Source organism: Vidua chalybeata (assembly GCF_026979565.1).
Source record: "Vidua chalybeata isolate OUT-0048 chromosome 37 unlocalized genomic scaffold, bVidCha1 merged haplotype SUPER_37_unloc_3, whole genome shotgun sequence".
In the NCBI taxonomy this organism is placed as follows: Eukaryota; Metazoa; Chordata; class Aves; order Passeriformes; family Viduidae; genus Vidua; species Vidua chalybeata.
In genome coordinates, this window is record NW_026530305.1 from 1 (window position 1) to 108,476 (window position 108,476).

A 108,476-nucleotide genomic window follows, 5' to 3' on the forward strand; every position below is an offset into this window, starting at 1 on the left:
AAACATGGAGTTATTAGCCCCAAAAATGGAGTCATTAGCCCCAAATTAATTATTAGTGATTAATTAGTAATGATTAATTGGGAAAAAACGGCGAAAAAACGGCGAAAATCGGTGAAAAAACGGCGAAAATCGGTGAAAAACCGGCAAAAAACGGCGAAAATCGGCCAAAAAATGGAGTTATTAGCCACAAAAATGGAATTATTAGCCCCAAATTAATTATTAGTGATTAATTAGTAATGATTAATTGGGAAAAACTGTGAAAAACGGCGAAAATCGGTGAAAAAACGGCGAAAATCGGTGAAAAAATGGCAGAAAACGGTGAAAAAATGGAGTTATTAGCCCCAAAATAATTATTAGTGATTAATTAATAATGATTAATTGGGAAAAAACAGTGAAAAACGGCGAAAATCGCTGAAAAAACGGCGAAAATCGGTGAAAAAACGGTGAAAAAAATGGCGAAAAAATGGCGAAAATCGGTGAAAAAATGGAGTTATTAGCCCCAAAATAATTATTAGTGATTAATTAATAATGATTAATTGGGAAAAATTGTCAAAGTCGGTGAAAAAATGGTGAAAAAAGGCAAAAATCGGTGAAAAAATGGAGTTATTAGACACAAAAATGGGGTTATTAGCTCCAAATTAATTATTAGTTATTAATTAAATGATTATTAGTTATTAATTAATAATGATTAATTGGGAAAATAGTGAAAATCTGTGAAAAAAACGATGAAAAAACGGCCAAAATCGGCCAAAAAATGGAGTTATTAGCCCCAAAAATGAAGTTATTAGCTCCGAATAAATTATTAGTTATTAATTAAATAATTATTAGTTATTAATTAATATTGATTAATTGAGAAAATTTGTGAAAATCGGCCAAAAAATTTGAATTATTAGCCCCAAAAATGGCGTTATTAGCCCCCAAAAATTAAGATTAATAATTAATTAATAGCCCTAATAACCCCTTATTAGCGTCAAAATAATTATTAGTTCTTAATTAATAATAATTAATGAGAAAACAGCTGCTAAAATCAGTGGGAAAATGGAATTATTAGCCCCCAAAATTAAGATTAATAATTAATTAATAGCCCTAATAACTGGTTATTAGCCCCCAAAATTAGCGCTAATAATTAATTAATTACCCTAATCAGCAGAAATGGTGAGAAAATAAAGTTATTAGTGCAAAAATTGTTATTAAGCGCTAATAATGGACTAATTAACGCTAATAATAATTAGCAATAGCTAATAATGAACTAATAATCGCTAATAATCGCTAAGAAATCGCTAATTACTGCTAATAGTGCTAATAAATCAGTAATTAGCAGTAATAAATCATTAATAATCACGAATAAATCACTAATAATTAAAACATAGCACTAATTAGCCGCAATTAATCATTAATTACCAGTAATAAATTACTAATAATCGCTAATAATTGCTAATAATAAACTAATAATCATTAATTAATAATTAATAATTAATAATGATTAATTACCGGGGGGCAGCAGGCTGAGCACCAGTCTGGGATAGGCCAGTGCTAATTATCACTAATAATCGCTAATAATCGCTAATAATCACTAATAATTGTTGATAAAACACTAATAATCATTAATTAATAATTAATAATTGATAATTAATAATTAATAATTAATAATAATTACCGGGGGGCAGCAGGCTGAGCACCAGTCTGGGGTAGGCCACGTTGGAGCAGCCGAGGGCGGAGCCGCAGGCCCGGGAGCAGCCCTGGGGGTCAGCGCAGCCCACGACCTCTGCGGGACCAGTACAGACCAGTATAAACCAGTACGGACCAGTATAAACCAGTATGGACCAGTATAAACCAGTACGGACCAGTATGGACCAGTACGGACCAGTACGGACCAGTATGGACCAGTATAAAACAGTATAAACCAGTATGGACCAGTATGGACCAGTACAGACCAGTATGGACCAGTATAAACCAGTATGGACCAGTATGGAACCAGTATGGACCAGTACGGACCAGTATGGACCAGTATGGACCAGTATGGACCAGTATGGACCAGTATGGACCAGTATAAACCAGTACGGACCAGTATGGACCAGTATAAAACAGTATGGACCAGTATAAACCAGTACGGACCAGTATGGACCAGTATAAAACAGTATGGACCAGTATAAACCAGTACGGACCAGTATGGACCAGTATGGACCAGTATGGACCAGTATGGACCAGTATGGACCAGTATGGGCCAGTGTAAACCACTATAAACCAGTATAAACCAGTATGGACCAGTATGGACCAGTATAAACCAGTATGGACCAGTATAAACCAGTATGGACCAGTATGGACCAGTATGGACCAGTATGGACCTGTATGGACCAGTATGGACCAGTATGGACCAGTATAAACCAGTATGGACCAGTATGGACCAGTATAAACCAGTACAGACCAGTACGGACCAGTATGCACCAATGGCTGGCCATAAAGTGGTGCCATCTTGGTCGGCCATCTTAGATTTGGTGTGTGGCGGCCATTTTGGGTGGCCATCTTGTAAACGCCAAAGGGGGCGGCCATTTTGGGCGGCCATTTTGTTGGCTGCATTGGATAAGTCCCTTAAACTTGCTATAAACCAGTATAAACCAGTATAAACCAGTATAAACCAGTATAAATGAGGATGGACCAATGGCTGGCCACAGTGGGGAGCCATCTTAGTTTCATTCTGTGGCAGCCATTTTGGGTGGCCATCTTGTAAACTCCAATGGGGGCAGCCATATTGGATAAGTCCCTTAAACTTGATATAAACCAGTATAAACCAGTGTATACCAGTATAAACCAGTATACAACAATGGCTGGCCACAGTGGGGAGCCATCTTGGACAGCCATCTTAGATTCATTCCCTGCTGGCCATTTTGAGTGTCTATCTTGTACATGCCAAAGGGGGCGGCCATTTTGGGTGGCCATTTTGTTGGCTGTATTGGATAAGTCCCTTAAACTTGATACAACCCAGTATAAACCAGTATAAACCAGTATAAACCAGTATAAACCAGGATGGACCAATGGCTGGCCATTATGGGGTGGCCATCTTAGATTTGGTGTGCGGTGGCCATTTTGGGTGGCCATCTTGTAAATGCCAATGGAGGCAGCCATTTTGGACAGCCATATTGGTGGGAGCCATATTGGATAAATCCCTTAAACGAAGATCAAGCATTCTAAACCAGTATAAACCAGTAAAACCAGTATAAAGCAGCGAGGGTCTGACCCGGGAAGAGGACGCGGGCGGCCATGCCGGGCAGCACCATCAGGAACATGGGCAGAACCTTGAGGTAGCCGCAGACGACGCAGCCGGCGCGGACGTGCGTGAGGGAGCGGCCGGCGAGGCAGCGCTGCACGATCACCTGGGGGAGGGGCCAAGGTACGCACCAGTTAGAGACCAGTTAGAGACCAGTTAGAGACCAGTTACAGACTGGCAGGACCAGTTACAGACCAGTTACTGACCAGTTACACACCAGTTACTGACCAGTGCTCCCAGTTACTGACCAGTGCTCCCAGTTACTGACCAGTGCTCCCAGTCACTGACCAGTTACACACCAGTTACAGCCCAGTGCTCCCAGTTACTGACCAGTGCTCCCAGTTACTGACCAGTGCTCCCAGTTACAGACCAGTGCTCCCAGTTACAGCCCAGTGCTCCCAGTTACTGACCAGGGCTCCCAGTTACTGACCAGTTACACACCAGTTACAGCCCAGTGCTCCCAGTTACTGACCAGTGCTCCCAGTCACTGACCAGTGCTCCCAGTTACTGACCAGTTACACACCAGTTACTGACCAGTGCTCCCAGTTACAGCCCAGTGCTCCCCGTTACTGACCAGTGCTCCCAGTTACTGACCAGTGCTCCCAGTTACTGACCAGTGCTCCCAGTTACTGACCAGTGCTCCCAGTTACAGCCCAGTGCTCCCAGTTACTGACCAGTGCTCCCAGTTACAGCCCAATGCTCCCAGTTACAGCCCAGTGCTCCCAGTCACTGACCAGTGCTCCCAGTTACAGCCCAGTGCTCCCAGTCACTGACCAGTGCTCCCAGTTACAGCCCAGTGCTCCCAGTTACTGACCAGTGCTCCCAGTTACAGACCAGTGCTCCCAGTTACAGCCCAGTGCTCCCAGTTACTGACCAGTGCTCCCAGTTACTGACCAGTTACACACCAATTACAGCCCAGTGCTCCCAGTTACTGACCAGTGCTCCCAGTCACTGACCAGTGCTCCCAGTTACTGACCAGTTACACACCAGTTACTGACCAGTGCTCCCAGTTACAGCCCAGTGCTCCCCGTTACTGACCAGTGCTCCCAGTTACTGACCAGTGCTCCCAGTTACAGCCCAGTGCTCCCCGTTACTGACCAGTGCTCCCAGTTACTGACCAGTGCTCCCAGTTACAGCCCAGTGCTCCCCGTTACTGACCAGTGCTCCCAGTTACTGACCAGTGCTCCCAGTTACTGACCAGTGCTCCCAGTTACTGACCAGTGCTCCCAGTTACAGCCCAGTGCTCCCAGTTACTGACCAGTGCTCCCAGTCACTGACCAGTTCTCCCAGTCACTGACCAGTGCTCCCAGTCACTGACCAGTGCTCGCAGTCACTGACCAGTGCTCCCAGTCACTGACCAGTTACACACCAGTTACAGCCCAGTGCTCCCAGTTACTGACCAGTGCTCCCAGTTACTGACCAGTTACACACCAGTTACTGACCAGTGCTCCCAGTTACTGACCAGTTACAGCCCAGTGCTCCCAGTCACTGACCAGTTACATACCAGTTACTGACCAGTGCTCCCAGTTACTGACCAGTGCTCCCAGTCACTGACCAGTGCTCCCAGTTACTGACCAGTGCTCCCAGTTAAAGACCAGTGCTCCCAGTTACAGCCCAGTGCTCCCAGTTATTGACCAGTGCTCCCAGTTACTGACCAGTGCTCCCAGTTACTGACCAGTTACACACCAGTTACAGCCCAGTGCTCCCAGTTACAGCCCAGTGCTCCCAGTTACAGCCCAGTGCTCCCAGTCACTGACCAGTTACATACCAGTTACTGACCAGTGCTCCCAGTTACTGACCAGTGCTCCCAGTTACTGACCAGTGCTCCCAGTTACAGCCCAGTGCTCCCAGTTACTGACCAGTGCTCCCAGTTACTGACCAGTTACACACCAGTTACAGCCCAGTGCTCCCAGTTACAGCCCAGTGCTCCCAGTTACAGCCCAGTGCTCCCAGTCACTGACCAGTTACATACCAGTTACTGACCAGTGCTCCCAGTCACTGACCAGTGCTCCCAGTTACTGACCAGTGCTCCCAGTTACAGCCCAGTGCTCCCAGTTACTGACCAGTGCTCCCAGTTACAGCCCAATGCTCCCAGTTACTGACCAGTGCTCCCAGTTACAGACCAGTGCTCCCAGTTACTGACCAGTTACAGCCCAGTGCTCCCAGTTACAGCCCAGTGCTCCCAGTTACTGACCAGTTACACACCAGTTACTGACCACTGCTCCCAGTTACTGACCAGTTCTCCCAGTTACTGACCAGTGCTCCCAGTTACAGCCCAGTGCTCCCAGTTACTGACCAGTTACTGACCAGTGCTCCCAGTTACAGCCCAGTGCTCCCAGTTACTGACCAGTTACACACCAGTTACAGCCCAGTGCTCCCAGTTACTGACCAGCGCTCCCAGTTACTGACCAGTGCTCCCAGTTACAGCCCAGTGCTCCCAGTTACTGACCAGTGCTCCCTCCCAGTGCCCTCCCAGTCTATCCCAGTCCATCCCAGTGCCCTCCCAGTGCTCCCAGTCCCACCTGGTCGGTGCACCAGTACCAGGCCGAGATGATTCCCAGTCCCAGTACGAGGCCGGGCCAGGGCAGGTCCCCGGTACTGGGATCCCGCAGCAGGTGGAAGGCGTCGGGGCGGGGCCGCCCGCAGGGCCCCGAGGCGTTGGGGGGCAGGGCCAGGGGGTAACGCTCCAGCAGGCCCTGGTAGCCCCCCACGGCGCCCAGCGCTGCCGGAAACCAGTACAGACCAGTATGGACCAGTATAGACCGGTAGAACCAGTGCGAAGCGGTGAAAACCAGTATAAAGTGACATGGACCAGTATGGACCAGTATGGACCAGTATGGACCAGTATGGGAGGCAGGGGTGGGTTTGGAGAGTGGGTGGTGCCTTCTCCCAGTTTGTTCCCCATTAGGTCCAGGAACAGCATGGACCAGTATGAACCAGTATAAACCAGTATAAACCAGTATAAACCAGTATAAACCAGCAAGAACCAGTATAAAGTGACATAAACCAGTATGGACCAGTATGGGAGGTAGGTGCGGGTTTGGACAGTGGGTGGTGCTGCTCCCCAGGGTGTCCTCCATAAGGTTTGGGACCAGTATGAACCAGTATAAACCAGTAAAAAACCAGTATGAACCAATAAAAACCAGTACAGACCAGTATAAACCAGTACAGACCAGTACGGACCAGTATGCACCAATGGCTGGCCGTAATGTGGTGCCATCTTGGTCAGCCATCTTAGATTTGGTGTGTGGCGGCCATTTTGGGTTGCCATCTTGTAAATGCCAACGGGGGCGGCCATTTTGGGCAGCCATTTTGTTGGCTGCATTGGATAAGTCCCTTAAACTTGCTATAAACCAGTATAAACCAGTATAAACCAGTATAAACCAGTATAAACTAGGATAGACCAATGGCTGGCCATAATGGGGTGGCCATCTTAGATTTGGTGTGTGGCGGCCATTTTGGGTGGCCATCTTGTAAACGCCAAAGGGGGCGGCCATTTTGGGCGGCCATTTTGTTGGCTGTATTGGATAAGTCCCTTAAACTTGCTATAAACCAGTATAAACCAGTATAAACCAGTATAAACCAGTATCCCCACCGTAGCCGGCCAGCACGGAGGCGCCCGCGATGATGATGAGGGTCTGCAGCAGGTCCGCGAACATCAGCGCCGTCAGCCCGCCTGGCCACGCCCACCGTGTCAGGCCACGCCCGTACCAGGCCACACCCGGGTTAGGCCACGCCCAAACCCACCCAGACACAATTAAGCCACACCCACCACTCCAAACCAGGCCCAGACCCAGTTAGGCCACGCCTGCCATTCCAATGCCACGCCCATGGCCATTTAGGCCACGCCCACTTTCAACCCATTAATCCATTCCCAGTCCCTTCCCACCATAAACCAGTATAAACCAGTATAAACCAGTATAAACCAGTATAACCCGGTCCCAAACCAGTTCAAACCAGCCCCGAACCAGTATAAACCAGTACAAACCAGTATAAACCAGTCCCAAACCAGTCCAAACCAGTATAAACCAGTACAAACCAGTACAAAAAATCACCTCCAGCACCGATTCCTTCCCATTTTTAACCCTTTCATCCCCTCCCAGTCCCTCCCAGTCCCTCCCAGTTGATCCCAGTTCATTCCCAGTCCCTTCCCAGACCCTCCCAGCACAAACCAGTATAAACCAGTCCCAACCAGTATAAACCAGTAAAAACCAGTATAAAAAATCACCTCCAGCACCGATTTCTTCCCATTTTTAACCCTTTCATCCCCTCCCAGTCCCTCCCAGTTGATCCCAGTACATTCCCAGTCCCTTCCCAGACCCTCCCAGCACAAACCAGTATAAACCAGTATAAACCAGTACAAACCAGTACAAAAGTTCACATCCAATACCGATTCCTTCCCATTTTTAACCCTTTCATCCCGTCCCAGTCCCTCCCAGTATAAACCAGTCCCTCCCAGTATCGTCCCAGTTCATTCCCAGTTCATTCCCAGACCCTCCCAGCACAAACCAGTATAAACCAGTCCCAAACCAGTACAAACCAGTACAAACCAGTATAAAAAACCACCTCCAGCACCGATTTTCCCCCATTTTTAACCCTTTCATCCCCTCCCAGTCCCTCCCAGTTGATCCCAGTTCATTCCCAGTCCATTCCCAGTCCCTCCCGGCACAAACCAGTCCCTCCCAGTATAAACCAGTCCAAACCAGTACAGACCGGTGACGGTGTAGAGCGCGGTGACGGCCAGCAGCGCCCCCACGGAGCCGTACAGGTCCCAGCCCAGCGCCTCGCGGATGAACAGCGCCCCCGAGTACATGTCCACCTGCGGGCACTGGTTTGTACTGGGACAAACTGGGAGGGACTGGGAATGCACTGGGAGGGACTGGGATTAACTGGGAGGGGTCAGGAATGGACTGGGATATACTGGGATTAACTGGGATTAACTGGGAGGTACTGGGATAGACTGGGATTAACTGGGAGGGGCTGGGAATGCACTGGGAGGGGTCGGGAATGGACTGGGATATACTGGGATAAACTGGGAATTGACTGGAATTAACTGGGATTAACTGGGAGGGACTGGGAATGGACAGGGACAAATTGGGATTAACTGGGATAGACTGGGATTAACTGGGATGAACTGGGAGGGGATGGGAATGGACTGGGATATACTGGGATTAACTGGGAATTGACTGGTATTAACTGGGATTAACTGGGAGGGGCTGGGAGGAGCTGGGAATGCACTGGGAAGGGCTGGGATAGACTGGGATTAACTGGGATTAACTGGGAGGGGATGGGAATGGACTGGTCTTAACTGGGAATGGACTGGGAAGGAACTGGGATTAACTGGGATTAACTGGGAATGGACTGGGAGGGACTGGGAGGAACTGGGAGAGACTGGGATAGACTGGGATTAACTGGGAATGGACTGGGAGGGGCTGTGATTTACTGGGAGAGACTGGGATAGACTGGGATTAACTGGGAGGGACTGGGAGGGAACTGGGATTAACTGGGAGGGACTGGGATTAACTGGGAGGGGCTGGGATAGACTGGGATTAACTGGGAATGGACTGGGAGGGACTGGGATTAACTGGGAGGGACTGGGATTAACTGGGACAAACTGGGAGGGACTGGGAATGGACTGGGAGGGACTGGGAATGGACTGGGAGGGACTGGGATTAACTGGGAGGGTCTGGGATAGACGGATTAACTGGGAATGGACTGGAGGGACTGGGATTAACTGGGAGGGACTGGGAGGGAACTGGGATTAACTGGGAATGGACTGGGAGGGGCTGGGATTAACTGGGAGGGACTGGGAAGGAACTGGGAATTGACTGGGATTAACTGGGAATGGACAGGGATTAACTGGGATGAACTGGGAATGGACAGGGATTAACTGGGATTAACTGGGAGGGACTGGGATTGACTGGGATTAACTGGGAGGGACTGGGATTAACTGGGATTAACTGGGAGGGGCTGGGATAGACTGGGATTAACTGGGAATGGACTGGGAGGGAACTGGGATTAACTGGGATTAACTGGGAATGGACTGGGAGGGGCTGGGATTAACTGGGAGGGACTGGGAAGGAACTGGGAATTGACTGGGATTAACTGGGAATGGACAGAGATGAACTGGGATGAACTGGGAATGGACAGGGATTAACTGGGATTAACTGGGAGGGGATGGGAATGGACTGGGATTAACTGGGAATGGACTGGAATTAACTGGGATTAACTGGGAGGGACTGGGAGGGACTGATATTAACTGGGAGGGAACTGGGATTAACTGGGAGGGTCTGGGATAGACTAGGAAGGAACTGGGAATTGACTGGGATATACTGGGATTAACTGGGAGGGTCTGGGAGGGGCTGGGATTAACTGGGCATAGACAGGGATTAACTGGGAGGGACTGGGAAGGAACTGGGAATTGACTGGGATTAACTGGGAATGGACAGAGATGAACTGGGAGGGTCTGGGAGGGGCTGGGATTAACTGGGCATAGACAGGGATTAACTGGGAGGGACTGGGATTAACTGGGACAAACTGGGAGGGACTGGGAATGGACTGGGAGGGACTGGGATAGACTGGGATTAACGGGGATTAACTGGGACGAACTGGGAGGGACTGGGATTAACAGTCCATCCCAGTCCAAACCAGCCCAAACCAGTATAACCCAGTTCATTCCCAGTCCATCCCAGTTAATCCCAATCCCTCACAATCCCTCCCAGTCCAAACCAGTATAACCCAGTTCCATCCCACTCCCTCCCAGTATAACCCAGTTCTCTCCCAGTCCAAACCAGTTCCCTCCCAGTCCCCTCCCAGTACAAACCAGTATAACCCAGTTCCAGTTCCCTCCCAATCCCTCCCAGTCCCTCCCAGTCCCTCCCAGTTCCCTCCCAGTCCAAACCAGTCCAAACCAGTATAACCCAGTTGCTCCCAGTCCCTCCCAGTCCCTCCCTGTCCGTCCCAGTCCCTCCCAGTCCAAACCAGTATAACCCAGTTGCTCCCAGTCCCTCCCAGTCCCTCCCAGTTCCCTCCCAGTTCCTCCCAGTCCCTCCCAGTCCATCCCAGTCCCTCCCAGTTCCCTCCCAGTCCCTCCCAGTCCCTCCCAGTATAACCCAGTTCCCTCCCAGTTTATCCCAGTCCCTCCCAGTCCCTCCCAGTCCCCTCCCAATCCCTCCCAGTATAAACCAGTCCCTCCCAGTCCCTCCCAGTCCATCCCAGTCCCTCCCAGTATAACCCAGTTCACTCCCAATCCCCTCCCAGTTCATCCCAGTCCCTCCCAGTATAACCCAGTCCGTCCCAGTCCCTCCCAGTCCCTCCCAGTTCATTCCCAGTCCCTCCCAGTATAACCCAGTTCCCTCCCAGTCCCCTCCCAGTCCCTCCCAGTATAACCCAGTCCCTCCCAGTCCCTCCCAGTTTATCCCAGTCCCTCCCAGTCCCTCCCAGTATAACCCAGTTCCGTCCCAGTTCCCTCCCAGTCCCTCCCAGTCCATCCCAGTCCCCTCCCAGTCCCTCCCAGTATAACCCAGTCCCCTCCCAGTCCCTCCCAGTATAACCCAGTCCGTCCCAGTACCGAGATCTTGGTGCTGACGTAGAGCCCCAGGGACAGCAGGGCCAGGTAGAGCCGGATCCGCCCCCCCCCGAAGCGCCGGCCCAGGTACTCGGGCATGGTGCTCACCTGGACACGCCCACTCAGGCCACGCCCACTCCCACCCCGACACGCCCACCCCACCATAGACCACGCCCCTCTGTGTCACACCCAGTTAGGCCACGCCCGTTTCTGGTTAGGCCACGCCCGATCCCAAATAGGCCACGCCCAGTCTGCCTTGGGCCGCGCCCATTTGGACCCCGCCCCGTTTGACCACACCCATTTAGGCAACGCCCACATTCTGACCCATTTAAATGCCCCTAATTAGGCCACGCCCAATCTCAATTAGGCCACGCCCTTTTAGACCACACCTCTTTAGGCCCCACCCACGTCCACGCCCATTTTGCCACGCCCACTTAGGCCACGACCAATCCCAATCAGGCCACGCCCGTTTAGACCCCACCCCGATGGACCACACCCATTTAGGCCCCGCCCACATCTGAGCCCTCCCAATCCCCTCCCAGTCCCTCCCAGTATATCCCAGTACAAACCAGTACAAACCAGTACAAACCAGTTCCCTCCCAATCCCTCTCAGTCCCTCCCAGTACAAACCAGTACAAACCAGTACAAACCAGTATAACCCAGTTCCCCCGATCCCCTCCCAGTCGATCCCAGTCCATCCCAATCCCCTCCCAGTATAACCCAGTTCATTCCCAGTCCCTCCCAGTATAATCCAGTATAATCCAGTTCCCTCCCAGTTCCCCCCCAGTTCCCTCCCAGTTAATCCCAGTCCCTCCCAGTTCCCTCCCAGTTCCCTCCCAGTCCCTCCCAGTCCCTCCCAGTCCGTCCCAGTTTATCCCAGTCCCTCCCAGTTCCCTCCCAGTCCCTCCCAATCCCCTCCCAGTCCAAACCAGTTCCTTCCCAGTTCCCTCCCAGTATAATCCAGTATAATCCAGTTTCCTCCCAATCCCCTCCCAGTCCCCTCCCAGTTCCCTCCCAGTATAAACCAGTATAACCCAGTTCATTCCCAGTCCCTCCCAGTCCGTCCCAGTTTATCCCAGTCCATCCCAGTCCCCTCCCAGTCCATCCCAGTCCCTCCCAGTCCATCCCAGTCCCTCCCAGTCCATCCCAATCCGTCCCAGTTTATCCCAGTCCATCCCAGTCCCCTCCCAGTTCCCTCCCAATCCCCTCCCAGTCCATCCCAGTCCCTCCCAGTCCATCCCAGTCCCTCCCAGTATAAACCAGTATAACCCAGTTCATTCCCAGTCCCTCCCAGTATAATCCAGTTCCCTCCCAATCCCCTCCCAGTCCATCCCAGTCCCTCCCAGTCCATCCCAGTCCCTCCCAGTCCATTCCAGTCCCTCCCAGTATAAACCAGTATAACCCAGTTCATTCCCAGTCCCTCCCAGTATAATCCAGTTCCCTCCCAGTCCCTCCCAGTCCGTCCCAGTTCACCCCAGTCCGTGCCGGGCTCACCCCGGCTCTCAGGTAGATGGGCACGAACACCCAGCCCAGCAGCAGCACGATGAACATGCCCTGGGGGGAGGGGCGGGGCGTGTCGCGACAGGGGGCGGGGCCACTCGCGACAGGGGGCGGGGCCACTCGCGACAGGGGGTGGGGCCAAGGCAGGGGGCGCCGTTATGTCACGATATATCGCGGCATGTTCTATCGCAATATCCCCTGCCCTATCGCGATATCCCATTCCCTATCGCGATATCCCGTTCCCTATCGCGATATCCCATTCCCTATCGCGATATCCCATTCCCTATCGCGATATCCCCTCTCCTATCGCGATATCCCCTCTCCTATCGCGATACCCCGTTCCCTATCGCGATACCCCCTCTCCTATCGCGATACCCCATTCCCTATCGCGATACCCCATTCCCTATCGCGATACCCCGTTCCCTATCGCGATATCCCATTCCCTATCGCGATACTCCATTCCCTATCGCGATACCCCATTCCCTATCGCGATATCCCATTCCCTATCGCGATATCCCCTCTCCTATCGCGATATCCCGTTCCCTATCGCGATACCCCATTCCCTATCGCGATATCCCCTCTCCTATCGCGATATCCCCTCTCCTATCGCGATATCCCGTTCCCTATCGCGATATCCCGTTCCCTATCGCGATATCCCCTCTCCTATCGCGATATCCCCTCCCCTATCGCGATAGCGGCCCCTCACTCACGCTCCACTCGAAGCCGCCCACGGCGATGCCGCCGGCCGCGCCCGTCCCCGCCAGCCCCACAAAGTGCCCGGAGCCGATGTTGCTGGCAAAGAGCGACGCCCCCACCTGGGGGCACGGGAGAGTGACCATGAGTGACCACTGAGTGACCACTGAGTGACCCCTGAGTGACCACTGAGTGACCACTGAGTGACCACTGAGTGACCACTGACCACTGAGTGACCAGTGAGTGACCAGTGAGTGACCACTGACCACTGAGTGACCAGTGAGTGACCACTGAGTGACCAGTGAGTGACCAGTGAGTGACCACTGAGTGACCACTGACCAGTGAGTGACCAATGAGTGACCCCTGAGTGACCCTGAGTGACCAATGAGTGACCAATGAGTGACCAATGAGTGACCAATGAGTGACCCTGAGTGACCAGTGAGTGATCACTGAGTGACCACTGAGTGACCAATGAGTGACCAGTGAGTGACCCTGAGTGACCAATGAGTGACCCCTGAGTGACCCTGAGTAACCCCTGAGTGACCACTGAGTGACCAGTGAGTGACCAATGAGTGACCCCTGAGTGACCAATGAGTGACCAATGAGTGACCAATGAGTGACCCCTGAGTGACCCTGAGTAACCCCTGAGTGACCCTGACTGACCACTGACCAGTGACCAGTGAGTGACCAATGAGTGACCACTGAGTGACCCTGACTGACCCCTCCATTCCCAGTTCAAACCAGTTCAAACCAGTTTAAATCCAGCCCCGGTTATTCCCCATTTTTTAACCCTTTCATCCCCTCCCAGTCCCTCCCAGTATAAACCAGTCCAAACCAGTATAAACCAGTATAAACCAGTATAAACCAGTCCCTCCCAGTATAAACCAGTATAACCCAGTGTTAACCAGTCCAAACCAGTCCCTCCCAGTAGAAACCAGTACAAACCAGTCCAAACCAGTTTGGGCACTCACCGGGGCCCAGCTCATGCTGCGTCCGGCCAGGAAATACCCGGAGAGGCTCCGCCCACCGCGCCTGCGCAGGGACTGCGACCAGTAAGGACCAGTATAAACCAGTATAAACCAGTATAAACCAGTATAAACCAGTATAGACCAGTATGGACCAGTATAAACCAGTATGGACCAGTAAGAACCAGTATGGACCAGTATAAACCAGTATAAACCAGTATGGACCAGTATAAACCAGTATGGACCAGTATGGACCAGTATGGACCAGTATAAACCAGTATAAACCAGTATGGACCAGTATAAACCAGTATGGACCAGTATGGACCAGTACGGACCAGTATAAACCAGTATGGACCAGTATGGACCAGTACGGACCAGTATAAACCAGTATGGACCAGTACGGACCAGTACGGACCAGTATGGACCAGTATGAACCAGTATAAACCAGTACGGACCAGTATGGACCAGTACGGACCAGTATGGACCAGTATGAACCAGTATAAACCAGTACGGACCAGTATAAACCAGTATGGACCAGTATGGACCAGTATGGACCAGTATAAACCAGTATAAACCAGTATAAACCAGTATGGACCAGTATAAACCAGTATGGACCAGTATGGACCAGTACGGACCAGTATAAACCAGTATGGACCAGTATTGACCAGTACGGACCAGTATAAACCAGTATGGACCAGTACAGACCAGTACAGACCAGTATAAACCAGTAAGAACCAGTATGGACCAGTATGGACCAGTACGGACCCGTATAAACCAGTACGGACCAGTATGGACCAGTATAAACCAGTATAAACCAATATGGACCAGTATGGACCAGTACGGACCAGTATGGACCAGTATGGACCAGTATGGACCAGTATAAACCAGTATGGACCAGTATGGACCAGTATGGACCAGTATAAACCAGTATAAACCAGTATGGACCAGTATAAACCAGTATGGACCAGTATAAACCAGTAAGAACCAGTATGGACCAGTATGAACCACATTTTTCCGGTCATTTTCCGGGATTTTGGGATTTTTTTAAGTCGATATTTTGGGGTGAATTCCCGGGATTTTGGGGTTTCTAGGGCAGATTTTTTGGGGTGAATTTCCAGGATTTTTTGGGGTGAATTTCCAGGATTTTTTGGGGTGAATTTCCAGGGTTTTCGGGATTTTTAAAGTTGATTTTTTAGGGTGAATTTTTGGCTTGAATTTCCAGGATTTTGGGGTTTTTAGGGTGGATTTTTTTGGGGTAAATTCCCGGGATTTTGGGATTTTTTTGTGTGGATTTTTTGGGGTAAATTCCCGGGATTTTGGGATTTTTTTGTGTGGATTTTTTGGGGTGAATTCCCGGGATTTTGGGATTTTTAAAGTCAATATTTTGGGGTGAATTCCCTGGATTTTTGGGATTTTTTAGGTTGATTTTTTTGGGTGAATTTTCAGGGGTTTTGGGATTTCCAGGGTGAATTTTCGGGATTTTTAATTTGATTTTCAGGGGGATTTTTTGGGGTAAATTCCCGGGATTTTGGGATTTTTTTAAATCAATATTTTGGGGTGAATTTCCAGGATTTTGGGGGTGAATTTTCCGGATTTTTGGGGTGAATTTTCAGCATTTTTGGGATTTCCAGGGTGAATTTTCAGGATTTTTAAGTTGATTTTCAGGGAAATTTTTTTTGGGTTGATTTTCCGGGATTTTGGGATCTTTTTGTGGATTTTTCTGGGGTGAATTCCCGGGATTTTGGGATTTTTAGGTTGATTTTTTAGGGTGAATTTTCAGGATTTTGGGGTGAATTTCCAGGATTTTGGGTTTTTTTTACAGTGATTTTTTAAGGTGAATTTCCAGGATTTTGGGGTGAATTTTCAGGATTTTGGGGCGAATTTTCAGGATTTTGGGGTGAATTTCCAGGATTTTGGGTTTTTTTTAGGGTAATTTTTTAGGGTGAATTTTTATGGTGAATTTCCAGGATTTTGGGGGTGAATTTTCCGGATTTTTGGGTGAATTTTCCGGATTTTTAAGTTGATTTTCAGGGGGATTTTTTTGGGTTGATTTTCCAGGATTTTGGGATTTTTTAGGGTGATTTTTTTAGGGTTAATTCCCGGGATTTTGGGGTGAATTCCCGGGATTTGGGGGATTTTTTAGGTTGATCTTTTAGGGTGAATTTTTGGCTTGAATTTCCAGGATTTTGGGGTTTTTAGGGCGGATTTTTTGGGGTGAATTCCCGGGATTTTGGGATTTTTAAAATCAATATTTTGGGGTGAATTTCCAGGATTTTGGGGCGAATTTTCAGGATTTTGGGGTGAATTTTCAGGATTTTGGGTTTTTTTTAGGGTAATTTTTTAGGGTGAATTTTTATGGTGAATTTCCAGGATTTTGGGGGTGAATTTTCCGGATTTTTGGGTGAATTTTCAGGATTTTTAAGTTGATTTTCAGGGGGATTTTTTTGGGGGGGTTGATTTTCCGGGATTTTGGGAATTTTTTTGTCTAGATTTTTTGGGGTAAATTCGCGGGATTTTGGGATTTTTGAAGTCAATATTTCGGGGTGAATTTCCAGGATTTTGGGGTTTTTAGGGCGGATTTTTTGGGGTGAATTCCCGGGATTTTGGGATTTTTAAAATCAATATTTTGGGGTGAATTTCCAGGATTTTGGGGTGAATTTTCAGGATTTTGGGGTGAATTTCCAGGATTTTGGGTTTTTTTTAGGGTAATTTTTTAGGGTGAATTTTTATGGTGAATTTCCAGGATTTTGGGGGTGAATTTTCAGGATTTTTGGGTGAATTTTCGTGATTTTTAAGTTGATTTTCAGGGGGATTTTTTTTGGGGGGGTGGATTTTCCGGGATTTTGGGAATTTTTTTGTCTAGATTTTTTGGGGTAAATTCGCGGGATTTTGGGATTTTTGAAGTCAATATTTCGGGGTGAATTTCCAGGATTTTGGGGTTTTTAGGGCGGATTTTTTGGGGTGAATTCCCGGGATTTTGGGATTTTTAAAATCAATATTTTGGGGTGAATTTCCAGGATTTTGGGGCGAATTTTCAGGATTTTGGGGTGAATTTCCAGGATTTTGGGGGGTTTTTTTAGGGTAATTTTTTAGGGTGAATTTTTATGGTGAATTTCCAGGATTTTGGGGGTGAATTTTCCGGATTTTTGGGTGAATGTTCAGGATTTTTAAGTTGATTTTCAGGGGGATTTTTTTTTTTTTTGGGTTGATTTTCCGGGATTTTGGGAATTTTTTTTTTGGGGGGGGGGGGGGTTGGTGGGGAGGGGTCCTTACCCAGATCCCCACGGCCATGACGAGCAGGAAGTACCCCCCGATCACCCCCAGGTCCCAGGGCTCCGCTCCGGGCGCCGCCATCCCCTCCCCCCACCCCTCAATTCCCCTCCCCCACCCCCGGCCCGCGCCTAAATCCCCTCCCCGGAGCCCCGCCCCCAGAGCTAAGCCACGCCCACTAATCAAAATCCCCTCCCCCTTCCTTTAATCCCCTCCCCTACCCTCAAATCCCCTCCCCCACCCCCTCAATTCCCCTCCCCCACCATCAAAATTGCCTCAATTCCCCTCCCCCACCCTCAAATCCCCTCCCCCACCTTTAAATTCCCCTCCCCCACCCCTCAATTCCCCTCCCCCACCCCCGGCCCGCGCCTAAATCCCCTCCCCGGAGCCCCGCCCCCAGCGCTAAGCCACGCCCACTAATCAAAATCCCCTCCCCCTTCCTTTAATCCCCTCCCCCACCCTCAAAATCGCCTCAATTCCCCTCCCCCACCCTCAATTCCCCTCCCCCACCCCCTGCGCCCCTCCCCCACCCCTCAAACAGGACCCTCATTTCCCCTCCCCCACCCCTCAAATCCCCTCCCCCACCCTCAAAATCGCCTCAAGTCCCCTCCCCCACCCTCAGATCCCCTCCCCCATCCTCACTTCCCCTCCCCCACCTTTAAAATCCCCTCCCCCACCCCTCAAATCCCCTCCCCCCCCCTCAATTCCCCTCCCCCACCATCAAAATTGCCTTAATTTCCCTCCCCCACCTCTAAAGGCCCCTCCCCCACCCCTCAAACAGAACCCTCACCCCCTCCCCCACCCTCAATTCCCCTCCCCCACCCTCAATTCCCCTCCCCCACCCTCAGATCCCCTCCCCCACCCCTCAAACAGAACCCTCATTTCCCCTCCCCCACCCCCTCAAGGCCCCTCCCCCACCCCAAAGTCCTCTCCGAGCCCCTCCCCCCCCCCCAGCTCCCCTCCCCTCCCCCACCCCACCCCCCCCCCCCCGCGCGCCCTCGCTGGACCCGAGGGGGGGGTGGGGGAGGGGCGGCCCCTCCCCCCCCACTCCCCTCCCCCACCCCCGGCCCCGCTCCCGGCTGGGGGGGTGGGGGAGGGGCCGGGGTTTTTTTTTTGGGGTCATTTTGGGACTTTTTTGGGTCAATTTTGGGCCATTTTCCCTCATTTTTGAGGGTGGGGGAGGGGCCGTTTTTTGGGGTCATTTTGGGGCTTTTTGGGACATTTGGGGGTCAATTTTGGGTCATTTTTTGGTCTTTTTTGGGTCAATTTGGGACACTTTGGGACTTTTTGGGGTCAATTTGGGCCATTTTTGGCAATTTTTGTCATTTCTGGGCCATTTGGGGGCATTTTGGGTCAGTTTTGGGGCTTTTTGGGTCAATTTTGGGGCAGTTTCCCTCATTTTTGAGGGTGGGGGAGGGGCCGGGGCTTTTTGAGGTCATTTTGGGGCTTTTGGGATCAATTTGGGCCATTTTTGGTCATTTTTGGGCCATTTTGGGACAACTTTGGGTCAATTTTGGTCATTTTTGGGCGTTTCGGAGCCATTTTTTGGGTCATTTTTGGGACACTTTGGGGTCAATTTTGGGGTCGATTTTTTTGTCATTTTTTGCCATTTCTGGTCCGTTTGGGGGCATTTTGGGTCAATTTTGGGGCAGTTTCCCTCATTTTTGAGGGTGGAGGAGGGGCTATTTTTTGGGGTCATTTTGGGGCTTTTTGGGATCAATTTGGGCCATTTTTGGTCATTTCTGGGCCATTTTGGGACAATTTTGGGTCAATTTTCGACATTTTGGGTCATTTTTGGGCGTTTTCGGAGCCATTTTTTGGGTCATTTTTGGGACACTTTGAGATTTTTAGCGGTCGATTTTGGGGTCGATTTTTGGTCATTTTTTGCCATTTCTAGGCCGTTTTGAGGCATTTTGGGACTTTTTGGGTCAATTTTGGGCCATTTTCCTTCATTTTTGAGGGTGGGGGAGGGGCCGGGGCTTTTTTGGGGTCTTTTTGGGACTTTTGGGGATCAATTTTGGCCATTTTTTTTTATTTCTGGGCCATTTTGGGTCATTTTGGGTCATTTTGGGTAAATTTTGGGTAATTTTGGGTCAATTTTGGTCTTTTTTTCCGTTATTTTTTGGGTCATTTGGGGTCAGTTTTGGGACATTTTGGGGCAATTTTGGTCTTTTTTTTTCGTCATTTTTGGGACACTTTGGGACTTTTTGGGGCCAATCTTGGGCCATTTTTGGGCCATTTTGGATCATTTCTGAGGCCATTTTTTGGTCATTTCAGGACCATTTTTGGGTCATTTTGGGGCCATTTTGGGGCCATTTTTCAGTCATCCTTTTGTCACTTTTTGGGCCATTTCTGGGCCGTTTCAGGGTCATTTTTTGAGTCATTTTTGGGTCATATTTTGGACCTTTTCCACCATTTTTGGGACCTTTTTCTGTCATTTTTTGGGTCATTTTTGGAACCTTTTTCTGTCATTTTTTGAGTCATTTTTGGGACCTTTTTCTGTCATTTTTTGGGACATTTTTCTGTCATTTTTTGGGTCATTTTTGGAAACTTTTTCTGTCATTTTTTGAGTCATTTTTGGGACCTTTTTCTGTCATTTTTTGGGACATTTTTCTGTCATTTTTTGGGTCATTTTTGGAACCTTTTTCTGTCATTTTTTGAGTCATTTTTGGGACCTTTTTCTGTCATTTTTTGGGACCTTTTTCTGTCATTTTTTGGGTCATTTTTGGAACCTTTTTCTGTCATTTTTTGAGTCATTTTTGGGACCTTTTTCTGTTATTTTTTGGGACATTTTTCTGTCATTTTTTGGGTCATTTTTGGAACCTTTTTCTGTCATTTTTTGAGTCATTTTTGGGACCTTTTTCTGTCATTTTTTGGGACATTTTTCTGTCATTTTTTGGGTCATTTTTGGAAACTTTTTCTGTCATTTTTTGAGTCATTTTTGGGACCATTCTCAGCCACTTTTGGGACCTTTTCCTGCCATTTTTTTGGGTCAATTTTGGGGCCTTTTTCTGCCATTTTTTGAGTCATTTTGGGACCTTTTTCTGTCAATTTTGGGGTCATTTTTGAGGCCTTTTTCTGTCATTTTTGGGGCTGCCTTCTGTCATTTTTGAGTCATTTTTGGGTCATTTTTTGGGGCCTTTTTCTGTCATTTTTGGAACCTTTTTCTGTCATTTTTTGAGTCATTTTTGGGACCATTCTCAGCCATTTTTGGGACCTTTTCCTATCATTTTTTGAGTCATTTTTGGGTCATTTTTTGGGGCCTTTTTCTGTCATTTTTGGGGTCAATTTTGGGACCTTTTTCTGTCATTTTTGCATAATTTTTGCACCATTTTTGGGACCTTTTTCTGTCATTTTTTGAGTCATTTTTGGGACCATTCTCAGCCATTTTTGGGACCTTTTCCTGTCATTTTTTGGGGTCATTTTTGGGGCCTTTTTCTGTCATTTTTGGGGCCTTTTTCTGTCAATTTTTGAGTCATTTTTGCGCCATTTTTGGGACCTTTTCCTGTCATTTTTGGGACCTTTTTCTGTCATTTTTTGAGTCATTTTTGGGACCATTCTCAGCCATTTTTGGGACCTTTTCCTGCCATTTTTGGGGTCATTTTTGGGGCCTTTTTCTGTCAATTTTTGAGTCATTTTTGCGCCATTTTTGGGACCTTTTCCTGCCATTTCTTTCACCATTTTTTTGTTCGTTTCCGAGGCCGTTTTTTGGGTCGTTTCGAGGCCGTTTCGGGACCGTTTTTATTCCACTTTTCTCCCTTTTCCCCCCGTTTCTCCCCCTTTTTCCGGCGGGGGGAGGGGCTCTCCGCCCCAGCTGGGGGAGGGGCACCTCGGGGTGGGGGAGGGGCCCCCGGGGGTGGGGGAGGGGCCGTCCAGGAACCTCCGGAGCCGCCCGGGGTAGTCGGTGATGACTCCGGTGGCGCCGAGGCCGAAGGCTTCGGCGAAGTCGCGCTCCTCGTTCACCACCCACAGCCACACCTGCAGGGTGGGGGAGGGGCCCTCGGGGTGGGGGAGGGGTCGGCGCCCCTCCCCCCACACCCCGAGCCCCTCCCCCGCGGCGAAAACCCCAAAAAACCCGGAGGTTTTAGGGCGAAAAAAATTGGAGATTTTTGGGGGGAGAAAATGGCGGATCTGCCCCTCCCCCACCCCCAAGTTTGGACTTCTGGCCCCTCCCCCGCTCCAAAATTGGAATTTTTGACCCCTCCCCCGAATTTTTGGCCCCTCCCCCACCCGGAAATGGTGCTCAAGCCCCTCCCCCACCCCCAAATTTGGACTTTTGGCCCCTCCCCCGCCCCAAAATTGAAGATTTTGACCCTAAAATCGGCATCAAAGCCCCTCCCCCACCCCCAAATCGGCATCAAAGCCCCTCCCCCACCCCAAAATTGGCATTTTTAGCCCCTCCCCCACCCCAAAAATTTGTATTTTTGGACCCTCCCCCGCCCCAAATTGGGAGTTTTAGCCCCTCCCCCACCCCAAAATTAGTATTTTTGACCCCCTCCCCCAAATTTTTGGCCCCTCCCCCTCCCCAAAATTGGCAATTTTTAACCCCCAAATTTACATTTTTTACCCCAATGTGGAAAATTTGGCCCCTCCCCCACCCGGAAATGGTGCTCAAGCCCCTCCCCCACCCCCGAATTTGGACTTTTGACCCCTCCCCCGCCCCAAAATTGAAGATTTTGACCCGAAATCGGCATCAAAGCCCCTCCCCCACCTCCAAAATCGGTATTTTAGCCCCTCCCCCACCTCCAAATTTGCATTTTGACCCCTCCCCCTCAGCAGACCACGCCTCTTTCCCAGGCCACGCCCCCTCACCTGCAGCCCGCGGCTCTTCAGGTGCTGCAGGAGGGCGGGGCGGAGCACGAGCCTGGGGGAGGGGCAGAGTGACCGGTGAGTGACCACTGAGTGACCAGTGAGTGACCAATGAGTGACCCTGAGTGACCCCAATGACCCCTGAGTGACCCCTGAGTGACCCCTGACCAGTGAGTGACCACTGAGTGACCCCAAGTGACCACTGAGTGACCAATGAGTGACCCCAATGACCCCTGGGTGACCACTGAGTGACCAATGAGTGACCACTGACCCTAGTGACCAGTGAGTGACCAATGAGTGACCAATGAGTGACCAATGAGTGACCACTGACCACTGAGTGACCACTGAGTGACCCCTGAGTGACCCTGAGTGACCACTGAGTGACCCCAATGACCCCTGAGTGACCCATAAGTGACCCCTGAGTGACCAATGAGTGACTCCTGAGTGACCAGTGAGTGACCAGTGAGTGATCAATGAGTGACCACTGAGTGACCACTGAGTGACCAATGAGTGACCAGTGAGTGACCCGAGTGACCAATGAGTGACCAATGAGTGACCAATGAGTGACCAATGAGTGACCAATGAGTGACCAGTGAGTGACCAGTGATCCCTGACCTGAATGACCACTGAGCCCTGAGTGACCCTGAGTGACCCCTGAGTGACCCCTGACTCCCGAGTGACCAATGACTGACCACTGACCACTGAGTGACCCCTGAGTGACCACTGACCCAACTGACCCGAGTGACCACTGAGTGACCCCTGAGTGACCCCTGACCCTTGAGTGACCACTGAGTGACCCCTGAGTGACCCCTGACCCCGAGTGACCCTGAGTGACCAATGAGTGACCCCTGAGTGACCCCTGAGTGACCCCTGAGTGACCCCTGAGTGACCCCTGACCCCGAGTGACCGCGCCCCTCCCCCACTCACGCCGCTGCCGCTCTGCTCAGGGCGTGTCCGGCCGGGCCGCGGGGGAGGGGAAAATACGTCCTGGAGGGGGGGGGGAGGGGCAAGGGCGTGGTCAGAGCCACGCCCTGCCACTCTGACCCCGCCCCCTTACCGTTAACCCCGCCCCTTTCCGTTAGCCCCTCCCACATCCGCAGCCCATATTCCTTTAGCCACGCCCCCACACCCTTAGCCCCTCCCCACGCTCTTAGCCCCGCCCATTTTAGCCCCACCCCTTTAGCACCGCCCATTATAGCCCCACCCCTTTTAGCCCCACCCATTTTAGCTCCGCCCCTAATTTTTTACCACACCCATTTAGCCCCACCCAATTCTTTAAACCCCGCCCCATCCCCTTTAGCCACGCCCCCTCCTCTTTAGCCCCGCCCCACTTCATTAGGCCCCTCCCCCCACCCCCGCCCAATTTTTTCAATTGCCCAAAAATCGCTAAAAAAAAAATCGCTAAAAATCCATTTTTTAACCCCTTTTTTGCCGGGTTTTGTTTTTGGGTTGGGGGGAGGGGCCTGATCCAACCCCGCCCCTCCCCCACGCCCCCAAAAAAATCCCAAATTTTGGGTTAAAAAACGCCAAAAAAACTCCAGAAAATCACCCAAAAAATCAGCCAAAAATCGCCAAAAATCCGTTTTTAACCCTTTTTCCGCCGGGTTTTTTTTGGGTTTGGGTTGTGGAAGGGTTCTGGGGTGTGGGGGAGGGGCCTGAGCCAAACCCGCCCCTCCCCCACCCCCCAAAATACTAATTAGTGGGTTAAAAAAACAAAAAAAAACGTGAAAAAATCGCCAAAATTCCATTTTTAACCCTTTTTCCGCTGGGTTTTTTTTGGTTTTTTTCAGGTGGGGGAGGGTCCAGGGGAGTGGGGGAGGGGCCTGAGCCAAACCCGCCCCTCCCCCACCCCACCCCCAAAAAAATCCCAAATTTTGTGTTAAAAAACCCCAAAAAATCGCGAAAAAATCGCCAAAAATGCATTTTTAACCCTTTTTCCGCCGGGTTTTTTTTGTTTTTCGGGTGGGGGAGGGCGCAGGGGTGTGGGGGAGGGGCCTGAGCTAAACCCGCCCCTCCCCCACCCCCCAAAAAATCCCAAATTTTGTGTTAAAAAACCCAAAAGAATCGCGAAAAAATCGCCAAAAATGCATTTTTAACCCTTTTTCCGCCGGGTTTTTTTTGGGTTTGGGTTGTGGAAGGGTTCCGAGGTGTGGGGGAGGGGCCTGAGCCAAACCCGCCCCTCCCCCACCCCCCAAAATACTAATTAGGGGGTTAAAAAACCAAAAAAAATCGCGAAAAAATCGCCAAAAGTCCGTTTTTAACCCTTTTTCCGCCGGGTTTTTTTTGTTTTTCGGGTGGGGGAGGGCGCAGGGCTGTGGGGGAGGGGCGGGGTGGGGGAGGGGCCGCACCGGTTGATGGTGGAGGGCAGCGGGAAGAGCAGCGCGGCCTCGGGCAGCGGCAGCCGCGGGAGCAGCCCCAGGTACCAGAGCAGCAGCGCCAGCAGCCCCCGCTCCAGGGAGAGGCAGAACGGCATGGCCGGGTGCTGGGGGCCCCAAATTCCCGCTTTTCCACCCCAAATTCCCACCTTTCCACCCCAAATCCCCCCAAAATCCCAATTTTCCACACAAAATTCCCATCTTTCCACACAAAATTTCGGGTTTTCAACCCAAAATTCCCATTTTTCCACCCAAAATCCCCCCAAAATTCCCATTTTTCCACACAAGATTCCCATTTTCCACCCCAAATTCCCATTTTTCCACCCATTATTCCCATTTTTCCAGCCCAAATTCCCATTTTTCCACCCAAAATCCCCCCAAAATTCCCATTTTTCCACCCAAAACACCCATTTTTACACCCCAAATCCCCCCTAAATTCCCATTTTTCCACACAAAATTCCTGGTTTTCAACCCAAAATTCCCATTTTTCCAACCAAAATTCCCATTTTTCCACCCAAAATCCCCCCAAAATTCCCAATTTTCCACCCAAAATTCCCATTTTTCCACCCAAAATTCCCATTTTTCCACCCAAAATCCCCCCAAAATCCCAATTTTCCACCCAAAATTCCCGCTTTTCCACCCCAAATTCCCAATTTTCCACCCAAAATTTCTGGTTTTCAACCCCAAATTCCCATCTTTTCACCCTAAATTCCCATTTTTCCACCCAAAATTCCCCCAAAATCCCAATTTTCCACCCAAAATTCCCATTTTCAACCCCAAATTCCCATTTTCCACCCCAAATTCCCATTTTTCCACCCAAAATCTCGGGTTTTCAACCCCAAATTCCCACTTTTCCACCCAAAATCCCCCCTAAATTCCCATTTTTCAACCCCAAATTCCCATCTTTCCACCCAAAATCCCCCCAAAATCCCAATTTTCCACCCAAAATTCCCATTTTTGCACCCAAAATCCCCCCAAAATTCCCATTTTTCCACACAAGATTCCCATTTTCCACCCCAAATTCCCATTTTTCCACCCAAAATTCCCATTTTCCCACCCCAAATTCCCATTTTTCCAACCAAAATTCCCATTTTTCCACCCAAAATCCCCCCAAAATTCCCATTTTTCCACCCAAAATTCCTATTTTTCCACCCAAAATCCCCCAAAATTCCCATTTTTCCACCCCAAATTCCCATTTTTCCACCCAAAATTCCCGCTTTTCCACCCCAAATTCCCACCTTTCCACCCCAAATCCCCCCAAAATCCCAATTTTCCACCCCAAATTCCCATCTTTCCACCCAAAATCCCCCCTAAATTCCCATTTTTCCACACAAGATTCCCATTTTCCACCCCAAATTCCCATTTTTCCACCCATTATTCCCATTTTTCCAGCCCAAATTCCCATTTTTCCACCCCAAATTCCCATTTTTCCACCCAAAATCCCCCCAAAATCCCAATTTTCCACCCAAAATTCCCATTTTCAACCCCAAATTCCCACTTTTCCACCCCAAATCCCCCCTAAATTCCCATTTTTCCACCCCAAATTCCCATTTTTCCACCCAAAATTCCCATTCTTCAACCCAAAGTCCCCAAAATTTCCCATTTTCCCCCTCAAAAATCCCCCCAAAATTCCCTTTTTCCACCCAAATTTTCCCTAAAATTCCCCAAAATTCCGATTTTTCAGCCCGAAATTCCCCCAATTTCCCATTTTCCACCCAAAAGTTCCCAAATTCCTGGGTTTTCCAACCAAAATTGCCCAGAATTGCCCAAAATTCCCGTTTTTCCACTCAAATTTCCCCTAAATTCCACAAAATTCCAATTTTTTCAGCCCAATTTCCCATTTTTCCACCCAAAATTTCTGATTTCTCACCCAAAATTTCCCCAAATTCCCATTTTTCCACCCAAAATACCCCAAAATCCCCACTTTCCACCCAAAAATTACCCAAAATGTCCCATTTTTCCACCCAGAATTTCCTATTTTTTTTTCCTCTTCGCCACTCCCTAAATTCCCATTTTTTTTTTTCCCCGCCCTGGGAATTTTGGGTTAAAATCGGGATTTTTTGGGAACTTTTTGGAGGTGGGGTTGGCCCCTCCCCCACCCCCCAAAAAAAAATCCCAAAATTTGGGTTAAAACCCCCCCAAAAAAGCAAAAAAATTGCAAAAAAATCGCCAAAATTCCACTTTTAACCCTTTTTCCGCCGGGTTTTTTTTTGTTTTTTCGGGTGGGGGAGGGTCCAGGGGAGTGGGGGAGGGGCCTGAGCTAAACCCGCCCCTCCCCCACCCCCCAAAAAATCCCAAATTTTCTGTTAAAAAACCCAAAAAAATCGCAAAAAAATCGCCAAAAATCCGGTTTTAACCCTTTTTCCGCCGGGTTTTTTTTTGTTTTTTCGGGTGGGGGAGGGTCCCGGGGTGTGGGGGAGGGGCGGGGTGGGGGAGGGGCTCACGGCTCGCCGGCACTTGCGGAGGATGCGCTGGCGGAAGGAGGCCCAGAGGGTGATGGGGGCGCGGTCGAAGCTCCGGACCAGGGCGGCCACCTGGGGGTGGGGGAGGGGCGGTGAGAGGGGTGGGGGAGGGGTGGGGTGGGAGCCCCTCCCCCACCACCCCCCAAAAAAGGGGGGAAAAGAAAAAAAAAAATCGGGGCGGAAACGGGCGAAAATGAGCGAGAACGACCCGGAAGCGGCTGCAAAAAAAAAAAAAAAAAGAGCTAAAAGTGGCGTAAAAATGACAAAAAAGCGACGCAAAAATGAGGAAAAAATGGTCAGGGAATTGCCCCGAAAATGAGGGGAAATTGGCCAAAAATGGCGCAAAATATGACCCAGAATTGGTCCAAAAATGACCCAAAATTGGCTCAAAAAGTGACCAAAAATTGGTCAAAAAAATTGGTCGAAAAATGACCCAAAATGGTCCTGAAATGACCCAAAAATTACTAAAAATTAACCAAAAATGACCAAAAATTGGTCCAAAATTGACCAAAAATTGGTCCAAAAATCACCCAAAAATGGCTCCAAAAATGGCCAAAAATGGTCCTGAAATGACCCAAAAATGACCAAAAATTGGTACAAAATTGATCAAAAATTGGCCCACAAATTAGCCAAAAATGGCTCCTAAAATGACGCAAAATGGTCCTGAAATGACCCAAAAATGACCAAAAATGGCTCCAAAAATGACAAAGAATGAGTCCAAAAATCACCCAAAAATGGCTCAAAAAATTACCAAAAATGGTCCCGAAATGACCCAAAAATGGCTCAAAAATGGACCAAAAAAATTGGTCCAAAAGAGACCCAAAATTTGCTCCAAAAATGACCCAAAATGGTCCTGAAATTCCCCCAAAAATGACCAAAAATGACCCAAAAATGGCCCAAAGAAATGATACAAAAACGACCTAAAATGGCCCAAAAAATGGTCCCAAAAATGACCCAGAAATGACCAAAAATGCCCCAAAAATTGTCCTAAAAAGACTAAAAAATTATCAAAAATGGCTCTTAAAAATGACAAGAAAAAGAACAAAAATGGTTCCAAAAAATGGCCCAAAAATGACCAAAAATGGACCCAAATGATACAAAAACGACCTAAAATGGCCCAAAAAACTGCCCCAAAAATGACTGAAAAAGGCCAAAAAAAGCATCCTAAAATGGATGAAAAATGACCAAAAAATGCAACAAAAATGGTCCTGAAATGATCCCGAAATGACCCAAAAGTGGTTCCAAAAATGACCAAAAATGGCCCAAAATTGTCACGAAAAAGGCAAAGAAACGGCGCCAAAATGAGTCAAAAAATGACCAAAAAAAGTCCTGAAAATGGCCAAAACCGCCCCAAATTCCGCCAAAATGGCCAAAATTTTAAAAAATTGCCCATAATGATAAAAAATGACCAAAATCACCCCAAAATGCCCCAAATCTCAGCCCCGCCCCCTTTTGCGACCTCATTGATGAGGTCATCGTCGTCGTCCTTGACCTCGATGCTGATTGGCTGCCGCGGGAAGCGCTGGAAGACCTCGACCAATCGGGGGATTCGGCGATCGCGACCGGAGGAGAAAGAGCCTGGCAGGGGGCGTGGCTTGGGCAGGGGGCGGGGCCAAAGCGCTCCACCCAAAAAATTCCCATTTTTCTCCCAAAAGGCCCCAAAATTCTCATTTTTACACCCCAAAATCACCGATTTTCCCCAAAATAACCGATTTTCTTCCCCAAATTCCCCAAAATTTAGGTTTTTCCACCCCAAAATCCCCACATTTTCCCGAAATTCCCACCTTTGACCCAAAATCATTCCAAATTCCCATTTTCCCACCCAAAATTCCCAAATTTTCACCCCAAAATTTCCCTTTTTCCCCTAAAATCACACAAAAAAATCCCAGTTTTTGACCCCAAAATTTTCCTTTTTCCCCCTAAAATACCCCAAAATCCCCAATTTTGGACCCAAATTTTCATTTTTTCCCCCAAATTCCCATTTTTTCCCACCGAAATTTTCCCGATTTTTCCCAAAATTCCAATTTTTTTCTGACCAAAATTCCGATTCTCCCACCAAAATTACCCCCAGAATAACCCGAAATTTGAATTTTTTTCCACCCAAAATTCCCAATTCTTGGCCCAAAATTCCCGAAATTCGGATTTTCCCACCGAAACTTCCCCAAAATTCCCAATTTTTGACCCCAAAATTCCCGCTGCTCTCACCGGGGGCAAAGGTCACCTCCAGGGGGCTCCGGTACGGGGGCAGGTCCTGGCAATTAGCGGCAATTAAGGGTTAATTAGAGCTAATTAGGGGTTAATTAGAAACAAATTAGGAAGTAAATTATAAGTAATCCAATTACGGGCAAATTAGAAGTAACTAGTGGTTAATTAGGGCTAATTAACGGTTAATTAGGGTTTAATTAGGGTTAATATGGAGTTATTAATGGTTAACTAGGAGTAATTAGCAGTTAATTAGGGTGAATTATTGGTTAATTAGGAGTTTTTAATGGCTAATTATGAGTTATTGGTGGTTAATTAGGAGCTGTTAATGGCTAATTATGACTGATGGATAATAAATTAGGACTTATTAAAGGCCAATTATAAGTTATTGATGGTTAATTAGGAGTTATTAATGAGTAATTATGAGTTATTAATGGCTAATTAGCAGTTATTAATGGCTAATTATGAGTTATGGATAGTTAATTAGGAGTTATTAATGAGTGATTATGAATTACTGGTGGTTAATTAGGAGCTATTAATGGTTAACTATGAGTAATGGATAATTAATTAGGAGTTATTAATGGCTAATTATGAGTAATGGATGGTTAATTAGGAGCTATTAATGTGTAATTCTGAGTTATTGATGGTTAATTGGAAGTAATTAATGGCCAATTACGGTGATTAGGGTTAATTAATGGCAATTAGAAGTTAAATTCAGAAGTAAACTGAAGTTAATATTTAATTATGCACCTTTTAGCTACCATTAATTACAACTAATTACCATTAATTACTAGCAATTACCACTAATTGCCATTAATTACCATTAATAACCGCCATAATCCATTAATTACCACCAATTACCACTAATGGCCATTAATTACCATTAATAACCACCATTACCCATTAATTACCATTAATTAACCTCCATCAATCACTAATTAAAATTCATGACCACTAATTGCCACTAACCAATTAGCGCCCCGTTAGCCCCGCCCACCCGATTCCGCTCATTAAGGGCTAATTAACCCTCAGCGAGCGCTAATTAGGGGCCAATTAACGCACCCGGAAGTCGGTCCGGGTGACGTCAAGATGGCGGCCGCTCTGTCGCCACAGCTCCCGGTCGTGGCAGACGACGACGACGCCGTCGCGCGTGCGGCGCACGTCCAGCTCCAGCCAATCACAGCCCTGCCGCACCGCGCTGGGGGCGGGGCCACCGCGAAGGGGGCGGGGTGGAGATATACAGCCAATTAGAGGGCTTGGAGATGGCGGAAGGGGGCGGAGCCTCCAGAAAGGGGGCGGGGTTTAGAGATACAGCCAATTAGAGAGCTTGGAGATGGTGGAAGGGGGCGGAGCTTCCAGAAAGGGGGAGGGGTTTAGAGATACAGCCAATTAGAGAGCTTGGAGACGGGGGAAGGGGGCGGAGCCTCCAAAAAGGGGGCGGGGTTTACAGATACAGCCAATTAGAGAGCCTGGAGATGTCGGAAGGGGGCGGAGCCTCCAGAAAAGGGGCGGGGTTTCGATTTGCAGCCAATCACAGACCTGCAACACCGCGCTGGGGGCGGGGCAAGCGCAAAGGGGGCGGGGCTTAGATTTACGGCCAATTAGAGTGATCAGAGACGGTGCTGGGGGCGGGGCCACAGGAAAGGGGAGGGGCTTAGGTCCACACGTGAAGCTCCAGCCAATCAGAGACCGCGCTGGGGGGGGGGGAGCGTGACCGAGGCGGAGTGGGCGGGGCCAAACCGAGGGGGCGGGGCCTCACTTCTCAAAGGCCTCCATGGTGTTCTCGATGCGCTCGCCCGCGCCTGCAGGGGGGCGTTAATTAGGGCTAATTAGAGCTAATTAAGGCTCATTAAGTGCTCCATTAGCTTTGCCCCGCCCCCACTCCTCCCCAGGCCCCTCCCCCTTTTCCCCCACCCCTCCCCCACCCCAAATCCCTCCCCCTTTAGCCCCTCCCCTTTCCCCTTTCCCCACCCAAACCCCTCCCCCTCTTAAGCCCCGCCCCCACTCTCCCAGACCCCTCCCCACTTTGCCCCTCCCCTCCTCCAAGCCCCGCCCCTTTAGCCCCGCCCCCTCCCCCAACTCAAGCCCCACCCCCACGCTCCCCCTTATATCAAACCCCTCCCCCTTTAGCCCCGCCTCCTTTCAGCCCCTCCCCCCTCTAGCCACGCCCCCCTCACCTCCCCGGTGCGCCACCGCCCTTCCGGTCACCGCCAGCCTCGGCCCCTCCGGGCCCCTGTGGGCCAGCGCGGCCACCAAAAACCCCCCGAGGGCCACCAGGAGCGCCCCCAGGGCCAGCGCCAGCGCCGCCGCCATTGCTCTGCCCGGCTCAAACCGGCTCGAACCGGCTCAAACCGGCCTGGGCGTGGCCGCGCACCTGGCCCAGGTGTGGGGTGGGGAGGGGGGTGGGGTGGAAGCGGAGGTGCCTCGGTACCCACAATGCACCGCGGGAACGGGGGTTACTTCCGCCTCGGTACCCACAATGCACCGGGGGAAGGGGAAACACTTCCTGGAATGAGGCGGAAGTGCCTCGGTACCCACAATGCACCGCGGGAACGGGGGTTACTTCCGCCTCGGTACCCACAATGCACCGGGGGAAGGGGAAACACTTCCTGGAATGAGGCGGAAGTGCCTCGGTACCCACAATGCACCGGGGGAATGGCTGCTACTTCCGCCTCGGTACCCACAATGCACCGCGAGGGGCCTCACTGGGAGCCCCTCCCCCCTCAGTCACCCCAAAATTAAGCAAATTTACGCAAATCCCCCCATAAAGCCACAGCAGTATGCAAATAAGGAATGTTTATTGCCTTTATGCAAATTTATGCAAACGAGCGTTAACTTCACCCCCTTCCGCCTCCATTTAAGGCCCTGACGAGGGACGCGGCCTCAACCAATCAGAGCAAGGCCACGCTAATTTATTCAAATCCATGTAAACGGAGCGGGGGTGGAAGAGGCGGCATGCAAATTTATGCTAATGAGGCGCGCTCCGCCTCCCACTGCTCGGGCGTCAGCGTGCGCAGCTCCAGGGCGTGGATCTGGCCCAGCTCCTCCTTCAGCGCCTCGTTAACGAGCCTGGCCGTTAATTAGCGCCTAATTAACCCCACTGTTAATTAGCCCAGCCGGTAAAACCCCTCATCAAGCCCTGCATAAATTGACTCATTACTCCCGTAATTAAAATCCCCCTTCAGCAGCTCGTTAACGAGCCTGGGCACTAATTAGCTGCTAATTAACCCCGTTGTTAATGAGCCCAGCCACCAAAGCCCCTCATTGAGCCCTCACGTAATTAATTAATTAATTAATTAATCCCTTAATTAAAATACCTCACCAGTAATTCACTGGAAGCCCCGCCCCCTCGTTAAGCCCCTCCCCTTTAAACCCCACCCCTTTCCAATTAACTGCCACATTAAGCCCCACCCCTTTGACCCCACCCAGTTAAGCTCCACCCCTTTACACCCAACCACATTCAGGCCCCGCCCCCAAAGCCCAATAAGCCACTCCCACTCTCCAAGCCACACCCCCTTTGACCCTAATGAATCTCCATTAAGCCCCGCCCATTTCCCCCCTACCTTTTAAGCCCCACCCCCTTTACCCATACGGCACCAAGCTAAGCCCCGCCCCTTTCCCATTTAAGCCACGCCCAATTTCCCTTATAAGGCAAAATTAAGCCCCGCCCTCTCCTCTTCCCATCCCGATTGAGCCCCGCCCCATCGACAAAATCCATGTTTAAGCCACGCCCCTTTCTCATTACAATGCAATTAAACCCCTCCCCTCGGGCCCCGCCCCTTTAGGCCCCGCCCCCACCGGTGCCTCTGGAGGGTTTTGAGGCCGCGGAAAGTTCCGGAAACGACGACGAGGCGGAAACTTCCGGGGCACAGCTGGGGGTTGTCCCGCACCTCCTGCAGTTAATCAGGCCTTAATTAACGCTAATTAGCGCCCGCCGGCCCCGTGAATATTAATGAGGGGGTAATTAGCTGTTGCTGTCGGGTAATTAATGGCGGTTCAATGGTAACTGACACCAATGGAAGGCTAATTAGTAATTATCGGTCGCTAATTAACGCCAGTTGGCCGCTAATTAACACTAATTAAGGCTCATTAGCCACTTGTTTGGATTACCATCTAATTAATAACGTATGCTGTTCATAATTAGAAATCTAATTAATAAAAGGCCGCTTAACATCTACTAAGTGCTAATTGACATGCATGAAAGCAAATTAGCTGTCATTAACAGCTAATTAACACTAATTAGCACCCCTTCACCTCTGATCACAATTACAATGGGATTAGTAATTAAAATTACCAGCCCAACCACTAATTAACAACAACTTAAAGCTGATTGGCATCTGTCAAACACTAATTAACAGCCATTAATGATTAATTACAGCCAAGAAACCGCTAATTAACCCCTGATAGAGCCTAATTAACACGCTTTAACCGCTAATTAACACGCCTTAGATGCTAATTAACGCCAGCTAGACTCATTAACACCCCCGACGCACTAATTGATAATTCACCACCATTAGCCACTAATGAACCCCCGACGGGCGCTAATTAAGCACTAATTAATTACTACACAAATTAGTAGAGCATTAATTAACACTGACTCATTGGCGCTAATTAACTACTAACCCTCACAGCTCCTTTTAATTAAAGCCCCTAATTACGCCTCCATGTCTTAATTAACCCCTCCCAGCGCTAATTAAGCCCTCCCAAACCTCAATAAGAGCCTAATTAACGGCAATCAACCCTAATTAACACCTCCCCCGCCTAATTAACGCTCATTAACCGCCCTCCCGGCTAATTAACGCCCTGCCCAGCCTAATGAACCCGCGCCCGGCGCTAATTGGCGGTTAATTAATCAGCTAATTAATTACCACGTGCTCGGCCTGGAGCCGCTCCTGGAGCCGCTGCCGCAGCTCCTCCGCTGTGGGCGGCTCCATTTCCGCTTCCGCTGGCGTCACTTCCGCTCCGCGAGGCGTGTTGTGGGTAGCGAGGCGGAAGTGATGCAAAGCATTGTGGGTAACGAGGCGCAAGACGGCGTGGCGCAAAGGTTTGTGGGTAAGGAGGCGGAAGTGAAGCGCTCCCGTTGCGTGCGGGCCCAGAGTGCGACCAGTACGAACCAGTACAAACCAGTACAAACCAGTACGAACCAGTACAAACCAGTACAAACCAGTACGAACCAGTACGAACCAGTACAAACCAGTACAAACCAGTACGGGAGAAGCGACACCAGCATGGCCCAGAGCGGGCCCCAGTGCCGGGCCCCGCGGTGCATTGTGGGTACCGAGGCAAAACCGCCGCCATTTTTACCTCGGGGCCGAATTCCCGCCCTCCTGCCGGAAGCTCCCCCCTCACGCGCCGCAATGCACTGTGGGTAACGAGGCAAAACCCTCCCCCCCCCCCGTTTTACCGAGGCGAAAATCCGAGCATTTCATCCTCATCTTCCTCCTCTTCCTCCTCCTCTTCCTCCTCATCCCCAGCGCGTCGTGGATAGAGAGGAATTAAAATGAAAACGCCGCCATTTCTACCGAGGCGAACCACCGGAAGCGCTTCTCCCCGCGCAGTGCATTGTGGGTAACGAGGCAAAAATAAAATCATCTTGCCGCCATCTTTGTCGGGGCAAAGCGCGCCGGCAGCGCGGTGCATTGTGGGTACCGAGGCACCGGGTCTCCGCCTTAACGAGGCGGAAGTGGCGGCGGCGGCGCGCCGGAAGCGGGCCGCGGGGCATTGTGGGCCGGCGATGGCGGCGATGAGGGCGGTGTACCTGCTGCGCTCCGCCGCCCCGCAGGGCCGCGCCCGCGGCCGCACCTACGTGGGCTTCACGGTGGATCCGCGGCGGCGGCTCCGGCAGCACAACGGCGGCAGGAGGAGAGGGGGAGCCCGCAGGACCAGCGGGAGAGGGCCCTGGTGCGGCCTCGAGGGGGATTCGGGGGGGTTTGGATGGGGTTAAAAGGGGATTTGGGGGGGTTTAAAGGGGTTAAAGAGGGATTTTGGGGGTTAAAGGGGGATTTGGGGGGAGTTTAAATGGGATTTTGGGGGGTTTGAAGGGGTTAAAGGGGATTTGGGGGGGTTTGAGGGAGTTCGAGGGGGATTTAGGGGGTTTGGAGGGGTTAAAAGGGGAATTTTGGGGGGTTAAAGGGGATTTGGGGGGGTTTGAAGGGGTTAAAGGGGGATTTGAGGTGGATTTGGGGGGGTTTGAGGGGGTTCGAGGGGGGATTTAGGGGGTTTGAAGGGGTTAAAGTGGGATTTGGGGGATTTAAAGGGGATTTGGGGGGGTTTGAAGGGGTTAAAGGGGATGTGAGGGGGATTTGGGGGGTTTAAGGGGGGTCAAGGGGGATTTTGGGGGGATTGAAGGGGTAAAAAGGGGATTTGGGGGGGTTACAGGGGGATTTGGGGGGATTTAAAGGGGATTTGAGGGGGTTTGAAGGGGTTAAAGGGGATTTGGGGGGGTTTGAGGGGGTTCGAGGGGGATTTTAGGGGGTTTGGAGGGGTTAAAAGGGGAATTTTGGGGGGTTAAAGGGGATTGGGGGCGGTTGAAGGGGTTAAAAGGGGGATTTTGGGGGATTTAAAGGAGATTTGGGGGGGTTTGAAGGGGTTAAAGGGGATGTGACGGGGATTTGGGGGGTTTAAGGGGGGTCAAGGGGGATTTGGGGGGGTTTGGAGGGGTTAAAAGGGGATTTGAGGTGGATTTGGGGGGGCTTGAGGGGGTTCGAGGGGACTTTGGGGGGGTTGAAGGGGTTTAAAGGGGATTTGGGGGGATTTGAGGGGGTTCGAGGGGGATTTTGGGGGGGTTTGAAGGGATTTGGGGGGTTTTGAAGGGGTTAACGGGGGATTTGAGGGGGATTTGGGGGGGTTTAAGGAGGATTTGGGGCTTAAAGCGATTTAAGGGGGATTTGGGGGGGTTTAAAGGGGATTTGGGGGCTTTAAGCGGGTTCGAGGGGGATTTGGGGGGTTTGAAGGGGTTAAATTGGGATTTGGGGGGGGTTAGGGGAATTTGTAAGGGGATTTGGGGGGTTTAAGGAGGTTTAAGGGGGATTTGAGGGCTTAAGGGGGATTTGGGGGGGTTTAAAATGATTAAAGGCGGATTTGGGGGGACTTTAGGGGGGGTTTGGGGGGGGTCTGGAGGGATTAAATGCAGATTTGGGAGAATTTGGGGTAATTTGAGGGGATCAATGGGGCTTTGGGGGGATGTAGGGGAGATTTTTGGGGAGTTTAAGGAGGAATTGGGGTGGTTTAAAGAGGATTTGAGGGGTTCAAAGATTTTTAGGGAGGTTTTGGGGGAAATTTGGGACACTCAGGACGAGGAAATTTGGGAATTTTGGGGGGATTTTTTAAAATTTCTGGCATCATTTTGGTTATTTTTACCATTCAGGGAGTTTAAGGAGTTATTTTATAACCAAAACAAAATTTTAAATGTTTTTTTTTTTAATTAAAGGAAAATTCTAATTAATTTGATTAAATAATTATTAATTATTTTAGGAATTAAATAATTTAATTCATTTGTTCGCAAGTTTTGGGATGAATTTTGAGGCAATTTAACCAATTTTATTGCAAAAAAGGGAAATGGAACTTTTCGTCCACGGCTTCCCCTCCGACGTCGCCGCCCTCAGGGTGAGCCCCGCCCCCTTTTAAGCCCCACCCACTTAATTAACTGCTATTAAAGCTCTCTTCTTTTAGTATAAGCCCCTCCCACTTTTAAACCCCCATCCACTTAAGCCACACCCACCACATTAAGCCCCTCCCTTGTGATTTAAGCACCTCCCACTTTAAACCCCACCCATATTAAGCCCCACCCACCTCATTAAAACCCTCCCTTGTGATGTAAGCTCCTCCCATTTCCTGGCCCCACCCACTTAAGCCCCACCCTTTATTAAAATTAAAATCTATTTAAGCTCCTCCCACCATTAAACCCACCCACATAAGCCCCGCCCATCTCATTGAACTCATTTAACCCCTCTTCTTTTAATTAAAGCCCCGCCCATCTTTTCCCCAGTTAAGCTCCACCCACTTAAGCACCACCCCCACATAAACCAAATTTAGGCCCCACCCCCCTTAAGACCCTCCCACCAAATTAAACCCCACCCACTTAAGCCAACCCCCTTTTTAAGCTCCACCCACCACATAAATGCAAATTAAGCTAAGCCCATGTAGGCCACACTCACTTTAAGCCCCGCCCCCACATTAAAACTCCTTTTACCTCCACCCACTTAAGCTCCACCCCCTTTGAGCCCTGCCTTCTCTAGGCCACTCCCCTTTTTTAAAACCACACCCACTTAAGCCCCACACCTATTTAAGCCACACCCCTTTGCTTAAACCCCAACTGTTTAAGCCCCGCCCCTTCCTCTTTAGTTCGAGTGGGCGTGGCAGCACCCAAACTCCTCCCGCTGCCTCTTGGCCCCGCCCCCTCGCCGGCCCCGGGAGCAGCCAATCAGCTTCGCCCTCCGCCTCTTGCCACGCCTCCTCCGGGCCCCGCCCTGGTCCCGCCTCCCGCTGAGAATCCGCTGGCTCCGCCCCCCTCGCCCCGCCCTGGAGTTGGCCCCGCCCCCTCACGTGGTGGAGGAGGAGGGGGCGGGGCTGCCGCACCTTAAAAGGAAAAAGGGGCGGAGTCAAGATTTGGAGGCGGAGAATTGTGGGTGTGGCCTGTGTGGGGAGGTAAGGGGAGGGGCTTAAAGGGGTGAGGCTGACGGGGGTGTGGTTTAAAGGGGTGTGGCTTCAGGGGGAGGGTTTTGAGAAGGCGGGGCTAAGGGGGAGGGGCTTAGGTTCGCTAATGTTGGGTGGGTGGGGCTTTAAAGGGGGAGGAGCTCAGAGGGGTCTGATGAGGTGGGTGGGGTCTAATTTGAATATGTTAATGAGGCGGGGCTTAGGAGGGAGGGGCTTTAGTGGGTGGAGCTTAATGAGGTAAGGCTAAAAATAATTTGGGGTGTGGCCTAAAAGAGGCGTGGCCTTCACAGGATGGAAAAAAATTCAACATTTGGTGAATTTCGGGGCTTAAAAACATAAAAATATGGAAATTTGAGGTGGGGCGTGGGCGTGGCCTGAGAATTAAGGGGAGGGGCTTGACGAGTTGTTAATTAATCGCTGTGACTTTTGAGAGCGATCAGAGCTTTTAAAAATGCAAAATTTATGCGAATTTGCGCCGCGTGGGCGGGAATTTCAGCCTTTTGGCGTTCCAGGTGGAGGCCACGCCCCTTTTGCGCTGTCCCCGCCCCCAGTGCAAGATGGCCGCCCATCCCCCGTGCCTGGCCCGGCTCTTCCTGGCCCTGGAGCCGCTGCAGCTGCTGCCAGTAGGGGGCGCCTGTCCCGGGTAAAAAAAAGGGGGTGGAGCTTCATGCGGGGGAGCGGGGCTTATTGTTGAGAGCCGTTTTCCTTATCAGGAAAATTTCCAAGATGGCTGCCAGAGGTCGGGGCTTGGTTTTGAGGTGTTTTTTCCTTATAAGGGAATGTTTTAAGATGGCTGCCAGGGGGCGGGGCTTGGTTTTGTGTTTTTTTCCTTATAAGGGAATGTTCCAAGATGGCTGCCAGGGGGCGGGGTTTGGTTTTGAGGTGTTTTTTCCTTATAAGGGAATGTTTCAAGATGGCCGCCAGGGGGGCGGGGCTTGGTTTTGTGTTTTTCTCCTTATAAGGGAATGTTTCAAGATGGCTGCCAGGAGGCAGGGCTTGGTTTTGAGGCATTTTTTCCTTATAAGGGAATGTTTCAAGATGGCTGCCAGGGGGCGGGGCTTGGTTTTGAGCTGTTTTTTCCTTATAAGGGAATGGTCCAAGATGGCTGCCAGGGAGCGGGGCTTGTCTTTGAGAAGTTTTTTCCTTATAAGGAAAGGTTTTAACTGGTTGCTGGGGGCGGGACTTGTTGCTAAGGTTACCTTTCCTTATAAGGGTAGGTTGGGACTGGTTGCTAGGGGGCGGGGTTGGTTGCTAAGGTTCTCTTTCCTTATAAGGAAAGGTTCTGAGTGGTTGCTAGGGGGCGGGGCTTCTTCCCAAAGGGCATTTTCCTTATAAGGAAACACACCAAGATGGTTGCTATGGGGCGGGACCTGTTGCTATGGGAGCATTTCCCTTATAAGGAAAGGCTTGAAGTGGTTGCTAAGGGGCGGGGTTTGTTGCTGTGGGAATTTTCCTTATAAGGAAAGCCCCCAAAATGGATGATGTGGGCGGGGCTCACCCAAGGGGGTGTGTCCTGACTCTGACCCCACCCCCCAGGTGCCACACCCACCTCCTCTGGGGCGATCTGATTCGTCGCTGCCTGGGAGAGGCAGAGCCTGAAGAAGAGTGGGTGGAGCCAGATGACATCATCATCCCAAGCTCCGCCCCCACATAAAGCCACACCCACTAGGAATTTTTAACATCTTTAATTTATTTATTTGCAATAAAAACCTTTTTTAATAACAAAATCAACCTGTTTGTCATTACTGAATGGGTGTGGCTTTGGCCACGCCCCAATGATGTCATTTCCCCTTTGCTCCTCCCACTTCTGTACGCCATTTTGAGATACAAAAATCCCTTTTTTTCTCATTTTTTTTACCATTTTTTCCACATTTTTCTTGGGGTTTTTTTGTAGCCAAATAATTTTTTGAGGTCCTCCCATCCTTCAATGCCTCCCAAAAAAATGTTAGGATTTTTTCCCCAAATTTTCAGGCATTTTTTGTTGATTTTAACCAGAAAAGTCCCAAATTTCCCCCCCAAAACTCCAAATGATTGCCCATAAAGCCCACAAATCATCCAACCCCCAAAAATCCCCAATAATTCCCCAAAGAAACCCCTAGTTCATCCTCATAAGAACTCCATTTTTCCTCATAAAAATATCTTTTTTCCCCCCAAAATACCCAAATTTTACCCCATAAAAATCCCATTTTTCCCTTCATAAAAATCCCCATTCTTCCCTAAAAAAATCCCAAGTTTTGCTCCATAAAATATCCCATTTTTTTCTTCCATTTTCCCCACCAAAATCCCTTTTTTTCCCCCCATATAAATCCCATTTTTCCCTTGACAAAAAACCCCAAAATTCCCCCATAAAAATCCCAGGTTTTTCCCCAAAAAAATCTTAAATTTCACCCTCCAAAAAAATCAGTATTTCCTCCATTTTCCTTGCCCAAAATCCGATTTTCGCCCCATTTTTCCCCTCCCCTCCTAATTCCAGGCCGCTCTGCCCAAATATTGTTTTTTCCCAAATCTTGGGTGGTTTTTACTGAATTTTGGGTGTTTTTTCCCGAATTTTGGCAGATTATTCCCAAATTCTGTTGTTTGGGTTTTTTTTTTTTCCAAATTTTGGGTGGTTTTTCCCAAATTTTCAGAGATTATTCCCAAATTCTGCTGTTTGTCTTTTTTTTCCTCAAATTTTGGGTAGTTTTTCCCAAATTTTGGGTTTTTTTTCCCAAATTCTGGATGTTCTTTCCTGAATTTTGGGTGGTTTTTCCCGAATTTTGGGTGGTTCTTCCCAAATTTTGCTTTCCCCATATTTTTGGGTGGTTTTACCTGAATCTTAGCTTGTTTTTTCCCAAATTTTGGGTGGTTTTACCTTTTAGGTTGTTTTTCCTAAATTTTCTGTTGTTTTTCCCAAATTTTGGATGTTTTTTCCCGAATTTTGGGTGTTTTTTCCCAACTTTTCACTTTTTTTTGGTCTCTTTGCAGGCCACCACGTAGCGCTGGGCCACGTTCAGGGGCGGGGAGTAACCGTCGGCGTACGAGGTGTCCTCGAAAAGCACCGAATAATCGTCCTGGGGCTGGGAAATTTGGGGAAAAAAATCAGGAATTTGGGGAAAAAAGGGAGTTAGCAACAAGCCACGCCCCTTATAACACCCCTTATATGGTATTAGTCCCCTAGCAACAAGCCACACCCCTTAGCAACAGCCTTATATGGTGTTAGGTCCCCCAGCAACAAGCCACGCCCCTTAGAAACCTCCTTATATGGGAGTAACACACCTTAGTAACAAACCACACCCCTTAGCAACACCCTTATATGGCAATACCTCTCCCTAGCAACAAGCCCCGCCCCTTAGCAACAGCCTTATATGGCAACACCTCCCTAGCAACAAGCCCCACCCCTTAGCAACCCCCTTATATGGCAATGGCTGTCCTTAGCAACAAGCCACACCTCTTAGCAACCCCCTTATATGGGAATGGCGCTCCTTAGTTACAAGCCACGCCCCTTAGCAACACCCTTATATGGTGTTAGGTCCCCCAGCAACAAGCCACGCCCCTTAGAAACCTCCTTATATGGGAATAACACACCTTAGTAACAAACCACACCCCTTAGCAACAGCCTTATATGGCAATACCTCTCCCTAGCAACAAGCCCCGCCCCTTAGCAACCCCCTCCCTGCTCCACAGCGCCCCCTGCTGCCCGCGCTGATTTCCCCCCAAAACCTCTCTTTTTTTCTCAGGACTTTTTGCCCAAAACCTCTCTTTTCTTGGGGTTTTTCCCCCAAAACCTCTTGTTTTTGTGGGATTTTTACCCAAAACCTCTCATTTTTGGGGATTTTTGCCCAAAACCTCTCAATTTTTTGGGATTTTTGGGCTCATTTACGCCCATTTCGAGGTCTGACAACTTATATCACAATGCCCCCCCTTAGCAACAAGCCCCTCCCCTTAGCAACACCCTTATATGGGAATGGCACTCCTTAGCAACAAGCCCCGCCCCTTCGCAACACCCTTATATGGGAATGGCAGTCCTTAGCAACAAGCCCCGCCCCTTAGCAACCCCCTTATATGGGAATGGCACTCCTTAGCAACAAGCCCCTCCCCTTAGCAACACCCTTATATGGGAATGGCAGTCCTTAGCAACAAGCCCCGCCCCTTAGCAACCCCTTATATGGGAATGGCACTCCTTAGTAACAAGCTCCACCCCTTAGCAACAGCCTTATATAGCAATGCTGCCCCTAATAAGCCCCTCCCCTTAACAACCACCTTATATGGCAATGCCTCTCCTTAGCAACAAACCACACCCCTCAGTAACAGCCTTATATGGCAATGCCTCTCCTTAGCAATAAGCCCCGCCCCTTAGCAACATCCTTATATGGCAACACCTCCCGAGCAACAAGCCCCGCCCCTTAGCAACCCCCTCCCTGCTCCACAGCGCCCCCTGCTGCCCGCACCGATTTCCCCCCAAAACCTCTCTTTTTTTCTCGGGATTTTTTGCCCAAAACCTCTCAATTTTTTGGGATTTTTGGGTCCATTTCCGCCCATTTCAAGGCCTGACAATTTATATCATAATGCCTTCCTTTAGCAACAAGCCACGCCCCTTAGCAACCCCCTTATATGGGAATGGCACTCCTTAGCAACAAGCCCCACCCCTTAGCAACACCCTTATATAGCAATGCTGCCCCTAACAAGCCCCTCCCCTTAACAACCACCTTATATGGCAATGCCTCTCCTTAGCAACAAGCCCCTCCCCTTAACAACCACCTTATATGGCAATGCCTCTCCTTAGCAACAAGCCCCTCCCCTTAACAACAGCCTTATATGGCAATACCTCTCCTTAGCAACAAGCCACACCCCTCAGCAACAGCCTTATATGGCAATGCCTCTCCTTAGCAACAAGCCCCACCCCTTAGCAGCAGCCTTATATGGCAACACCTCCCTAGCAACAAGCCCCGCCCCTTAGCAACCCCCTCCCTGCTCCACAGCGCCCCCTGCTGCCCGCACCGATATCCCACCAAAACCTCTCTTTTTTTCCTCGGGATTTTTTGCCCAAAACCTCTCAATTTTTTGGGATTTTTGGGTCCATTTCCGCCCATTTCAAGGCCTGACAATTTATATCATAATGCCTTCCTTTAGCAACAAGCCACGCCCCTTAGCAACCCCCTTATATGGGAATGGCACTCCTTAGCAACAAGCCCCACCCCTTAGCAACACCCTTATATAGCAATGCTGCCCCTAACAAGCCCCTCCCCTTAACAACCACCTTATATGGCAATGCCTCTCCTTAGCAACAAGCCCCTCCCCTTAACAACCACCTTATATGGCAATGCCTCTCCTTAGCAACAAGCCCCTCCCCTTAACAACAGCCTTATATGGCAATACCTCTCCTTAGCAACAAGCCACACCCCTCAGCAACAGCCTTATATGGCAATGCCTCTCCTTAGCAACAAGCCCCACCCCTTAGCAGCAGCCTTATATGGCAACACCTCCCTAGCAACAAGCCCCGCCCCTTAGCAACCCCCTCCCAGCTCCACAGCGCCCCCTGCTGCCCGCACCGATATCCCACCAAAACCTCTCTTTTTTTCCTCGGGATTTTTTGCCCAAAATTTCCCGTTTTTGGGGTTTTTTTCCCCCAAAAGCCCGTTTATTCCGGGGGGGCACTCACGCGCTGGGGCGGGGCGTGGATGAGGGCGCGGTAGAAGCAGGTGGTCTGGGGGTAGAGGGCGAGCACCAGCTGCTCCTTGTGGAAGAGCGCCTCGGGGTCGGTCTCGGGGTTGGTTTTCCACTGGGGCAGGGGGATGATGCGGCGGCGGCTCAGCGTGTGGCGCCTGCGCGGGGGATCGGGGTGAAAAAAGGGGATTTGGGGAAAAAACGGGGAAATTCGGGGGTTTTACGGGAAAATTGGGGTTTTTAGTGGGAAAATTGGGGTTTTTAGGGGGAAAATTGGAGTTTTTAGGGGGAAAATTGGGGGAAAATTGGGGTTTTTAGGGGGAAAATTGGGGGAAAAATTGGGGTTTTTAGGGGGAAAATTGGGGTTTTTAGGAGGAAAATTGGGGTTTTTATGGGGAAAATTGGGGTTTTATGGGGAAAATTGGGGGGAAATTGGGGGAAAATTGGGGTTTTTAGGGGGAAAATTTGGGTTTTTATGGGAAAAATTGGGAAAATTGGGGTTTTTAGGGGGAAAATTGGGGATTTTATCTAGGAAATTGGGGTGAAATTGGCATTTTTATGGGAAAATTGGGGTTTTATGGGGAAAATTGGGGGAAATTGGGGGAAAATTGGGGTTTTTAGGAGGAAAATTGGGGGAAAATTTGGGTTTTTATGGGGAAAATTGAGGGTTTTATGGGAAAAATTGGGAAAATTGGGGTTTTAATGGGGAAAATTGGGGAAAATTGGGGGAAAATTTGGGTTTTTATGAGGAAAATTGGGGTTTTTATGGGAAAAATTGGGGGGAAATTGAGTTTTTTTATGGGGAAAACTGGGGGTTTTATGGGGAAAATAGGGGGAAAATTGGGATTTTTGGGGTGGAAAACGGGGGGAAATTGGGGTTTTATGGGGAAAATTGGGGGGAATTGGGGTTTTTATGGGGAAAAACTGGGATTTTTGTGGGAAAATTAGGATTTTATGGGGGAAATTGGGGGGAAATTTGGGGTTTTTACGGGGGAAATTGGGGTTTTTATGGGGAAAATTGAGGAAAAATTGGGATTTTTGGTGTGGAAAATGGGGGAAATTGGGATTTTATCAGGTAAATTGGGGGAAAATCGGGATTTTTGGGGTGGAAAATTGGGAAAAATGTGGGGTTTTATGGGGAAAATTGGGGGGAATTTGGGGTTTTTATGGGGGGAAAACGGCGTTTTTATAGGAGAAATTGAGGAAAAATTGGGATTTTGGGGGGGAAATTGGGATTTTTGGGGTGGAAAATGGGGAGAAATTGGGGTTTTATGGGGAAAATTTGGGTTTTCATGGGGGAAATTGGGGTTTTTATGGGGAAAATTGGGAGAAATTGGGTTTTTTTATGGGAAAAATTGTGGGAAAATTGAATTGTTTATGGGCAAAACTGGGGTTTTTATGGGGAAAATAGGGGGAAAATTGGGATTTTCGGGGTGGAAAATGGAGAAAATCTGGGGGGAAATTGGAAAATTTTGGGGTTTTTATTGGGTTTTTGTGGGGGAAATTGGGGTTTTTATGGGGGAAATTGAGGAAAAAATGGGATTTTTAGGGTGGAAAAAAGGGCAAATTTGGGGGGAAATTGGAAAATTTTGGGGTTTTTATGGGGGAAAAATTGGGGTTTTGGGGGAAAAATTGGGATTTTATGGGGGAAATTGAGGAAAAATTGGGATTTTTGGGGGGAAAAATGGGATTTTATGGGGAAAATAGGGGGAAACTAGGGTTTTTATGGGGGAAATTGAGGAAAATTGGGATTTTTGGGGTGGAAAATGGGGGGAAATTGGGGCTCTTATGGGGAAAAATTGGGATTTTAGGGGGGAAGGGGAAAATTGGGATTTTATGGGGGAAATTGGGGGAAAATTGGGATTTTTAGGGGGCAAATTGGGATTTTATGGGGGAAATTGAAAAATTGGGGTTTTGGGGTGGAAAATGGGGGGAAATTGGGGTTTTTATGGGGAAAATTTGGGCAAAAATTGGGAAAATTTGGGGGTTTTTATGGGGGAAAATCGGGATTTTTGGGGGGAAGGGGAAAAATTGGGGTTTTTATGGAGGAAATCGAGGGAAAATTGGTATTTTTGAGGGGGAAATTGGGGTTTCTTGCTGGAAATTGGGGTTTTTATGGGGAAAATTGGGTAAAGAATGGGATTTTTTTGGGGGTGGGAATGGGGAAAATTGGGAAAACGGGAGGTTTTGAAGAGAAAAATGGGGATTTGGGGAAAAACAGGGAAAAAGGGTTTTTTTGGGGGGGGGGAATGGGGAAAATTGGTGGGTTTATGGGGAAAAATTGGGAAATATTTGGATTATTGAGGCGAAAATGGGGAAAAATGGGGGAAAATTGGGAAAGAATGGGGGTTTTATGGGGGAAATTGGGTTTTTTGGGGAAAAAATGGGATTTTGGGGGGGAAAATTGTTATTTTTATGGGGGGAAAATGGGGTTTTTATGGTGAAAATTGTGAGATTTTTATAGGGGAAATTGGGAATTTTATGTGGGAGAAAAAAGGGATTTTTGGCAGGAAAAAAGGGGATTTTGTGGGGGAAAATTGGGGTTTTTTGGGGGGTGGTTTGAGGGGATTTTGGGGCATTTTAAGCCAAATTTTAGGGATTTTTCAACACTCACTCCTTGCCCTCCTCGTCGATGTCGTCGACTTCGTACCTGGGGGGAAAAGCACCAAAATCCACAACTCAGAACCCAAACCCCGAGGCAAAAAAAGGGAATTTGCAGCCCAAAATTGCCAATTTTCAGCCCAAAAATGTGAATTTTGAGCCCAGTCAAGCAAATTTTGGGCCCAAAAACCTGAATTTTCGGCACAAAAAAAAAAAAAAAAAAAAAAGTGAATTTTGACGCAAAGAAGTGAGATTAGAACCCAATAAAATGAATTTTGGCCCGAAAAACTGAATTTTGTGCCAAGAAATGTGAATTTTGAGCCAAATAAAGGAAATTTTGGGTTCAAAAAATTCTGAGCCCAATCAAGCAATTTTGGGCCCAAAAAATGGAATTTCCAGTCCAATAAAGTGAATGTTGGGCCCAATAAAGTGAATTTTGGCCTGAATAAGTGGATTTTGAGGCAAAGAAAGTGGATTTTGACCCAAAAACGTGAATTTTGAGCCAAATAAAGCAAATTTTCAGCCCAAAAAGGGAATTTTGGGCCCAAAAAAGGGAATTTTGAGCCTAAAAAAGGGAATTTTGGGCCCAAAAAAGGGAATTTTGACCCTAAAAAAAGGAATTTCGGGCCCAAAAAAGGGAATTTTGAGCCTAAGAAAGGGAATTTTCAGCCCAAAAAAGGGAATTTCGGGCCCAAAAAAGGGAATTTTGGGCCTAAAAAAGGGAATTTCGGGCCCAAAAAAGGGAATTTTGGGCCTAAAAAGGGAACTTTGGGCCTAAAAAAGGGAATTTGAGTCCGAAAAAGGGAATTTCGGGCCCAAAAAAGGGAGTTTTGGGTTGAAAAAAGGGAATTTTGGGGCCCAAAAAAGGGAATTTTGAGGCAAAGAAAGTGGATTTTGACCCAAATAAAGTGAATTTTGAGCCAAATAAAGCAAATTTTCAGCCCAAAAAGGGAATTTTGGGCCCAAAAACGGGAATTTTGAGCCTAAAAAAGGGAATTTTGGGCCCAAAAAAGGGAATTTTGAGCCTAAGAAAGGGAATTTTCAGCCCAAAAAAGGGAATTTCGGGTGCAAAAAAGGGAATTTCGGGCCCAAAAAAGGGAATTTTGGGCCCAAAAAAAGGGAATTTTGGGAAAAAAAAAAGGGAATTTTGAGCCTAAAAAAAGGAATTTCGGGCCCAAAAACGGGAATTTTGACCCTAAAAAAAGGAATTTCGGGCCCAAAAAAGGGAATTTTGAGCCTAAGAAAGGGAATTTTCAGCCCAAAAAAGGGAATTTCGGGCCCAAAAAAGGGAATTTCGGGCCCAAAAAAGGGAATTTTGGGCCCAAAAAAAGGGAATTTTGGGAAAAAAAAAGGGAATTTTGAGCCTAAAAATGGGAATTTTGGGCCCAAAAAAGGGAATTTTGGGCCCAAAAAAGGGAATTTTGAGCCTAAAAAAGGGAATTTTGAGCCTAAAAAAGGGAATTTTGGGCCCAAAAAAGGGAATTTTGGGCCTAAAAAAGGGAATTTCGGGCCCAAAAAAGGGAATTTCGGGCCCAAAAAAGGGAGTTTTGGGTTGAAAAAAGGGAATTTTGGGGCCCAAAAAAGGGAATTTTGAGGCAAAGAAAGTGGATTTTGACCCAAATAAAGTGAATTTTGAGCCAAATAAAGCAAATTTTCAGCCCAAAAAAGGGAATTTTGGGGCCCAAAAAGGGAATTTTGGGTTGAAGGAAGGGAATGAGGGGGCGGTCACTCACTTGTTGGCGGCGTGGCTGTAGCTGACCACCTCGGCCAGGATCCACTGCTCGTCCCCTTCCAGCGCCTTCACCCTCGCGGCCACTTTGTCCCCGGGTTTGGCCACGTAGTCGCCGGCGGCCGGCACGGCCCCGCACAGGGGAGGGGGCCTGGAGGGGGTCAAGGGGTCACCCCAAAAATCCCTGAGCCCAAAAACCCCCTGGTTGTGCCAAAAAATTTCAAAGATTTACCACAAAACTGCTGGTTTTTAGGTAAAAATTGGTTTTTTCCGCATCAAAATCGGAGATTTTTACCCCAAAATTGTCGCTTTCGGTATTGAATTCCCCAATTTAGCCCCAAAATTGGAGGTTTTACCTCAAAATTGTCCAGTTCTACCTCAAAATAATTTATTTTAGCCCCAAAATCATTTATTTCATCCCTAAAATCATCCACTAACCCCAACCCCAGCCCAAAACCCTCCTGTTTTTACCTCAAAATTGTCACTTCCGGCATTAAATCACCCAATTTAGCCCCAAAATTGGAAGTTTTACCTCAAAATTACCCATTTCCATAAAAAAAAAAATCCCAATTAAGCTCCAAAATCCCCATTTCAACCTAAAAATTGCCTCATTTTCAACCTAAAACTTGCCCATTTCTACCCCAAAATGCCCATTTAAGCCCCTTTTTAGCCCTTCCAATTTTCCCCCTTTTTCACTCAAAATTCACATTTTTCTCCCCAAAATTCCCATTTTCCGCCCCAAAATCCCATTTTCCCTTAAATCTCTTTTTTTTTCCCTCATAAATCCCTCACTATCCCAAAAACTCCCATTTTTTTTCCCGTTTTTCCCCATTTCTCCTCACTTTTCCCCACATTTCCCAATCCACAGCAGCACCATTCTCAACACCCCCAAAGTCCCTTTTATTCCCCCAAACTCCCTTTTTTTCCCCACAAATTCCCCCTTTCCCTCACCAAATATCTCTTAAGCCCCCCAAAACCTCATGATTCCCAAAAATTACTATTTTTTCCCATTTTTTCCCCATTTTTCCTCACTTTTCCCCAGGCTTCCCGATCCACAGCGGCACCATCTTCAAAATTTCCTTTTATTCCCCCAAATTCCCCATTTTTCCCCTCAAATTCCCCCTTCCCCCCCAAAAAAAATCCTCTTAAACCCACCCAAACCCTCATGATTCCCAAAAATTCCCATTTTTTTTCCTATTTTTCCCCATTTTTCCTCACTTTTCCCCGGGTTTCCCGATCCACAGCGCCACCATCCTCCACATCCTCAAAATTTACTTTTATTCCCCCAAATTCCCCATTTTTCCCCTCAAATTCCCCCTTCCCCCCAAAAAAACCCTCATGATTCCCAAAAACTCCCATTTTTCTTCCCGTTTTTCCCCATTTCTCCTCACTTTTCCCCACATTTCCCAATCCACAGCAGCACTATTCTCAACACCCCCAAATTCCCTTTTATTCCCCCAAATTCCCTTTTTTTCCCCACAAATTCCCCCTTTCCCTCACCAAATATCTCTTAAGCCCCCCAAAACCTCATGATTCCCAAAAATTACTATTTTTTCCCATTTTTTCCCCATTTTTCCTCACTTTTCCCCAGGCTTCCCGATCCACAGTGGCACCATCCTCCGCATCTTCAAAATTTCCTTTTATTCCCCCAAATTCCCCATTTTTTCCCCTCAAATTCCCCCTTCCCCCCCCAAAAAAAAAAAAACCTCTTAACCCCCCCGAACCCTCATGATTCCCAAAAATTCCCATTTTTTCCCCATTTTTCCTCACTTTTCCCCGGGTTTCCCGATCCACAGCGGCAGCGTCATCGCCGACTGCTGCAGCAGCGTCATCAGCACCCCCCTCCTCATCGTCTTCCTGGGCGGCTCCGCCTCGCTGTAAATCCCGGCGATTTTTGCCGCTGGAATTAAATTGTTTTTGTTTAAAAAAAAAACCCCACCAAATCCCACCAAAATTTGAGGGATCTGGGGGGAATTTTGAGGGATTTGAAGGGGTTGGAGGCTTTTCCCGCCTTTTTGCCGGCCGTGAGGGGAGCGGCGGGGCGGCGCCCCCTAGCGGCCGTACCGATGCGCCGCTCCTCGAGCAGGGATTTGATCTCGGCGATTTTATCCAGAGCTCTCCGGAGGACGCTGAGGGGAAAAAAAAAAAAAAAAAGAGGAGAAAAAAGGTAAAAATCGGGGAAAAAAGTGGAGTTTGGAAGGTGGGAAGGGGTGGGGAAGAGAAAAGGGAGGGATTTGTTGGGTGGAGTGGGGTTTTTTGGGGGGAAAAGGGGATTTGGGGGGGATCAGGGGGAGGAGGGGGGTGGGAAATGGGGGTTTTAGGGAAAATTAGGAGGGAATTGTGAGGGAAAAGGAGGGAATTGTGAGAAAAAAGGGGGGAATTGTGAGGAAAAAGGAGGGAATTGTGAGGAAAAAGGAAAGAATTGTGAGGAAAAAGGAGGGAATTGTGAGGAAAAAGGAGAGAATTCTGAAGGAAAAGGGGGGAATTGTGAGGAAAAAGGAGGGAATTGTGAGAAAAAAGGGGGGAATTGTGAGGAAAAAGGGGGGAATTGTGAGGAAAAAGGAGGGAATTGTCAGGGAAAAGGACAGAATTGTGAGGAAAAAGGAGAGAATTCTGAAGGAAAAGGGGGGAATTGTGAGGAAAAAGGAGGGAATTGTGAAGAAACAGGAGGGAATTGTGAGGAAAAAGGAGGGAATTGTGAAGAAACAGGAGGGAATTGTGAGGAAAAAGGAGGGAATTGTAAAGAAAATGGGATTTAGGAAGAAAAAGGGTTTTTTTGTGGAAATAAAGTAGGAATTTGAGATAAAAAAGGAAACTTCAGCAGAAGTAGCAGAAATTTAACGTAAAAAGCAGAAGTTTGAGAGGAAAAAAGTGAAATTTTCATGCAATTAAGTGGAAGTTTGAGGGGGAAAAGTGGGAATTTGAAGGGATAAAGTAGGAATTTGAGGCAAAAAAAAAGCAGAAATATGAGGTGAAAGCATAGAAATTGTGAGGGAAAAGGTGGGAATCAGAGAAAAAAAAGCAGAAATTGGGAGAAAAAAAAATCTGATGGCAAAAAGTGGAAACCTGAAGGAAAAAAAAGCAGGAATCTGGAGAGGTAAAGCAGGATTTTGAAAGCAAAAGTGAAAATCTAAGGGGGGAAATTGGGAATTTGAATGGAAAGTGGAAGTCTGAGGTCAAAAAGCAGAAATCTGAGGGGAAAAAGGAAAATCAGAAGAGAAACAACAGAAATCTGAGGGAGCAAAAAAGAAAATCTGAGAGCAAAAAGTGGAAATCTGAGGGGGAAAAGTCAAAATTTACAGGAAAAAATGGGAATTTGAAGGGATAAAGTGGAAATCTGAAGGGATAAAGTAGAAATTTGAGGAATTTGAAAGGTTTTGGGTTTAAAAATGGGAATTCTGGACTCACTTGCACTCGGCCTCGGCGTCAGCCTTGGCTGTGGTGTAGAGCCCTCGGAGCTTGGTGCGGTAATAGGGGGAGACTGAAGGGGATTTTGGGGGTCAAAATGTCCCAAAAACCCCCAAAATCCCCCCAAAATTCCCTCCAAATGTCAGCATTTTTTACTTTTGTTCTCTGTCTGCATCCGCTCGTGCGTCTTCTGGATGTTCACCAGGTTGTGCTCGCTGCGGGAGCGTTCCTCCTGAGGGGAAAATCGGGAAAAAAATGGGGAAAAAGGGGAAAAAAGGGGGGGAAATGAGGAAAAAATGGGGAGAATTGGGGGGAAAGAGGAGGAAAATAGAAAAAAAAAGAGGGAAATGAAAAAAAAAATGAGGGGAAAGGGGGGAAAATTAGAGAAAAAAAAAGGGGGAAATGAAGAATAAAGGAGAGGAAAAGAGAAGGGGGGAATGGGGGGAAAATGAAGAAAAAAGGAGGGGAAAAAGGGTGGAAATTAGGAAAAAAGGAGAGGAAAGAGAAGTTTTGGCTTAATAAAGGGGGGATTTATGAGGGAAGAATTGAGAGATTTGGGGGTTGGAGTTAATAAATGGAGATTTATGAAGAAAAATTATGAATTTTGAGGAGTAAGAATTAATAAATAGAAAATTTTGAGGGGAAAATGAAGGATTTTGGAGGTTGGAGTTAATAACTGGAGATTTATGAGGGGAAAATGAGGGATTTTGGGGGTTGGAGTCGATAAAGAGAAATTTCAAGGAGCAAAAAGAGAGAAAAATGGGGGATTTGACGGGAAAAGGTGGATTTTAAGGGAAAAACGGGATTTAGGGTGGGGAATGTGGGATTTGAGCCAATTAAGAGGGGTTTGGGGTAGAAGTAGGTGATTTTGGGACAAGAAAGGGGCAATTTTAGGGTAAAATCGATCAATTTTAGAGCAAAATTTGTGAATTTGGGATAAAATGGGCCAATTTGCAATAGGAATAGGCAATTTTTTTTGGTAAAATGGATGATTTTAGGACTAGACATGCTCGATATTTGGGTAAAATGTCCGGTTTGGGGCTAAAAGTGGGTGATTTCGTGAGGTTTGTGAAGGGAAAATCGAGATTTTGAGGGAAAACGGGGGATTTGTGAGGGGAAAATGCGAATTTGTGAGAGGAAATGAGGAAGAAAAGGGAGATCCGTGTGGGGAAAGAGATGATTTGGGGAGAAATGGGGGATTTTTGGGGTCCGTGAGGGGGAAAAGAGTTGATTTTGGGGTGAAATGGGTGATTTTGAGGGTCCGTGAGGGGAAACGGGGAGGAAATAGCGGGATCGGTGAGGAGACATCCGGGAAAAACGGAACAAACGGGAATCGGGGATGGGAAATGAGGGATCCTGAGGCGGAAAGAGAAATCCTAAAGGAAATCGGGAAGATCCTAAAAGAAATTCCGGTACCTGCGTCTGTTTAATGAGCTGGTGCAGCTCCCCCAGCAGCTCCGCGATGCGCGAATCGGCCGAGACCAGCGCCATGACGGGAGAATTGAACGGAGATTGGGGGGGGGCAAAATGGCGGCGGCTCCTGAGGGGAGCGGCGGGAGGAAGGGGGGCGGGATGCAAGCCACGCCCATGTAACACCATATATGGTTAAAGACACGCCTTTATTCCTTATATGGCACTAAGCCGCGCCTCTGTGTTATTATTTACAACCAGCTCTTAAGTCACGCCCATCATTATCCTTATATGGATTCGCTCATGACAAAGCCACGCCCTGCACCTCTTAATATGGATTTACCTGCCTTAAAGCCACGCCCACGCGTCTCCAAATATGGGTTAGCCATGGGGGAATGTCACGTGATCGCGGTGTCACATGACCAGCGCCCAACATGGCGGACGAGGAACCGCTGCTGCCGCCGGGTGAGAGGCAAAAAATGGGGATAAAAAAATGGGGATAAAAACGGGGAATTCGGGTTAAAAACCGGGATAAAACCCGGGAATTAAAACCGGGATAAGGGGCCAGGAATGGAGGCGGGAAGGGGAACCGGGAGTGGGGACCGGGGCCTTGAAACGGGAGCGGGATGCAAAAAACAGCCCCAAAATCTCCCAAAATTCCCCCCAAAATCCCTTTCGAAACTTCTCCCCTCCCACCAGGCGAAGACTCCGCCCCTGCCCCGCCCCCCCCGGCCTCCTCCTGGCGAATCGGAGCCGCTTTTTGGTGAGTGCCCCTCCCCCACCCATTCAGGCCCCTCCCACACTTGAGACCACGCCCCTAAGCCCCTCCCCCACCTCTAAACACAACCCCGCCCCCCCCCAAAAAAATTTCCCGCCAAAACGGAGCCATTTTGGGGACACCCCACCAGTTTAAACCCCGCCCATTTTTGGACCACACCCTGGTATGACCACGCCCATTCCACCACACCCATTTAAGCCCCTCCCCATTTCAACCCTCCCCCACAAAATTCCCGCCAAAATTGAGCCGTTTTGGGGGGACACGCCTCCCATTTAAGCCCCGCCCCCTTTGAGGTGCATCAATGTGTGACCACGCCCACATTGATGACCACGCCCACCCTCTACGCCCCTCCCACACCTTAAAACCTCCCCAATTTCCCGCCAAAACGGAGCCATTTTGGGGATACCTCTCCCATGGCCCCACCCATTTAAGCCCCGCCCCTGTGGCTCACACCGATGTGTGACCACACCCCCTCTACCACACCCATTTAAGCCCCTCCCACACCTTAAAACGCCCCCTAATTTTATTCCCAAAACAGAGGTATCTTTTCCACTGCCCCACCCATCCAAGCCCCGCCCCTTTGGACCACGCCCATGTGAGGCCACACCCCGTTTAACCCCTCCCCCACCCTAAAGCACACCAATTTCCCGCCAAAACCGCGCCACTTCGGCCCCTCCCCTCCCCACACAACCATGCCCTGTCCGGGTGAGCCACACCCAGGCGTGACCACGCCCATAGGCGTGGCCACACCCCCCTATGCCCCGCCCCCCGCAGGATTTTGGGGCTCTGTAACAACCTCCCGTACGTGGTGATGCTCAGCGCCGCCCGCGACCTGCTGGAGCCACGCCCCGTGAGTGGCCACGCCCCTTTTTAAAGACCACGCTCTCTTTCTAGAGGGCCACGCCCCCTTTTGGGTGGCCACGCCCCCCTTTTCTGATTGATTTTGGGGGGGTTTCCTGGGATTTTTTTAGGGGGAGGAGCGGCAGAATCGGAGCCGGCACGACTGCGACCCCGTGGGGACTGGGGTGGGTGGGGCTTAGGGAGGCGGGGCTTAACTGGGCGGGGCCTAAATGGGAGGGGCTAATAGTTTAAAGGGGTGTGGCTTAATGGGTTGGGGCTTAATGGGCGTGGCTAAGAGGGTGGAGCTTAAAAGGGCAGGGCTTAGAGTGACAGGGTTGGAAAGGGGTGTGGCTTAAATGGGTGGGGCTTAATGGGTGGGGTTTGAAGGGAAAGGCTTAAATGGGAGGGGCTTAAATGGGAGGGGCTGAGAGGGGTGGGGCTTAATGGGCGGGCTTTAAAGGGTGGGGATTAAATAGGAGGGACTTGAAGGGGTGGGGCTTAAATGGGCGAGGTTTAAAGGGGTGGGGCTTAAATGGGAGGAGCTGAAAGGGGCGGGGCTTAAATGGGTGTGGCCTAAATGGGTGAGGCTTAAATGGCTGGGGTGTAAAGGGGTGGGGCTTAAATAGGAGGAGCTGAAAGGGGCGGGGCTTAAATGGGTGGGGCCTAAGTGGGTGGGGCTTAAATTGTGTTGCTTTGAGGTGCGTGGGGCTTAAATGGGTGGAGCCTAAATGGGAGGGGCTTAGGTGGGTGGGCTAAATGAGTAAAAGAGGGCGGGGCTAGAAGGGGTGGGGCTTAAGTGGGAGTGGCTCAAAGGGGAGGGGCATATGAGGTGCCTGAGTGGGTGGGGCTTCAACACGTGGGGTCTGATTGGGAGGGGCTACAAGGGGCGGGGCTTTTATGGGAGGGATTGTCATTGGGCAGGGCTTAAAGTGGGTGGGGCTTAACTGGGTGTGGCATGTGTGGGCGTGGCTTGGCCCCGCCCCTCAGGCCGTGCTATTGGCTGACGTCGTCCCCGCCCTGGGGGTGAAGCTGCTGCTGCCCCTGGTGGGGCCTTACCTGCCCGACAGGTGAGGAGGGGCGGGGCTTAAATGGGGCGGGGCTTAAATGGGGAGGGGATTTTTGGGGGAAAAATGGAAATTTTGGGTGGAAAAATGAGAAAATTTGCGGGGGAAAAAAGGGAAATTTGAGAGCGGAATTGCGGGAAAATGGGGAAAAAAGGAATTTCTGAGGGGAAAAGGGGGAATTTGGGGGGAGAAAAGGGAATTTGGGGTGAAAAAAAGGGAATTTCAGGGTAAAAAAAGGGATTTTTAGGAGGGAAAAAAAGAATTTTTAGGGGGAAAAATGGAATTTTTAAGAGAAAAAGAGAATTTTGGGGTAAAAATGGGGGTTTGGGGTGAAAAGAATAATTTTGGCATGAAAAAAGGAATTTTGGGGTGAATAAAAGAATTTTGGGGGTAAAAAGGAATTTTGGGGTAAAAAAGAGGGAAGAACAAGAATTTTTTTTGGGGAAAAGGGATTTTGAGGAGAAAAAAGGAATTTTTAAGGGGAAAAATGAATTATTAGAGGGAAAAATATTTTTGGGGAGGGGAAAAAAAGACTTTTTAGGGGGAAAAACGAGATTTTTTTTTTTAAGAATTATTTTGATTTAAAAAGGGAAATTTGGGGTGAAAAAAGGGAATTTTTTTGGGGGAAAAGGGGAATTTTGGGGTGAAAAAATGGATTTTGGGGGAAAAAAGGAAATTTTTAGGGGGAAAAAAGGAATTTTTAGGGGGGGAAAAGGGGAATTTTGTTCTCAAAAAGGGGATTTTGGGGTGAAAAAAGGGAATTTTGTTCTCAGGAAGGGGATTTTGGGGGGGAAAATGGGAATTTGGGGTGAAAAGAAGGAATTTTTTGGGGAAAAGGGGAAATTTTAGGGGGGAGAAAGGGGAATTTTGTTCTCAAAAAGGGATTTTGGGGTGAGAAGAGGGGATTTTGTTCTCAGAAAGGGAATTTTGGGGTGAAAAAAGGGGATTTTGTTCTCAGGAAGGGGATTTTGGGGTGAGAAGAGGGGGATTTTGGGGTGCAGAAGGTGGATTTTGGGGTGAAAAAAGGGAATTTTGGGTGCAGAAGGTGGATTTTGGGGTGAAAAATGGGAATTTTGGGGTGAGAAGAGGGGATTTTGGGGTGAAAAATGGGAATTTTGGGTGAGAAGAGGGGATTTTGGGGTGAAAAATGGGGATTTTGGGGTGAGAAAATGGGATTTTGGGGTGAGAAGAGGGGATTTTGGGGTGAAAAAAGGGGATTTTGGGGTGCAGAAGGTGGATTTTGGGGTGAAAAAGGGGATTTTGGGGTGCAGAAGGTGGATTTTGGGGTGGAAAAAGGGGGTTTTGGGGTGAAAAAAGGGGATTTTGGGGTGAAAAATGGGGATTTTGGGGTGAGAAAATGGGATTTTGGGGTGAAAAATGGGGATTTTGGGGTGAAAAAAGGGGGATTTTGGGTGCAGAAGGGGGATTTTGGGGTGAAAAAAGGGGATTTTGGTGTGAGAAGAGGGGATTTTGGGGTGAAAAAGGGGGATTTTGGGTGCTGAAGGTGGATTTTGGGGTGAGAAGAGGGAATTTTGGGGTGAAAAAGGGGATTTGGGGTGCTGAAGGGGGATTTGTGCCCCCCAGGTGCCGCGCCGTGGCCGTGGCTCTGTGCCTCTGGGGCAGCCTCAGCGCCATGGCCGCGGCCAGAGGGACCCTGAGCGGCCTGGGGGGTGAGTGGTCACTCAGGGGTCACTCAGGGGTCACTCGGGTCACTCAGGGGTCACCCGGGGTCACTCAGGGGTCACTCGGGGTCACTCAGGGGTCACCCGGGGTCACTCAGGGGTCACTCGGGGTCACTCAGGGGTCAGTGAGGTCACTCAATGGTCACTCATTGGTCACTCAGGGTCACTCATTGGTCACTCATTGGTCACTCAGTGGTCACTCAGTGGTCACTCAGTGGTCACTCATTGGTCGTTCATTGGTCAGGGGTCACTCACTGGTTACTCACTGGTCATTCAGTGGGCAGTGGTCACTCAGGGGTCACTCAGCGGTCACTTAGGGTCACTCGGGTCAGTGAGGTCACTCAGGGTCACTTGGGGTCATTCAGAGGTCAGTGGTCACTCATTGGTCACTCACTGGTCACTCAGGGTCAGTGGTCACTCAGGGGTCAGTGGTCACTCACTGGTCACTCACTGGTCACTCACCGGTCACTCACTGGTCACTCAGGGTCACTCAGGGTCAGTGGTCACTCAGGGGTCAGTGGTCACTCATTGGTCACTCAGGGGTCACTCATTGGTCACTCAGGGGTTACTCAGGGGTTAGTGGTCACCCAGTGGTCACTCAGGGGTCACCTGGAGTCACTTGGGGTCATTCAGGGGTCAGAGGTCACTCAGGGTCACTCATTGGTCACTCAGGGGTCACTCAGGGGTCAGTGGTCACTCACTGGTCACTCATTGGTCACTCAGGTGTGGCGCTGGGCAGTGCGGGGGCGGGGCTTGGTGAGGTCACCTTCCTGACCTTGGCCTCCTCCTACCCCAGGTAAGGGGGCGTGGCCTCGCTTGTGGGGGCGTGGCCTTACCTGATGGCCACGCCCACCTAGGCCACGCCTCAGAAGGGGGTGGGGACAAAAAACAAAAAAAAAAATTGGGGTAAAATTGGCCAAATTTGGTCAAAATCACAAAAAATTGGATTGAGGGTGGGGCCGTGTGGGCGGGGCTTCTTATGGGTGGGCGTGGCTATGCAAAAATGGGGGTGGGTATCTAAAATTCGCTTCAATGCCCCAAAATTGGGTCCAAAACCCCCAAAATTGGGTCAAAATTGGCCAAGTTTGGTCCAAAATGGCCAAAATTTGTGTAGGGGGCGGGGCCCGCTGGGTGGGGCTTCTTGTGGGGGCGTGGCCACAACCAGAATGGGGGCGGGGCTCTAAAATGGAGTGAAATCCCTCAAAATTGGGTCAAAAACCACCCAAAATGGGTCCAAATTGGCCAAATTTGGTCCAAAAGAATAAAAATTGAAGCGGGGCCAAGTGGGCAGGGCTTTTATTGGGGGCGTGGCTATGCAAAAAAAGGGGGAGGGGCTCTAGAATGGGGTAGAATCTCCCAAAATTGGGTCCAAAAATCACCAAAACTGGGTCAAAACATCGCCCCAAAAAATGGAAATCTCAAAGTGGGCGTGGCCATTCTGACTTGGCTCCTCCCCCAGCAGCTCCGGGCTCTCCCATTGGTCGTCGGGGACGGGCGGGGCCGGCCTGGGCGGGGCTTTGGCCTTTTGGGGGCTGCGGGCGTGGCTGCCCCTCCCCCACGCGCTGCTGCCCTTCCTGGCCCTGCCCCCGCTGATGCTGCTCAGGTGAGACCCAAATTCTCCTTCTTTTCACCCAAAATTGGAATTTTTAATCCCAAAATGTGAAATTTTTAACCCAAAATTCTCTCTTTTTTTTTTAACCCAAAATTCTCCTTTTTTTAACCCAAAATTCTCCTTTTTTTCACCCAAAATTCTCCTTTTTTTCACCCAAAATTCTCCTTTTTTTCACCCAAAATTGGAATTTTTAATCCTAAAATGTGAAAATTTTAACCCAAAATTCTCTTTTTTTAACCCAAAATTCTCCTTTTTTTAACCCAAAATTCTCCTTTTTTTCACCCAAAATTTGCATTTTTTTTCACCCAAAATTGGAATTTTTAATCCTAAAATGTGAAAATTTTAACCCAAAATTCTCTTTTTTTTAACCCAAAATTCTCCTTTTTTTAACCCAAAATTGGAATTTTTAATCCTAAAATGTGAAAATTTTAACCCAAAATTCTCCTTTTTTTAACCCAAAATTCTCCTTTTTTTCACCCAAAATTTGCATTTTTTTTCACCCAAAATTGGAATTTTTAATCCCAAAATGTGAAATTTTTAACCCAAAATTCTCCTTTTTTTCACCCAAAATTTTCCTTTTTTTCACCCAAAATTGGAATTTTTAATCCCAAAATGTGAAATTTTTAACCCAAAATTTCTTTTTTTTTACCCAAAATTCTCCTTTTTTCCACCCAAAATTTGGATTTTTTTTCACCCAAAATTGGAATTTTTAATCCCAAAATGTGAAATTTTTAACCCAAAATTCTCCTTTTTTTAACCCAAAATTCTGGGTTTTTTTCACCCAAAATTTGCATTTTTTTCACCCAAAATTGGAATTTTTAATCCCAAAATTCTCTTTTTTTTTTTACCCAAAATTCCCTTTTTTTCACCAAAAGTTCTCTTTTTCTACCCCACAATTCTTCTTTTTAACCCAAAATCTGCTTTTTTCACCCCAAATTTGCCATTTTTCACCCAACACATGAATTTTTAACTCCAAATTTCTCCTTTTTTAACCCAAAATTGCAATTTTTAATCCCAAAATTCTGATTTTTTAACCCAAAGTCGCTTTTTCTACCCCAAAATTTGAATTTTTAATCCCGAAATTCTGGTTTTTAACCCCAAAATTCTCCTTTTTTAATCCAAACCCTGATTTTTTTTAAGTTAAAATGTAAATTTTTGCCCCAAAATTTGCTTTTTTCCAGCCCAAAATTTATATTTATTATGGGAAATTTTTTAATCCCAAAAATTCCCAAATTTTTCCCCACACTTTCAACCCAAAACTCCCAAATTTTGACCTCAAAAATTCCTAATTTTTAACTGCAAAATTCCCAAATTTTAACCCAAAATTCCCAATTTTTCCCCCAAAATCCCCAATATTAACCCAAATAATTTCCAGTTTTTCATCCCAAAATTCCCAGTTTTTATCCCCAAAACCCCCAAATTTTAGCCCCAAAATTCCCAAATTTTACCCTAAAATTTCCCAATTTTTAAGCCAAAATTCCAACATTTTATCCCAAAATCCCCATATTTTAACTCCAAAATTTCCCAAATTTCAACCCAAAACTCCCAAATTTTAACCCTAAAAATCCCCAAATTTTAACCCCAAAAATTCCATTTTTAACCTCAAAACCCCCTATTTTTAACCCCCCAAATTCCCAAATTTTACCCCAAATTTCCCAATTTTTAACCCCAAAATTTCCCAAATTTTAACCCAAAGTTCCCAAATTTTGTCCCAAAATCCCCAAATTTCAACCCCAAAAAATTTCCAATTTTAACCCCAAAATCCCCAAGTTTTAATCCCAAAATTCCCAAATTTTAACCCTAAAAATTCCCACATTTTAACCCCAAAAATTCCCATTTTTAACCCCAAAATTCCCAATTTTCCCGCCAAATTTCCCCGATTCCCGCCAAAACCCCCCATAGTGGGCGGGGCCTCCCTTGGCCCCTCCCCCACTCCGTTTTTAATGATTTTTTTTTTTTAAATTTTTTCCCATTTTTCTCTTTTTTCTCCTCAGTTTTTTCTTCCTGTTGGGCCCCGCCCCTCCCCCCAGGCCGGACCCGCCCCTCCCCCACCCTGACGAAGGGGGCGGGGCCAGCGAAGATAAATGGGGCGTGGTCAAGGTGAGAAAGGGGCGGGGCTTAAAGGGGAAATTGGGGTAAAAATTGGGAATTTTTCGGGTTAAATTTTAGCAAGTTTGGGGTTAAAATTTTCGGAGTTTTAGGGGGTTGAAATTTGGGGATTTTGGATTAAAAAACGGGAATTTTGGGACAAGAAATTGGAATTTTGGGGTCAAAAATGGAGAATTTTGGGGTAAAAAATTTGGGAATTTGGGAATTTCGGGGATAAAAAATTTCGAAATTTTGAGGTTAAAAATCGGGGATTTTGTGGTTAAAAATTTGGGAACTTTGGGGTCGAAAATTTGGAGTTGGGGGCAAAAATTGCAATTTTGGGGTTCAAATTTGGGAATTTTTAGGTTAAAAAATGAGAATTCGGGGTTTAGAATTTGGGAATTTTGGGGGGTTTAAAAAAAAATTCGGGAATTTTTCGGGGATAAAATTAGGGAATTTTTGGGGATTTAAAAAAAATTTGGGAATTTTTGGGGATTTAAAAAAATTGGGGAATTTTTCGGGGATAAAATTTGGGAATTTTTGGGGTTTTAAAAAAAATTTGGGAATTTTTCAGGGATAAAATTTGGGAATTTTTGGGCTTTTAAAAAAAACTTGGGAATTTTTCGGGGGATAAAATTTGGAATTTTAGGGGTTGAAACCCGGGAATGTTGGGGATAAAACTCGGGAATCTTTTGGGATAAAAATCGGGGGGGGGGCTTTAGAAAGGGGGCGTGGCTTGGGACGGAGAGGGGGCGTGGCCTGAGCCGGCCCCGCCCGCCCCCCCGCAGGCCGCGCTCCGCCAGGGGGCGCCGCTGGGCCTCGTTTACTTCGCCGAGTACTTCGTTAACCAGGGGCTGGTGAGAGGGGGCGGGGCCACGGCGGGAGGGGGAGGGGCTTAGCGGGGTGGGGGAGGGGCCAGAGGGGGAGGGGGAAGGGCTTAGAGGGGTGGGGGAGGGGCTAAAATGGCAGAATATGGATGGGGGAGGGGCCCAAGATGGTGGATTTTGGATGGGGGAGGGGTTAAAATGGCGGCTCTGGGGTGGGGGAGGGGCCCAAGATGGCGGCTTTGGGGTGGGGGAGGGGCCCAAGATGGCGGATTTGGTTGGGGGCGGGGCTAAAATTGCGGGTTTGCGGTGGGGGAGGGGCTAAAATGGTGGAATTTTGGGCGGGGGGAGGGGCCCAAGATGGCGGATTTGGTGTGGGAGAGGGGACAAAATGGCGGCTTTGGGGTGGGGGCGGGGCTAAAATGGCGGATTTTGGATGGGGGAGGGGCTAAAGTGGCAGATTTGGGGTGGGGGAGGGGCTAAAGTGGTGGGGTTTGGATGGGGGAGGGGCTCAAAATGGCGGATTTTGGGGGTGGGGGAGGGGCCCAAGATGGAGGATTCAGGGTGGGGGAGGGGCCATAAGGATGGGGTGGGGCTAAAAGGGGAGGAGGAGGGGCTGGGAAACGTTGGGGGGGAGGGGCTAAAATTGTAAATTTGGGGTGGGGGGCGGGACTTGGGGCGGAGGGGGCGGGGTCAGAGGCCCCTCCCCCACCCTCTGCCCCTCCCCCCCCCCCAGATGGAGCTGCTCTACTTCCCCTCCTCGCCCCTCCCCCACAGCGCCCAGTACCGCACGTGAGTGGGGGAGGGGCGGGAGGAGCCCCCCCCCCCAAAAAAAAAATTCCCAAATTTTATCCCCCCGAAATTCCCAAATTTAACCCCAAAATTCCCAAACTTTAACTCAAAAAATTCCTGAATTTTGTCCCCAAAAATTCCCGAATTTTATCCCTGAAATTCCCAAATTTAACCCCAAAATTCCCAATTTTTAACCCAAAATTCCCAAATTTTATCCCCAAGAACTCCTAATTTTTAACCCAAAATTCCCAATATTAAGCCAAAAAATTCCCAAATTTCATCCCCAAAATTCCCAATTTTTATCCCCAAAATTCCCAAATGTTATCCCCAAGAATTCCTAATGTTTAACCCCAAAATTCCCAATTTTTAACCCCGAATTTCCCAATTTTTCAACCCAAAATTCCCAAATTTCATCCCCAAAATTCCCAAGTTTCATCCCCAAAATTCCCAATTTTTATCCCCAGAATTCCCAATTTTTATTCCCAATTTTTATCCCCAAAATTCCCAAGTTTCATCCCCAAAATTCCCAATTTTTATCCCCAGAATTCCCAAGTTTCACCCCCAAAATTCCCAAATTTTATCCCCAAAATTCCCAATTTTTATCCCCAAAATTCCCAATTTTTATCCCCAAAATTCCCAAATTTCATCCCCAAAATTCCCAAATATCATCCCCAAAATTCCCAATTTTTATCCCCAAAATTCCCAAATTTCACCCCCAAAATTCCCAAATTTTATCCCCAAAATTCCCAATTTTTATCCCCAAAATTCCCAAGTTTCATCCCCAAAATTCCCAATTTTTATTCCCAAGTTTCATCCCCAAAATTCCCAATTTTTATCCCCAAAATTCCCAAATTTCATCCCCAAAATTCCCAAGTTTCATCCCCAAAATTCCCAATTTTTATCCCCAGAATTCCCAAGTTTCACCCCCAAAATTCCCAATTTTTATCCCCAAAATTCCCAATTTTTATCCCCAGAATTCCCAAATTTCATCCCAAAATTCCCAAATTTCACCCCCAAAATTCCCAATTTTTATACCCAAAATTCCCAAATTTCATCCCAAAAATTCCCAAATTTCATCCCCAAAATTCCCAATTTTTATCCCCAACAATTCCCAAATTTAACCCCAAAATTCCCAAGTTTCATCCCCAAAATTCCCAAATTTCAACCCCAAAATTCCCAAATTTCAACCCCAAAATTCCCAAATTTCATCCCCAAAATCCCCGGTTTTCACCCCGAATCCCCGGTGTTTAACCCCTTCCTGCCCTGCCCAGGCTGCAGCTCCTGTACCAGGCCGGCGTCTTCGTCTCGCGCTCGTCCCTGCGCTGCCTCCGCCTGCGGCGCCTCTGGGGGCTGGCGCTGGCCCAGGTGGGACCCACGGACCTGCCCCATGGATCCTGACCCATAGATCCTGACCCATAGATCCTGCCCCACAGATCTGACCCATAGATCCTGCCCCATGGGTCTGACCCATAGATCTGACCCATAGATCCTGACCCATAGATCCTGACCCACAGATCTGACCCATAGATCCTGCCCCATGGATCTGACCCATAGATCTGACCCATAGATCCTGCCCCATAGATCTGACCCATAGATCCTGACCCATGGATCCTGCCCCATAGATCTGACCCATAGATCCTGACCCATAGATCCTGACCCATAGATCCTGACCCATGGATCCTGCCCCATAGATCCTGACCCATAGACCTGCCCCACAGATCTGACCCATAGATCCTGACCCATAGCTCTGACCCATAGATCCTGACCCATAGATCCTGCCCCATGGATCTGACCCATAGATCTGACCCATAGATCTGAGCCATTGACCTGCCCCATAGATCCTGCCCCATGGATCCTGACCCATAGACCTGCCCCATAGATCTGAGCCATGGATCTGCCCCATGGATCCTGCCCCATGGATCTGACCCATAGATCTGACCCATGGATCCTGACCCATAGATCTGACCCATAGATCTGACCCATAGATCTAATCCATAGATCCTGAACCATAGACCTGATCCATGGATCCTGCCCCATAGATCTGAGCCATGGGTCTGCCCCATAGATCCTGACCCATAGATCCTGACCCATGGATCCTGACCCATAGATCCTGCCCCATAGATCTGACCCATAGATCCTGACCCATAGATCCTGACCCATAGATCTGACCCATAGATCCTGACCCATAGATCCTGACCCATAGATCCTGACCCATGGATCCTGCCCCATAGATCCTGACCCATAGACCTGCCCCACAGATCTGACCCATAGATCCTGACCCATAGCTCTGACCCATAGATCCTGACCCATAGATCCTGCCCCATGGATCTGACCCATAGATCTGACCCATAGATCCTGCCCCACAGATCTGACCCATAGATCTGACCCATGGATCCTGACCCATAGATCTGACCCATAGATCCTGACCCATAGACCTGCCCCATAGATCTGAGCCATGGATCTGCCCCATGGATCCTGCCCCATGGATCTGACCCATAGATCCTGACCCATAGATCTGATCCATGGATCCTGACCCATAGATCTGACCCATAGATCTGATCCATAGATCTGACCCATAGATCTAATCCATAGATCCTGAACCATAGACCTGATCCATGGATCCTGCCCTATAGATCTGAGCCATGGGTCTGCCCCATAGATCCTGACCCATAGATCCTGACCCATGGATCCTGACCCATAGATCCTGACCCATAGATCTGACCCATAGATCCTGACCCATAGATCCTGACTCATAGATCTGACCCATAGATCCTGACCCATAGATCCTGACCCATAGATCCTGACCCATGGATCCTGCCCCATAGATCCTGACCCATAGACCTGCCCCACAGATCTGACCCATAGATCCTGACCCATAGCTCTGACCCATAGATCCTGACCCATAGATCCTGACCCATAGATCCTGACCCATAGATCTGCCCCATAGATCTGAGCCATGGATCTGAGCCATAGATCTGACCCATAGATCCCTCCTGCCCCATAGATCCTGACCCATAGACCTGCCCCATAGATCTGAGCCATGGATCCTGACCCATAGATCTGAGCCATAGATCCTGCCCCATAGATCCTGACCCACGGCTCGGACCCCTAGACCTGACCCATAGATCCCTCCTGACCCATAGATCTGCCCCATAGATCCTGACCCATAGATCTGACCCATAGACCTGATCCATGGATCCCTCCTGCCCCATAGATCTGAGCCATAGATCTGAGCCATAGATCTGAGCCATAGATCCTTCCTGACCCACAGATCCTGACCCATAGATGTGACCCATAGATCTGAGCCATGGCTCTGCCCCATAGATCTGAGCCATGGATCCCTCCAGCCCCATAGATCTGCCCCATAGATCCCTCCTGACCCATAGACCTACCCCATAGATCTGAGCCATTGATCCTGACCCATAGATCTGACCCACGGCTCTGACCCATAGATTTGAGCCATGGGTCTGCCCCATAGATCCCTCCTGTCCCATAGATCACTCCTGACCCATAGATCCTCCCCCATAGATCCTGACCCATGGCTCTGCCCCAGAGATCCTGCCCCATGGATCCTGACCCATAAATCCTGCCCCATAGATCCTGACCCATAGATCCCTCCTGCCCCATAGAACCTGACCCATAGATCTGCCCCATAAATCTGAGCCACGGCTCTGCCCCATAGATCCTGCTCCATCGATCCTGCCCCATAGATCCTGACCCATGGATCTTGACCCATCGGTCCTGACCCATAGATCCTGACCCATAGATCCCAATCCCACCCCATAGATCCCAGTCCTGCCCCAAAGATCCTGGTCCTGCCCCATAGATTTGCCCCATAGATCCTTTCCTGCCCCATAGATCCTTTCCTGCCCCATAGATCCCATCAAACCCTGCCTTTAATCCAAACTTTCCCCTGAATTTCCCCATTTCCCCCCATTTTTAACCAATTTTTAACTCATTTTTTCCCGTTTTTTTCCCATTTTCCCCCCATTTTTCCCCCATTGCCCCGCCCCTCGCTGGCCCCGCCCCCAGGTGCTGCTGGCCGCGTTCCTATTGGCCGCCGTGGCTGTCAATCAGCTCCTGCCCGGGCTGGGCGTGGCCGCGGCGCTGGCGGTGGGGGAGGGGCTGCTGGGGGGCGGAGCCTACGGGAACGCCTTCGGCAACCTGAGCGAGCAGGTGAGTGACCACTGAGTGACCACTGAGTGACCACTGAGTGACCACTGACCACTGAGTGACCACTGAGTGACCACTGAGTGACCACTGAGTGACCACTGACCACTGAGTGACCACTGACCACTGAGTGACCCTGAGTGACCCTGAGTGACCACTGAGCACTGAGTGACCACTGAGTGACCACTGAGTGACCACTGACCCTGAGTGACCACTGAGTGACCACTGACCACTGAGTGACCACTGACCACTGACCCTGAGTGACCACTGAGTGACCACTGAGTGACCCTGAGTGACCAATGAGTGACCACTGAGTGACCAATGAGTGACCAATGAGTGACCCTGAGTGACCCCTGAGTGACCGCTGACCCGAGTGACCGCTGTCCGCAGGTGCCCCTCCCCCAGCAGCCGCTGGCCGTTGCTGTGGTCACTCTGGTGGCCGAAGTCGCCATCGCTGCGGCCGGAGGAGTCGCCCTGGGGGCTCACGCCGCGTTCTGTGGCCAGGAGTGACCACGGAGTGACCACGGAGTGACCACGGAGTGACCACACAGATTGGTTACAAAGTGACCCTCAACTGACCATTGAGTGACCACGGAGTGACCCCTGGAAGTGACCCCTGGAGTGACCACTGAGTGACCACTGGGTTAGCCTTGGAGTGACCACTGAGTGACCACTGGGTTAGCCTTGGAGTGACCACTGAGTGACCACAGAGTGACCACTGGGTTAGCCTTGGAGTGACCACTGAGTGACCACAGAGTGACCATGGAAGTGACCACAAACTGACCACTGAGAGAGCCTTGAGTGACCATGAAGTGACCACTGAGTGACCACTGGAACTGACCACTGAGTGGCCCTGGAAGTGACCATTGAGTGACCACATGGACTGGTCACTGAGTGACCACTGAATGACCCATGGACTGGTCAAGGAGTGACCCTGGGAGTGACCACTGAGTGACCACTGAGTGACCCTAGAAGTGACCACAAACTGACCACTGAGTGAGCGCTGGATTGGCCTTGGAGTGACCACTGAGTGACCACTGAGTGACCACTGAGTGACCACCAACCCCCCTGACCTGGTCATTGACCTCCCGGAGTGACCACTGAGTGACCATGGAGTGACCATGGAGTGACCACTGAGTGACCACTGAAGGCTGAGTGATGAGAGTGACCACTGAGTGACCGTCGGCCTCCCTGTGGTCATCGACGTCCTGGAGTGACCACGGAGTGACCACTGAGTGACCATTGGTCATCGGCATCCTGGAGTGACCACTCTGCAGTTGGTCATCGAGCTTCTGGAGTGACCGCTGACCACTGAGTGACCACTGAGTGACCACTGACCACTGAGTGACCACTGAGTGACCGGTGATCACTGAGTGACCACTGAGTGACCGCTGATCACTGAGTGACCATGGAGTGACCACTGAGTGACCACTGACCACTGAGTGACCACTGAGTGACCAATGGTCATCAACCTGTCTTAATAACCTCTGAGTGACCACAGAGTGACCGCTGAGTGACCACAGAGTGACCACTGACCGCTGAGTGACCACTGAGTGACCACTGAGTGACCGCTGACCGCTGAGTGACCGCAGCTCGAGCACCGGAAGATTTTGGGGCGAAATTTGGGGATTTTGGGAGGAAAAAAACGACGAAAAAAGGAGGAAAAAAACCCCAAAATTTGGGAAATTCCGACGGATTCGGGGAGGGGAAAATTCCCGGATTTTAAAAAAGGGGAAAAAAGGAAATTTTGGGGGAAAAAATTGGAATTTTGGGGGAAAAAAATGGAATTTTAGAAGAAAAAATGGGATTTTTTGGGGGGGAAAATGAATTTTTGGAAGAAAAACTGGATTTTGGGGAGGAAAAAATGAAAATTTTTAGGTAAAAAATTGAATTTTTGGGAAAAATCCGAAATTTTGGGGGAAAAAATATGAATTTTAGATGAAAAAAAGGAATTTTTGGAGGGGGAAAAAAAAGAAATTTGGGGGGAAATGTAAAATTTTGAGGGGGAAAATGGAATTTTAGGGGAAAAAATGGATTTTTTTAGGGGGAAAATGAATTTTTGGAGAAAAATGGGATTCTGGGAGGAAAAAATGGAAATTTTTAGGTAAAAAAATGGAATTTTGGTGAAAAATCCGATTTTTTTTTTTTTTTTAAATTGAATTTCTGAAGGAAAAAAAATGGAATTTTGGGGGGAAAAGTCCAAAATTTTTGGTGATAAAATTTGAATTTTAGAAGGAAAAAAAAAAAGAAAAATATTTTAAAGGGAAAAAAAAAGAGGATTTTAGGCAGGAAATAAAAATATTTTTGGAAAAATTGTGGTTTTTAGGGGATAAAAAATGGTTTGGGAGCGAAAAATGGGAATTTTGGGGGGAAAAAAGTCAATTTTGGGCAAAAAAAAAAGATTTTTGGAGAAAATTATTGAATTTGAGTTGGAAAATTCCAAACTTGGGCAAAAAAAATGTCAAATTAGAGGTGAAAACTTTTAATTAATTAAATTAAATTAAATTAAATTAAATTAAATTAAATTAAATTAAATTAAACTAAATTAAATTAATTATATAAATTATTTTCATCATTATAAATTATTTTTATTATTATAAATTATTATTTATTATATAAATTATTACATTAATAATTCAACTTAATATAATTTAGTTTAATTTAATTTTTGGGTTAAAAGTTTTGAGTTTCAGGCAAAAAAATTCTGGATTTGAGGAAAAAAAAAAAAATTCTAAATTTTGGCCCAAAAATTCTCATTTTGGGGTTGGAAATTCTCCATTTTTGGTAAAAAAAAAAAATTTGAATTTTGCATTAAAAAATTAAATTTGGGTCCAAAATTCACAGTTTGGGGTCAAAAAATCTCAATTTTGGGTCCAAATTTCTCCGTTTGGTGCCAAAAATCCCCAATTTTGGGGGGAAAAACGTCAATTTTTGGTCCAAAATGTCAATTTTGATTTAAAAATTGGGGAATTCTGATTTTAAAAAGTCAAATTTGGGTGAAAAATTCGCAATTTTGGCTCCAAACTTTTCCCCCTGGGGATTCCAAAATTGGAATTTTGGGTCGAAACTTTCACAATTTTGGGTTAAGAAAAAAAAAAAAAAAAAAAAAAAACACAAAATTTGAGGGACAAAAATCTCAAATTTTCGGTGCAAAGTGTCAATTTTGGGTCGGAAAAAATGAAAAATTTTGGGTCAAAAAACGAAAATTTTGGGCGAAAAATTCGGAATTTGGGGCCAAAACGCGGAAAATTCCTGCATGGGCGTGGCCGTGACGTCATCGCCGCCCGGCCCCGCCCCCCTCCCTCCCCAGCCAATCCCGCGCCGGCGTCGTAAGAAGTGGGCGGAGCCGTTTGTTGGAACTCAGGTTTTTATTGGTCCCTCCCCCTCCCCCCCCCCAGTTTGGGGGCGGGGCTTGCGGGGGGAGTGGGCGGGGTTTGGGGTGGGGGAGGGGTTTTTTGGGGGGGGGTGGGGGAGGGGCGAGGGCGGCCCCTCCCCCCTCACCAGCCCTGGCTGCCCCCGGGGGTCCCGTCCAGGGGTGGGGGAGGGGCGGGGGCGGGGCTGGGGGTGGGGGCGGGGCAGCCGGAACCTGCGGGGGGGGGGGGGGAGGGGGGAGAGACAAAAAAAAATGGGGAGGAGTCAAAGGGTTGCCCCTCCCCCAGCTTGAGGGAAAGGCCCGCCCCCACCCACAGAGCCCCGCCCCCCACCCTTCGTGACTCAATTTCCCTCCCCCCCGAATTCCCACAGCCCCTCCCCCACCATGACCCCAAAATCTCCTCCCCCTCGCAAACCATCAGGCCACGCCCCCACTGACCACACCCACTGACCATTGACCACTCCCACTGACCACACCCACTGACCACACTGACCACTGACCACACCCACTGACCATTGACCACTCCCACTGACCACACCCACTGACCACACTGACCACTGACCACACCCACTGACCATTGACCAGTGCCACACCCACTGACCACACCCCACTGGCCACTGACCACACCCACCGACCACACCCACTGAGAACTGACCACACCCACCGACCACTCCCATTGACTCCACCCACTGACCACACCAACACTGACCACACCCACCGGCCACACCCACTGAGAACTGACCACACCCACTGACCACTGACCACACCCACTGACCACACCCACTGACCACTGACCACACCCACCGACCACTCCCATTGACTCCACCCACTGACCACACCCACTGAGAACTGACCACACCCAGACCACTGACCACACCCACCGACCACTCCCATTGACTCCACCCACTGACCACACCCACTGACCACACTGACCACTGACCACACCCACTGACCATTGACCAGTGCCACACCCACTGACCACACTGACCACTGACCACACCCACTGACCATTGACCAGTGTCACACCCACTGACCACTCCCACTGACCACACCCACCGACCACACCAACTGAGAACTGACCACACCCACCGACCACTCCCATTGACTCCACCCACTGACCACACCCACTGAGAACTGACCACACCCACTGACCACACCCACAGACCACTTCCATTGACTCCACCCACTGACCACACCCACCGACCACACCCAGCGGCCACTCCCACCGGCCACACCCACCACCAATGACCACTCCCGCCGGCCACACCCACCTCTGGCGGGGGCGTGGCCGCGGGGGGCGGGGCCGTGCACGCGCAGGTGGTCGCTGACGTAGGCGGCGCTCAGCAGCTTCCCGCAGACGTGGCACGGCACCTTGTCCTCGTGCCGCACGGCGTGCGCCCGCAGCCGGTCACGCGTGGCAAACGCCGCCTCGCACGTCTGCGGACGCCCGCCGGTCACTCAGGTGGTCAAGGGGTCACTCGCGGGGTCACTCAGGGGTCACTCGGGGGTCATTGGGGCGGTCAAAAGGTCATTTGGGGAGGTTTGGGGTCACTCAGGGGTCATTTGGAGGGTCAAGGGGTCAGTCCGGGGTCGTTCAGGTGGTCAAGGGGTCACCCGGGTGGTCATTCGGGTGGTCAAGGGGTCAGTCATGGGTCATTCGGGGGGTCAAGGGGTCAGTCAGGGGTCACTCAGGTGGTCAAGGGGTCACTCAGGGGTCATTCGGGCAGTCAAGGAGTCAGTCAGGCAGTCAAAAGGGCATTTGGGGAGATTTGGGGTCACTCAGGGGTCACTCAGGTGGTCAAGGGGTCACTCAGGGGTCACTCGGGTGGTCAAGGGGTCACTCAGGTGGTCAAGGGGTCACTTAGGGGTCACTCAGGTGGTCAAGGGGTCACTTAGGGGTCACTCAGGGGTCAAGAGATCACTCAGGGGTCACTCAGGTGGTCAAGGGGTCAGTCCAGGAGTCAAGGGGCCACTCAGGTGGTCAAGGGGTCACTCAGGGGTCACTCAGGTGGTCAAGGGGTCACTTAGGGGTCACTCAGGTGGTCAAGGGGTCATTTGGGTGGTCAGGGGTCATTTGGGTGGTCAAGGGGTCACTCACAGGTCCTTTGGGGTCACTCTGGTCATTCGAGGGATTGAGGCTCAAGGGGTCATTTGGGGGTCAAGGGGTCCCTCGCGGGGTCAAGGGGTCACTCAGGTGGTCATTCAGGGGTCACTCGGGGCATCAAGGGGTCACTCGAGGGTCACTCAAGGGTCATTTGGCCGGTCAGGAGGTCATTAGGGGAAGTTTGGGGTCACTCAGGGGTCATTTGGAGGGTCACGCGGTCACTCAGGGGTCACTCAGGGGTCATTTGGGTGGTCAAGGGGTCATTCAGGGGTCACTCGGGGGTCACTCGGGTGGTCAAGGGGTCACTTGGGGTCACTCAGGTGGTCAAGGGGTCACTCAGGGGTCACTCGGGTGGTCAAGGGGTCACTCAGGGGTCACTCGGGTGGTCAAGGGGTCAGTCAGGGGTCATTCGGGCGGTCAAGAGGTCATTTGGGGAGGTTTGGGGTCACTCAGGCGTCAAGAGATCAGTCAGGGGTCACTCAGGTGTTCTTTGGGGTGGTCAAGGGGTCATTTTGGGGGTCAAGGGGTCATTTGGGTGGTCAAAGGGTCACTCGGTCACTCAGGGGTCACTCAGGTGGTCAAGGGGTCAGTCCGGGAGTCAAGGGGTCACTCAGGGGTCACTCAGGTGGTCAAGGGGTCATTTGGGGAGGTTTGGGGTCACTCAGGGGTCATTTGGAGGGTCAAGGGGTCAGTCCGGGGTCGTTCAGGTGGTCAAGAGGTCAGTCCAGGAGTCAAGAGGTCACTCAGGGGTCACTCAGGTGGTCAAGGGGTCACTCAGGAGTCACTCAAGGGTCACTCAGGCAGTCAAAAGGTCATTTGGGGAGGTTTGGGTCACTCGGGGGTCACTCAGGTGGTCAAGGGGTCACTCAGGGGTCACTCGGGTGGTCAAGGGGTCACTCAAGGGTCATTTGGGTGGTCAAGGGGTCACTCAGGGGTCATTCGGGCGGTCAAGAGGTCATTTGGGGAGGTTTGGGGTCACTCAGGGGTCAAGGGGTCACTCAGGGGTCACTCGGGTGGTCAAGGGGTCAGTCCGGGAGTCAAGGGGCCACTCAGGGATCATTTGGGTGGTCAAGGGGTCATTTGGAGAGGTTTGGGTCACTCAGGGTTCACTCAGGTGGTCATTGGGGTGGTCAAGGGGTCACTAATGGTCATTCAGATGGCCAAGGGGTCACTCAGGGGTGGTTTGGGCGGTCAAAGGGTCATTCAGGGGTGGTTTGGGGTCACTCAGGGGTCACTCAGGTGGTCAAGGGGTCACTCAGGGGGTCATTTTGGTGGTCAAGGGGTCATTTGGGTGGTCAAGAGGTCATTTGGGGGTCAAGGGGTCACTCACAGGTCGCTTGGGGTCACTCGGTGGTCATTCGAGGGATTGAGGCTCAAGGGGTCATTTGGGGGGTCAAGGGGTCACTCAGGGGTCACTCAGGTGGTCATCTGGGCGGTCAAGGGGTCATTTGGGGGTCAAGGGGTCACTCAGGGGTCACCCAGTGGTCATTCAAGGAATTGAGGGTCAAGGGGTCATTCAAGGGACCAAGGGGTCACTCAGGGGTCATTTAGGGGTCAAGGGGTCAGTGTGGGTGTGGTCAGTGTGGGTGTGGTCAGTGTGGGTGTGGTCAGTGGGTGTGGTCAGTGGGCGTGGCCTCACCTGGCACTTGAAGGGCCGCTCGGTGGAGTGCACCTGCCGGACGTGGCTGTTCAGGTGGTCCGGCCTGGGGGAGTGACCAGTGGTGACCAGCAGTGACCACTGGTGTGACCAGCGACTGACCAGTGACTGACCAGTGACTGACCAGTGCCTGACCAGTGTCACCAGTAACACCAATGACCAGCAGTGACCACCGGTGACTGACCAGTGCCTGACCGGTGACTGACCAGTGCCTGACCAGTGTCACCAGTGCCTGACCAGTGACTGACCGGTCACTGACCAGTGACTGACCAGTGCCCGACCAGTGACTGACCAGTGACTGACCGGTCACTGACCGGTGACTGACCAGTGACTGACCAGTGACTGACCAGTGCCTGACCAGTGACTGACCAGTGCCTGACCAGTGACTGACCAGTGCCTGACCAGTGACTGACTTTTCCCTGACCAGTGACTGACCGGTCACTGACCGGTGACTGACCAGTGACCAGGACGATGTCCTCAAGTCCCACCAGTCCCACCATGACTCAATGACCCCAATGGCCACGGTGACCCAACGATGACCCAACGATGACCCAATGACCACCATGACCATGATCCCGCATGACCCAACGATGACCCCAACCCCCACCATGACCCAACAATGACCCAATGGCCACCGTGACCCAACGATGACCCCAAGACCCACCATGACCCAACGATGATCCCAACACCCCCCATGACCCAATGACCACCATGACCATGACCCACCTTGACCCAACCATGACCAAATCCCACCATGACCCAACGACGACCCCAAACCCCACCATGACCCACCATGACCCAACCATGACCCCAAACCCCACCATGACCCAACGACCACCATGACCATGACCCACTATGACCCAACAATGACCCCAAACCCCACCATGACCATGACCCACCATGACCCAATGACCACCATGACCCAACAATGACCCCAAGACCCACCAAGACCCACCATGACCCAACGATGACCCCAAACCCCACCATGACCAACCCCCCCTATGACCCAATGACCACCATGACCATGACCTACAATGACCCAATGACGACCCCAAACCCCACCATGACCAAACCCCACCATGACCCAACCATGACCCCAAACCCCACCGTGACCCAACGACCACGACCCAACCGCGACCCCAAACCCCACCGTGACCCAACGATGACCCAATGACCACATGACCCAACAATGACCTCAAACCCCACTGTGACCCAACGATCACCCAATGACCACCATGACCCAACCATGACCCCAACACCCCCCATGACCCAATGACCACCATGACCCAACGATGACCCCAAACCCCACCCTGACCAAACCCCACCGTGACCCAATGACCACCATGACCCAATGACGACCCCAAGACCCACCATGACCCAATGGTGACCCAATGACCACCACGACCCAGTGATGACCCCAAACCCCACCGTGACCCAATGACCACCATGACCTGATGATGACCCAACGACCACCATGACCCAATGATGACCCAATGACCACCATGACCCAACGATGACCCAACGACCACCATGACTCAATGATGACCCAATGACCACCATGACCCAACGACCACCAAGACCCAACCATGACCCAATGACCACCATCACCCAACGATGACCCCAAACCCCACCCTGACCAAACCCCACCATGACCCAACGACCACCATGACCCAACAATGACCCAACGACCACCATGACCCAACAATGACCCAACGACCACCATGACCCAACGATGACCCAACGATCACCATGACTCAATGATGACCCAACGACCACCATGACCCAACGATGACCCAATGACCACCATCACCCAACGATGACCCCAAACCTCACCCTGACCAAACCCCACCATGACCCAATGACCACCATGACCTGATGATGACCCAACGACCACCATGACCCAACAATGACCCAACGACCACCATGACCCAACGATGACCCAACAACCACCATGACCCAACGACCACCAAGACCCAACGATGACCCCAAACCCCACCCTGACCAAACCCCACCGCGACCCACCTGGAGAAGCTCTTGCCGCAGTGCCCGCAGGCGTAGGGCTTGTGCACGTGGCCCTGGTGCGAGCGCACGTGCGACGCCATCCTGTCCTTGCGCTTGAAGCGCTGCTGGCACACGGGGCACTGGAAGGGCCTCTCGTCCGTGTGCGACAGCCGGTGCCGCTTCAGGTGGTAGACGTCGCGGAACGCCTTCCCGCACGTGTCGCACGCGTGGCTCTTCCGCGCCGCCGCCGCCGCCGCGCGTTTCGGCGCCGCCGCCCCGGCGCCGTCGCCCTCCTCGCCTTGCCGGGCGGGCGCGGCGTCGAGGAGGTCTTGGGGGAGGGGCAGCAGGGTGGGGGAGGGCCGGGGGCCGCGCTTGGGGGCGCCGGGCGCGCCGTGCGTGGCCTGGTGGCGCCGCAGGTTGTAGCCGTTCTTGAACTCCTTGGCGCACAGCCCGCACACGTAGGGGGCGCCCTTGGCCCTGCGCGGCGCCGACGTCACCGCCGACGTCACCGCGGCGGCGGCCGCCGGGGCGGTCTCGGGCGGCGGCGACGTCACCGGTTTGAGGGGGGAGGGGTCGATGGTGGGGGGAGGGGGGGGAGGGGCGGGCGGAGGGGGGGGGTCGGGGGTGGGGGGAGGGGGGGGAGGGGCAGGAGGTCCACGGGGAGGGGGGAGGGGGAGGGGGGAGGGGGAGGGGCAGCGGCGGCCTGGGGAGGGGGAGGGGAGAGAGGTGGGCCAGTGTAAACCAGTTTGGACCAGTATGGGTCACTATGGACCAGTACAAACCAGTCTGGACCGGTGTGGACCAGTATAGGTCACTATGGACCAGTATAAACCAGTTTGGACTGGTGTGGACCAGTATAAACCAGTTTGGACCGGTGTGGACCAGTATAAACCAGTTTGGACCGGTGTGGACCAGTATAAACCAGTATGGATGAATTTGTACCAGTATAAACCAGTTTGGATTGGCATGGACCAGTATGGGTCACTATGGACCAGTATAAACCAGTTTGGTTTACACTGTAATATAATATAAACCAGTATAAACCAGTTTGGAGTGGTGTGGACCAGTCTAAACCAGTATGGACTGGTTGTAAACCAGTTTGAACCGGTATGGACCAGTATAAAGCAGTACGGACCAGTATAAACCAGTATGGACCGGTGTGGACCAGTATGGGTCACTACAGACCAGTATAAACCACTATGGACCAGTAAGGAGCGCTATAAACCAGTATGGACCAGTTTAGACTGGTATGGGTCAGTGTGGACCAGTATAAACCAGTATGGGCCAGTTTAGACTGGTATGGGTCAGTGTGGACCAGTATAAACCAGTATGGGCCAGTTTAGACTGGTATGGGTCAGTCTAGACCCAGTATGGGCCAGTTTGGATGAGTTTGGACCAGCACGGACCAGTTTAGACCAGTAAGGACCCGTATGTACCAGTAAAAACAGTAATGGACCAGTATAGACCAGTAAACCCAGTATGGACCAGTATGGGCCAGTATGGGCCAGTAACAGACCAGTACCACCAGTACTGACCAGTAAAACCACTACCACCAGTAACGGGAGCCAAGCCAGTGTCCCCAGTGCCACCAGTGCTCCCAGTGCCACCAGTAAGAGCTCCCAGTCACACCAGTAACAGCTCCCAGTGCTCCCAGTGCTCCCAGTGCCACCAGTAAGAGCTCCCAGTCACACCAGTAACACCAGTAACAGCTCCCAGTGCTCCCAGTACAGACTGACACCAGTGTGCCCATCGCTCCCAGTGCTCCCAGTGCTCCCAGTGCCACCAGTAACAGCTCCCAGTGGTCCCAGTGCCACCAGTAACAGCTCCCAGTGCTCCCAGTGCCACCAGTAACACCAGTAACAGCTCCCAGTGCTCCCAGTGCTCCCAGTACAGACTGACACCGGTGTGCCCATCGCTCCCAGTGCTCCCAGTGCCACCAGTAACAGCTCCCAGTGCTCCCAGTAACAGCTCCCAGTAAAACAAGTACCACCAGTAACAGCTCCCAGTGCTCCCAGTGCTCCCAGTACAGACTGACACCAGTGTGCCCATCGCTCCCAGTGCTCCCAGTCACACCAGTAACAGCTCCCAGTAACACCAGTACCACCAGTAACAGCTCCCAGTGCTCCCAGTACCACCAGTAACAGCTCAAAGTGCTCCCAGTACCACCAGTAACAGCTCCCAGTGCTCCCAGTATCACCAGTAAGAGCTCCCAGTGCTCCCAGTACAGACTGACACTGGTGTGCCCATCGCTCCCAGTGCTCCCAGTGCCACCAGTAAGAGCTCCCAGTTACACCAGTGCCACCAGTACAAAGTGACACCAGTGTCTCCATCACTCCCATCGCTCCCAGTGCTCCCAGTGCCACCAGTAAGCGCTCCCAGTGCTCCCAGTAACAGCTCCCAGTGCTCCCAGTGCTCCCAGTGCTCCCAGTACAGACTGACACCGGTGTGCCCATCGCTCCCAGTGCTCCCAGTACCACCAGTAACAGCTCCCAGTGCTCCCAGTACAGAGCGACACCGGTGTCCCCAGTGCTCCCAGTGGTCCCAGTGCTCCCAGTACAGACTGACACCGGTGTGCCCATCGTTCCCAGTGCTCCCAGTGCCACCAGTAACAGCTCCCAGTGGTCCCAGTGCTCCCAGTACAGACTGACATCGGTGTTCCCATCGCTCCCAGTGCTCCCAGTGCCACCAGTAAGCGCTCCCAGTGCTCCCAGTAACAGCTCCCAGTAACACCAGTACCACCAGTAACAGCTCCCAGTGCTCCCAGTGCTCCCAGTCCAGCCCCACCCCGCTGTCCCCACCCCCCCCAGTGCCACCCCCAGCCCTCCCAGTCCCTCCCAGTCCCTCCCAGTCCCTCCCAGTGCCCCCAGTCCGAGCCTCCCTCCCCCCCATCCCCCACCCCAACAGCCCCACCCCCCTCCCCCCTCCCCCTCCAGCGCTCCCAGTCCGATCCCCCACCCCTCCCCCACCCCCCCCTCCCCCACCCCCCCCCAGCAGCGCCGCCCCTCCCCCCACCTGGAAGATGAAGCTGCTCCAGTTCGCGGGGTCCATCTCGCGACAGTCGCGACCGAATCGCGACCGAGTCGCGGCCGGGGAAGGAGGGAGGAGGGGGAGGGGTGGGGGTGGGGGTGGGGGGGGGAGGGGTGGGGGGATCGGGTGGGGGGAGGGGCGGGGGGCTCTGAGGGAGGGGGGGGGGGGAGGGGAGGGAGAGCGGCGTGAGGGGAGAGGTGGGCGGGGCTTGGCGGAGCGGGGGGCGTGGTCGGCAGCCAGGCGCTGATTGGGCGAGGCGCGCCCGCGGCGGGCGATGATTGGGCGGGGCGAGGAGAGCCACGCCCCTCTTCACCCCCTTCCCCTCAGGGGGAAGCCACGCCCACCGCGGGTTTTCCCGCCCTGCCGCCGCTCCCGCGCGCCAACAAAATGGAGGCGGCCGCGCGCCCCCCCCCCCACCACCCCTCAGGAAAGGAGGGCGCTGATTGGCCGGGACACGCCCACGGAGAGGGGGGAGAACCAATCAGGAGGCAGCGCGGCGGCGGCGCCATGTTGGGAGAGCGTTGTCATGGCAACCGCGGGGGCGCGGCGCTGATTGGGTGAGCTTGGGGGAGACGCCACGCCTCCTAATCAATAAAACCACGCCCCTGTTGATTAATTGGTGATTAATTATTAATTAATGGCGCGCCCGCGGTGTTGTGGCCACGCCCTGACCGCGACCCCGCCCCCGTCACGCGAAACCACGCCCACTCCCGGCGTTTTCCCGCCATTTTTCCTCCCCTCAGGAGCCGCCGCCATTTTGAGCCCCCCCACCCCCACCCCGGGCCCCTCCCGGAACGGCGCCAAAATCGCTCAAAATTCACCCCAAAATTCCCCCAAAATTCCCAAAATGTTCCCCAAAAATTCACCCAAATCCCAAAAATCCTCACCGGGATCTCCCAAAAAGGGTTTTGATCCCAAAAATTCCCCTTTTGGGAGCAAAAAATCGGCTTTTACCCCCTCAAAACCGCCCTTTTTAAACCCCAAATCCCCGTTTTTACCCCAAAATCCCCAATTTTACCTCAAAATTCACATTTTTACCTCAAAATCCACATTTTTTACCTCAAAATCCACATTTTTTGCACCCAAATTCTACTTTTCCCCCTCAAAATCTGATTTTCTTTCCTCCAGATCTTTGTTTTTCCGCCTAAATTCCCATTTTGTTCCCTCAAATCCCCTCCGTTCTCCCTAAAAATTCACATTTTTACCCAAAATCGGCGTTTTATTCCCAAAGTTCACCTTTCCTCCCTAAAATTCCCCTTTTCCCTCCTAAAAATCCACATTTTTTTCCCACCTTTATTTCCCTATAAATCCTCATTTTTTTCCCAAAATTTCCCTTTTTCCATTCAAAAATAAAAAAAAATCCCTCTAAAAATCTGCATTTTTTCCCATAAATCCACTTTTTTACCCCCAAATCCACCTTTTTTCTCCCTAAAACTTCCACATTTTGTTCCCAAAATTTTACTTTCCCCGCACAAAAATCTTATTTTTACCCCTAAAAAATTCCTTTTCCCCAAAAAATGCCCAGAATTCAAAAAAAAATTCCAATTTTTTTACCCCAAATCCGTCTTTTTCCCCCCATTTTTTTCCCCAAAAATTCCAATTCGGGGGAAATTTGGGGAATTTGGGAAATTTTGGGGACCCCATCCCAATTTTGATGATTTTTATGGGATTTTAAACAATTTTTTGGACAGCAATTCCCGGATATTTTGGGATTTTTGGGGGAAATTTTTGGAATTTTTGTGCTGTGGGCGGAGCTTCCACCGAAGCCCCGCCCACAGCCCCACCCACTCCCATATATGGGCATTTGGGGGGTGTTTTTATCGGGATTTCTTTTATTTTTGGGATATTTTTGTCTTTTTCCGTAGGAATTTTTGGGAATTTTGGGGAAATTTTTGGGAATCGCACCCAGGGGGCGGAGCCCCCATTAAAGCCCTGCCCACAGCCCCGCCCATTTCTGGTTTTTCGGTCAATTTTGGGTGGTTTTAATGGGATTTTTTTAAATTTTTGTTGGAATTTCCAGGATTTTTTGGGAATTTGGGGAATTTTTAGGAATCAGGCCTGAGGGCGGAGCCTGTGCATAAGCCCCGCCCACTGCCACACCCACTGCCATATATGGGCATATTTTCTGTGTTTTTAATGCAAATTTTTGTGGTTTGTTTGTTTGTTTGTTTGTTTTTGGTTTTTTGTGGTTTTTTTTGATGGAAATTTCGGGATTTTTGGGGAAAATTTGGGATTCAGGCCCAGGGGCGGAGCCTGTGACAAAACCCCGCCCACAGCCCCACCCATTCCCATATTTGGGCATAATTTGTGCGTTTTGAATGCAATTTTGGGGGTGTTTTTCAAAATGTTTTTTTGGATGGAAATTTCGACGTTTTTGGGGAAAATTTTGGGATTCACGCCCAGGGGCGGAGCCTGCGATGAAGCCCCGCCCACAGCCCCACCCTCTCCAAAGTTTTGGGTCAATTCCATGAGTTTTTAATTAGGATTTATTTTATTTTCGAGTAGAAATTTTTGGGATTTTTCTCAGGAATTTCGGGAATCAGGCCCAGGGGCGGAGCCTGCGATAAAGCCCCGCCCACAGCCCCGCCCACTCCCATATTTGGGCATAATTTGTGCGTTTTTAATGCAATTTCCGGGGTGTTTTTTTTTTAATTTCTTTTGATGGAAATCTCGGGATTTTTGGGGGGAAATTTCGGGATTCACGCCCAGGGGCGGAGCCTGCGCCGAAGCTCCGCCCACAGCAGCTCCCGCTCGCGCCTGGCCCCGCCCAGGGCCCCGCGGTTTTCGGCCGCTCGCCGCGCCAGGTACGGGATCGTCACCTCGGGGGGGCCCAGCGGCACCGACTTGTACACGGGGAACCCCCCCGCACCTGCCGGACACACCTGCGGTCACTCAGCGGTCACTCAGCGGTCACTCGGGGTCACTCGGGGTCACTCGGGGTCACTCGGGGTCACTCGGGGTCAGTTTGAGGGGTTTGGGGTCATTTAAGGGGATTTTGGGGGATTTTTTGGGATTTAGGGTCACTCAGCGGTCACTCAGCGGTCACTTGGGGTCACTCAGTGGTCACTCGGGGTCACTCGGGGTCAGTTTGAGGTGGTTTGGGGTCATTTAAGGGGATTTTGGGGGATTTTGGGGGATTTTTGGGGGATTTTTGGGATTTAGGGTCACTCAGCGGTCACTCAGTGGTCACTCAGTGGTCAGTGGTCACTCAGGGGTCACTCAGCGGTCAGTGGTCACTCAGTGGTCACTCAGGGGTCAATGGTCGGTGGTCACTCAGGGGTCACTCAGGGGTCACTCAGGGGTCACTCAGGGGTCAGTGGTCACTCAGTGGTCACTCAGGGGTCAGTGGTCACTCAGTGGTCACTCAGGGGTCAATGGTCAGTGGTCACTCAGCGGTCACTCAGCGGTCACTCGGGGTCACTCGGGGTCAGTTTGAGGTGGTTTGCGGTCACTTAAGGGGATTTTGGGGGATTTAGGGGGATTTTTTGGGATTTAGGGTCACTCAGTGGTCACTCAGCAGTCACTCGGGGTCACTCAGTGGTCACTCAGTGGTCACTCAGTGGGCACTCGGGGTCACTCGGGGTCATTTGGGGTCACTCGGGGTCAGTTTGAGGTGGTTTGGGGTCATTTAAGGGGATTCTGGGGGATTTTGGGGGATTTTGGGGGGATTTTGGAGGATTTTTGGGATTTAGGGTCACTCAGCGGTCACTCAGTGGTCACTCAGTGGTCACTCAGGGGTCACTCGGGGTCAGTTTGGGGTGATTTGGGAGTATTTTTAAGGGAATTTTGGGGTTTTTTTTGGATTTTGGGGGATTTTTGGGGATTTAGGGTCACTCAGCGGTCACTCAGGGGTCAGTGGATACTCAGTGGTCACTCAGTGGTCAGTGGTCACTCAGTGGTCACTCAGTGGTCACTCAGTGGTCACTCAGTGGTCACTCACCCAGTGCCAGGCTCAGGTGCTCGCCCATCCCCTGCAGTCACTCAGTGGTCACTCATGGTCACTCAGTGGTCAGTGGTCACTCATTGGTCACTCAGTGGTCAGTGGTCACTCAGGGGTCACTCAGTGGTCACTCAGTGGTCACTCAGTGGTCACTCATGGTCACTCACCCAGCGCCAGGCTCAGGTGCTCGCCCATCCCCTGCAGTCACTCAGGGGTCACTCATTGGTCACTCAGGGGTCACTCAGTGGTCACTCAGTGGTCAGTGGTCACTCAGTGGTCACTCAGTGGTCACTCATGGTCACTCACCCAGCGCCAGGCTCAGGTGCTCGCCCATCCCCTGCAGTTGCCCGAAGCAAACGGAGCCGGGGGGGAGCCGGGAGAGCCTGGGGGGGATTTGGGGTCAAATCGGGGCTTTTTGGGGCTTTCCTGAAATCACCCCAAAACTTCACAGAAATTAACAAAAATTAACTAAAAATCACCCCGAAATTAACCAAAAATTAACATGAGATTAACCAAAAATTAACCCGAAATTAACCAAAAATTAACCCGAAATTAATCAAAAATTAACCCGAAATTAATCAAAAATTAACACAAAATTAACAAAAAAAATTAACGCAAAATTCATCCAAAATTAACCCAAAATTAATCGAAAATTAACCCAAAAATCGTCAAAAATTAACCCAAAATTCATCAATAATTAACCCGAAATTCATCAATAATTAACACAAAATTAACAAAAACATTAACGCAAAATTCATCAAAAAGTAACACGAAATTAATCAAAAAATAACCCAAAATTAACAAAAAATTAACCCAAAATTCATCCAAAATTAACAAAAAGTTGACAAAAAAATTAAGCCAAAATTTAACAAAAATTAACACAAAATTAACACAAAATTTAACAGAAATTAGCACAAAATTAACACAAAATTTCCCTGAAATTAACAAAAAAAAAATAATCCAAAATTTCACAAAAAATGAACCTGAACTAATAACAAAAATTACATAAAATTACCCAAAAAATCAACCAAAATTTAGGAATTACCCCAAAATTTCCGTGAAGTTTAACAAAAATTAAGACAAAGTTATAGCAGAAATTAACCCAAAATCTAACAAAATCTACATAAAATTATAAAATAAATTAATCAAAAAATTTCATAGAAATTAACAACAAAATTAACCAAAAGTTACCCCCAAATTAACCCAAAATTTAAGACAAATTAATCCAAAATGAAATAAAAATCAAACTAAAATTAACCTGTAATTTAAAATTTAATCAAAATTTAACCAAAATTGCCACAAAATTACTTCAAAAACCACCCAAAATTCCAAGACATTCCCAAAATAATCACAAAAAATCTCAACAAAATCACAAAAAAGTCTTAAAAATTAAAAAGAAATCCCAATATATAAAAAAAACCCACAAAAAATCACAAATAATACCCAAAAACATTCCCACACAAAAAATTACAAAAAAACCCACCAAGAAATCATAAAAAAATCCCCAAAAATCTCAAAAAATCCCCCAAAAACCCCCCAAAAAAATCTCAAAAAATCTCAAAAAATCACCCAAAAATGCCCAAAAAAATTCTCCAGAAACCACGAAAACCCCCCCAAATCCCCAAAAATCTCACAAAATCCCAAAAAAAAAAAAAAAATCCCCAAAGTCTAAAAAATTCACCAAAAAATTCCCCCCAAAATGCCCAAAAATCTCAAAAAACACCCAAAAAATCACCCAAAAAATCTCCAAAAACCACTAAAAAAATCACCCCAAAATTCCCAAAAAATCTCAAAAAATCACCAAAAATGCCCCAAAAATCCCCAAAAATCTCAGAAAATCACTAAAAAATCCCCAAATTCTCAAAAAATCCCCAAAAATCGAAAAAAATCCCCCCAAAATTCAAAAAAATCTCAAAAAAAAAAAATTCTAAAAAAATCACCAAGAAATCCCCTCCAAAACTCCCCAAAAAATCGCAAAAAATCTCAAAAAAATCCTGAAAGAAATCCTGAAAAAAATTCCCAAAAATCTCAAAAAATCACCAAAAAATCCCAAAAAAATCCCCCAAAAATCTCAAAAAATCACCAAAAAATCCCTCAAAAAATCCCCAAATTCTCAAAAAATCGCAAAAAAAAAATCCCCCCCAAAAAATCACCCAAAAATCCCCCAAAAAAATCTCAAAAAAAATCACCCAAAAATACCCCCAAATCTCAAAAAAACCCCAAAAAACCCCAAAAATCAAAAAAAATCCCCGCAAAAAAATCCCCACAATCTCAAAAAATCTCAAAAAAATCCTCAAAAAAATCCCCAAAAATCCGCCCAAAAATCTCAAAAAATCTCAAAAAAAAATCCCCAAAAACTCCCATAAAAATCTCAAAAAAATGTCCTAAAAATCCAAAAAAACCCAAAAAAAATCTCAAAAAAATCCCCCAAAAAAGTTCCCAAATTCTCAAAAAAATCACCAAAAATGCCCCAAAAATCCCCCCAAAAATCTCAAAATATCACCCAAAAAATCCCCCCCCAAAAAAATCCCCCAAAAATGACCAAAAAAAAATCCCCAAAATCTCAAAAAATCACCAAAAAATGCCCCAAAAAATGCCCAAAAATCTGAAAAAATCCCCAAAAAATCCCCAAAATCCCCAAATTCCCCAATAATCGCCGATCCCGGAGCCGCCCGTCTCACCGGCGCAGCGCGGCCAGCGCCGAGCCCTCGTTGTGCGTGGCCACCATGAGCGAGAGGCGCGAGCCCGGCCGGGCCAGCGCGGCCACCAGGAGCCGCAGGCAGCGCTCGTAGCTGGGGGAGAGACCAAAATCAGCGGGAATTCACCCAAAAAGGGCAAAAATCAGCGGGAATTCAGCCAAAATCAGCCAAAATCAGTGGAAATTCACCCAAAATCAGCGGGAATTCACCCAAAAAGGGCAAAAATCAGCGGGAATTCACCCAAAATCAGCCAAAATCAGCGGGAATTCACCCAAAAATGGCAAAAATCAGCGGGAATTCAGCCAAAATCAGCCAAAATCAGTGGAAATTCACCCAAAATCAGCCAAAATCAGCGGGAATTCACCCAAAAATGGCAAAAATCAGCGGGAATTCAGCCAAAATCAGCCAAAATCAGTGGAAATTCACCCAAAATCAGCCAAAATCAGCGGGAATTCACCCAAAAATGGCAAAAATCAGCGGGAATTCAGCCAAAATCAGCGGGAATTCAGCCAAAATCAGCGGGAATTCAGCCAAAAAGGGCAAAAATCAGCCGGAATTCAGCCAAAATCAGCGGGAATTCAGCCAAAATCAGCCAAAATCAGCGGGAATTCAGCCAAAATCAGCGGGAATTCACCCCAAATCAGCGGGAATTCACCCAAAAATTGCAAAAATCAGTGGGAATTCACCCAAAAATCAGCGGGAATTCACCCAAAATCAGCCAAAATCAGCGGGAATTCACCCAAAATCAGCCAAAATCAGCGGGATTTCACCCAAAATCAGCAGGAATTCACCCAAAATCAGCAGGAATTCACCCAAAATCACCCAAAATCAGCAGGAATTCACCCAAAATCAGCAGGAATTCACCCAAAATCACCCAAAATCAGCGGGAATTCACCCAAAATCAGCGGGAATTCACCCAAAAACGGCAAAAATCAGCGGGAATTCACCCGAAAATCAACCAAAAATCAGCTGAAATTCGCCCGAAAATGAGCCAAAATCAGCGGGAATTCACCCAAAATCAGCCAAAAATCAACCCAAATTCCCCCAAAAATCAGCTCAAATTCACCCAAAAATCAGCCAAAATCAACTCCAAATGACCCCAAAATCACCCAAAATCAGCGGGAATTGACCCAAAAATCAGCCCAAATTCACCCAAAAATCACCCAAAAATCAGCCCAAAATCAGCCCAAATTCACCCAAAATCAGTGGAAATTCACCCAAAATTAACCCAAAAATCACCTTGAAATGCACAAAAAATTCACCCCAAATTCACTCAAAAATCAGCAGAAATTCACCTAAAAATCACCGGAAATTCTCCCAAATTTCCCCAAAATTCTCCCAAATTTCCCCAAAATTCTCCCAAAATTCCCTCAAATTTCTCCCAAAATTTCCCCAAATTTCCCCCAAATTTCTCCCAAAATTCCCCCAAATTTCTCTCAAAATTCTCCCAAATTTCTCCCAAAATTCTCCCAAATTTCTCCCAAAATTCCCCCAAAATTCTCCCAAATTTCCCCCAAAGTTTCCCCCAAATTTCCCCAAATTTCCCCAAAATTCTCCCAAATTTCCCCCAAAATTTCCCCAAAATTTCCCCCAAAATTTCTCCCAAAATTCCCCCACAATTCTTTGAAAATTCTCCCAAAATTCCCCCAAAATTCTCCCAAATTTCCCCCAAATCGCGGCCCCTCCCCCACCTGGCCGAGGTCTCCTCAGGTGTGTCCCAGGTGGGGGAGGGGCAGCCCCGGGCCCGGGCCCGCCCCTGCTCCTGCTCCAGGTAAGCCCCGCGCACCAACTTCACCCCGCACCTGAGCCCGGCCACGCCCACCTGGGCCAGGTGAGCGCCCAGGTGAGCCTCGGTGTCCTGGGGGAGGGGACAGGTGAGGCTCAGGTGTGCCCCAGGTGTGTCTAAAATACCTCCAGGTGTGCCCAGGTGAGCACCCAGGTGTGCCCCAGGTACCCCAAATGTGGCTCAGGTGCCCCCAGGTGTCTCTAGGTGTGCCCAGGTGTGCCCAGGTGTGCCCCAGGTACCCCAAAATGTGCCCCAGGTGTGCCCAGGTGTGGCCCAAATACCCCAAATGTGGCTCAGGTATCCCTCAGGTGTGCCCAGGTGTGCCCAGGTGTGCCCAGGTGTGGCCCAGGTGTGGCCCAGGTGTGACCCAAATACCCCAAATGTGGCTCAGGTATCCCCCAGGTGTGCTCAGGTGTGCCCAGGTGTGACTCAGGTGTGGCCCGGGTGTGCCCAGGTGTGACCTGGGTACCCCAAATGTGGCTCAGGTGCCCCCAGGTGTGCCCAGGTGTGACCCAGGTGTGACTCAGGTGTGCCCCAGGTACCCAGATGTGGCTCAGGTACCCCCAGGTACCCCCAGGTACCCCCAGGTGTGCCCAGGTGTGCTCACCCTCAGGTAGGCCTGCCAGGTGTTCCAGATCCAGGCGCGGGGCCCCGCCCGGTTGTGCCTCCACATCAGCCCCCAGGTGAGGCAGGTGAGGGCGGGGTTCAGGTGAGACATCTCGGCGTCCACCAGCACCTGCACGCCCCGGGCCACGGCGGCCTGGGGGAGGGGACAGGTGAGTGCCCAGCTGTGCCCAGCTGTGCCCAGGTGTGCACAGGTGTGTCCCAGGTGTGCCCAGGTGTGTCCCAGGTGTCCTCAGGTGTGCCCAGGTGTGTCTCAGGTGTCCCCAGGTGTGTCCCAGGTGTGTCCCAGGTGTTCCCAGGTGTGTCCCAGGTGTGTCCCAGGTGTATCTCAGGTGTGCCCAGGTGACCCCAGGTGTCTCCAGGTGTGCCCAGGTGTTCCCAGGTGTGCCCAGGTGTGTCCCAGGTGTCCCCAGTTGTCCCAGGTGTGTCTCAGGTGTTCCAGGTCTGTCCCAGATGTGTCCAGGGGTATCTCAGTTGTCCCCAAGTGTCCCCAGGTGTATCTCAGGTGTCCCAGGTGTGTCCCAGGTGTCTCCCAGGTGTGTCTCAGGTGTGTCTCAGGTGCCCCCAGGTGTATCCCAGGTGTGTCCCAGGTGTGTCCCAGGTGTATCCCACGTGTCCCCAGGTGTGCCCAGGTGTCCCCAGGTGTGCCCAGGTGTGTCCCCAGGTGTGTCCCAGGTGTCCCCAGGTGTGCCCAGGTGTCCCCAGGTGTGCCCAGGTGTGTCTCAGGTGTGCCCAGGTGTGTCCCCAGGTGTCCCCAGGTGTCCCCAGGTGTGCCAGGTGTGCCCAGGTGTGCCCAGCTGTGCCTGAGCCACTTCTGCCACCTGGCCGAGCACAGGTAACTCACCTGAGACCCCTCAGGTGAGCACAGGTGACTCCCCCGCCCCGCCCCCCTCACCTGTGCCACCTCCTCCAGCCTCCTCAGGCCCCTCCCCAGGTGTTCGTTCTCGGCCAGGCTGAGCCAGGTGAGCTCCGGCACCTGCGGGGAGGGGGCGTGGCCCAGGTAAATGGGCGTGGCCCAGGTAAAAATGGGCGTGGTCAATCGGGGAGGGGTTACCTGGCCACCCAACATGGCCGCCACCTCTTCTGGGTTAAGCCCCGCCCCTTCCGGCTTGACCAATCGGAGCGAGAGTTTCTCCTGGGGGGCGTGGTCAGACAGGGGGTTCACCTGAGGGGCCTCACCTGCCCTATAGATCCCAGTCGAGCCCCATAGATCCCAACCCTGCCCCATAGATCCCAGTCCTGCCCTATAGATCCCAATCCTGCCCCATAGATCCCAGTCCTGCCCCATAGATCCCAGTCCTGCCCCATAGATCCCAGTCCTGCCCCATAGATCCCAACCCTGCCCCATAGATCCCAGTCCTGCCCCATAGATCCCAATCCTGCCCCATAGATCCCAGTCCTGCCCCATAGATCCCAACCCTGCCCCATAGATCCCAGTCCTGCCCCATAGATCCCAATCCTGCCCCATAGATCCCAGTCCTGCCCCATAGATCCCAACCCTGCCCCATAGATCCCAATCCTGCCCCCTAGATCCCAGTCCTGCCCCATAGATCCCAACCCTGCCCCACAGATCCCAGTCCTGCCCCATAGATCCCAACCCTGCCCCATAGATCCCAGTCCTGCCCCATAGATCCCAGTCCTGCCCCATAGATCCCAATCCTGCCACCTAGATCCCAGTCCTGCCCCATAGATCCCAACCCTGCCTCATAGATCCCAATCCTGCCCCATAGATCCCAGTCCTGCCCCATAGATCCCAACCCTGCCCCATAGATCCCAGTCCTGCCCCATAGATCCCAATCCTGCCCCCTAGATCCCAGTCCTGCCCCATAGATCCCAACCCTGCCCCACAGATCCCAGTCCTGCCCCATAGATCCCAATCCTGCCCCATAGATCCCAACCCTGCCCCACAGATCCCAGTCCTGCCCCATAGATCCCAATCCTGCCCCATAGATCCCAACCCTGCCCCATAGATCCCAGTCCTGCCCCATAGATCCCAATCCTGCCCCATAGATCCCAGTCCTGCCCCATAGATCCCAACCCTGCCCCATAGATCCCAATCCTGCCCCATAGATCCCAACCCTGCCCCATAGATCCCAGTCCTGCCCCATAGATCCCAATCCTGCCCCATAGATCCCAGTCCTGCCCCATAGATCCCAACCCTGCCCCATAGATCCCAGTCCTGCCCCATAGATCCCAATCCTGCCCCCTAGATCCCAGTCCTGCCCCATAGATCCCAACCCTGCCCCACAGATCCCAGTCCTGCCCCATAGATCCCAACCCTGCCCCATAGATCCCAGTCCTGCCCCATAGATCCCAGTCCTGCCCCATAGATCCCAATCCTGCCCCCTAGATCCCAGTCCTGCCCCATAGATCCCAATCCTGCCCCCTAGATCCCAGTCCTGCCCCATAGATCCCAACCCTGCCTCATAGATCCCAATCCTGCCCCATAGATCCCAGTCCTGCCCCATAGATCCCAATCCTGCCCCATAGATCCCAGTCCTGCCCCATAGATCCCAATCCTGCCCCATAGATCCCAGTCCTGCCCCATAGATCCCAATCCTGCCCCCTAGATCCCAGTCCTGCCCCATAGATCCCAACCCTGCCCCATAGATCCCAGTCCTGCCCCATAGATCCCATCCTGCCCCATAGATCCCATCCTGCCCCATAGATCCCAATCCTGCCCTATAGATCCCAGTCCTGCCCCATAGATCCCAATCCTGCCCCATAGATCCCAGTCCTGCCCCATAGATCCCAATCCTGCCCCATAGATCCCAATCCTGCCCTATAGATCCTCACCTGCCCCACAGATCCACACCTGCCCTATAGATCCATCCTGCCCCATAGACCCCACAGATCCCTGCCCCATAGATCCTGCCCCACAGATCCCACCCCACATCACCACCCCATCGATCCCGCCCCACTCACGCAGAGCCCCATAGATCCCTCCTGCCCCACAGATCCTTCCTGCCCCGTAGACCCCATAGATCCTTGCCCCACTGATCCCACCCTATAGATCCCACCCCACAGATCCCTGCCCCACAGATCCCTGCCCCACAGATCCCCCCTGCCCCACAGATCCCCCTGCCCCATAGACCCCACAGATGCCCCTGCCCCACAGATCCCTGCCCCACAGATGCCCCTGCCCCACTCACGCAGAGCCGCTGGCTCAGCAGCGCCGTCACCTTCAGCTGCATGGCGGGCTCGGGGCCCGAGGCGGCCGCCAGCCCCACACATTGCAGGGCCGCCCCACAGTTCTGCTCAAACCAGGCCTCGCTGCCCCACAGGGGACCCCAAACCCCATCAGTGACCCCAAATCCATCAGTGACCCACAAGTGACCCCAAACCCCATCAGTGACCCCAAATCCATCAGTGACCCCAGGACTGCCCCACAAGTGACCCCAAATCCATCAGTGACCCACAAGTGACCCCCCATACCCCATCAGTGACCCACAAGTGACCCCAAAACCCATCAGTGACCCCAAATCCATCAGTGACCCCAGAACTGCCCCACAAGTGACCCCAAACCCCATAAGTGACCCAGAAGTGACCCCCCACACCCCATCAGTGACCCATAAGTGACCCCAGACCCAAAGGTGACCCCAAACCCCTTTAGTGACCCACAAGTGACCCATAAGTGACCCTAAAAACCCATAAGTGACTCCAAACCTGTCCCATAAGTGACCCTCACACCCTATAAATGATCCCCACCCCCCATAAGTGACCCACAAGTGACCCCAGAACATTAGTCACCCCTGCACCCCACAAGTGACCCTTACACCCCATAAGTGACCCCAAAACTGCCCCATAAGTGATCCCCAAAACCCCATAAGTGACCTCAGGACACCATTAGTGACTCTAAAACCCCATAAGAGACCCCTACACCCCATAAGTGACCCCAAAACTGCCCCATATGTAACCCCCAAAACCCCATAAGTGACCCACAAGTGACCCCAGGACACCATTAGTGACCCTAAAACCCCATAAGTGACCCCAAGACAGCCCCATAAGCGACCCCGACTCACCCCTCGCCATCGGGTCCCTCACCCTCGATGGGCAGGGCCAGCATGGGGCGCAGGCCACGAGCCCGGAGCCGCTGGGCCAGTTCCTGCACGGCCGCCGGGCTCCGGCCGACCGCAAACTGTCCCCAAAGGGACACGGAGAGAAGGGCCCGCCATAGGTGGGGACCCAGAACCCGGCGGGACGCCCGCAGGAACTGTGGGGAATGGGGGGACGTTGTGGTGGGATGGGGAGAAAATGGCGGGGGAGTGTGAGGGGAAAAAGGGCGGGAAAGTGTGAAGGGAGGAAAGGGCGGGAAAGTGTGAGGGGAGAAAATGGTGGGGGAGTGTGAGGGGAAGGAAAGGGCAGGAAAGTGTGAGGGGAGAAAATGGTGGGAAAGTGTGAGGGGAGGAAAGGGCGGGAAAGTGTGAGGGGAGGAAAGGGCGGGAAAGTGTGAGGGGAGGAAATTATGGGGGAGCGTGAGAGGAAAAAGGGTGGGAAAGTGTGAGGGGAGAAAATGGTGGGAAAGTGTGAGGGGAAAAAATTGTGGGGGAGTGTGAAGGGAAAAAGGGCAGGAAAGTGTGAGGGGAGAAAATGGCAGGAGAGTGTGAGGGGAGGAAATTATATGGGGGAGCGTGAGGGGAAGGAAAGGGCGGGAAAGCGTGAGAGGAGGAAAGGGTGGGAGAGTGTGAGAGGAAAAATGGTGGGAAAGTGTGAAGGGAAAAAATGGTGGGGGAGTGTGAGAGGAGAAAATGGCGGGAAAGTGTGAGGGGAGGAAAGGGTGGGAAGGTGTGAGGGGAGGAAATTATGGGGGAGCGTGAGGGGGAAAAGGGCGGGAAAGTGTGAGGGGAGAAAATGGCGGGGGAGCGTGAGGGGAAAAAGGGCGGGAAAGTGTGACGGGAAAAATGGTGGGAAAGTGTGAGGGGGGAAAATGGTGGGGGAGTGTGAGGGGAACAAGTGCAGGAAAGTGTGAGGGGGAAAATGGTGGGAAAGTGTGAGGGGGGGAAATGGAGGGAAAGTGTGACGGGAGAAAATGGCAGGAGAGTGTGAGGGAAGGAAATGCTGGGAGAATGTGAGGGGAGGAAAGGGTGGGAAAGTGTGAGGGGAGGAAATGGAGGGAGACCGTGAGAGGAAAAAGGGCGGGAAAGTGTGAGGGGAGAAAATGGGAGAGTGTGAGGGGAGAAAATACTGGGAGAATGTGAGGGGAGGAAAGGATGGGAAAGTGTGAGGGGAGAAGGTGGCGGGAGAGTTTGAGGGGGTTGGGGGTCATTTGTGGAATCTGGGGGGGTTTTATGGGGCAAGGGAGGGGTTTGGAGGTCACTTCTGGGGCAGTTTGTGAGGGCAGAAAATGGCGGGAGGCCCTCGGTGTGGGTCAGGGGTCTCTCTATGGGTCTCTCTATGGGTCAGGGGTCTCTGATTGGGGTGGGGGGGGTCCCCATTTTTGGGGAGGGGGTCTCACCGCCTCGGGGTCCCGCTGCAGCCGGGGGTGGGAGCAGAGGGCAAACACCAGCAGGCCCCGGAGCAGCTCCCACCATCCCAGGGCCGCCAGGGCCCGGCCCTCCCTCACCTGCACCTGCACCTGCACCTGCAATGGCGACCCCTCCCCACCTTCCGAGACCCCCTGCCCCATAGATCCCCCCACAGACCCGCCCTGCCCCACAGATTTACCGCCAGGCTTCTCCTGCCCCACAGACCCGCCCTGCCCCGTAGATCTCCACAGGGACCTCCTCCAGCCTTTGGTTGCTCCCTGCCCCATAGATCGACCCCCAGAGCGCCCCCGCCCCATAGATCGCCCCATAGATCCGCCCAGGGACCTTCCCTGCCCCATAGATCCCCCCGTAAATCCCCCCAAGGACATCCTCTGCCCCATAGATCCTCCCATAAATCCCCCCAAGGACCTCCTCTGCCCCATAGATCCTCCCATAAATCCCACCAGGGACCTTCCCTGCCCCATAGATCCCCCTGTAAATCCCCCCAGGGACCTCCTCTGCCCCATAGATCCTCCCATAAATCCCCCCAAGGACTTTCCCTGCCCCATAAATCCCCCTGTAAATCCCCCCAAGGACCTCCTCTGCCCCATAAATCCCCCCAGGGATGCCCCCTGCCCCATAGATCTCCCCCACCCCATAGATCCCCCCATAAATCCCCCCAAGGACCTCCCCTGCCCCATAGATCTCCACAGGGACCCCCCCTGCCCCATGGCGGCACCAGGAAGACCCTGAGGGAGGTGGGGGGAGGGATGAATTTATCCCCCCAGCCTCCCTCGAGTCACTCATTAACGGGGTTAATTAGTGAGGGATTAATGAGGGGCAAAGCCGCCCCTCCCCCAGCCTCATCACTCATTAACGAGGGGTTTTTTTAATGAGTAATTAATGGCTGAATGATTTTTGGGGCACTGTGGGGAACCGTTATGGGGCAGGGTGCATCCCCTTGTTGCTCATTAACCAAGGCTGATTAATTAATTAATGATTTAAAGTAATTAATTCATGTTTTTAGTCATTCAATTAATTTTATCAAAATGAGGAGTTGTTGGGGAGGTTATGGGGCAGATTATTGGGCAGGGGACACTCCCTTGCTGCTCATTAATAATTTGTAAATTACTAAGTAATCATTTAATTAATTCACAATTTTATTGATCCATTGATTAATTTTATTAAAATGGGCCAGAACAATGGGGCAGAATTTATGGGGAAAGTGGCATTGCAGAGGACACCATTAATTAATGAGGGATAATTAACTAATTAAGGATTTTAAGTCATTATTTTATTAAAATTGAGACTTATGGGGCAGAATCCGTGGGTCATGCACAGGGGACAAAATGGAGGGAAGCCATGAAGGGAGAAAATGGGGGGAAATTGTGAGGGGAGAAAATGGAGGGAAACTGTGAGAGGAGAAAATGGGGGGAAAGTGTGAGGGGAGAAAATGGCGGGAAATTGTGAGGGGACAAAACGGAGGGAGATCGTGATGGGAGCAGCCATGAGGGGACAAGGTGAAGGGAAGACATGAAGGGACAAAATGGCGGGAAGCCATGAGGGGAGGAAAGGGTGAGGCAGCCATGAGGGGACAAGGTGAAGGGAAGACATGAAGGGACAAAATGGCAGGAAGCCATGAGGGGAGGAAAAGGTGAGGCAGCCATGAGGGGACAAGGTGAAGGGAAGCCATGAAGGGACAAAATGGCGGGAAGCTGTGAGGGGAGGAAAGGGTGAGGCAGCCATGAGGGGACAAGGTGAAGGGAAGACATGAAGGGACAAAATGGCAGGAAGCCATGAGGGGAGGAAAGGGTGAGGCAGCCATGAGGGGAGGAAAAGGTGAGGCAGCTATGAGGGGACAAGGTGAAGGGAAGACATGAAGGGACAAAATGGCGGGAAGCCGTGAGGGGAGGAAAGGGTGAGGCAGCCATGAGGGGACAAGGTGAAGGGAAGACATAAAGGGACAAAATGGCAGGAAGCCATGAGGGGAGGAAAGGCTGAGGCAGCCATGAGGGGAGGAAAAGGTGAGGCAGCTATGAGGGGACAAGGTGAAGGGAAGCCATGAAGGGACAAAATGGCGGGAAGCCGTGAGGCTGGGCAGCCATGAGGGGACGCAGAGAAGGGAAGCCACGAAGATGGGACGGCCATGAGGTGAGAAAATGGCGTGAATTGTGAGGGGACACAGAGAAAGGGAAGCCATGAGGGGACAAAATGGTGGGGAGCCGTGAGGGAACAAGGAGAAAGGGAAGCCATGAGGGTAGAAAACAGTGAGAAATTGTGAAGAGACAAAATGGTAGAAAACTGTGAGGGGACAAAGAAAAGGGAAGCCATGAGGGGACAAAATGGAGGTAAACTGTGAGGGGACAGGGAAAAAGGAAGCCATGAAGGGAGAAAATAGGAAATTGTGAGGGGAGAAAATGGAGGTAAAGTGTGAGAGGAGAGGGAGAAGGGAAGCCATGAGGGGACAGGGAGATGGGGCAGCCATGAGGGGAGAAAATGGTGGAAATTTGTGAGAGGACATGAAGAAAGGGAAGCCATGAGGGAACAAAATGGTGGGGAGCCATGAAGGAACAAGGAGAAAGGGAAGCCATGAGGGGAGAAAACAGTGAGAAATTGTGAAGAGACAAAATGGTGGAGAACTGTGAGGGGACAAGGGAAAACGGAAGCCATGAGGAGACAAAATGGGGAAAACTGAGGGGAGAAAATGGCTGGATCCCTGAGAAGAGAAAATGGTGGGAGCCATGAACGGCGAGGACGGAAAAGAGGGAAATCATGAGGAAATTGAGTGAAGAGAAACCATGAAAGGAACCATATAAGGCACAGGGTGAAGGGAAGTCATAACGGGAGAAAAATGTGTGAAAATGTCAGGGGAGAAAAGAGCGGGAAAACGTGAGGGGAGAAAAAAAGGCGGGAAAACAGGGGAGGAAAAAAGGCGGGAAAACGTGAGGGGAGGAAAAAAAGGCGGGAAAACGTGAGGGGAGGAAAAAAGGCGGGAAAACATGAGGGGAGGAAAAAAGGCGGGAAAACGTGAGGGGAGGAAAAAAGGGCGGGAAAACGTGAGGGGAGAAAAAAAGGCGGGAAAACATGAGGGGAGAAAAAAAGGCGTGAAAACGTGAGGGGAGGAAAAAAAGGCGGGAAAACGTGAGGGGAAGAAAAAAAGGCAGGAAAGCAATAGGGGAGAAAAAAAGGCGGGAAAATGTGAGGGGAGAAGCTTTGGGGTCACTTATGGGGCAGAGCGAGGATCTGTGGGGCAGCCCTGCCCTGCCCTCATTAACGCATTAATTAACAGCTCATTAACGCACTCTTTAATAATTAATTTATTGATTTCCAGCTGCGGGACCCTCCATGGAACAGGTGAGGGATCTATGGGGCAGGTGAGGCCTCTGTGGGGCAGATGATGACTCTTTTGCCCAGGTGAGGCAATTTGTAGAACAGGTGAGGGATCTATGGGGCAGGTGAGGGATCTATGGGGCAGGTGAGGGTCCCGCTGTGGGCCAGGTGTGTCTCTGTGGGGCAGGTGTGGGTCAGTAGTTGCCGCGCTCCTGCCGGAAGCCGCCCCGCCGCAGGTATCCGTCGCCCTTGCGGTATCCGCCATCTTTCTGGTCTGGAGGGAGAGATGGGACAGGTGAGAGTGGGGCGGGGCTCAGGTGTGCCCAGGTACCCCCGGGTGTATCCCATCCCCTCAGGTGTGTCCCTGAGCACCTCAGGTGTATCCAGGTGCGTTCAGGTGCCCCTCAGGTGTGCCCCAGCTCTATCCCACCACCCCCAGGTGTATCCCTGAGAACCCCGCGTGTATCCAGGTGTGCCCCAGGTGTGCCCCAGGTGTGCCCAGGTGTGCTCACCTCGGAAGTACCCCCCGTAGGCGCCCTGCCGCTGGTCCAGCACCCGCTCGTTGTTCTCCACCAGGTTCCCCAACTTCTCGGCCAATTGCAGCGCCAGGTTCTGCGTGGCCGTCGGCTCCGTCCGGTGCATCATCACCGTGGCCGTGGGCTGGTCCAGCGAGGCCTGCAGGTGTGCACAGGTGAGACTCACCTGTGCTGCCGGTAACCCCCAAAAAACCCACCTGAAATCCCACCAAAACCACCCCAAATGGCTCCAAATCCCCCCAAAATGGCCCCATTTGGGATTCACCATTTTCGTGGTGGCCATGGGCTCATCCAGCAATGCCTGCAGGTGTGCACAGGTGAGTCTCACCTGTGCTACAGGTAACCCCAAAAACCCACCTGAAGTCCCACCAAAACTGCTCCAAATCTGACCAAAATCACCCTAAAATGGCCCCATTTGGGATTCTCCATCGTCATGGTGAGCTTGGGCTCATCCAGTGAGATCCAAAGGTGTGCACAGGTGAGTCTCACCTGTGCTACAGGTAACCCCCAAAAACCCACCTGAAATTGCTCCAAAAGAACCCAAAATGGCCCCAAACGGGGTCTCCCACTCCATTGTGGCTCTAGGTGAGATGGGAGGCGTGGCCAGGTGAGACACGCCCTTACCTGTCCCCACAGGTAACCCCAAAACTGCCCTAAAATGAACCCAAAATGACCTCAAATCACCCCCCAGGTGAGACCACACCTGGCCACAGGTGAAACCACACAGGTGAAACCACACCTGGCTCCAGATGAAACCACACCTGGGCACAGGTGAGACCACACATGAACACAGATAAGATCACACAGGTGAGACCACACCTGGACACAGATAAAACCACATACGGGCACAGGTGAGACCACAGAGGTGAGGCCACACCTGGCCACAGGTAAGATCACACAGGTGAGACCACACCTGGGCACAGGTAAGATCACACAGGTGAGACCACACCTGAACACAGGTAAGATCACACAGGTGAGACCATACCTGGGCACAGGTGAGACCACACAAATGAGGCCACACCTGGGCACAGGTGAGACCACAGAGGTGAGACCACACCTGTGCACAGGTGAGACCACACCTGGGCACAGATGAAACCGCACATGAACACAGGTAAGATCACACAGGTGAGACCACACCTGGGCACAGGTGAGACCCCAGCAATGAGGCCCCACCTGGGCACAGGTGAGAGCCCAGGTGGGCACAGGTGAGACCCCACCAATGAGGCCTCACCTGGGCACAGGTGAGACCACACCTGGGCACAGGTGAGACCACACATGAACACAGGTGAGACCCCAGCAATGAGGCCCCACCTGGGCACAGGTGAGAGCCCAGGTGGGCACAGGTGCCCCTCACCATCAGCTCCTCGTTGATGATCATCTTGCTGATGATGCCGTGCACCGTGGGCAGGTCCAGCTCAAACATGGCCGCCAGCGTCTCCATGCTGCCGAGCCAAAATCCAGCCGCTTGTAAACCCCAAACTCGCGCTCTTTTACCCCAAAATTCAGCATTTTCCAGCTCAAAAGTTCAGGTTTTTTTTTACACCAAAATTCAATGTTTTTTTTCTTTCTAAATCAAAGGATTTATACTTAAAAATTCCCTATTTTTTACGTTAAAATTACTCATTTTTAGACGAAAAACTCACCATCCTTTACCCCAAAATTCACCATTTTTTACCCCCAAATTCATCCCTTTTTACCTCTAAATTCACCATTTTTTTACCCCAAAATTCACCATTTTTACCCCAAAATTCACCCTTTTTTACCTCTAAATTCAACACTTTCTACCCCAAAATTCACCATTTCTTACCCCAAAATTCACCATCTTTTTACCCCAAAATCCGCCATTATTTTACCCCAAAAATCACTCTTTTTACCCAGAATTCCCATTTTTTACCCCAAAATTCCCATTTTTTAATCCCAAAATTCCCATTTTTTAATCCCAAAATTCACTTTTTTTACCCCAAAATTCCCGTTTTTTACCCCCAAATTCCTATTTTTTCAATCCCAAAATTCCCATTTTTTTACTCCAAAATTCCCATTTTTACCCCAAAACTCCCTTTTTTTTTGATCCCAAAATTCCCATTTTTTACCCCAAAATTCCCATTTTTTTTAATCCCAAAATCCCCAGTTTTTCACCCAAAATTTGGTTTTTTTTCCCTCACCTGATGGAGTCGTAGACGCTGCTGTAGGTGAACAGGTACGTGCGGAGCGACTCCTCCTGGATCTTCCTGGGGGGAGGGGACAGTGGGGTCACACCTGGGCACACCTGGCCACGCCCCCAACCCCCAAAATCCTCCTTTCCTGCCCCAAAATGGCCCAAATTCCCTTACCTGGGCACACCTGTGCCCAGGTGAGACTCACCTGAGACTCACCTGAGGAGCTCAAATCCTCATTTTTTTACCCTATACCACCCCAAAACCCCTTAAAATCACCCAAAACTGCCAAAAAATCACACAAAACCACCCGAAACGCCCCAAATTCCTTTACCTGGCCACACCTGTGCCCAGGTGGGACTCACCTGAGACTCACCTGAGGAGCTCAAATCCTCATTTTTTACTCTAAACCACCTCCACAATCCCCTAAAATCCTCCCAAAATCCCCTAAAACCCCTAAAAATCCTCCTTTTTCTTTACCTGACCCCACCTGCCCAGGTGAGACTCACCTGAGACTCACCTGAGGAACTCAAATCCTCATTTTTTTACCCTAAATCCCCCCTAAACCCCCCTCAAGACCCCCTAAAACACCCCGAAACCCACCCAAAATCCTCTTTTTCTGTTACCTGGCTGTACCTGCCCAGGTGAGACTCACCTGAGAAACTCAAATCCTCATTTTTTACCTTAAACCACCTCCAAAAATCTCCTAAAACCACCCCAAAACCCCCTAAAACCACCTCAAAATCCCCCCAAAATCCTCTTTTTTCTTTACCTGGCCGTACCTGTGCAGGTGGGACTCACCTGAGACTCACCTGAGACTCACCTGGGCACCCCAAATCCCTCCCAAAATGTCCCAAAATCCACCCAAATCCACTCTAAAATCACTCAAAACCCCCCAAAATCCTCTTTTTCCATTACCTGACCGTACCTGTGCAGGTGGGACTCACCTGAGACTCACCTGAGGAACTCAAATCCTCATTTTTTACCTTAAACCACCTCCAAAAATCTCCTAAAATCCTCCCAAAACCACCCCAAAACCCCCCTATAAACACCCAAAACCCTCCAAAAATCCTCTTTTATCTTTAGCTGGCCGTACCTGCCCAGGTGAGACTCAGGTACCTGAGACTCACCTGAGACTCACCTGAGCAACTCAAATCCTCCTTTTTTACCCTAAATCCCCCCTAAAACCACCCCAAAACCCCCCTAACACCACCCAAATCCCCCCAAAATCCTCTTTTTTCTTTACCTGGCCGTACCTGCCCAGGTGAGCCTCACCTGAGGAACTCAAATCCTCATTTTTTACCTTAAACCACCTCCAAAAATCTCCTAAAATCCTCCCAAAACCACCACAAAACTCCCCTAAAACCACCCAAAACCCCCCAAAAATCCTCCTTTTTCTTTACCTGGCCGTACCTGCGCAGGTGAGACTCACCTGAGACTCACCTGAGCAACTCAAATTCTCATTTTTTTTACCCTAAATCCCCCCTAAAACCACCCCAAAACCCCCCTAAAACCACCCCGAACCCCCCCCAAATCCTCTTTTTTCTTTACCTGGCCACACCTGTGCAGGTGAGACTCACCTGAGACTCACCTGAGCAACTCAAATCCTCATTTTTTTTACCCTAAATCCCCCCTAAAACCACCACAAAACCCCCTAAATCCACCCTAAAATCACCCAAATCCCCCCCAAAATCCTCTTTTTTCTTTACCTGACCACACCTGTGCCCAGGTGGGACTCACCTGACCAGCATGGCGCGCACCTGGTCGGCCTCGGGGAACAGGTCCCAGACTTTGCCGTTCATCTTCTCGTTGACCACGAAGCGGTGGCAGCGCCGCCAGTCGCCCGTCTTCATGGCCTTGGAGGCGGCCACCACGTGCTCCCGCATGGACTCGGGGGGACCTGGGCAGGTGGGGCACAGGTGAGGCACAGGTGAGACTCACCTGGGGACAGGTGAGGCCGAAAAATCCCCGGGTTTGGGGCGAAAACCGGCGATTTTTGGCAAAAAAACCCCGATTTTTGCGGGCTAAAAATGGAATTTTGGAAGTCACAAAATGATCTGGGACAGGTGAGACTCACCTGGGGACAGGTGAGGCTGAAAAAGTCCCGGGTTTGGGGGAAAAAATCCCGATTTTGGGCAAAAAAATTGGATTTTTTGGGGCTGAAAATGGAATTTTGGAGATGACAAAATGACCTGGGACAGGTGAGACACAGGTGAGACACAGGTGAGACACACCTGAGACACACCTGAGACACACCTGAGACACCTGGGGACAGGTGAGGCCGAAAAATCCCCGGGTTTGGGGCAAAAAATATCCCAATTTTGGGCAAAAAAATTGGAGTTTTTGGGGCTGAAAATGGAATTTTGGAGATGACAAAATGATCTGGGACAGGTGAGGCACAGGTGAGACACAGGTGAGACACACCTGAGGCACCTGGGGACAGGTGAGGCCGAAAAGTTCTCGGTTTTGGGGGGAAAAATCCCAATTTTGGGCAAAAAAATTGGAGTTCTTGGGACTGAAAATGGAATTTTTGGCAATTTTGGAGGTCACAAAATGATCTGGGACAGGTGAGACACAGGTGAGACACAGGTGAGACACCTGGGTTCAGGTGAAGGAATTTTGGGGCAAAAAACGCCAATTTTGGGCAAAAAGTTTTAATTTTTTGGTGAAAAAATGGGGGAAAAATTCCCGATTTTGGGTCTGAAGAAGCGATTTTGGGGTGAGGAACGATAAAAGATCCAAAAACTCCAAATTTTGGAGAGGAAGAACCAAACCGAGCCCGACCCGTGGTAACGATGGACCTCAGGGAGCCAATTTTGGGTCAAAATCCCAAAATTTTGGTCAAAATAACGAATTTTTGTCTGAGGAACCTCCAGAAGATCTGGGACCTCCATTTTAAGAGATGGAAAAACCAAATAAAAGCCAAATTAAGATAATTATGGACCTCAAGAAGCCAATTTTGGGTCAAAATCCTGAAATTTTGGTCAAAACCACCAACCACGGTGTGAGGAACCTCCAGAAGATCTGGAACCTTCATTTTAAGAGATGGAACAACCAAACCAAGGCCAAATTAAGATAATTATGGACCTCAAGAACTCATTTTTGGGTCAAAATCCCTGAATTTTGGTCAAAAGAACCAATTTTTGTCTGAGGAACCTCCAGAAGATCTAGAACCTCCATTTTAAGAGATGGAACAACCAAACCAAGGCCGAATTAAGATAATTATGGACCTCAAAATCCAACTCCTAAACCCAAAACCCCAAAATTCCAACCTAAAACCTCTAAATAGAGTCAAAACCACCATCCATGGTCTGAGGAACCTCCAGAAGATCTAGAACCTCTGTTTTGAGAGATGGAAAAACCAAACCAAGAGTGACCCAAGGTAATTATGGACCTCAAGAACTCATTTTTGGGTCAAAATCCCTCAATTTTGGTCAAAAGAACCGATTTTTGTCTGAGGGATCTCCAGAAGATCTGGAACCTCCATTTTAAGAGATAGATCAACCAAACCAAGGCCAAATTAAGATAATTATGGACCTCAAAACCCAACATTTTAACTCAAAACCCCAAAATTTCAACCTAAAACCTCCAAATACAGTCAAAGCAACCATCCATGGTCTGAGGAACCTCAAGAAGATCTAGAACCTCCCCTTTGAGAGATAGAAAAACCGAATAAAAGCCGAATTAAGATAATTATGGACCTCAAAACCCAACTTTTGACACCAAAACCTCCAAATAGGGTCAAAACCACCAACCACGGTGTGAGGAACCTCCAGAAGATTTAGAACCTCCATTTTAAGAGATAGATCAACCAAACCAAGGCCGAATTAAGATAATTAGGGACCTCAAAACCCAACATTTTAACTCAAAACCCCAAAATTCCAACCTAAAATCTCCAAATACAGTTAGAGCAACCATCCATGGTCTGAGGAACCTCAAGAAGATCCAAAACCTCCATTTTAAGAGATGGAACAACCAAACCAAGGCCGAATTAAGGTAATTATGGACCTCCAGACCCAACTTTTGACCCCAAAACCCCCGAAGCCCCGGCGGTTCCGGGTCGGAACGGCCGTGATCCGCGCCGCCGCCGCCGCCGCCGCCTCACCCAGCAGCGGCTGCCTCTCGCCGACGCGCAGCTGGTGGTGGAACTGCTTGCTGATCATCCTCCTGCGGGCGTCGAACTCGTGCGCCGCCATGTAGGGGATCTCCAGCAGCATGGCGGCCACCAGGTAGACGCACTCGAGGAGCTCCAGGTTGACGTGCATGTGGAAGGGCACCTGGCGGCGCTTCTCCACCTTCTCCTGCTCGGCGTTGCGCTCCTGGAGGCTGCGCAGGAGCAGCCCCTGGCCCAGGAGCTCCTTGGCGCGCCCGGAGCTCTGGATGTCCAGCAGCGCGTTGTGCGCGTCCTTGATCAGCCCCTGGCGGAAGGCGCAGATGCCCAGCTGGACCATGGTGCGGTTGTAGAGGATCTGAGGGACAGGTGGGACAGGTGAGAGACAGGTGAGATACAGGTGAGATACAGGTGAGACAGCTGGACCATGGTGCGGTTGTAGAGGATCTGAGGGACAGGTGGGACAGGTGAGATACAGGTGAGATACAGGTGAGACAGGTGAGATACAGGTGAGATACAGGTGAGACAGGTGAGATACAGGTGAGACAGGTAAAGGAAGGCGCAGATGCCCAGCTGGACCATGGTGCGGTTGTAGAGGATCTGAGGGACAGGTGAGACAGGTGAGACAGGTGAGATACAGGTGAGGGACAGGTGAGACAGGTGAGACAGCTGGACCATGGTGCGGTTGTAGAGGATCTGAGGGACAGGTGAGACAGGTGGGACAGGTGAGATACAGGTGAGGGACAGGTGAGACAGGTGAGACAGCTGGACCATGGTGCGGTTGTACAGGATCTGCCGGACAGGTGACACAGGTGAGACACAGGTGAGAGACAGGTGGCACAGGTGAGATACAGGTGAGGGACAGGTGGAGGACAGGTGAGACAGCTGGACCATGGTGCGGTTGTAGAGGATCTGCCGGACAGGTGAGACAGGTGAGATACAGGTGAGACAGGTGAGACAGGTGAGGGACAGGTGAGATACATGGGACAGGTGAGACAGCTGGACCATGGTGTGGTTGTACGGGATCTGCCGGACAGGTGAGGGACAGGTGAGACAGGTGGGACAGGTGAGATACAGGTGAGATACAAGTGAGACAGGTGAGACACATGGGACAGGTGAGACACAGGTAAAGGAAGGCGCAGATGCCCAGCTGGACCATGGTGCGGTTGTAGAGGATCTGCCGGACAGGTGAGATACAGGTGAGACAGGTGGGACAGGTGAGATACCGGTGGGACAAGTGAAATACAGGTGAGACACAGGTGTGACAGGTGAGAACTGTTTTATTTGCCTGCCCAGGTGTGTTACCTGCCCAGGTGTGCCGTTACCTGCACAGGTGGGTCGGCGTGCTGGATGTTGTCCTGCAGGTGTGTTTAACCCCTCTCAGGTATGTTTAACCCTTTGTTACCTGCCCAGGTGTGTTTAAGCCTTTACCTGCACAGGTGGGTCGGCATGCTGGATGTTGTCCTGCAGGTGTGTTTAACCCCTCTCAGGTGTGCTGCTACCTGCACAGGTGTGTTTAACCCCTCTCAGGTGTGTTTTACCTGCCCAGGTGTGCTGTTACCTGCACAGGTGGGTCGGCGTGCTGGATGTTGTCCTGCAGGTGTGTGATTTACCTGCCCAGGTGTGCTGTTACCTGCCCAGGTGTGCTGTTACCTGCCCAGGTGTGCTGTTACCTGCACAGGTGTGTCGGTGTGCTGGATGTTGTCCTGCAGGTGTGTTTAACCCCTCTCAGGTGTGCTGTTACCTGCCCAGGTGTGTTTAACCCTTTGTTACCTGCCCAGGTGTGTTTAACCCTTTGTTATCTGCCCAGGTGTGCTGTTACCTGCACAGGTGGGTCGGCGTGCTGGATGCTGTCCTGCAGGTGTGTGATTTACCTGCCCAGGTGTGTGATTTACCTGCCCAGGTGTGTGATTTACCTGCCCAGGTGTGCTGTTACCTGCACAGGTGGGTCGGCGTGCTGGATGTTGTCCTGCAGGTGTGACATCAGCATCAGGTCGCGGGCGCGGTACCAGCGGCTGTGCAGGGCGTGGTGGTAGATGTGGCACAGGATGGCGCAGGTGCGGATCCGGTCCGTGCGGTCCTTGGCGTACACGAACCTGCGCAGGTGAGACAGGTGAGGCTGCACACCTGGGCAGGTGAGAGAAACCCCAAAACGCCAGGATTTCAACCCAAAAATCCTGAAATTTAGTGACAGGTGAGGCCCTGAAACCAGGTGAGAACTTCTGCAGCAGGTGAGAAATTCCCAAGACAGGTGAGGCACACCTGGACAGGTGAGGCTGCACACCTGGGCAGGTGAGAGAAACCCCAAAACGCCAGGATTTCAACCCAAAAATCCCGAGGTTTTAGGGACAGGTGAGGCCCTGCAGCCAGGTGAGAACTTCTGCAGCAGGTAAGGCCACACTGGGACACCTGAGACACACCTGGACAGGTGAGGCACACCTGGACAGGTGAGAGAAACCCCAAAACGCCAGGATTTCAACCCAAAAATCCCGAGGTTTTAGGGACAGGTGAGGCAGAAAGAGAACAGGTAAATGTGGCACAGAGTGGCGCAGGTGAGGTCCTGACCCCATCCACGTGTGTCCAGGTGTGTCCCTGCCCCCACCCAGGTGTGCCCTGACCCCTCCAGGTGCATCCAGGTGTGCCCTGACACCATCCAGGTGTGTCCTGATCCCACCCAGGTGTGTCCAGGTGCGCCCTGACCCCACCCACCCATACCCCCACCCCCTCCAGGTGTGTCCAGGTGTGTCCCTGCCCCACCCAGGTGTGCCCTGACCCCACCCAGGTGTGCCCTGCTCCATCCAGGTGTGTCCAGGTGTGTCCTGACCCCATCTAGGTGTGCCCTAATCCCACCCAGGTGTGTCCAGGTGTGTCCTGACCCCACCCAGGTGTGTCCAGGTGTGTCCTGACCCCACCCAGGTGTGTCCAGGTGTGTCCTGCTCCACCCAGGTGTGCCCTGACCCCTCCAGGTGTGCCCTGACCCCACCCACCCATGCCCCCACCCCCTCCAGGTGTGCCCAGGTGTGTCCTGACCCCTCCAGGTGTGCCCTAACCCCACCCAGGTGTGTCCCCACCTCTCCAGGTGTGTCCAGGTGTGTCCTGACCCCACCCAGGTGCGCCCTGGCCCCACCCACCCGTGCCCCCACCCCCTCCAGGTGTGCCCAGGTGTGTCCCTGCCCCACCCAGGTGTGCCCTAATCCCACCCAGGTGTGTCCCCACCCCACCCACCCGTGTCCCCACCTCTCCAGGTGTGTCCAGGTGTGTCCTGACCCCACCCAGGTGTGTCCCTGGCCCCACCCACCCGTGCCCCCACCCCCTCCAGGTGTGCCCAGGTGTGTCCCCACCCCCTCCAGGTGTGCCCAGGTGTGTCCCCACCCCCTCCAGGTGTGCCCAGGTGTGTCCCCACCCCCTCCAGGTGTGCCCAGGTGCGCCCCTCACCTGCACAGCCTCTCCATCAGCGCCTCCGAATCCTCGTCCTCCTCCTCCTCCTCCTGCTGCTCCTCCTTCACCTGCCCGTCCTCCTTCACCTGCCGCTCGTCCTTCTCCTGCCCGTCTCCTTTCTCCTGCCCGTCCTGCCTCACCTGCCCGGCCGGCCTCACCTGGCCGGCCCCGCCCTTCCTGCGGGCGGCCTCGTAGTCGAACTTGTAGTAGGTGTGGAGCACGCGGAGCAGGTAAACGCGGCACAGCTCCTCGGGGCTGCCCTTGCCCTGCAGGTAACGCTGCAGCCGCGCGATGATGGCGCACACGCGGCCCTCGTCCTTCAGGTGCTCCACGTACTCTGAAAGGCACACCTGGGTCACCTGGGCAGCTCACCTGGGTTACCTGGTGGACAGGTGAGCCCCTAAAACCCCTAAAAAATGCCAAAAAAACCCCAAAAACCCCGTCCAGGTGAGCTCCAGGTGAGCTCCAGTTCAGGGTCTGGGATGTTCAGGTGGTCCAGGTACCCTGAAAGGCACACCTGGGTTACCTGGAGCTCACCTGGGTTCACCTGGCGGGCAGGTGAGGTCGTAAAACCCCTAAAAAACCCCCAAAAACCCCGTCCAGGTGAGCTCCAGGTGAGCTCCAGTTCAGGTTCTGGGATGTTCAGGTGGTCCAGGTACCCTGAAAGGCACACCTGGGTTACCTGGAGCTCACCTGGGTTCACCTGGCGGGCAGGTGAGGTCATAAAACCCCTAAAAAACCCCCAAAAACCCCGTCCAGGTGAGCTCCAGGTGAGCCCCAGTTCAGGTTCTGGGATGTTCAGGTGCTCCAGAACTCTGAAAGGCACACCTGGGTCACCTGGGGCTCACCTGGGTTCACCTGGCGGGCAGGTGAGGTCGTAAAACCCCTAAAAAACCCCCAAAAACCCCGTCCAGGTGAGCTCCAGGTGAGCTCCAGTTCAGGTTCTGGGATGTTCAGGTGGTCCAGGTACCCTGAAAGGCACACCTGGGTTACCTGGAGCTCACCTGGGTTCACCTGGCGGGCAGGTGAGGCCGTAAAACCCCTAAAAAAGCCCAAAAACCCCGTCCAGGTGAGCTCCAGGTGAGCTCCAGTTCAGGGTCTGGGATGTTCAGGTGCTCCAGAACTCTGAAAGGCTCACCTGGGTCACCTGGAGCTCACCTGGGTCACCTGGAGCTCACCTGGGTTCACCTGGCGGACAGGTGAGCCCGTAAAACCCCTAAAAACCAAAAAAAAACACTAAAAAAACCCCGAAAACCTCAGCCAGGTAAGCCCCAGGTGAGCCCCAGTTCAGGGTCTGGGACGTTCAGGTGCTCCAGGTGCTCTGAAAGGCTCACCTGGGTTACCTGGAGCTCACCTGGGTCACCTGGAGCTCACCTGGGTTACCTGGCGGACAGGTGAGGTCGTAAAACCCCTAAAAAACCCCCCAAAACCCCGTCCAGGTGAGCCCCAGTTCAGGGTCTGGGTCCTTCAGGTGCTCCAGGTGCTCTGAGGTCACACCTGGACACACCTGGCGGACAGGTGAGGTCATAAAACCCCTAAAAAATGCCAAAAAACCCCCAAAACCCCCGTCCAGGTGAGCTCCAGGTGAGCCCCAGTTCAGGGTCTGGGACCTTCAGGTGCTCTGGGGACTCACCTGGAGCTCACCTGTGCCACAGGTGACCCCTCAGCCCCATAAAACCCCCAAATTTGGGGTGAAAAGGACCAAAATTGGCTAAAAAATGACCAAAATTCGCATTTTTTGAGGATTTTTTTGGGGTTTTGTGGTTTTTTTGGGGTTGTTTTTGGGGATTTTGGGATCTATGGGGCCGAGCTCTGCCCCACACCCCCC

General features: G+C 50.6%; 9 protein-coding genes across 17 annotated transcripts; 2 read left to right on the forward strand and 7 right to left on the reverse strand.

Annotated features, from left to right (window-relative positions):
• Positions 1-1,657: 1,657 nt before the first annotated feature.
• LOC128782758 (sodium/glucose cotransporter 2-like) lies at positions 1,658-17,344 on the reverse strand (the record flags this gene model as incomplete). The annotated part of the gene is made up of 10 exons (XM_053933228.1): positions 17,264-17,344; positions 13,997-14,068; positions 13,043-13,147; positions 12,327-12,386; positions 10,836-10,940; positions 7,979-8,084; positions 6,861-6,941; positions 5,788-5,987; positions 3,236-3,371; positions 1,658-1,765 (listed from the first exon to the last, which is right to left on the reverse strand). Coding segments are annotated over exons 1-10 (1,054 nt in total), but the record flags the coding sequence as incomplete, so codon positions are not given.
• Positions 17,345-20,975: 3,631 nt separating this feature from the next.
• LOC128782763 (lysophospholipase D GDPD3-like) lies at positions 20,976-34,595 on the reverse strand. Of its 5 annotated transcripts, none has more exons than XM_053933241.1 (10): positions 34,513-34,595; positions 30,868-30,910; positions 30,171-30,306; positions 29,112-29,157; positions 28,366-28,484; positions 26,889-26,978; positions 24,418-24,551; positions 22,997-23,056; positions 22,073-22,124; positions 20,976-21,238 (listed from the first exon to the last, which is right to left on the reverse strand). In XM_053933241.1, the coding sequence occupies exons 1-10, from the start codon at positions 34,574-34,576 to the stop codon at positions 21,002-21,004; spliced, it is 981 nt and encodes a 326-aa protein (XP_053789216.1). In that variant the 5' UTR covers positions 34,577-34,595; the 3' UTR covers positions 20,976-21,001. The 5 variants fall into 5 exon arrangements, with proteins under 5 accessions (XP_053789216.1, XP_053789214.1, XP_053789215.1 ...); XM_053933239.1 differs by lacking the exon at positions 34,513-34,595 and adding an exon at positions 34,313-34,406; XM_053933240.1 differs by lacking the exon at positions 34,513-34,595 and adding an exon at positions 34,293-34,401.
• Positions 31,890-34,082, reverse strand: LOC128782766 (bolA-like protein 2). The gene is made up of 3 exons (XM_053933246.1): positions 33,977-34,082; positions 32,907-33,001; positions 31,890-32,177 (listed from the first exon to the last, which is right to left on the reverse strand). Exons 1-3 carry the CDS (start codon positions 34,040-34,042, stop codon positions 32,072-32,074), a joined length of 267 nt encoding a protein of 88 aa, XP_053789221.1. The 5' UTR covers positions 34,043-34,082; the 3' UTR covers positions 31,890-32,071.
• Positions 34,596-34,807: 212 nt separating the features above from the next.
• Positions 34,808-39,531, forward strand: LOC128782765 (structure-specific endonuclease subunit SLX1-like). The gene is made up of 5 exons (XM_053933245.1): positions 34,808-35,009; positions 36,662-36,713; positions 37,452-37,754; positions 38,276-38,406; positions 39,300-39,531. The coding sequence occupies exons 1-5, from the start codon at positions 34,843-34,845 to the stop codon at positions 39,415-39,417; spliced, it is 771 nt and encodes a 256-aa protein (XP_053789220.1). The 5' UTR covers positions 34,808-34,842; the 3' UTR covers positions 39,418-39,531.
• A 144-nt stretch (positions 39,532-39,675) lies between these two features.
• On the reverse strand, positions 39,676-52,960 carry SGF29 (SAGA complex associated factor 29). Of its 3 annotated transcripts, XM_053933242.1 has the most exons (9): positions 52,561-52,684; positions 51,301-51,376; positions 51,145-51,217; positions 49,801-49,865; positions 49,507-49,636; positions 47,741-47,887; positions 46,021-46,056; positions 43,402-43,564; positions 39,676-40,819 (listed from the first exon to the last, which is right to left on the reverse strand). In XM_053933242.1, the coding sequence occupies exons 1-9, from the start codon at positions 52,633-52,635 to the stop codon at positions 40,703-40,705; spliced, it is 882 nt and encodes a 293-aa protein (XP_053789217.1). In that variant the 5' UTR covers positions 52,636-52,684; the 3' UTR covers positions 39,676-40,702. The 3 variants fall into 3 exon arrangements, with proteins under 3 accessions (XP_053789217.1, XP_053789219.1, XP_053789218.1); XM_053933244.1 differs by lacking the exons at positions 51,145-51,217; positions 51,301-51,376 and adding an exon at positions 52,898-52,960; XM_053933243.1 differs by lacking the exons at positions 51,145-51,217; positions 51,301-51,376 and having other exon boundaries at positions 52,561-52,748.
• CLN3 (CLN3 lysosomal/endosomal transmembrane protein, battenin) lies at positions 52,941-68,356 on the forward strand. Of its 3 annotated transcripts, none has more exons than XM_053933235.1 (14): positions 52,941-53,019; positions 53,254-53,317; positions 54,107-54,182; positions 54,304-54,357; positions 55,202-55,239; positions 56,821-56,906; positions 57,642-57,714; positions 58,378-58,521; positions 60,525-60,630; positions 61,407-61,475; positions 62,179-62,234; positions 63,506-63,599; positions 66,267-66,410; positions 66,795-68,356. In XM_053933235.1, the coding sequence occupies exons 1-14, from the start codon at positions 52,989-52,991 to the stop codon at positions 66,912-66,914; spliced, it is 1,155 nt and encodes a 384-aa protein (XP_053789210.1). In that variant the 5' UTR covers positions 52,941-52,988; the 3' UTR covers positions 66,915-68,356. The 3 variants fall into 3 exon arrangements, with proteins under 3 accessions (XP_053789210.1, XP_053789209.1, XP_053789208.1); XM_053933234.1 differs by having other exon boundaries at positions 52,944-53,019; positions 55,160-55,239; positions 58,381-58,521; XM_053933233.1 differs by having other exon boundaries at positions 52,946-53,019; positions 55,160-55,239.
• A 1,397-nt stretch (positions 68,357-69,753) lies between these two features.
• Positions 69,754-76,129, reverse strand: MAZ (MYC associated zinc finger protein; the record flags this gene model as incomplete). The annotated part of the gene is made up of 4 exons (XM_053933230.1): positions 69,754-69,990; positions 71,049-71,214; positions 73,521-73,584; positions 75,561-76,129. Coding segments are annotated over 4 exons (888 nt in total), but the record flags the coding sequence as incomplete, so codon positions are not given.
• A 5,046-nt stretch (positions 76,130-81,175) lies between these two features.
• Positions 81,176-93,241, reverse strand: PRODH2 (proline dehydrogenase 2). Its single transcript, XM_053933231.1, has 10 exons — positions 93,071-93,241; positions 91,638-91,828; positions 90,768-90,888; positions 88,670-88,750; positions 88,511-88,591; positions 87,599-87,751; positions 86,897-87,063; positions 85,188-85,298; positions 82,813-82,889; positions 81,176-81,435 (listed from the first exon to the last, which is right to left on the reverse strand). Exons 1-10 carry the CDS (start codon positions 93,239-93,241, stop codon positions 81,266-81,268), a joined length of 1,323 nt encoding a protein of 440 aa, XP_053789206.1. The 3' UTR covers positions 81,176-81,265.
• A 3,132-nt stretch (positions 93,242-96,373) lies between these two features.
• EIF3CL (eukaryotic translation initiation factor 3 subunit C like) lies at positions 96,374-107,864 on the reverse strand (the record flags this gene model as incomplete). Its single annotated transcript, XM_053933232.1, has 10 exons — positions 96,374-96,684; positions 96,923-97,085; positions 98,301-98,388; positions 99,109-99,174; positions 100,840-100,999; positions 103,205-103,568; positions 105,147-105,306; positions 106,646-106,985; positions 107,653-107,662; positions 107,807-107,864. Coding segments are annotated over 10 exons (1,489 nt in total), but the record flags the coding sequence as incomplete, so codon positions are not given.
• Between the last annotated feature and the right edge of the window lie 612 nt (positions 107,865-108,476).

Excerpts from the sequence above, each read along its gene's own strand:
- LOC128782763 (XM_053933236.1), bottom strand. The coding sequence starts at position 31,421 with ATGGCGGCGGCGCTGGCGCTGGCCCTGGGGGCGCTCCTGGTGGCCCTC. Across the intron at positions 30,307-30,867 it reads ACCATGGAGGCCTTTGAGAA|CGCGGTGCGGCAGGGCTGTG; the intron begins GTGAGGCCCCGC and ends CCCCGCCCCCAG. Across the intron at positions 26,979-28,365 it reads ACGATGACCTCATCAATGAG|GTGGCCGCCCTGGTCCGGAG; the intron begins GTCGCAAAAGGG and ends CCCCACCCCCAG.
- LOC128782766 (XM_053933246.1), bottom strand. The coding sequence starts at position 34,042 with ATGGAGCCGCCCACAGCGGAGGAGCTGCGGCAGCGGCTCCAGGAGCGG. Across the intron at positions 33,002-33,976 it reads GGCTCCAGGCCGAGCACGTG|GAGGTGCGGGACAACCCCCA; the intron begins GTAATTAATTAG and ends GATTAACTGCAG. Across the intron at positions 32,178-32,906 it reads AAAACCCTCCAGAGGCACCG|GCTCGTTAACGAGGCGCTGA; the intron begins GTGGGGGCGGGG and ends ATTAACGGCCAG.
- LOC128782765 (XM_053933245.1), top strand. The coding sequence starts at position 34,843 with ATGGCGGCGATGAGGGCGGTGTACCTGCTGCGCTCCGCCGCCCCGCAG. Across the intron at positions 35,010-36,661 it reads ACCAGCGGGAGAGGGCCCTG|GGAAATGGAACTTTTCGTCC; the intron begins GTGCGGCCTCGA and ends ATTGCAAAAAAG. Across the intron at positions 36,714-37,451 it reads CCGACGTCGCCGCCCTCAGG|TTCGAGTGGGCGTGGCAGCA; the intron begins GTGAGCCCCGCC and ends CTTCCTCTTTAG.
- SGF29 (XM_053933242.1), bottom strand. The coding sequence starts at position 52,635 with ATGGCGCTGGTCTCGGCCGATTCGCGCATCGCGGAGCTGCTGGGGGAG. Across the intron at positions 51,218-51,300 it reads GATGCAGACAGAGAACAAAA|TCTCCCCCTATTACCGCACC; the intron begins GTAAAAAATGCT and ends AATCCCCTTCAG. Across the intron at positions 49,637-49,800 it reads GCTCGAGGAGCGGCGCATCG|CGGCAAAAATCGCCGGGATT; the intron begins GTACGGCCGCTA and ends ATTTAATTCCAG.
- CLN3 (XM_053933233.1), top strand. The coding sequence starts at position 52,989 with ATGGCGGACGAGGAACCGCTGCTGCCGCCGG. Across the intron at positions 53,020-53,253 it reads GGAACCGCTGCTGCCGCCGG|GCGAAGACTCCGCCCCTGCC; the intron begins GTGAGAGGCAAA and ends CCCTCCCACCAG. Across the intron at positions 63,600-66,266 it reads GGGGGCTGGCGCTGGCCCAG|GTGCTGCTGGCCGCGTTCCT; the intron begins GTGGGACCCACG and ends CCCCGCCCCCAG.
- PRODH2 (XM_053933231.1), bottom strand. The coding sequence starts at position 93,241 with ATGGGGCAGGGGGTCTCGGAAGGTGGGGAGGGGTCGCCATTGCAGGTG. Across the intron at positions 88,751-90,767 it reads TGCTGAGCCAGCGGCTCTGC|GAGAAACTCTCGCTCCGATT; the intron begins GTGAGTGGGGCA and ends CACGCCCCCCAG. Across the intron at positions 87,064-87,598 it reads CCTGGCAGGCCTACCTGAGG|GACACCGAGGCTCACCTGGG; the intron begins GTGAGCACACCT and ends CCCCTCCCCCAG.